The sequence below is a fragment of the Salmo salar genome, chromosome 20 (genome assembly GCF_965601325.2).
Source record: "Salmo salar chromosome 20, fSalSal1, whole genome shotgun sequence".
In the NCBI taxonomy this organism is placed as follows: Eukaryota; Metazoa; Chordata; class Actinopteri; order Salmoniformes; family Salmonidae; genus Salmo; species Salmo salar.
The window spans coordinates 92,146,900-92,252,818 of record NC_138310.1 but is presented as its reverse complement, the minus strand read 5'-3'; the positions used below and the strand labels follow the sequence as shown (position 1 = coordinate 92,252,818).

General features: G+C 44.0%; 6 protein-coding genes across 8 annotated transcripts in view; 1 reads left to right on the top strand and 5 right to left on the bottom strand.

The window, feature by feature from the left end:
• Positions 1–16,406: 16,406 nt before the first annotated feature.
• rab30 (RAB30, member RAS oncogene family) lies at positions 16,407–26,539 on the bottom strand. Its single transcript, XM_014163691.3, has 5 exons — positions 26,390–26,539; positions 24,302–24,400; positions 22,119–22,202; positions 20,979–21,162; positions 16,407–20,011 (listed from the first exon to the last, which is right to left on the bottom strand). Exons 2-5 carry the CDS (start codon positions 24,392–24,394, stop codon positions 19,758–19,760), a joined length of 615 nt encoding a protein of 204 aa, XP_014019166.1. The 5' UTR covers positions 24,395–24,400; positions 26,390–26,539; the 3' UTR covers positions 16,407–19,757.
• A 2,741-nt stretch (positions 26,540–29,280) lies between these two features.
• On the top strand, positions 29,281–32,841 carry ndufc2 (NADH:ubiquinone oxidoreductase subunit C2). The gene is made up of 3 exons (NM_001140802.2): positions 29,281–29,529; positions 32,114–32,257; positions 32,659–32,841. The coding sequence occupies exons 1-3, from the start codon at positions 29,394–29,396 to the stop codon at positions 32,706–32,708; spliced, it is 330 nt and encodes a 109-aa protein (NP_001134274.1). The 5' UTR covers positions 29,281–29,393; the 3' UTR covers positions 32,709–32,841.
• Positions 32,842–33,396: 555 nt separating this feature from the next.
• thrsp (thyroid hormone responsive) lies at positions 33,397–34,136 on the bottom strand. Its single transcript, XM_014163692.3, has one exon. The coding sequence runs from the start codon at positions 34,010–34,012 to the stop codon at positions 33,557–33,559; it is 456 nt and encodes a 151-aa protein (XP_014019167.1). The 5' UTR covers positions 34,013–34,136; the 3' UTR covers positions 33,397–33,556.
• Positions 34,137–53,121: 18,985 nt separating this feature from the next.
• guca1c (guanylate cyclase activator 1C) lies at positions 53,122–78,803 on the bottom strand. Its single transcript, XM_014163693.3, has 4 exons — positions 77,836–78,803; positions 62,137–62,286; positions 58,707–58,794; positions 53,122–58,526 (listed from the first exon to the last, which is right to left on the bottom strand). The coding sequence occupies exons 1-4, from the start codon at positions 78,028–78,030 to the stop codon at positions 58,384–58,386; spliced, it is 576 nt and encodes a 191-aa protein (XP_014019168.1). The 5' UTR covers positions 78,031–78,803; the 3' UTR covers positions 53,122–58,383.
• Positions 78,804–81,473: 2,670 nt separating this feature from the next.
• LOC145862465 (uncharacterized) lies at positions 81,474–84,417 on the bottom strand. The gene is made up of 2 exons (XM_082966827.1): positions 82,467–84,417; positions 81,474–82,347 (listed from the first exon to the last, which is right to left on the bottom strand). The coding sequence occupies exon 2, from the start codon at positions 82,222–82,224 to the stop codon at positions 81,724–81,726; it is 501 nt and encodes a 166-aa protein (XP_082822953.1). The 5' UTR covers positions 82,225–82,347; positions 82,467–84,417; the 3' UTR covers positions 81,474–81,723.
• A 12,371-nt stretch (positions 84,418–96,788) lies between these two features.
• The window catches only part of c15h3orf52 (chromosome 15 C3orf52 homolog), a 35,959-nt gene continuing 26,828 nt past the window's right edge, over positions 96,789–105,919 (bottom strand). Inside the window, exons 6-9 of one of the 3 annotated variants that reach the window (XM_082966825.1) lie at positions 101,710–101,780; positions 99,470–99,651; positions 98,344–98,377; positions 96,789–97,329 (exon numbers count right to left, since the gene is read on the bottom strand). In XM_082966825.1, coding sequence (XP_082822951.1) covers positions 97,161–97,329; positions 98,344–98,377; positions 99,470–99,651; positions 101,710–101,780 — 456 coding nt within the window. In that variant the 3' untranslated portion in view covers positions 96,789–97,160. Of the gene's footprint in view, positions 97,330–98,317; positions 98,378–99,438; positions 99,652–101,709; positions 101,781–105,919 lie in introns of all 3 variants that reach the window. The other 2 variants (XM_082966826.1, XR_014381963.1) reach the window with 2 other exon arrangements.

The window sequence follows — 105,919 nt, the reverse complement described above, 5'->3', positions numbered from 1 at the left end:
GGAAATCTCATGTTGTATAGAGGTGTAACCAGACCTAACCTTCTTGACCTACCCTCACTTAATCCAGTTGACTCTCCAATAGGGAATCATTTGTTCCTCCTTGCTCCCTCAGAACAACAGATCTATACGTGCTTTATTTCAAAGGGATATTGTATCCATTCCTTATGTCACAAGTTACTGGAATACATTGGTCACTAATATCTGTTGGGGGGAAAGTCTGGTTATTACCACACAAATACCTGCTTGTTAACAAGGTGAAAGAGGTGTCTTTCAGAATGATCCATAAGTATGACCCTGTGAATCATTACCTGAAAGAAACTAAAAAAAATACATTAATATTGATTGTACTTTTTGTGTTGAGCATCCAAAAACAGTTTCACATTTATTTTGGCTTTTGTCTACATGTAAAACAATTATGGAAAGATATTCACAGTTTTATAATTGTTAATATTCTTGATGACTTTTGTTTTTTTGTTATGGGAGAATGTGCTGCTCGGTTTCCTTAACCATAATAAAGATAAAGAAAAACTATTTTACCTCATAAATCTAATTGTGCTAATGTGAAGAAAAAAAAATGTAAATTCACTAATTAAAAAAAAAACAGTCTTCCGTGTTTTCTAGAAGGAATTCGAGCAGTACATTAAGACCATTCAACATCAATATGTGTGTTTCTTTTAAGGCCTTTGTATAATCTGTAATTTATTCTACCCCCCTAACATATGTTATCATTGTCTATTTATGTACTTATTGTATGTATACAGACTTTTCTACATTGGTAATAAAAAATAAAAATAAAATATATATATATATATATACAAATATTTTTTTTAAATGAAGCTATCATGTGAGAAGACATCGTGCCATGATGCAAGTCAATCGATTGACAGACTGGACAAAGATTACAAACTAACAGTCGGTATATGGTGTAAAAGGTTTTCAGTTACAATGTAGCCATTGATCACGATTTGCGAAAACATAGATGCAAATGGAGCTGTTGTGTGTTGACACCATTCAAATAACGGTTGTCACCTGCGGCGTATTCATCATGCAAAACGTTTCTTAAACAGCCGCAAACAAACCGAAACGGGGAGGGACCTACCTGAATTTGTCCCCCCCCCCCAAAAAAAAACCTGTCTGTTTAGACTAGTAATCACACACCATGTTGACATGTCACTTTACGGTCGTTGTAAATGCTGTAACACATTTGGTTATAGGCAGTGCATTTGGTAGGCAAGACCTTCTCAAATGATCCAGTTCATATATACAGGCATTGTGTTGCAGATAGAAATATAATGTATAGAACCAGCATGATTCTATTTCAAGTGGAGGAGTCATTCAACTATTTCATTCTCTGAAACATTCTGCACCAGGTGTATCAGTTGAAGTACAGAATTCACACAAATAACATTTCCTGATACCTTGCTGATGTTATTTCTATTTGAGAATTACAAATCGTGGAAATATCATAATTATTCAACTATAAAAATCGACATTAAACTTGTAGTTCACTATTTTACAACGTGATGTTAGATGGCGTCTCACCCTGAAAATAGTCTATGGGCCAGGAGAAACTGTAATCCATGGTTCAGTTTCCTTTAAACAGCTTCCTTTAAACAGCTATTACAAACTTCAGCAAAAATGTGCCACCGCTAGCAAAAAATCCCTGACACTCGAAGGAGGGGGAGACGCCGCTATAGAGGCCTGCGTGTGGGGTACCTGACGAACCTACAGTACCAGTAAAAAAGTTTGGACAAGGGTTTTTCTATATGTTTACTATTTTCTACATTGTAGAATAATAGTGAAGACATCAAAACTATGAAATAACACATATGGAATCATGTAGTAAAGAAAAAAAGTGTTAAACAAATCAAAATATATTTTATATTTCAGATTCTTCAAGGTAGCCACCCAGATAGTCACCTGGAATGCATTTCAATTAACAGGTGTGCCTTGTTAAAACTTAATTTGTGGAATTTCTTTCCTTGTGTTTGATCCAATCAGTTGTGTTGTGACAAGGTAGGGGTGGAATACAGAATATAGCCCAATTTGGTAAACGATCAAGTCCATATTATGGCAAGAACCGCTCAAATAAGCAAAGAGAAATGGCAGTCCATCATTACTTTAAGACATGAAGGTCAGTCAATATGGAAAATGTCTGGAACTTTGAATGTTTCGTCAAGTGCAGTCGCAAAAACCATCAAGCACTATGATGAAACTGGCTCTCATGAGGACCGTCACAGGAAAGGAAGGCCCAGTTACCTCTGCTGCAGAGGATAAGTTCATTACCGTTACCAGCCTCAGAAATTGCAGCCCAAATAAATGCTTCACAGAGTTCAAGCACATTTACATTTTACATTTTAGTCATTTAGCAGACGCTCTTATCCAGAGCGACATACAGTAGTGAATGCATACATTTCATACATTTCATTTCATACATTTTTTTTTTTTTTCCTGTGCTGGCCCCCCGTGGGAAGTAATAGACACATCTCAACATCAACTGTTCAGAGGAGACTGTGTGAATCAGGCCTTCAAGGTTGAGTTGCTGCAAAGAAACCACTACTAAAGGACACCAGTAATAAGAAGAGACTTGCTTAGGCCAAGAAACACGAGCAATGGACATTAGACAGGTGGAAATCTGAGTCCAAATTTGAGATTTTTGGTGCGAACCGCCGTGAGAGACGCAGAGTAGGTGAACAGATGAAATCTGCATGTGTGGTTCCCACCGTGAAGCGTGGAGGAGGAGGTGTGATGGTGTCGGGTTGCTTTGCTGGTGACACTGTCAGTGATTTTTCTTAGAATTCAAGGCACACTTAACCAGCATGGCTCCCACAGCATTCTGCAGCGATACGCCATCCCATCTGGTTTGGGCTTAGTGGGACTATCATTTGTTTTTCAACAGGACAATGAGCCAACACACCTCCAGGCTGTGTAAGCGCTATTTGACCAAGAAGGAGAGTGATGGAGTGCTGCATTAGATGACCTGGCCTCCACAATCACCTGACCTCAACCCAATTGAGATGGTTTGGGATGAGTTGGACCGCAGAGTGACGGAAAAGCAGCCAACAAGTGCTCAGCATATATGGGAACTCCTTCAAGACTGTTGGAAAAGCATTCCAGGTGAAGCTGGTTGAGAGAATGCCAATAGTGTGCAAAGCTGTCATCAAGTCAAAGGGTGGCTACCTTGAAGAATCTAAAATCTAAAATATATTTTGATTTGTTTAACACTTTTTTGGTTACTACATAATTCCATATGTGTTATTTCATAGTTTTGATCTCTTCACTATTATTCTAAAATGTAGAAAATAGTACAAATATAGAAAAACCCTTGAATGAGTAGGTGTGTCCAAACTTTTGACTGGTACTGTACAGCGGAGTGTGGATGAATCGCCTCTACGCTCCGTTCTATTGGCGAATGTGTAATCACTGGAGAATAAACGGGATGAGCTCAGTTCGAGCCTATCCTATCAATGTGATCTGAAGAACTGAAATGTCCTATGTTTCTCAGAGTCGTGGCTGAACAAGGACATGGTGAATATAAATCTAGCTGTATTTTCTATACATCAGCAGGACAGAATGGGGTAGCTCAGGGAAGAAGGTGTGTCTCTTCGTGAACAACAACTGGTGCGCGATCTCAAATATTAAGGAAGTCTTGAGGTTCTGCTCTCCTGAGTTAGAATACCTCATGATAAGCTGTAGACCATACTATTTTTCGTAGCTGTCTATTTACCACCACAAATTGATGCTGGCACTAAGCGCAACACTCAACAAGCTGTATAGGACCATAAGCAAACAAGAAAATGCTCACCCAGAGGTTGCGCTCCTAGTGGCAGGTGACTTTAAAGTAGGAAAACTGAAATCCGTTTTACCTAATTATTACCAGCATATCAGCTGTGCAACTACAGGTGAAACACACAGAGACACATACAAAGCTCTCCCTCCTCCATTTGGAAAATCTGACCATAACTCTATTCCTCCTGATTCCTGCTTACAAGTAAAACTCAAACAGGAAGTACCAGTGATGCGCTCAATACGGAAGTGGTCCGATGAAGCGGATGCTAAGCTACAAGACTGTTTTGCACAGACTGGAATATGTTCCAGGATTCATCCGATAACATTGAGGAGTACACCACATCAGTCACCGGCTTAATGAGTAAGTGCATCGATGACATTATCCCTACAGTGACTGTACGTACATATCCCAACCAGAAGCCATGGATTACAGGAAACATCCGCATCGAGCTAAAGGCTAGAGCTGCCGCTTTCAACGAACGGGACACTAATCCGGAAGCTTATAAGAAATCCCGCTATGCCCTCAGACGAACAATCGAACAGGCAAAGCATCAATACAAGACCAAGATTGAATCCTACTACACCGGCTCTGACACTTGTCGGTTGTGGCAGGGCTTGCAAACTATCATGGATTACATAGGGAAACCCAGCTGTGAGCTATCCAGTGACACGAGCCTACCAGACAAGCTAAATACCTTCTATACTCAGCTTTGCTAGACACACTGAACTATGCATGAGAGCACCAGCTGTTCTGGACGACTGTGTGATCACCGTCTCCGTAGCCAATGTGAGTAAGACCTTTAAACAGGTTAACATTCACAAGGCCACAGGTTAGATTACCACGATGCGTACTCAGAACATAGGCTGACCAGCTGGCAAGTGTCTTTACTGACATTTTCCATTTCTCCCTGACCGAGTCTGTAATACCAACATGTCTCAAGCAGACCACCATAGTGCCTGTGCCCAAGAACACTAAGGTAACCTGTCTAAATGAAAATCGCCCTGTAGCACTCACATTTGTAGCCATGAAATGCTTTGAAAGGCTGGTCATGGCTCATGTTAACACCATAGTCACAGACATCCTGGTTCCACTTCAATTTGCATACTGCCCCAACAGATCCACAGATGACGGAATCTCTATTGCACTCCACACCTACCTTTCCCACCTGGACAAAAGGAACATCTGTGTGAGTATTAATTGACTACAGCTCTGCTTTCAACACCATAGCGCTCTCGAAGCTCATCACTAAGCTAAAGACCCTGGGATTAAACACCTCCTTCTGCAACTGGATCCTGGGTGGTGAGCGTAGGCAACAACACATCCATCACGCTGACCCTCAACACGGGGGCCCCTCAGGGGTGCGTGCTTAGTCCCCTCCTGTACTACTCTGCAGAGTTGCAAAGAAAAAGCCATACTCAGACTGGCCAATATAAAGAAAAGATTAAGATGGGCAAAAGAACACAGACACTGGACAGAGGAACTCTGCCTAGAAGGCCAGCATCCTGGAGTCGCATCTTCACTGTTAACGTTGAGACTGGTGTTTTGAAGGGTACTATTTAATAAAGCTGCCAGTTGAGGTCTTGTGAGGCGTCTGTTTCTCAAACTAGACACTCTAATGTACTTGTCCTCTTGCTCAGTTGTGCACCGGGGCCTCCCACTCCTCTTTCTATTCTGGTTAGAGCCAGTTTGCGCTGTTTTGTGAAGGGAGTGGTATACAACGTTGTACGAGATCTTCAGTGTCTTGGCAATTTCTCGCATGGAATAGCCTTAATTTCTCAGAACAAGGATAGACTGACGAGTTTCAGAAGAAAGTTATTTGTTTCTGGCCATTTTGAGCCTGTATTCAAACCCACAAATGCTGATGCTCCAGGTACTCAACTAGTCTAAAGAAGGACAGTTTTATTGCTTCTTTAATCAGCACAACAGTTCTCAGCTGTGCTAACATAATTGCAAAAGGGTTTTCTACTGATCAATTAGCCTTTTAAAATGGATCAGCTAACACAATGTCCCATTGGAACACAGGAGTGATGGTTGCTGATAATGGGCCTCTGAACGCCTATGTAGATATTCCAATAAAAATCAGCCGTTTCCAGCTGCAATAGTAATTTACAACATTAACAATGTCTACACTGTATTTCTGATCAATTTAATGTTATTTTAATGGACAAAAAAAATCATTTTCTTTCAAAAACAAGGGCATTTCTAAGTGACCAGCCAACGGGACAAGGACCCTAAGAACACAGCCAAGACAGCGCAAGAGTGTGTTCGGGACAAGTCTCTGAACGTCCTTGAGTGGCCCAGCCAGAGGCCGGACTTGAACCCAATCTAACATCTCTGGAGAGACCTGAAAATAGCTGTGCAGCAACGCTCCCCATCCAACCTGACAGAGCTTGAGAGGATCTGCAGAGAAGAATGGGAGAAGCTCCCCAAATGCAGGTAAGCTTGTAGCATCATACCCAAGAGGACTCAAGGCTGTAATCGCTGCTAAAGGCGCTTCAACAAAGTACTGAGTAAAGGGTCTGAATACTTATGTGATATTTCAGTTTTAAAGGTTTTATAAATTTGCTAAAATTTCTAAAAACCTGTTTTTGCTTTGTCATTATGGGGTATTGTGTCTAGATTGACGAGGAAAAACAACAATTTAATCAATTTTAGAATAAGGCTGTAACGTAACAAAATGTATGAACATATTTATCTCCATCATACCCCTGCACATTGACTCAGTACTGGTACCCCATGTATATAGCCAAGTTATCAGTACTCATTGTGATTTCTATTTTACATTTTAGTCAGCAGATGCTCTGTTATCCAAAACGACTTAGAGGATTAAGTGTCTTACTCAAGGGCACAACTACACATTTTTCACCTAGTCAGCTCTGGGATTTGAACCAGTGACCTTTCGGTTACCAGTCAAATTCTCTTAACCGCTAAGCTACCTGCTCCTTGTGTTATTATTATTTTTTCTATTATTTATCTTTATTTTCTCTCTACATTGTTGGGAAGGACCCGTAAGTAAGCGTGTCACTGTTTGGATGTCTAACCCATATTTTCCATACTTCACGCACATTTGCTTCGCTTTCCAACTAGCTAAAAAGATAGCTAGTGTGTGTGTGTGTGTGTGTGTGTGTGTGTGTGTGTGTGTGTGTGTGTGTGTGTGTGTCTGTGTGTGTGTCTGTGTGTGTGTGTAGAATAGGATAGGACACCTACAGCACCCGATGTCACAGGAAGACCAAAAAGATCATCAAGGACAACAACCACCCGAGCCACTGCCTGTTCACCCCTCTATCATCCAGAAGGCGAGGTCAGTACAGGTGCATCAAAGCTGAGAAACCAGAGACTGAAAAAAACAGCTTCTATTTCAAGGCCATCAGACTGTTAAATAGCCATCACTAGCCGGCCTCAACCCAATACCCTGGCCTGAACTCAGTCACTGTCACTCAGTGGTGGCTCTAGCTTGTATGGCTCCCTGGGCTAACTCCCCTCCCCCAAAAAACACACAAATAAAACTAAATTGCACAAATCCTTTATGACACAAATACACAAATAGAATAACACACTTATAAAGAAGAGAACCTGGTTATTACACTATTGGTCTTCAAACAAGAAACACACAAACTAAATGACACAACTGTCATCTACATCCTGACCTTTCTTGCCTTCCTTGATGCCTAGTCATCAATTACATCGTCATAACAAATCTGCCCCAGCAATTGCATGGTTAATACTGATGACAGCAAGGCTACTAAAGGTGTTCCTGTGACATGGTGGACCTCAGGTAGGATTAGATGAGCTCCAGCTTTGAAAAGTCTTCCCTGTGGCTCAGTTGGTAGAGCATGGTGTTTGCAACACCAGGGTTGTGGGTTCGATTCCCACGGGGAGGCCAGTATAATTTTTTTTTTTTAAATGCATGAATTGAAAATGAAATGTATGTATTCATTACTGTAAGTCGCTCTGGATAAGAGCGTCTGCTAAATGACTAAAATGTAAAAGCTCCTCTCTGCTTCAGCTAGGGGTCACTGGAAGAGTAACACAAATTCTGAGAGCAGTCCACAAATTTGGATACATTTCTGAGAGCTCCCTTTTGTGTATAAATATCAGCAGCTCAAGCAGGGTCATGGTCTTCCGATGTCAAGTCAGGCAAGTTCTTCAGTTCCTGTGCAACAAGGTCTCAGCCATCCAAGTCTGAGTGGTCTTTATAGTACAGAGCTGATTAGTCTAGTCTCTTTGTCTAGACAGTGATTGTTGACAGACATCATGACAGCTGTCAATAACTTCATTATAGCGAAAAGAAACGTACCTTCTGGTCAAAATACCATGTTTCATAGTTGATGACGGTGTCCTGAGCATTGAGATCTGTAACCCCGCCATGCCTCGTCAAAAGTTGCGACTTGAGCGCCAACACATGAAAACAATAGAGCGATAAGATGAGAACGATAGACGTTAAGGCCGGTCTGGATACCGAAACGAATCCTCCAGACCTCATATCTGCAGTGGCCAGGACTATACTAAAGAAAAACCTGTATGAACAGTCTATATAAAGTGATCTGTGTGGGCTGCAGTCGCATGATGCAGCAGCGGTGAGTAGGAAGGAAGAACCTAGTTAAGATTTGTTGATGTTTCACTAAGAGGAAGTCAAGTTGCCTGTCAGCAAATCAAAAGTGCATGCAAGTCACAAGTTGATGAACAATTAAGCTATCATATGAGAAGACTTTGTGCCGTGGTGCAAGTTAATCTATGGACAGAGTGGGCAAAGATGACAAAGTAACAGTTGGTATATGGTGTAAAGGTTTTCAGTTAAAATGTAGCCTTTGATCTCGAGTTGCGACAAGATGGATGCAAATGGAGCTGTTGTGTTGACGCCTGGGGTATATTCATTATGCAGATTCCGTTGCAAAACGTTTCTGAAACGGAGAGACGGAGGGCCTACCTGAATGTTTCCAATAGAAACTCTCGGTTTAGTTGCAATTGTAACTGTCTGGACTAATGATTAAACCCCAGGTTGACACTTCACTTTGTGATTGTCTTAAATGATAAAGACGTTCTGTTTACCTCAGTGCATTCGGTACGCATGACGTTCTCAAATGCTCCGGTGCATTGGGAAAGTAGTCAGACCCCTTCTCTTTTTCCACATTTTGTAAAATATTTTTTTCCCCTCATCAATCTACACACAATATCACATAATGACAAAGCGAAAACAGGTTTTTAGATTTTTTTTTTTTAGATCTTTTTTTTATAGAAATGCCTTATTTACATAACTATTCACATTTTAGTCATTTAGCAGAGGCTCTTATCCAGAGTGACTTACAGTAGTGAATACATTTCATTTTCATTACACACATTTTTTTTGTTCATATTTTTTAGTTTTTGTACTGGCCCCCCGTGGGAATCGAACCCACAACCCTGGCATTGCACACACTATGCTGGCGTTGCAAACACCATGCTCTACCAACTGAGCCACAGGGAAGGCTCAGTTGACCCTTTGCTATGAGACTTCAAATTGAGCTCAGGTGCTTCCTGTTTCCATTGATAATGGAAAAAGCCAAGGGGTCTGAATACTTTCCTGAATGCACTTATATACAGGGAACGGGTTACCTCGTCAGTTGCACAACTGAATGCATTCAACTGAAATGTGTCTTCCGCATTTAACCCAACCCCTCTGAATCAGAGAGGGGGCTGCCTTAATTGATGTCCATGTCATCTGCTCCTTCCCTGGCGCTTGAGGGCGCCAGGCTACCCATCATCATACACAGCTGTTACCTTCATTACGCGCATATACTGTTCCCGTGTTGTTCCCTGTATGTCTGTTCCTCTGTGTTGTTCCCTGTATGTCTGTTCCTCTGTGTTGTTCCCTGTATGTCTGTTCCTCTGTGTTGTTCCCTGTATGTCTGTTCCTGTGTTGTTCCCTGTATGTCTGTTCCTCTGTGTTGTTCCCTGTATGTCTGTTCCTCTGTGTTGTTCCCTGTATGTCTGTTCCTGTGTTGTTCCCTGTATGTCTGTTCCTCTGTGTTGTTCCCTGTATGTCTGTTCCTCTGTGTTGTTCCCTGTATGTCTGTTCCTCTGTGTTGTTCCCTGTATGTCTGTTCCTCTGTGTTGTTCCCTGTATGTCTGTTCCTCTGTGTTGTTCCCTGTATGTCTGTTCCTCTGTGTTGTTCCCTGTATGTCTGTTCCTCTGTGTTGTTCCCTGTATGTCTGCTCCTCTGTGTTGTTCCCTGTATGTCTGTTCCTCTGTGTTGTTCCCTGTATGTCTGTTCCTCTGTGTTGTTCCCTGTATGTCTGTTCCTCTGTGTTGTTCCCTGTATGTCTGCTCCTCTGTGTTGTTCCCTGTATGTCTGTTCCTCTGTGTTGTTCCCTGTATGTCTGTTCCTCTGTGTTGTTCCCTGTATGTCTGTTCCTCTGTGTTGTTCCCTGTATGTCTGTTCCTGTGTTGTTCCCTGTATGTCTGTTCCTCTGTGTTGTTCCCTGTATGTCTGTTCCTCTGTGTTGTTCCCTGTATGTCTGTGTTGTTCCCTGTATGTCTGTGTTGTTCCCTGTATGTCTCCTCCTCTGTGTTGTTCCCTGTATGTCTGTTCCTCTGTGTTGTTCCCTGTATGTCTGCTCCTCTGTGTTGTTCCCTGTATGTCTGTTCCTCTGTGTTGTTCCCTGTATGTCTGTTCCTCTGTGTTGTTCCCTGTATGTCTGTTCCTCTGTGTTGTTCCCTGTATGTCTGTTCCTCTGTGTTGTTCCCTGTATGTCTGTGTTGTTCCCTGTATGTCTGTTCCTCTGTGTTGTTCCCTGTATGTCTGTTCCTCTGTGTTGTTCCCTGTATGTCTGCTCCTGTGTTGTTCCCTGTATGTCTCCTCCTCTGTGTTGTTCCCTGTATGTCTCCTCCTCTGTGTTGTTCCCTGTATGTCTGTTCCTCTGTGTTGTTCCCTGTATGTCTGTTCCTCTGTGTTGTTCCCTGTATGTCTGTTCCTCTGTGTTGTTCCCTGTATGTCTGTTCCTCTGTGTTGTTCCCTGTATGTCTGTTCCTCTGTGTTGTTCCCTGTATGTCTGTTCCTCTGTGTTGTTCCCTGTATGTCTGTTCCTCTGTGTTGTTCCCTGTATGTCTGTTCCTCTGTGTTGTTCCCTGTATGTCTGTTCCTGTGTTGTTCCCTGTATGTCTGTTCCTCTGTGTTGTTCCCTGTATGTCTGTTCCTCTGTGTTGTTCCCTGTATGTCTGTGTTGTTCCCTGTATGTCTGTGTTGTTCCCTGTATGTCTCCTCCTCTGTGTTGTTCCCTGTATGTCTGCTCCTCTGTGTTGTTCCCTGTATGTCTGTTCCTCTGTGTTGTTCCCTGTATGTCTGTTCCTCTGTGTTGTTCCCTGTATGTCTGTTCCTCTGTGTTGTTCCCTGTATGTCTGTTCCTCTGTGTTGTTCCCTGTATGTCTGTTCCTGTGTTGTTCCCTGTATGTCTGTGTTGTTCCCTGTATGTCTCCTCCTCTGTGTTGTTCCCTGTATGTCTGTTCCTCTGTGTTGTTCCCTGTATGTCTGTTCCTCTGTGTTGTTCCCTGTATGTCTGCTCCTCTGTGTTGTTCCCTGTATGTCTGTTCCTCTGTGTTGTTCCCTGTATGTCTGCTCCTCTGTGTTGTTCCATGTATGTCTGTTCCTCTGTGTTGTTCCCTGTATGTCTGTTCCTCTGTGTTGTTCCCTGTACGTCTGTTCCTCTGTGTTGTTCCCTGTATGTCTGTTCCTCTGTGTTGTTCCCTGTATGTCTGTTCCTCTGTGTTGTTCCCTGTATGTCTGTTCCTCTGTGTTGTTCCCTGTATGTCTGCTCCTCTGTGTTGTTCCCTGTATGTCTGTTCCTCTGTGTTGTTCCCTGTATGTCTGTGTTGTTCCCTGTATGTCTGTTCCTCTGTGTTGTTCCCTGTATGTCTGCTCCTCTGTGTTGTTCCCTGTATGTCTGTTCCTCTGTGTTGTTCCCTGTATGTCTGTGTTGTTCCCTGTATGTCTGTTCCTCTGTGTTGTTCCCTGTATGTCTGTTCCTCTGTGTTGTTCCCTGTATGTCTGTGTTGTTCCCTGTATGTCTGTGTTGTTCCCTGTATGTCTCCTCCTCTGTGTTGTTCCCTGTATGTCTGTTCCTCTGTGTTGTTCCCTGTATGTCTGCTCCTCTGTGTTGTTCCCTGTATGTCTGTTCCTCTGTGTTGTTCCCTGTATGTCTGTTCCTCTGTGTTGTTCCCTGTATGTCTCCTCCTCTGTGTTGTTCCCTGTATGTCTGTTCCTCTGTGTTGTTCCCTGTATGTCTGCTCCTCTGTGTTGTTCCCTGTATGTCTGTTCCTCTGTGTTGTTCCCTGTATGTCTGTTCCTCTGTGTTGTTCCCTGTATGTCTCCTCCTCTGTGTTGTTCCCTGTATGTCTGTTCCTCTGTGTTGTTCCCTGTATGTCTGTTCCTCTGTGTTGTTCCCTGTATGTCTGTGTTGTTCCCTGTATGTCTCCTCCTCTGTGTTGTTCCCTGTATGTCTGTTCCTGTGTTGTTCCCTGTATGTCTGTTCCTCTGTGTTGTTCCCTGTATGTCTCCTCCTCTGTGTTGTTCCCTGTATGTCTGTTCCTCTGTGTTGTTCCCTGTATGTCTGTTCCTCTGTGTTGTTCCCTGTATGTCTGTGTTGTTCCCTGTATGTCTCCTCCTCTGTGTTGTTCCCTGTATGTCTGTTCCTGTGTTGTTCCCTGTATGTCTGTTCCTCTGTGTTGTTCCCTGTATGTCTGTTCCTCTGTGTTGTTCCCTGTATGTCTGTTCCTGTGTTGTTCCCTGTATGTCTGTTCCTCTGTGTTGTTCCCTGTATGTCTGTTCCTCTGTGTTGTTCCCTGTATGTCTGTGTTGTTCCCTGTATGTCTGTGTTGTTCCCTGTATGTCTCCTCCTCTGTGTTGTTCCCTGTATGTCTGCTCCTCTGTGTTGTTCCCTGTATGTCTGTTCCTCTGTGTTGTTCCCTGTATGTCTGTTCCTCTGTGTTGTTCCCTGTATGTCTGTTCCTCTGTGTTGTTCCCTGTATGTCTGCTCCTCTGTGTTGTTCCCTGTATGTCTGTTCCTCTGTGTTGTTCCCTGTATGTCTGTTCCTGTGTTGTTCCCTGTATGTCTGTGTTGTTCCCTGTATGTCTCCTCCTCTGTGTTGTTCCCTGTATGTCTCCTCCTCTGTGTTGTTCCCTGTATGTCTGTTCCTCTGTGTTGTTCCCTGTATGTCTGTTCCTCTGTGTTGTTCCCTGTATGTCTGTTCCTCTGTGTTGTTCCCTGTATGTCTGTTCCTCTGTGTTGTTCCCTGTATGTCTGTTCCTCTGTGTTGTTCCCTGTATGTCTGTTCCTCTGTGTTGTTCCCTGTATGTCTGTTCCTCTGTGTTGTTCCCTGTATGTCTGCTCCTCTGTGTTGTTCCCTGTATGTCTGTTCCTCTGTGTTGTTCCCTGTATGTCTGTGTTGTTCCCTGTATGTCTGTTCCTCTGTGTTGTTCCCTGTATGTCTGCTCCTCTGTGTTGTTCCCTGTATGTCTGTTCCTCTGTGTTGTTCCCTGTATGTCTGCTCCTCTGTGTTGTTCCATGTATGTCTGTTCCTCTGTGTTGTTCCCTGTATGTCTGTTCCTCTGTGTTGTTCCCTGTATGTCTGTTCCTCTGTGTTGTTCCCTGTATGTCTGCTCCTCTGTGTTGTTCCCTGTATGTCTGTTCCTCTGTGTTGTTCCCTGTATGTCTGCTCCTCTGTGTTGTTCCCTGTATGTCTGTTCCTCTGTGTTGTTCCCTGTATGTCTGTGTTGTTCCCTGTATGTCTGTTCCTCTGTGTTGTTCCCTGTATGTCTGCTCCTCTGTGTTGTTCCCTGTATGTCTGTTCCTCTGTGTTGTTCCCTGTATGTCTGTGTTGTTCCCTGTATGTCTGTTCCTCTGTGTTGTTCCCTGTATGTCTGTGTTGTTCCCTGTATGTCTGCTCCTCTGTGTTGTTCCCTGTATGTCTGTTCCTCTGTGTTGTTCCCTGTATGTCTGCTCCTCTGTGTTGTTCCCTGTATGTCTGTTCCTGTGTTGTTCCCTGTATGTCTGTTCCTGTGTTGTTCCCTGTATGTCTGCTCCTCTATGTTGTTCCCTGTATGTCTGTTCCTCTGTGTTGTTCCCTGTATGTCTGTTCCTCTGTGTTGTTCCCTGTATGTCTGTTCCTCTGTGTTGTTCCCTGTATGTCTGCTCCTCTGTGTTGTTCCCTGTATGTCTCCTCCTCTGTGTTGTTCCCTGTATGTCTGTTCCTCTGTGTTGTTCCCTGTATGTCTGTTCCTCTGTGTTGTTCCCTGTATGTCTGTTCCTCTGTGTTGTTCCCTGTATGTCTGTTCCTCTGTGTTGTTCCCTGTACGTCTGTTCCTCTGTGTTGTTCCCTGTATGTCTGTTCCTCTGTGTTGTTCCCTGTATGTCTGTTCCTCTGTGTTGTTCCCTGTATGTCTGTTCCTCTGTGTTGTTCCCTGTATGTCTGCTCCTCTGTGTTGTTCCCTGTATGTCTGTGTTGTTCCCTGTATGTCTGTTCCTGTGTTGTTCCCTGTAGTAGTGTTTGTCGTGTCGTGTTTATGTCCAGATGCTGTTCCTGTTTCTGTTCCATGTCCGTCTGTATTAAATGGTTGATTCCCTGTACCTGCTACTCATCTCCTGCGTTGGGCCGCACAATTACAAACTTCAGCTAACTTTAGCAACGCTAGCTAAAAATCTATGTAAAGGCCGAATCACTTTTAAGTAAAATCAAACCAAATATGAGTTGATTTCAGGTGATCTGGACAGTATTTTTTTTTAATGGTCATGTCACGTCCTGACCCTTGTAAGAGGTCATTTTCCATAGTAGAGTGGTCAGGGCGTGACAGGGGCGGTGTTTTGGGGTGTGTTTTTGGGGGTTTCTGTTTCATTGTGGGGGTTTCTAGATTTCTATTTCTATGTTTTCCTTTTCTATGCGTTGGCCATGGAAAACAGGCTACCTAAGTATGGTTTCCAATCAGAGACAACGATAGACAGCTGCCTCTGATTGGAAACCATACTTAGGTAGCCTGTTTTCCATGTGTGGGTTGTTAGTTTTTTGAGTAGTGTTTGCCTGCTCTGCGTTACGGCTTTTGTTATTTAAAGTGGTTGGTGTATTGCATTTTAGTTTCACGATTAATAAAAAGATGTGGAACTACGAACACGCTGCGTTTTGGTCCGATCCTTCAGAAAGCCGTGACAGAACAACCCACCCAAAAAAAAGGACCAAGCAGCGTTGGAGGAAGTATCTGGAGTCATGGACTTGGGAGGAGGAAATCCTGGATTGGGAAAGGACCCTGGAGCCAGGCTGGGGAGTATCGTCGCCCGAGGGAGGAAATAGAAGAAGCAAAGAGGGAGCGACGATACTATGAGGCGCTATATCCTCCAAGAGGCAAGGTGGAGGGGGGGCATACGGGGAGTTTGGCGATGTCAGGGGGGAGACCTGATCTAACTTCCTGTGCTTATCGGAGAGAGCCGTGGAGTAAACCCGGAGCCAGTCAGGGAGTCAAGCGCGGAGCTCGACGCAAGATTCCGGAGAGAGGTACTGGGGGAAAGGGTACTGCGGAGCGGACGTGCTGAGGAGCGAGCAATAGGTTATGGTGTGATCGGTGCAAGCTCCTCACCGGTGTAGGGCGAAGATGGTCACTGAGCCAGGAAGGAGTAGGCCTGCTCAGCATGCCCGGTCTCCAGTTCGCCTCCATCGTCCGGTACGTCCTGTGCCTCCTTCCCGCACTCGCCCTGAGGTGCGTGCTACCAGTCTTGCGCCACCTAGGCCAGTTCCACGCATCAGACCTCCAGTGCGCATGCTCAGTCCGGAGTGTCCTGTTCCTGCTTCACGTACAGAGCCTCCAGCGACTCTCCCCAGTCCGGAGCCTCCAGCGACGCTCCCCCAGTCCGGAGCCTCCAGCGACGCTTCCCCAGTCCGGAGCCTCCAGCGACGCTTCCCCAGTCCGGAGCCTCCAGCGACGCTCCCCAGTCCGAAGCCTCCAGCGACTCTCCCCAGTCCGGAGCCTCCAGCGACGCTTCCCCAGTCCGGATCCTCCAGCGACGCTCCCCAGTCCGGAGCCTCCAGCGACGCTCCCCAGTCCGGAGCCTCCAGCGACTCTCCCCAGTCCGGAGCCTCCAGCGACGCTCCCCAGTCCGGAGCCTCCAGCGACGCTCCCCAGACCGGAGCCTCCAGCGACTCTCCCCAGTCCGGAGCCTCCAGCGACGCTCCCCAGTCCGGAGCCTCCAGCGACGCTCCCCAGACCGGAGCCTCCAGCGACTCTCCCCAGTCCAGTCTCCAGCGACTCTCCCCAGTCCAGTCTCCAGCGACTCTCCCCAGTCCAGTCTCCAGCGACGCTCCCCAGTCCGGAGCCTCCAGCGACGCTCCCCAGTCCGGAGCCTCCAGCGACGCTTCCCCAGTCCGGATCCTCCAGCCCCCGGCCGGCACTTCCATAGATTTTTAAGCTAGCAGTGGCTAAAGATAGTTGAAGTTTGTAGTGGCTGTTTTAAAAGAAAACTGAACCATGAATTACAGTTTCTCCTGCCCCATTGACTAGAACCATCTAACATTAAGTTGTAAAATAGTGAGCGACTCCTCCTTTTTAAATTATTATTTAAAAATGACCATTTGCAATAATGGATGAGTCAGAAACACGAGTCATGTTTAGTGTGATTATTTAATGTAATACAGGTAAGCCTTAGGTATTATTTTGTACACATAAAAGAAAAAAAAACATTAATATCCAAATAAAATGTAACAACATCCTAATGCTTCTCAACTGTATTCTATTGAAGTATTTTACTGTATTTTACTCCCTCTAGAGTCTCTAGACCATAGAAGGAAAAGTACGAGACAGAAACATGGGTAAACACCAAGTTTGACCAAGTTACTCGGTACTATAGCAGTCAAAAGACAACAATACCAGCTAGATTAACATTAGTTTTTAATCAAATAATGTTCAGGAGGAGAGAAAAAAAAAAAAAAAAAAGTATATATTACCGGTAATATAAAAGCAAAGTGCTAAAGTTAAAATACAGGCGTACAACATAAACAAGAAATTGAAATATTAAAACTACATTATCAATATACAGCAGATTATGATGCTGTGTAACAACAGTACACCATGGCAATCAGGTCTATAAAATAAAGCTAGAAGACACTCAAATATATGGCAGGAGCTGTAAGATAAAAAACACCAAAAGCATAAGAATATGGAATACAGTACAAATTATCCTGAAATCCAGACCTGTTTTATGCCAACATTACAACATTCCACAAGGAGTACAAGGAGTGGAATGTTAGCACAAACAGACTGGTACCCCAGGCTACAAATAATTCTGTTTACAAAACTAAAAATTCTAAACATTTTTTTTTTTTGCTTTCAAAGAAAAATGTGGTAATATAGAATGCATGACACTTTCAAATCATCGCAAGCATTGGGCAAGTGAACACTACAGATGTAGTCTCTTAATTTGATCACTCTTTTGTTGCTGAGAATTTATCTGCAAAGCAGGAAATGCAAACGTGTAGTAGGTTTTTTTGAGTTTTAAAAAGGCTTCTAAAAGTTTGTCATTTCCACTTTGAAATTTCAGATTCGAGTTGCCCTAACGAAAAATTATATCAACCCCCAACAACAACCCCCCCAAAAAAATTCATTAATTATAATCCACATAATAATTCACATTTCCTGTTATAGTTAAACATGACGTGATTGGTCACTCTAAAAATCACAATAGATCACATGAGATGTCATGGACACATCTTAATATTAGAGTACTGTTGATGTCTGGAAACAGCTGACACTCATTTAAATCTAATAAATGTATTTAGAAACAGCAGATTGCTCCTTTTTATTTTATATCAACTGTAAAGAAAACAAATACATTTTGAACTTAAATGTTGAAGTGAACTTATTAGTGTTTTAACACTTTGAAAAGTTGAAATATATTTTCCGTGCAGCTAACTAGATACTGACTAAAGGCTATGGATTAACTGAATAGTTAATGTAGTACATTATTAAATGCATTATCAAGTAAACAATGCATTCAAAAAATAAAATAATACAATTGGCGATACAGAATTCTGTTTAACTTAAGAATAAATATAATCTATTCTTGAGTACGGGTTTGATTTCATATTAGACAACATGAAAATGTTAAAATAAATGTAGCAGCAGGTAAAAATGTTGAGAATCTATTTTAAAACGAAAAAAATATATATATAGATTCACAGTTCCATTGTAATAACATGTGCAAACAATCAGACAAATACATTAAGGGAATTGTTACATTTAGTCATGAACACTGGTCCATTATCTGAAATGAACATCATCATTCATGAACACTGGTCCATTATCTGAAATGAACATCATCATTCATGAACACTGGTCCATTATCTGAAATGAACATCATCATTCATGAACACTGGTCCATTATCTGAAATGAACATCATCATTCATGAACACTGGTCCATTATCTGAAATGAACAACATCACTCATGGACAAAGCAGACAAAAACAATACTTCAGCTGCATCCCTATTCTCTATATATAAGTGCACTACTTTTGACCAGAACCCATCGGGGCTCATAGGGCTCTGGTCAAAGGTAGAGCACTGACTATATAGTGAATAGCACAGGATACATACCGACTGCTTTCTTTACCATGTAGCACTGCATTGCAATCAGGCGTGTCAAACTACATACACCAATAGACACTTGAGTAAATTGAGCCTAGAGACAAAATTACATGTGCAATGAATTTTATAATATTGATACAATTTGAAATGAGTTTAACCATACTGGGTATATGCTACTAGAAGGAATTTGAATTTTTACTATGAGCTCTCGGACATGAAGTGTACTGATGAGGAATAAACACAAAAACCCTTATTGATCACTTCTGGCAAATTGGGCTTTTCATTTCTTTCAATACTGTAAAAAAAAAAAGTTTTTTAAATGGCACCAATCAATTACTCAATAACCAATAGGTCAACTGAGGAAGCCTAAATCGAAAGGGTATATAATATCTATATATTAAAGTTGTGCATTGTATAGGTAGGCCACACTAACAAACAATTTCATGTAAGCATGCATCAAAATGTAAATGCATAAGTGTTTTGAATTGTATTTTATTTTTTGTTAAGCGGTTGAGTAGTTTCCCATTCCCACACATTTATCTATTCAAATCTTATTTATGATCATTTGTTGACAAATAATTTTTTTTTTTTTTTTAAACTTGAATTGGGCTGTACATGTCCTGTTTGTGAGGAAATAATTGTGGTGCTTTTGAAATCAGGTAACACTGCTGGTGACTTCTCCTGGATTTTCATTTTAATCTACCCCCACCAACCCACAGGAAGGAGGCACAACCATCTTCCCCCCCCCCCCCCCCGTTGAATGAATGAATGGTGTATGAATACATTTTACTCCTTGAACCTTTGTAAACCTCCCAATAACTCACATCATCTTGCAACAAGGCTCTATAGTACAATATGTTTCAATCCTGTTGCACCAGGAATACAAAGTGATGTACTCCCATCTAGTGGCAGCGACTTGTATTGCATCCTCTGAAACATATTTCTAATTCTCGCGAGGATAAAACAACAAAGAAGGTGATTGGTACAGATCATACTCTTGTTCTGTTGAAGGTATTAAAAAATAATAATTAAAAAGGCATGATGGAGGATACTCAACAAAAAAAAAAGACTGACATGTGGCACCATGGAGTCTGGACTGGAACAAACAGACAAAAAGACATCCTGCCAAATCCATTCCATTGTGTTAGGTCTACTTTGTAGTGTACTCAGCACAGCTGCATGGCCATAATACAGCTCAGGGTCGCGTTCAATAGGCATTAAACCTGGAAGAAAACGTCCCAAAACAGAGGGTAACCCGGAAGGTTACTGAGCTAAATCTGTCCGATTAAGAACCACCTCGCCCCGCCCCAGCCGTTGGTGTTGTTCCCTTATGAACAGGAATGAACACGACCCAACACTCTCAGAATCTGAACTAGTTAGTGCTGCAGCAGCCCAGGTAGCTGATGGTTTTTCCCTCTCCTGGCATAGCGTTAGCCGTGTCATTGTTGTCCAGTGTGTTCTGTTTGGCATCGCGGATCAACTCGCAGGCCAGATCCAGAAAGAGCTTCTCCACATTATCGGACTCCTTAGCTGACGTCTCCAGATAAAGCATGCTCTGGGAGTTCGCAAACTCTTCAGCTCTCTGCCTCACGACTTCTCTTTTCTCCGCTAGGTCGATCTTATTGCCTGGAGGGTGAAGAAGGACAAAAAATAAAATAAAAAAGGTAAATGACATTGAATGAAATACACTGGAAGAGAATGGACATGTTTCCCTTTAATAATGACCGTCAGCCATAGTGTCTAGTGAATAGGCTGATTTTTACAGTGTGACTTTAACCTCTCACCACTGACATTAAGCATCAACGACACTGTTGATCTTTTTCACAAGTTGTGTTCTTTGCCAAAAAATAAAATAAAAAAAGACATTCCAAAAAGGGAGTTATCTAATCTAAATATTTTCAATAGCAGATAGAATGGAAAGCGTCACATTTTTATATATATATATATATTTTTTTTTTTTACTTTTATTTAACTAGGCAAGTCAGTTAAGAACAAATTCTTATTTTACAATGACGGCCTACCCCCAGCTAAACCCTTCCCCTAACCCGGACGACGTTGGGACAAATTCTGCGCCGCCCTGTGGGACTCCCGATCACGGCCGGTTGTGATACAGCCCGGGTTCAATAACAACATACATATTATACATTATCTATGAAGCTTTTTCACTCTTGATAAAAATCCCTTCCCAAATTCTAGAGTGGACGCATGGTAACCTAACCCCGTGGAACAATTGCATCTAATATTAGTTTGTTGTACATTGTCTGATAAAAGTACAGAAATTAGTTACCGGTAAGTATATCTTTAGGACATCTGACCCTACCCTGATAAGCCAATAGCACATTTCAAGATGCCATCTACTTTAAATACCCGAATAACTTTTTGATTTCCTACGTTGAGCTAGTCCTTGGACTGATGACCATTGCTTTTGCATGGGGCTTGACCTTTAACCAGAGGGATATTGACATCAATGTGATGTAATGTGACGCACTGCTATTGGTCCACACTGAGTTCTGGTCAAACATAGTGCAACTTTCTAAACAATAGGATGTAATTTAGGACGCACGTTACTACAGTATGTGAACGCTAATCTCACCGACTAAAATAGTGACCACGGTGGTGTTGGCATACTGCTCAATCTCCCTCAGCCATTCCGGAAGGCACCGGAAGGAGTCCTCACACGTGATGTCATAGGTGAGGATGAGGGCGTTGGCACTCCGGTAGTAACTCTGGGTGATGGAACGGAAACGCTCCTGGCCTGCTGTGTCCCAGATCTGCAGCTGGAGGAAAATATAAAAAAAGTGTTCAAATCACATTATCACAGCTCTTTGTCCAGAGCTCCTTAGTCTGGGCATTCATTTAACTAATTCATTAGATTCCTTTACAGCAGGCGATCATCAACTAGATTCCTTTACAGCAGGGATCATCAATTAGATTCCTTTACAGCAGGGATCATCAACTAGATTCCTTTACAGCAGGGAGTCATCAACTAGATTCCTTTACAGCAGGGATCATCAATTAGATTCCTTTACAGCAGGGAGTCATCAATTAGATTCCTTTACAGCAGGGATCATCAACTAGATTCCTTTACAGCAGGGATCATCAACTAGATTCCTTTACAGCAGGGATCATCAACTAGATTCCTTTACAGCAGGGATCATCAACTAGATTCCTTTACAGCAGGGATCATCAACTAGATTCCTTTACAGCAGGGATCATCAATTAGATTCCTTTACAGCAGGGATCATCAACTAGATTCCTTTACAGCAGGGATCATCAACTAGATTCCTTTACAGCAGGGATCATCAACTAGATTCCTTTACAGCAGGGATCATCAACTAGATTCCTTTACAGCAGGGGTCATCAACTAGATTCAGCCGCAGGCCGAATTTTTTCTTGAGAGGATGGTCAGGGGGTCATAACATAATTACAAATAAATGTATAGACTGCAAATTGATCGCAAGAAGCCCGAAACAGATATAATATTTGACTAAAACATGACAATCCATTTGTATACGATCACACATATCTCTCTATTCTGCATGAGAATACTTTGAAACAGTTTTCCGAAATGAAAATCACTTGGAGCCGAGTTGCTGGTGTTTTTACAGTCTCAGAAAACTTGGGGGGGCAAATAAAATCACCTGCGGGTCAAATTCAGCCCATGGGACTCCAGTTGGGAAACCCTGCTTTATAGAACTCTAAAGTAATTGTACATGAAGTGTGATTGACAGACCTTTACTTTTTCCCCTTTGATCTCCACAGTCTTGATCATGAAGTCAACTCCTATGGTAGCCCCTTGTCCAGGCGGGAAAAGGCCCTGGGAAATGGACCGAAAAATTACAGAATTTAAAATATATATATTTTTTTCCCCCCGCAAACTCATTGATGAGACTGATGTACGATTACGACACTAACCTGAATGAACCATCTGACCAGGCAGGTTTGATGTACGATTATGATAATAACCTGAGTGAAGGGTCGGACTAGGCAGATTTGATGTACACTGCTCAAATAAATAAAGGGAACACTTAAACAACACATCCTAGATCTGAATGAATGAAATAATCTTATTAAATACTTTTTTTTTTTTTCTTTACATAGTTGAATGTGCTGACAACAAAATCACACAAAAATAATCAATGGAAATCCAATTTATCAACCTATGGAGGTCTGGATTTGGAGTAACACTCAAAATTAAAGTGGAAAACCACACTACAGGCTGATCCAACTTTGATGTAATGTCCTTAAAACAAGTCAAAATGAGGCTCAGTAGTGTGTGTGGCCTCCACGTGCCTGTATGACCTCCCTACAACGCCTGGGCATGCTCCTGATGAGGTGGCGGATGGTCTCCTGAGGGATCTCCTCCCAGACCTGGACTAAAGCATCCGCCAACTCCTGGACAGTCTGTGGTGCAACGTGGCGTTGGTGGATGGAGCGAGACATGATGTCCCAGATGTGCTCAATTGGATTCAGGTCTGGGGAACGGGCGGGCCAGTCCATAGCATCAATGCCTTCCTCTTGCAGGAACTGCTGACACACTCCAGCCACATGAGGTCTAGCATTGTCTTGCATTAGGAGGAACCCAGGGCCAACCACACCAGCATATGGTCTCACAAGGGGTCTGAGGATCTCATCTCGGTACCTAATGGCAGTCAGGCTACCTCTGGCGAGCACATGGAGGGCTGTGCGGCCCCCCAAAGAAATGCCACCCCACATCATGACTGACCCACCGCCAAACCGGTCATGCTGGAGGATGTTGCAGGCAGCAGAACGTTCTCCACGGCGTCTCCAGACTCTGTCATGTCTGTCACATGTGCTCAGTGTGAACCTGCTTTCATCTGTGAAGAGCACAGGGCGCCAGTGGCGAACTTGCCAATCTTGGTGTTCTCAGGCAAATGCCAAATGTCCTGCACGGTGTTGGGCTGTAAGCACAACCCCCACCTGTGGACGTCGGGCCCTCATACCACCCTCATGGAGTCTGTTTCTGACCGTTTGAGCAGACACATGCACATTTGTGGCCTGCTGGAGGTCATTTTGCAGGGCTCTGGCAGTGCTTCTCCTGCTCCTCCTTGCACAAAGGCGGAGGTAGCGGTCCTGCTGCTGGGTTGTTGCCCTTCTACGGCCTCCTCCACGTCTCCTGATGTACTGGCCTGTCTCCTGGTAGCGCCTCCATGCTCTGGACACTACGCTGACAGACACAGCAAACCTTCTTGCCACAGCTCGCATTGATGTGCCATCCTGGATGAGCTGCACTACCAGAGCCACTTGTGTGGGTTGTAGACTCTGTCTCATGCTACCACTAGAGTGAAAGCACCGCCAGCATTCAAAAGTGACCAAAACATCAGCCAGGAAGCATAGGAACTGAGAAGTGGTCTGTGGTCACCACCTGCAGAATCACTCCTTTATTGGGGGTGTCTTGCTAATTGCCTATAATTTCCACCTGTTGTCTATTCCATTTGCACAACAGCATGTGAAATGTATTGTCAATCAGTGTTGCTTCCTAAGTGGACAGTTTGATTTCACAGAAGTGTGATTGACTTGGAGTTACATTGTGTTGTTTAAGTGTTCCCTTTATTTTTTTGAGCAGTGTATAATATTGATAAAAACCTGAGTGAAGGGTCGGACTAGGCAGGTTCAAATCAAACAAAATGTTATTTGTCACATTCGCATTAACATCTGCTAACAATGTGTGTGTAGCGAAATGCTTGTGCTTCTAGTTCCGACCATACAGTAATATCTAACAACAACTACCTTATACACACAAGTGTAAAGGAATGAATAAGAATATGTACATAAAGATATATGAATGAGTGATGGCCGAACAGCATAGGCAAGATGCAGCAGATGGTATAGAGTACAGTATATACATACAGTATATACATATGAGAAGGTTTGATGTACGATTACGATACTAACCTGAGTGAAGCGTCGGACTAGGCAGGTTTTCCCAACACCGGCATTTCCTATTAGTACAATTTTGAACAGGTAGTCATAATCTTCCATGCTCATCCTAAACTGTTGAGAGAAAGAGAGAGAAAGGGTGGGGGAGAGAGAGAGAGAGAGAGAGAGAGAGAGAGAAAGAGAGAGATAGAAAGAGAGAGAGAAAGCGAGAGAGAAAGTGAGAGAGAAAGAGAGAGAGAAAGAGAGAGAGAGAGAAAGCGAGAGAGAGAAAGCGAGAGAGAGAGAAAGCGAGAGAGAAAGAGAAAGAGAGAGAGAGAAAGAGAGAGAGAGAAAGCGAGAGAGAGAGAAAGCGAGAGAGAGAGAAAGCGAGAGAGAGAGAGAGTGAGAAATAAAGGGGGGAGAGAAAGTGAGAGAGAGAAAGAAAGAGAGAGAAAGCGAGAGAGAGAGAGTGAGAAATAAAGGGGGGAGAGAGAGTGAGAGAGAGAAAGAGAGAGAGAAAGAGACAGAGAGAGAGAGTGAGAAATAAAGGGTGGGGGAGAGAGAGTGAGAAATAAAGAGAAAGAAATCAATGGATTGAATAACAGAATATTCTAGGTCATTCTGCAGAGGTAAACAACAACACGTGTGGACGACCTAATACAAATACTGACCTTGCATAAAAATTATTCTTTATAAACCTCCTGTATAACGTACTGTTTTTCTACACTGTCTCTTCCTACCGTTTCCTTGAGCATAGTTTAGATAACGTCACCGATATTTTGCATAGCATAAGCGCACAATACGGAATTTAAGTAAAGGTCTATTCCCCCCCAAAAAAGAGGTGTTGAGTAGTTCTGCATTTCATCAACAGCGGCAATAGCTGCTCTTGAAGCTTTCGAGATTCTACAAAGTGAAATAAAACAACTGTTGACATTTAACCAGTATCTGACAGTAAGTGTTTAGTTCGAAATGCTGCCTTTTTATGCATCACATCAAAAGAACCATTGTGTTTCCCTGAAGCACATTCAGTGTTTTTCCTCTTGAAGGATCCAAGATGTTGCTATGGCAGAGCCTAGTGTGCATGTGTCTTTATGGACTGGTTGCCAGGGGCTAATGGTGTGATGCTGGGAAGACTGCAAGGAGAAGTCCGCACACACACACACAGAGAGAGAGAGAGAGAGAGAGAGAGAGAGAGAGAGAGAACAATCCAAGCCAACAACCCCTTTAGCTAGCCACTAGTTACTATCAAATTACAGCCTCGTAACATATGCATTGGAAATAGCACGCTATATTTGATCCTACTACTGTAATAGCTAGCTATGTATTAAATATCATTCAGTGGTTTCTGCTTTGAAGTAGGCCGATCATGTGGCATGCAAACCTGGAAAAGAAAAGACAAATTGCATGATGCGGCTAGATTTAAGTGATGGCTTAGCTACTTTCACGGGTTTCAACTGTAATCTTACTAATGTTAGTAAATTTACTGACACGTATCCAATGATACCAAACAAAATGTATTGGCCGTCCATAACCAGAAAGAGCTCTGGCTAAGGTCCCCAGTCCCCCACCCAATTCATAATTACATGAAAAAATATATATATTTTCCTACTTTCATTGTTCTATTCTATAGAATATTAATATTTCGATATTACTAACACTTGATTACAAAAAAAACTATCCAATCAGTATTCGGCAAACAAAGACTAAGGGTTATTATTTATCTTAGAATAACAAGACTATAATATTTTCCAGGGAGGGTTTGCATCAGTGGCTAGCTGCAGTATATGTTAACTGGCTGGGTGCATTGATTTAGCCACCTAGCTAGATGGTCGTTTAGCTTTTCAACATATCGCTCAACTAAACGAACTATTTTTTTATATTTTTTTATGCAGCTTTTGTAGTTGTTATCTAGTAGCTACAAACTAAGATCCCATCTCAAAATGCAAACAAGCTAGTTAACTACCTAGCATAGCAAGCGATGGTTTCCCCCCCCTAGAAAACAGCTACCGTACGTCCGCTAGCTTTTAGCTAGGTACCTAGTTAGCTCAGTCGCTAGCAAATATGCTTATTATGGCAATTGGCTAGCTAAATAATCGTGCCATTTAAAATACTAACTATACTTACCAAAAACGTGGGGATATTCCCCCGACTTCAAAGTATTTCGATATGCATTCAGTCTGCTCAGCAAAATCGGCAACAGGGTTTTTTTTTCCACCAACAGTGTTGTTCACTCAGCCTCAGCAACAGCAGCAGGCTTTCCACTAGTTACCACAGCCACACATTCTAAATGGGGAATATCATTCAAATGTATTAAAAACTAAAATGTGCTTCATTTAAAGGTTAGGGTTAAGCATAAGGTTATCGTCGTGATTAAAGTTAGATTTAAAATCACATTCTTTTTTTAAATATATATATATATATATATATATATATTACATGAACAGTAGTCTCTTGGCTACTATGGTATGGTATGCACTGTTTATTGCATATTTGTTTCCTGACCAGCCATTGAACTAATACACAAATATGATGATGATGGATGATAGGGAGTCATCAACCAGGGTTATTACTACATCATTACAGAATGAACACGGCTGTTCATTGATTATTTAATGCCATAAGTATCTATCGATTTATCCTGCTACTGGTCACTATTACTCCCCCACACATACCCTCCTACTGTTTGTTATCTATCCTGTTGCCTAGTGAATTTACCCCTACCTTTATGTACATATCTACCTCATTTTATTTTTTAGTCATTTAGCAGACGCTCTTATCCAGAGCGACTTACAGTAGTGAGCGCATACATTTTTTTCTCCGTACTGGTCCCCCGTGGGAATCGAACCCACAACCCTGGCATTGCAAACACCATGCTCTACCAACTGAGCCACACGGGACCTCAATGACATTTACATTTTAGTCATTTAGAAAACACTCTTATCCAGAGCCACTTACAGTTGGTGCATTCATCTTAAGATAGCGACAGTAGATGAGACAACCACATAACACAGGCATAGTAATTACATTTTTCCTTAATAAAGTAGCTATCAGCAAGGTCTGAGCTATTAAAGTCAAGTTTAAGTGTTAGTTCACGAGGTGATGGGGGTGGGGGGGATACTGTGGGATGATTTAAGATACCCCTTGAAGAGGTTGGGTTTCAGATGTGTTCAAAAGATGGGCAGGGACTCTGCTGTCCTAGCTTCAGGGGGAAGCTGCTTCCACCATGGGGGTGCCAGGACAGAGAAGACCTTGGACTGGGCTGAGGGTGGGAGGGCCATGGGAAGGTTTAACAAGAGGCGAGCTGCAGTGTTGCAGGGGTTTGATGACACAAGCAGGGAGCCCAGCCAACAGCGAGTTGCAGTAGTCCAAACGGGAGATGACAAGCGCCACTTCCTGTGTGAGGTAGGGTCGTACTCTACGGATGTTGTAGAGCATGAACCTGCAGGAGTGAGTCACTGCTTTGATGTTTATAGAGGACAACAGGGTGTTGAACAGGGTCACGCCAAGGTTCTTTGCACTCTGGGAGAGGGACACCATGGAGTTGTCAACCGTGATGGAGAGGTCTTGGAGCGGGCAGACCTTCCCCCGGGGAGGAAGAGCATCTCTATCTTGTCGAGGTTGAGCTTGAGGTGGTGGGCCGACATCCCATCTGAGATATCTGCAAGGCATGCAGAGATGTGTGTCGCCACCTAGGTGTCAGAAGGGGGAAGGAGAAAAGTACAGTGCATTCAGAAAGTATTCAGACCACTTCACTTTTTCCATTTTTTTTTTACTTTACAGCCTCCTCGTCTGCCACCACCATGCTTCACCGTAGGGATGCTGCCAGGTTTCCTCAAGACATGACGCTTGGCGTTCAGGCCAAAGAGTTGATTTCATCAGACCAGGGAATCTTGTTTCTTATGGTCTGAGAGTCTTTAGGTGCCTTTTAGAAATCTCCAAGCGGGTTGTCAGGTGCCTTTTACTGAGGAGTGGCTTTCATCTGGCCACTCTACCTTGAAGGCCTGATTGGTGGAGTGCTGCAGAGATGGTTGTCCTTCTGGAAGGTTCTCCCATCTCCACAGAGGAACTCTGGAGCTCTGTCAGAGTGACCATCGGGTTCTTGGTCACCTCCCTGACCAAGGCCCTTCACCCCAGATTGCTCAGTTTGGCCGGGTGGCCAGCTTTAGGAAGCATCTTGCTGGTGCCAAACTTCTTCCATTTAAGAATGATGGAGGCCACTGTGCATTTGGGGACCTTCAATGCTGCAGACATTTTTGGTACCCTTCCCCAGATCTGTGCCTTGACACAATCCTGTCTCCGCTCTCTACAAACAATTCCTTCAACCTCATGGCTTGGTTTTTGCTCTGACACGCAATGTCAACTGTGGGACCTTATATAGACAGGTGTGTGCCTTTCCAAATCATGTCCAATCAATTGAATTTACCACAGGTGAGACTCCAATCAAGTTGTAGAAACATCTCAAGGATGATCAATGGAAACAGGATGCACCTGAGCTCAATTTCGAGTCTCATAGCAAAGGGTCTGAATACTTATGTAAATAAGGTATTTCTGTTTTTTATTGAATCAATTTTAGAATATGGCAGTAACGTAACAAAATGTGGAAAAAGGGAAGGGGTCTGAATACTTTCTGAATGCATTGTATCTACCTCAGTGCTTCAAAAACATGTTTTTATTGCAAAATATTTCCAACCATTAACTAGTTCAAGTTTTTTGTTGTTGTTGTCACATGCACTGTGTACAAATGTTTAACTTGCAGGCGCTACCCAACAGTGCAGTCGTATAAGAAATAGGACAGGAAGCTATATACAGTATCAGGGCCAATTGAAATGTAGTCAACTTTAGAGAGTTGGGTCAAAATTATTGAATTAATAAAATGTGTTTTTCTTTGATGAAAATAAACCGTGCAAATATGGTTGCCTATAATACAAGGAATTTTGTGAACTGAAAAAGAGAAGAATCAGATTTTTGGGCGGAACCAGCTATTTGGTTCCTTGACGGAGTGATTTCACGGTTACACTGAACGACTAAATAATATGCCCTTGGTTTCCTCTGTGAGGTGAAGCGTCAACACGCTAGTCAATTTATAATAAGCACTTTGGATTAGTGCATTTTTTTTCTTCCCCCAGACATGGGGCTCCCAGATGAAGCGAAGGCTCTTCCACCTCCAGGAATAATAAACCGAAACTCTGTCTGGCTCGGTGTTATCGGCTGGTGCTCTGCGATGCTACAGAATGCCCTCAACCGCAGGCCGCCCATTAAATCAGGTAGGGTATCGCTAGCTCACTTTAGCATGAGTCGCCTAGCATTAGCCGCTAACTAACTGTTAACTAACTGTTAGCTAACTAGTTTGAGCTCAACACAGAGCCAGGTCAGGGCGTTTTTAATGTCATAGGCTATATAATAACTAGCTGTTTTAATTATTAAAAACAAATGTAACGATTTTACGTTAGTCAGTTAGCTAACACCGCTAGCTACAAACACATACTTTAACTGGTAGTTAGCTTGACAGCTGACTACAAACACATACTTTAACTGGTAGTTAGCTTGACAGCTGACTACAAACACATACTTTAACTGGTAGTTAGCTTGACCGCTGGCTACAAACATACTTTAACTGGTAGTTAGCTTGACAACTGACTACAAACATGAGAAGTCTGCTTGCCAGCTTCCATTCTTAACAAAAAAATTCACTGTCTTGTGTAAATTAATGTTCAAGAAGTTAACGTTACATTATAATACAATGCATTATAGAAAATATATTTTCTAGTCTGCAATAATAACTGGGATCGATTGGTCTATGAAATGTGGCCATTTCAAATTGACTGACAGCATATCAGTCATGGGATTTGGTATTTACATTTTAGTCATTTAGCTGACGCTCTTATCCAGAGCGACTTACAATAGTGAATGCATACATTTCATCCATTTTTTTTTTTTTTGTACTGGCCCCCCGTGGGAATCGAACCCACAACCCTGGCGTTGCACACACCATGCTGGCATTGCAAACACCATGCTCTACCCACAACCCTGGCGTTGCACACACCATGCTGGCATTGCAAACACCATGCTCTACCAACTGAGCCACAGGTATAATTATTCGTATAATTAACGTAAATAACAAGGATACCAACAAACAACACATACAAAGTTGTATAACGGCAGAATAAGATACCGGGTAGGGAATGGTCTTATTTACACATTTTTCACTCCCCATGTTTATTCCCCTGAAAAATGTCCTCCCTCTGGTAGCCTATCATCAAACATTTTAAGATACAGCTACAGGGTGAGTTGCTACACTGTTCAGTAGCTAGTTAGCTAGGTGAATTGCTACACTGTTCAGTAGCTAGTTAGCTAGGTGAATTGCTACACTGTTCAGTAGCTAGTTAGCTAGGTGAATTGCTACACTGTTCAGTAGCTAGTTAGCTAGGTGAATTGCTACACTGTTCAGTAGCTAGTTAGCTAGGTGAGTTGCTACACTGTTCAGTAGCTAGTTAGCTAGGTGAGTTGCTACACTGTTCAGTAGCTAGTTAGCTAGGTGAGTTGCTACACTGTTCAGTAGCTAGTTAGCTAGGTGAATTGCTACACTGTTCAGTAGCTAGTTAGCTAGGTGAATTGCTACACTGTTCAGTAGCTAGTTAGCTAGGTGAATTGCTACACTGTTCAGTAGCTAGTTAGCTAGGTGAATTGCTACACTGTTCAGTAGCTAGTTAGCTAGGTGAATTGCTACACTGTTCAGTAGCTAGTTAGCTAGGTGAGTTGCTACACTGTTCAGTAGCTAGTTAGCTAGGTGAGTTGCTACACTGTTCAGTAGCTAGTTAGCTAGGTGAGTTGCTACACTGTTCAGTAGCTAGTTAGCTAGGTGAGTTGCTACACTGTTCAGTAGCTAGTTAGCTAGGTGAGTTGCTACACTGTTCAGTAGCTAGTTAGCTAGGTGAATTGCTACACTGTTCAGTAGCTAGTTAGCTAGGTGAATTGCTACACTGTTCAGTAGCTAGTTAGCTAGGTGAATTGCTACACTGTTCAGTAGCTAGTTAGCTAGGTGAGTTGCTACACTGTTCAGTAGCTAGTTAGCTAGGTGAATTGCTACACTGTTCAGTAGCTAGTTAGCTAGGTGAATTGCTACACTGTTCAGTAGCTAGTTAGCTAGGTGAGTTGCTACACTGTTCAGTAGCTAGTTAGCCAGGTGACTTGATCATGTTATTTTGTTGTATACGTTGTTTGTTGACAACCTTGTACTTTACCAAGTTTTTGGAACATATTCCTGTTGGAAAGTTCCACAAATTATACCCATCCTCAGTCATGTCAGGGTGTCTTTATAGCGTCGATGCAACCATCAACAAATTAAAATAGGCTTTATAGGTATTTTTAATAATATAGAAATGACACTTTACCTGGCTGATCTAGGCTATCACTAGCTACAGATTGTAACACCAGAATGGGATTTAACCCCCCCCCCCCCCCCCCAAAAAAAATTGATATCTATTATATTGGAAGTTACAGGTCTGCCAATAAAAATGTAAAAAACGTCAGGGATTTTTTTCTCCAACTAACCAGGTATTGGCGATACTATCCATGTTCTCAATTTGTGGGAACTGCAGTCTCATAAAATGACTGTGTACAGTTGCAGGGGGTCCGTTTTGAATTTAGAAAAATCTCTGTTATTAAAACAAATGTTTTTTTTGCGCCATGAATTAACCCGACAATGTGTACGCTGCCATCTTGTCTATTTCAAATATTTTCTCATTGATCGAGACCGGTGAGTGTCATCATATGTGACATGTGGACCCACCTGTATCGTTCAATGGCCTGTATCGATCAACCCACCTGTATTTGTCATTGTCTTTGCAGGTGTTCACCGGCAAGCCTTGCTGGCATCCATTGGTTGGTTCATTGGTTACCATGTCACCAAACACGAGAACTACACGTACGCTAGATTGGACCGAGACATGAACGAATACGTACGACTCCACCCAGAAAACTTTTCAGACAAAGGTAAATGGATTGGACTGATGTCCACATAGAAAGACATGAATGCCTCTGTGTTCAAGACAAGTCAATCACTAGGCTAGATTCTATCAACAACACCCCCCCCCCCCCCCCCATGGCTTCATAATGTTCTCATGGACCATCAGATAAATAGAACAGGCATGTTTCTTCCAGTCACAAACCAGGCTCTAGCTGCAACCCCATAGAAATACCATCCTGCACCAAATGTTACGTCATTGGCACATTTTGATGTTATTGATTTCTTACATTTTATATGGCATTGACATGCACAGAGCAATCAACCCAGCTTGTTTCACAAAACTCAGGCAACTAACTGATATGTACATATGTCAGTCATTTTTATTCAATATTTAATCAAGTGTGTGTGTGTGTGTTAATCTCCACAGAGAAGAAGACATTTGCTGAGATTGTGGAACCTTTTCACCCAATTCGCTGAGTGTAGGAGGCTGGCTGAAGGAGAAGAGAGAACATTTTAACAGAATACCACCTGTCTCTGTAGTCCCTAGTTGGTGTTAATGCCATCACTCATTACGTTATGTGAAATCTAAAGAGTCTTGTGTATATATAATAAAAAAATTACAAATCCTACTCAAATAATGTGCTCTTGTTTACACAGAATATTTTTCCTCTCTCAATAAAGTGTTGTCATTATATGTTTCAGATAATAGATCATATTATTGCCTGTTGTTCATGGATATAGAATAGCATTTACTTACTCAATGTGACAGTTGCCTTGGACGCTCAGGCTTCGATCACCAAGCTTGTGACAGGTTGCAGGCCTGGGCAATTCCAGTCCTTAGGGGGGCCTGATTGGTGTCACACTTCTCCCCCCCCCCCCCCCCCCCCCCCATCCCTAGTAAACATGTAGCTGATTTAAACTAATTGCATCTTTAACTGAAGATCATGAGGAGACAATTCTGAGCTGTTCACAATTCACACATAATTAAAATGTATCTTAATAGATTTAATATCAGAATCATTATCTGCTATGTTAGTCTTGATGAATACATAATAGGGAAGTAGATCAGCTAACAGACATATCATCCTGTAGCTGCTGTATGTGTTCTTTAACTCTAATTACAAACAGTCTTGGATATTTCAAAAACAACAAAGACATGCAGAAGTCAGTTTCGAAAAACAAAGCACCTTTAATTCAATTTTACACACGACTTGGTGTTATTGACAGTATATGTAAACCGCTTGACCGTTGTAAATCTTAGTTATGTTCAAGCCCCAAAATGTATTGCTTGTTTTGTCGACGGGTTTAACCTGAGTCTTCTTATTCTAATTCATTATTCTGATGATGTCCATGTACTTGGTCGTGACGCCCTGGGACTTCTTGGTGAGGTTTCCCATGACAGAGAAAAGTCCCCTGAGGTGGAAGTGGAACAGAGCCTCGGGGTCAGCCTCCAGCATAGGCTCCAGGGTCTTATTCTGGGCCAGGGAGGTCTGGTTCTTGGCCTTGCGGTCGTCCAGCGTGACCAGTCCACTCTCTACTGTGTTCCTGACAGCCTTCAGCATCAGGTAGTAGTCATAGAGGTCTTTACAGGAGCTTCCGGTTGCAGAGTGACAGTCCTGGAAACGGTCGTCAGAGTCAGAATCAGAGTCTGACTCCACATCTCTGAGCAGGCTGGGGAGGAGGACAGTCTGTTCCATGTTTTGAACTGTAGCGCAGTAGCGCCTCAGCGCCAGGACTAGACAATCCCGGTTCAGCATAGTGTTGGACTCGGCAGACTGCATGGCAGAGATTCCAGGTGGATGGATGGTTTCTGGCTGTTCCCGGTAGAGATGGCTTGTTCCTGGGCTGGTGGTGTTCAGGTGGGGATGGGGCTGGAAGCCTGAATGCAGTGCAAGGAGCTGAGGGGGAGTATTGAGGCTTTATAGGCTACGATAAACCTACCTGAGGTGGGCCGGGCTGGTCGACTGTAGTTATGCAATAGGATGGGGTGATCCTTTGAGGGACATTGTGACTGTAATGTTGAACCATGGCCAATAGGTCGACTGTAGTTATGCAATAGGATGGGGTGATCCTTTGAGGGACATTGTAACTGTAATGTTGAACCATGGCCAATAAGTCATTGTTTGCTTTTCACAAGCTTTATTTTAGGGCTGACCCCATTTAGTTGACTGGTCGATGGGCTGTTAGTCGACAGATTTTTTTAAATCGAGCAGTGGCAAATATATATATATATATAAAAAAAAATATGGTACACAAGACACCTGTCTGGGTGGAGTAATCCATCGTAGAGGCCCGTCTGGGTGGACTAATCCATTGCAGAGGCCTGTCTGAGGGGACTAATCCATTGTGGAGGCCTGTCTGAGTGGACTAATCCATTGTAGAGGCCTGTCTGGGTGGACTAATCCATTGTGGAGGCCCGTCTGGGTGGACTAATCCATTGCAGAGGCCTGTCTGGGTGGACTAATCCATTGTAGAGGCCTGTCTGGGTGGACTAATCCATTGTAGAGGCCTGTCTGGGTGGACTAATCCATTGTAGAGGCCTGTCTGGGTGGACTAATCCATTGTGGAGGCCTGTCTGAGTGGACTAATCCATTGTAGAGGCATTTCTGAGTGGACTAATCCATTGTAGAGGCATTTCTCAGTGGACTAATCCATTGTAGAGACATTTCTCAGTGGACTAATCCATTGTAGAGGCATTTCTCAGTGGACTAATCCATTGTAGAGGCCTGTCTGAGTGGACTAATCCATTGTAGAGGCCTGTCTGAGTGGACTAATCCATTGTAGAGGCCTGTCTGAGTGGACTAATCCATTGTAGAGGCCTGTCTGAGTGGACTAATCCATTGTGGAGGCCCGTCTGGGTGGACTAATCCATTGCGGAGGCCTGTCTGGGTGGACTAATCCATTGCAGAGGCCCGTCTGAGTGGACTAATCCATTGTAGAGACATTTCTCAGTGGACTAATCCATTGTAGAGGCATTTCTCAGTGGACTAATCCATTGTAGAGGCCTGTCTGAGTGGACTAATCCATTGTAGAGGCCTGTCTGAGTGGACTAATCCATTGTAGAGGCCTGTCTGAGTGGACTAATCCATTGTAGAGGCCTGTCTGGGTGGACTAATCCATCGTGGAGGCCCGTCTGAGTGGACTAATCCATCGTGGAGGCCTGTCTGAGTGGACTAATCCATCGTAGAGGCCTGTCTGGGTGGACTAATCCATTGTAGAGGCCTGTCTGGGTGGACTAATCCATCGTAGAGGCCTGTCTGGGTGGACTAATCCATCGTAGAGGCCTGTCTGGGTGGACTAATCCATTGTAGAGGCCTGTCTGGGTGGACTAATCCATTGTAGAGGCCTGTCTGGGTGGACTAATCCATTGTAGAGGCCTGTCTGGGTGGACTAATCCATTGTAGAGGCCTGTCTGGGTGGACTAATCCATTGTAGAGGCCTGTCTGGGTGGACTAATCCATTGTAGAGGCCTGTCTGGGTGGACTAATCCATTGTGGAGGCCTGTCTGAGTGGACTAATCCATTGTAGAGGCCTGTCTGAGTGGACTAATCCATTGTAGAGGCATTTCTCAGTGGACTAATCCATTGTAGAGGCATTTCTCAGTGGACTAATCCATTGTAGAGGCATTTCTCAGTGGACTAATCCATTGTAGAGGCATTTCTGAGTGGACTAATCCATTGTAGAGGCATTTCTCAGTGGACTAATCCATTGTAGAGACATTTCTCAGTGGACTAATCCATTGTAGAGGCATTTCTCAGTGGACTAATCAAATTTCAAATTTAATCAAATTTATTTTTATATAGCCCTTCGTACATCAGCTGATATTCTCAAAGTGCTGTACAGAAACCCAGCCTAAAACCCCAAACAGCAAGCAAAGCATGTGAAAGAAGCACGGTGCCTAGGAAAAACTCCCTAGGAAAAACTCCCTAGAAAGGCCAAAAACCTAGGAAGAAACCTAGAGAGGAACCAGGCTATGAGGGGTGGCCAGTCCTCTTCTGGCTGTGCAGGGTGGATATTATAACAGAACATGGTCAAAATGTTAAAATGTTCATAAATGACCAGCATGGTCAAATAATAATAATCATAGTAGTTGTCGAGGGTGCAACAAGCACGTCCGGTGAACAGGTCAGGGTTCCATAGCCGCAGGCAGAACAGTTGAAACTGGAGCAGCAGCACGGCCAGGTGGACTGGGGACAGCAAGGAGTCATCATACCAGGTAGTCCTGAGGCATGGTCCTAGGGCTCAGGTCCTCCGAGAGAAAGACAGAAAGAGAGAAAGAGAGAATTAGAGAGAGCATATTTAAATACACACAGGACACCGGATAAGACAAGAGAAATACTCCAGATGTAACAGACTGACCCTAGCCCCCCGACACATAAACTACTGCAGCATAAATACTGGAGGCTGAGACAGGAGGGATCAGAAGACACTGTGGCCCCATCCGATGATACCCCCGGACAGGCTAATCCATTGTAGAGGCCTGTCTGAGTGGACTAATCCATTGTAGAGGCCTGTCTGAGTGGACTAATCCGTTGTAGATGCCTGTCTGAGTGGACTAATCCATTGTAGAGGCCTGTCTGAGTGGACTAATCCATTGTAGCGGCCACGGGGGTGGCACACCAGTATCACCAGTAGTACATTTGCCATCAATTACCATCATTTCTAATCAACAATGTTTGTTTGGTTACTTACTCTGTTAATGCATTCAATATATTATTATTACAGTCTTACCGTTGTCGTTGTAGAAGTGGGCACGTTGTTTTGCAGAGCACACAACCTAGGCTACATTTGTGAGAAAACACATTTTGGTTTATTTCATTCCATTTACAAGTTGTTAATTTATTCATAAAAGTACAGGTAGGTTCCTCAAAGGCAGTACCGAGTCGATGTGCGGCGGTACAGGTTAGTCGAGGTCATTTGTACCTGTAGATGTAGGTTTACTTCTTATCCTTTGTGCAGCCACAGCTGTGTCTGTCTGTCCTGAGCTAACTGGTGTGGGAAACGCTGAGGGCCCAGAATATTTTATACAATGTTACAAGTTTGATAGCACAAGCAGGGCTGGTTCAAGTTAATAGTTGATACAATGTTTCAAGTTCCTTGCAGACAGACCAGACCGTTATAGCCAATGTTATTTATAGGATGTACATTTTGATCAGGATATTTTCTACCTGCGCCAGCTGCAATGTTTTTATTTGTTGGCAATAGAAGATACTTTTAGATTTGTATAATTTTAATTAATTTAGATATCATTTTGATTAACCACACGACATAGATTTTGAGGTATGAAGACTTTATTATAAATGAAATTTAAATAGTTCCACAAAAATGTGCATATGAAAAATCATAACTTTGCATACAGATCAGTAGAAATGGTACAATAACTTCTGCTGGTAGGCAATATAACGGCAGAATGTCCTAAGGCAGCAGCAGCAGGAGAAGGCTGATCCAGAACAGGTTTTTTGTTACTCCTTCTCGTTAGGCTATATTGATCTCTGGCTCCCTCTTAAATAATTTGTGACCCTTCATTTTTAATGGCAGTGCTTAAAGCATCAGACAAGCTCAGTAGCCTACATATAGTTGATTTTATTCAAACATAGTGTGTCTATATATGGAAAATGTAGACCAATTTTGACCAGGAAAAGATGACTCTTGGTCGACCAATATTTTTTTTTTTTTTTTTTTTTTTTTTGTCAGGGACAGCCCTACTTTCTTTTCTTTGGCAGTGGTCCATGGACAGTGCAACACGCTGACTGTGGATGAATGTGTGATGAAGAAATCTTTTTTGCCCGTTGCATCACCGGTTATCTCAAGTGTGGTTGTGTGTGCATAATATCGCCTTTGTTTTTCTTCGTTGAGGCTGTGGTTAAAACCATGTCATGTCTCAAATCAGCTCATATGCTCTGGCAGTTTATTTTGACTTTAATTTGTCATCCAACAGATATAGATTACTTTGTTTTTGTTTACATAGTTTATGAAAACATATTTTAAAAGGATTTAAGTGGGGACATTTTTTTCATTTAAACGTATATAGTCAAGTGTACCGTACAACCTCCAAAATTACAGTTTGATAAGAATGTGATACCAGTATTGCTTTAGTCAGCACATTTCATACCAAGGCCACCTTTGTTTGGATTGTCAGGGTACTAGCATACAGATGAACTCAGTCCTTATCAGGTTAGCTGTCTCAACACAAAATCCTAAAATTAGAAAAGTGAAGAATGGTAGAGTAGTACACTACATGACCAAGGAACAGGAAGTACACTACATGACCAAGGAACAGGAAGTACACTACATGACCAAGGAACAGGAAGTACACTACATGACCAATGAACAGGAAGTACACTACATGGCCAAGGAACAGGAAGTACACTACATGACCAATTAACAGGAAGTACACTACATGGTGCCTAGTCACCATACCCCTATACTTACACTACAAAAGTATGTGGACAGCTGCTTGTACAACATCTCATTCCAAAATGATGGGGAATAATATGGAGTTGGTCCCCTCTTTGCTGCTGTAACAGCCTCCACTCTTCTGGGAAGGCTTTCCACTAGAGGAGGACGAGAGAGAGAGAGCTGTGGTGACTGAACATTGCTGCGGTGACTTGCTTCCATTCGCTGCAAGAGCATTAGTGAGGTCAGACACGGATGTTTGGCGATTAGGCCTGGCTCGCAGTCAGCATTCCAATTCAACCCAAAGGTGTTCATGCTGAAACATGCTGAAACATGCTGAAACAGGAAAGAGCCTTCCCCAAACGGTTGCTACAAAATAGGAAGCAAAGAATCGTCTAGAATGTCATTGTATGCTGTAGCACTAAGATTTACCTTCACTGGAACTAAGGGGTCTGAACCATGAAAAACAGCTCCAGACCATTATTCCTCCTCCACCAAACTTTACAGTCGGCACTATGCATTCGAGCAGGTAGCGTTCTCCTGGCATCCGCCAACCCATATTCGTCCATCAGACTGCCAATGACGGCAAGCTTTATACCAATCCAGCCGACATTTAGTATTGCGAATTGTGATCTTAGGCTTGTGTGCGGCTGTTCGGCCACGGAAACCCATTTCATGAAGCTCCCAACGAACAGTTCTTGTGCTGACGCTGCTTCCAGAGGCAGTTTGGAACTCGGCAGTGCTGCAACCGAGGACTGAGGATTTTTTACACACTACACGCTTCATCACTCGGCAGTCCCGTTCTGTGAGCTTGTGTGGCCTACCACTTCGTGGCTGAGCCGTTGTTACTCCTAGATGTTTACACTTCACAATAACAGCACTTACAGTTGACCCCCGGCAGCTCTAGCAGGGCAGACATTTGACGAACTGACTTGTTGGAAAGGTGGCATCCTATGACGGTACCACATTGAAAGTCACTGAGCTGTTCAATCTTATACACCTGTCAGCAACGGGTGTGGCTGAAATCGCAGAATCCACTAATTTGAAGAGGAATCCACTCTTTTGAAGGGGAATCCACTAATACTTTTGGCCACGTAGTGGTATGTATTCTAATCTAAATATGTACTTTAAGAGGAAAATGTCCATCATACGCTGAGCAAGGAAGTTAAACAACAACTGCTCCCAGACGTGGATGTCGATTAAGGCAGCCCCCTGCACCTCTCTGATTCAGAGGGGTTGGGTTAAATGCGGAAGACACATTTCAGTTAAATGCATTCAGTTGTGCTAGGTAACCCCCTTCCTAGGGCTGTTACGGTGACCGTATTACTGCCACACCGGCAGTCACAAGTCATGAAGGCAGTCAATTTCCACGTGTCCGTTTAGTCACCGTAATTAGACTTCTCCAAGCTCCGATGCTGATGCTGGTCATTAGTAGCCTACCAAACTTGCTAACTGCCTGGTACTCAGCACTCTATTATCCCTCTAATCACTCTAACATGAATGAAAACGTTATCGATAATCGAATCAAACACTTCATGAGAGCCCATGAGCTCATTTCTAAAGGCTATGCAATTGAGCGAGAAAATAGAGTGATGGCCTCTAATAAAAAGAGGAGAATTCCATCCGCTTTCTATAGGCTAGGCCTACTATATATACTGCTCAAAAAAATAAAGGGAACACTTAAACAACACAAGTCCAAGTCAATCACACTTCTGTGAAATCAAACTGTCTACTTAGGACGCAACACTGATTGACAATAAATTTCACATGCTGTTGTGCAAATGGAATAGACAACAGGTGGAAATTATAGGCAATAAGCAAGACACCCCCAATAAAGGAGTGGTTCTGCAGGTGGTAACCACAGACCACTTCTCAGTTCCTATGCTTCCTGGCTGATGTTTTGGTCACTTTTGAATGCTGACGGTGCTTTCACTCTAGTGGTAGCATGAGACGGAGTCTACAACCCACACAAGTGGCTCAGGTAGTGCAGCTCATCCAGGATGGCACATCAATGCAAGCTGTGGCAAGAAGGTTTGCTGTGTCTGTCAGCGTAGTGTCCAGAGCATGGAGGCGCTACCAGGAGACAGGCCAGTACATCAGGAGACGTGGAGGAGGCCGTAGGAGGGCAACAACCCAGCAGCAGGACCGCTACCTCCACCTTTGTGCAAGGAGGAGCAGGAGGAGCACTGCCAGAGCCCTGCAAAATGACCTCCAGCAGGCCACAAATGTGCATGTGTCTGCTCAAACGGTCAGAGGGTCACCCATGAGGGTGGTATGAGGGCCCGACGTCCACAGGTGGGGGTTGTGCTTACAGCCCAACACCGTGCAGGACGTTTGGCATTTGCCAGAGAACACCAAGATTGGTAAATTCGCCACTGGCGCCCTGTGCTCTTCACAGATGAAAGCAGGTTCACACTGAGCACGTGACAGAGTCTGGAGACTCCGTGGAGAACGTTCTGCTGCCTGCAACATCCTCCAGCATGACCGGTTTGGCAGTGGGTCAGTCATGGTGTGGGGTGGCATTTCTTTGGGGGGCCACACAGCCCTCCATGTGCTCGCCAGAGGTAGCCTGACTGCCATTGGGTACCGAGATGAGATCCTCAGACCCCTTGTGAGACCATATGTTGGTGCGGTTGGCCCTGGATTCCTCCTAATGCAAGACAATGCTAGACCTCATTTGGCTGGAGTGTGTCAGCAGTTCCTGCAAGAGGAAGGCATTGATGCTATGGACTGGCCCGCCCGTTCCCCAGACCTGAATCCAACTGAGCACATCTGGGACATCATGTCTCGCTCCATCCACCAACGCCACGTTGCACCACAGACTGTCCAGGAGTTGGCGGATGCTTTAGTCCAGGTCTGGGAGGAGATCCCTCAGGAGACCATCCGCCACCTCATCAGGAGCATGCCCAGACGTTGTAGGGAGGTCATACAGGCACGTGGAGGCCACACACACTACTGAGCCTCATTTTGACTTGTTTTAAGGACATTACATCAAAGTTGGATCAGCCTGTAGTGTGGTTTTCCACTTTAATTTTGAGTGTGACTCCAAATCCAGACCTCCATGGGTTGATAAATTGGATTTCCATTGATTATTTTTGTGTGATTTTGTTGTCAGCACATTCAATTATGTAAAGAAAAAAGTATTTAATAAGATTATTTCTTTCATTCAGATCTAGGATGTGTTGTTTAGGTGTTCCCTTTATTTTTTTTGAGCAGTGTATATTTCTCAACTTTCCTAATCTTAAGCACATTGCTTCTCTTTACAACAGGAGTATAGCCTACCTGGCTGGCATGAAAAATGAACCAGAGGAAAAGCGTCATCCGTTTGGGGCAGCAGGGTAGTCTAGTGGTTAGAGGAGGTACCCTAGTGGTTAGAGGAGGCAGGTAGCCTAGTGGTTAGAGCAGGTAGCCTAGTGGTTAGAGCAGGTAGCCTAGTGGTTAGAGGAGGTACCCTAGTGGTTAGAGGAGGCAGGTAGCCTAGTGGTTAGAGCAGGTAGCCTAGTGGTTAGAGCAGGTAGCCTAGTGGTTAGAGCAGGTAGCCTAGTGGTTAGAGCAGGTAGCCTAGTGGTTAGAGGAGGCAGGTAGCCTAGTGGTTAGAGGAGGCAGGTAGCCTAGTGGTTAGAGCGTTGGACTAGTAACCAGAAGGTTGCAGGTAGCCTAGTGGTTAGAGCGTTGGACTAGTAACCAGAAGGTTGCAGGTAGCCTAGTGGTTAGAGCGTTGGACTAGTAACCAGAAGGTTGCAGGTAGCCTAGTGGTTAGAGCAGGTACCCTAGTGGTTAGAGGAGGCAGGCAGCCTAGTGGTTAGAGGAGGCAGGTAGCCTAGTGGTTAGAGGAGGCAGGTAGCCTAGTGGTTAGAGGAGGCAGGTAGCCTAGTGGTTAGAGGAGGCAGGTAGCCTAGTGGTTAGAGGAGGCAGGTAGCCTAGTGGTTAGAGGAGGCAGGTAGCCTAGTGGTTAGAGGAGGCAGGTAGCCTAGTGGTTAGAGGAGGCAGGTAGCCTAGTGGTTAGAGGAGGCAGGTAGCCTAGTGGTTAGAGGAGGCAGGTAGCCTAGTGGTTAGAGGAGGCAGGTAGCCTAGTGGTTAGGGGAGGCAGGTAGCCTAGTGGTTAGAGGAGGCAGATAGCCTAGTGGTTAGAGGAGGCAGGTAGCCTAGTGGTTAGAGGGGGGAGGCAGGTAGCCTAGTGGTTAGAGGAGGCAGGTAGCCTAGTGGTTAGAGGAGGCAGGTAGCCTAGTGGTTAGAGGAGGCAGGTAGCCTAGTGGTTAGAGGAGGCAGGTAGCCTAGTGGTTAGAGGAGGCAGGTAGCCTAGTGGTTAGAGCGTTGGACTAGTAACCAGAAGGTTGCAGGTAGCCTAGTGGTTAGAGCGTTGGACTAGTAACCAGAAGGTTGCAGGTAGCCTAGTGGTTAGAGCGTTGGACTAGTAACCAGAAGGTTGCAGGTAGCCTAGTGGTTAGAGCAGGTACCCTAGTGGTTAGAGGAGGCAGGCAGCCTAGTGGTTAGAGCAGGTACCCTAGTGGTTAGAGCAGGTAGCCTAGTGGTTAGAGCAGGTAGCCTAGTGGTTAGAGTGTTGGACTAGTAACCAGAAGGTTGCATGATCAAATCCCTGAGCTGACAAGGTAAAACATCTGTCGTTCTGCCCCTGAACAAGGCAGTTAACCCACTATTCCTAGGCTGTCATTGGAAATAAGAATTTGTTCTTAACTGACTTGCCTAGTTAAATGAAGGAAAAATAAATAAATTAGCTATTTAAGTGCAAAGATGACATGTGTTTTTCCCCGCTGCTCGAAGACAGGTGCATGATAATGGTCCATTCTATATCAAAACAAATTTCACGCACATATTATTTAGTATATGTAAATACAAGATTAAATCAAGAATAGTTTGATGGGTGACAATATTAGCCTATCACTTGTGATTGAGGCCCAGCTTGGGTGCAGTCAGGCAAGAAACGGGGCATGCACGGTTTTTTCAAAATCATAATCGCACACCTCATGTAGCCTAGCCCATAGTCCTATATGTTTGGATAAGGTTAGTATCACACCTCATGTAGCCTAGCCCATAGTCCTATATGTTTTGATAAGGTTTGTATCACAACTAAAGAGGCCAAATAACTTGTTAAAATGAAGCCCATTAATCTACTTTACAAGGAGTGTAGAGCCTAGCTGGCAGACATAAGCAGCACGTGAGTTTCACGTTTGGGGAGAGATAATTTTCACCATAAAAATGCACCTTTATAATAAAAGCATTACATGCATAAACATGCATAATCACATTTGCGGTCACTTTTGAGAATTGGTGTTTTCCTGCAAATGGAACATGACGTGCCACCGGCTTTGAGTAAAGCCAGAGTGTCTATGTATGCGGATGACTCAACACTATACACATCAGCGACTGAAATGACTGCAACACTTAACAAAGAGCTGCAGTTAGTTTCAGAATGGTTGGTAAGGAATAAGTTTGTCCTAAATAGGTCCAAAACTAAAAGCATTGTATTTGAGACAAAACACTCACTAAACCCTAAATCTCAACTAAATCTTGTAATAAATAATGTGGAAATTGAACAAGTTGAGTTGACTAAACTGCTTGGAGTAACACTGGATTGTAAACTGTCATGGTCAAAACATATTGATACAACAGTAGCTAAGATGGGGAGAAGTCTGTCCATAATAAAGCACTGCACTGCCTTCTTAACAACACTATCAACAAGGCAGGTCCTACAGGCCCTAGTTTCTACCTTCTTAACAACACTATCAACAAGGCAGGTCCTACAGGCCCTAGTTTCTACCTTCTTAACAACACTATCAACAAGGCAGGTCCTACAGGCCCTAGTTTCTACCTTCTTAACAACACTATCAACAAGGCAGGTCCTACAGGCCCTAGTTTCTACCTTCTTAACAGCAGTATCAACAAGGCAGGTCCTACAGGCCCTAGTTTCTACCTTCTTAACAACACTATCAACAAGGCAGGTCCTACAGGCCCTAGTTTCTACCTTCTTAACAACACTATCAACAAGGCAGGTCCTACAGGCCCTAGTTTCTACCTTCTTAACAACACTATCAACAAGGCAGGTCCTACAGGCCCTAGTTTCTACCTTCTTAACAACACTATCAACAAGGCAGGTCCTACAGGCCCTAGTTTCTACCTTCTTAACAACACTATCAACAAGGCAGGTCCTTCAGGCCCTAGTTTCTACCTTCTTAACAACACTATCAACAAGGCAGGTCCTACAGGCCCTAGTTTCTACCTTCTTAACAACACTATCAACAAGGCAGGTCCTACAGGCCCTAGTTTCTACCTTCTTCTTAACAACACTATCAACAAGGCAGGTCCTACAGGCCCTAGTTTCTACCTTCTTAACAACACTATCAACAAGGCAGGTCCTTCAGGCCCTAGTTTCTACCTTCTTAACAACACTATCAACAAGGCAGGTCCTACAGGCTCTAGTTTCTACCTTCTTAACAACACTATCAACAAGGCAGGTCCTACAGGCCCTAGTTTCTACCTTCTTAACAACACTATCAACAAGGCAGGTCCTACAGGCCCTAGTTTCTACCTTCTTAACAACACTATCAACAAGGCAGGTCCTTCAGGCCCTAGTTTCTACCTTCTTAACAACACTATCAACAAAGCAGGTCCTACAGGCTCTAGTTTTGTCGCACCTTGACTAATGTTCAGTCATGTGGTCAGGTGCCACAAAAAGGGACTTAGGAAAATTGCAATTGGATCAGAACGGCAGCACGGCTGGCCCTTAAATATACACAGAGAGCTAATATTAATAATATGCATGTAAATCTCTCCTGGCTGAAAATGGAGGAGAGATTGACTTAATCACAACTTTTTTTTTTATAATTTTTTTTTTTTAATTGAGTATGCGAAACATAAAATATACTTGCAGTGAAGCCGCTCAGCAACTACATCATACCAGTCATCCAACAGATTCCCATTCAGAGAGACACACAGAAGCATCCAGGGTCAATGCCCTGCTCAAGGGTATGTTGACCAATCTACAACCAGGCCAAAAAACGTGAACCCAAACCCTCCAAGATCCCCAATGTACCAACAACCAAGAGAACTAAAGAGAAAAAAGGAAAATACAGAAGAAAACAGAATTAAAAAAAAAATAAAACTAAATAATACATTTAAAACAAAGGACATCAAGGACAACTGAAATCATAACAGCAATGCCAGCTGTATATGTTTGTGTGCATGTCTGGCACTATTACATGTATGTGTGCGTTCTTGTATGTGTTTATTTGAATGAGAGTGTGTGTGTATATGCATGTGTACCAACACCTGCACGGCATCAGCCTCAGGCAAACCGGCATTAGTTGTAAAAACACTGCCACTTAGTGTCATTCAAATGTACTTTTTATTATGTTTTAATTTGACTTTTTTTTTAAAAAACTTTTATCTTTGACCATCATTCTATCTCTCTCACAGCAACTCCACTCCCACTTGTCTCCAATTTCACATCCCAACCCTCAGCTTCCCTCAGCCCATCCCATCTATCTCTGCTGGCCACCCACTTCGGGTTTCAACTCAATACATATCTTTCAACTGTGCTGTGATGTTTAACGTACAATTTCAATCTATCTAATCGAATAGAATCCACAGATTGCGAGTTGAAGATAAATACTTTAACTAAGAGTATTAGTATATTAGTAATTGACTGACCCGGTCTCTCCAGATCTCCTAACAGTACTATTTCTAGGGTCAATTTTAGATCAATGTTATGCATTTTCAGCCATTCCTGAACCTGAGACCAGAAACAGGCTACCTGAGGGCAATACCAAAATAAATGGTCTATTGATTCTGTATCCTCACAACAAAATCTGCAGAGCTTCGATGATTTTATGCCCCAAATATTCAACATTTTTTTGGTGGCAAGAATTCTATATAATAATTTTATCTGAAAAGCACTAAGTCTTCAATCTTGTGTTGTTTTATATATCAACTCATACACCCTGTGCCATGGAATCGGTACATAAAAAATCTCTTCCCAAATATTTTGCAATCTGTATGGCACAGTTGTCAACATCCTGGTCCTCAAATGAAATTGGTATACTTTCCTATTTATGCTATTTTTATTCCTCCACCAGTTTTGATCCTTTATATTGGGCAGACAGACCAGTTCCCTACCTCCTCCCGCTGCCACTTGCCTCCTCCATTTTTGGGGCAATGCTGTAATCAATTGGTTGTACTCTTGGATTGAGCAGACCTTCCCGTACAATTCTGATAACTCCATGAAGGACATAACTATACCATTCCAATTTACAATATCATTTAAGAACAAAATACCCTTTTCAAACATCTTTCCCATAAATACAGGTATTTGATCAACCAGCACATATGAGTTCAGCCATAATATTTGTTCTATCTTTTCAGGGGGATGAAATTGAAATTGTAGCCAGCTCTGCAATGCTTGTTTGAAGAAGAGAGACACTTTGTAAAAAGTATCATTTTCAATTAATCGAAAATGAGACATGGCAATCTACACAAAGGCAAAAAGGCCATTTTTAAACAATGGATGAGCTTTTCTTAGTAATCTACTTGAGAACCATTTAGGGTTCAAGTAAAACTGTTGAATGAGTGAAGCTTTTAGAGAGAGGTTTAGTGCTTTTATATTTAATAATCTCAACCCACCCATTTCATATTCATTATGTAGATAGGCTCGTTTTATTTTGTCTGGTTTAGCGTCCCAGATAAAGCGAAATATTCTTTGCTCATATGATTTGAAAAACGAATCATCAGGAGTAGGCCGCTCCATAAGTAAGTGAGTAAACTGAGATATGACTAAGGAGTTAATTAGGGCAATTTTTCCATAAATAGACAGGTATTTACCTCTCCATGGTTGCAGGATCTTGTCTATTTTTACAAGTTTTCTATTGAAAGTCGTTGTGGAGAGCTTATTTATATATTTTGTGATATGAATACCGAGTATGTCTACTTCACCATCAGCCCATTTTATAGGTAAACTGCAGGGTAATGTAAAAGTTGTATTTTTTAAGGATCCAATACATAATATTGTACACTTATCATAATGAAGTTTTAGTCCAGAGAGTACAGAAAAGTTATCTAGATCTTTAATGAGACATTGCAGGGATCTAGCTTGCGGACTTAATATAAAACTTGAGTCATCGGCATACATGGACACCTTTGTTTTTAAGCCTTGGATTTCTAATCCTCTAATGTTGTTATTGGATCTGATTTTAATAGCTAGCATTTCGATGGCCATAACGAATATATATGGTGACAGCGGACACCCTTGTTTAACTCCTCTTGACAATTCAAAACTCTCTGAGAAGTAGCCGTTATTTACTATTTTACACCTGGGGTTGCTATACATTACTTTTACCCATTTTATAAAAGAATTAACGAAATTGAAAAAATCCAGGCATTTATAAATAAAATCCAGTCTTACTTTATCAAATGCCTTTTCAAAATCCGCTATAAATACCATTCCAGGCTTCTTATATGTTTCATGATGTTCTATTATTTCTAGTAGTTGTCGTATATTATTTCCAATGTATCGTTCATTTAAAAAACCTGTCTGATCAGGATGAACAATACCTGGTAAAACCCTTTTAATTCTGAGTGCTATGCATTTTGCTAGTATTTTTGCATCACAACATTGAAGTGTAAGGGGCCTCCAGTTTTTTAGATAGACCGGGTCTTTATATTTGCCATCTGGGTCTTGTTTTAATAATAGAGAAATCAGACCTTCCTGCTGAGTACCTGACAGACTACCATTTCTATAGGAGTAGTTAAAACAATCTAACAATGGAGCTTTGAGTATATCAAAAATACTTGATATACATCTACCGGTATGCCATCAAGCCCTGGGATTTTTGCAGACTAAAAGGATTTAATAGCCTCAAAAAGTTCTTCCTTTGTAAATTGGCCTTCGCACTGATCTTTCTGTACATTTGTTAATTTAATTTTTTTGAATATTATTTGAAAATAATTCCTTACCGTAATCTTCATTCAGTGGGAAAGGATGAGACGGAAAAGAGAACATCTGCCTAAAATAATTAGCTTCCTCTTTTAAAATATCATTCAGAGAATCATAAATGACTCCGTCTTCAGTAACGAGTTCCTGCAAATTCTTTTTGTTAGCGTTCCTGTATTGGAGATTCAGGAAAAATGTTGTGCATTTTTCTCCATATTCCATCCAGTTTGCTTTATTTTTGTAATAGATTACATTAGATCGTTCTTTTTGTTTTTCCTCTAACTTATTTTGTATCTCTGTAGTATCGTTTGTATTGCTATCTACCTGTACTATTAGTTCATGGATTTCCCTTGTTAGTCTTGTCTCTTTAGCCAGGAACTGCTTTTTTATTATTGATGAATATTGAATTGAATGACCCCTGAAGGTACATTTAAAGGTATCCCAAACAATAAGGGGATTTGCTGGACCTATATTATACTGGAAAAATGTGGTTATAATTTTTTTTGCCTTAGTTGAAAATAAGTTGTCCTCCAGTAAACTTTGATTCAATATCCCTGTCCACGTGGAAAATCTATAAGAGTTATGTGAAGGCCAATTAGATGATGATCCGATCGCATTCTGTCTCCTATTAAAACTTTTTTAATCTTTGATGCAAGAGAGAAAGAGACAAGAAAGTAGTCAAGACGACTAGCTTGATTAAGTCTCCTCCATATATATCTCACTAGGTCGGGGTTTTTTAGTCTCCAAATATCCACTATTTCTAGTGTGTCCATAATATTTGTGATTTCCTTAAGGGCACGGTGATGATAGTTTGTAGAGTGATTACCTTTACGGTCCATTGAGGTACTTAACACTGTGTTATAGTCTTCTACCATAATGATTAGGACATTTGTTGCCTGTAAGTTCAATAAATTGGTATAAATGTTTTCGAAGAAGTGTGGATCATCCTGATTTGGATCATATAGATTAATGATACAAATCTCTTTTTCGTCCACTTTCATATTCAAAAGGATCCACCTTCCTTGCAAATCATTCCTGACTATTTGCACATTCAGATCAAAATTGTTGTTAATTAATAATCATCACACTTCATCACTACTTGTTTTTGTAAGAAGTGTTGACAAGCTGAATGTACTACTAGCAAACACACAGCTCAGACATCCACCCCACAAGACATGCCACCAGAGGTCACAATCCCCCATGTCCAGAACAGACTATGGGAGGGGCACAGTACTACATAGAGCCATGACTACATTGAACTCTATTCCACATCAGGTACTGACGCAATCAGTACAATTTAAATAAAAAAAACAGATAAAAATACACCTTACGGAACAGCGGGGACTGTGAAGAGACACACAGGTACAGGCATACACACACAATCACTAGCACTCACACTCTACACACTCTGCACACGCATACATTGTAATATTGTTGTATTGTGGTATTACACATTTTGTATTGCAGATATGTAGTGGTGTAATAATGTTATATGATGTACTGTTCTTTCTTTTGTTTTATATGTAATGTAAGTGCCTTAATGTGTTTGGACCCCAGGAAGAGTAGGCGCTGAGGATCACAAATAAATACAAATACTGTCATGTGAGAATTGGTGTTTTCCTGCTAATTGATAGCATTTTGGAACATTCGCACTGATAGCCTACTGCAGTGTGTACATTTCTGCACTTAGAATGTGAAGAAATAGCCTAATAGTTTATCAACATTTTAAGCTAAACATTCTGAAATTATTTTTAATTTTTTATTCTAATAGTTGTACTAATTTGGGATCTATCGCATTCACAGGAGGTTGGTGGCACCTTAATTGGGGAGGACGGGCTGGTAGTAATGGCTGGAGCGGAATAAGTGGAATGGTATCCAATACATTAAACACATGGTTTCCATGTTTGATGCCATTCCATTTGCTTCCGTTCCAGCCGTTATGAGCCATTCTCCCCTCAGCAGCCTCCACTAATTGCATCCCACAACTGTCCCAGACTAAGTTTGGAATATTTATTTATCGCACAGAATAGAATAGGTCAACTTTTGTACTATGGGGGATAGTAGATTGACATAGACTAGTGCTTTTGCTGTTTGTTAGGCCTACTCATCTTGTTGGCTGATGAAAAGTAAATGTGGACAGTTCTTCCAATATCTTCAATGTGCTCCTCGGAATTGGATAAGGACGTACGCAGCGTCCCCGATGTTTTTGTCTTCACTTGTAGCCTGTGAGAAAGACCCGATCATGTGAACCATGTGAGTGAGAGGTGCTTCGGAGCAGGCAGCACTCAGTGTGAACGGCCCAACGCAGCACTCGGGGAGAAGGGCCCATCGGCCACTGGCCGCAAAAGCCACTGATTCTTTTTAGGGTGCATTATGGCCACACAAAGGAGATGCTGCCGGGAAATTCGAGGCGTTAGCAAGTGCTTGTCAAATTGTGAATGAGAGACTGATGAAGTGTGTACAGCCTGGGCAAAACAAAACAACAAAGCAGAGTTCACACCTTTTCAAGCGACTTTTAAAAAATCATCATCAGAGTCCCATCAAGCAGCTTTACAATGTGTTAAATCAATACATATAGCCCAACGGCTGTAGAACTACATTCACATGAACAACTCTAAATTAACTAACGGCTGTAGAACTACATTCACATGAACAACTCTAAATTAACTAACGGCTGTAGAACTACATTCACATTAACAACTCTAAATTAACTAACGGCTGTAGAACTACATTCACATTAACAACTCTAAATTAACTAACGGCTGTAGAACTACATTCACATTAACAACTCTAAATTAACTAACGGCTGTAGAACTACATTCACATTAACAACTCTAAATTAACTAATGGCTGTAGAACTACATTCACATTAACAACTCTAAATTAACTAACGGCTGTAGAACTACATTCACATTAACAACTCTAAATTAACTAACGGCTGTAGAACTACATTCACATTAACAACTCTAAATTAACTAACGGCTGTAGAACTACATTCACATTAACAACTCTAAATTAAGCATACAGGAATACCTGTTTCTTTGTTAACCTCTCAACACAGAATATCCGCACTCCCTCAAATCGTTTGGAGAAAACATCCTTTCTATTTTATTCAGCTTTGTTCAATTGTATTCTTCATACTATCAAATAATGCCACGGAATTCTAAGCAAATCTAGCCTGCTAAATGAACTAGTGGAGCCCACAGCCATTTGACACAGCCAGATCAGGACCTAACGTCAGGACAACTCAGAGTATGCTATTCTGTTCTTCTGAAATAGACTACATTTTCTTTATATCGTGTTTCTTTAGACCTGTCTAAAATAAACAATGGATTTATTGTGAAGGTGTAGGCTACATTACATGGATTTATTAGACTTTTTAAAATGTAGATGTTCCAAAAGGTCTGCGTCAGTGGCTTGTAGGAAAGCCAGGAGATGCTAAATGTGTTTATGTTAATTAACGGTCAATTACCGTGAGACCGACCAGTTATTTGCTTGACAGTCACCGGCTGACAAAATGTCGTGACCGCCACAGCCCTACCCCTTCCCTAACCCTAGTGTTGGGACAAATATATATATATTTTTTTTTACATTCTGAATGCCAGTTCGTTGTTCATCTGCAGTGGTATTTCTCTAACCTGAAAAGCTCAAACCCTTTTACACCGTACATACAATCCAACAGTATCACAGTTGTGTTTCATTTTGTAGTAAAGCAAAAGTTCTTCACAGCAGCAAATTTAAAACGGTTGAAGAAATGGTATTTCTGTTGGAAGCAGGCACCATGGTTCCGTAGGTCCTCTACTGTTGAATAAATGGTATTTCTGTTGGAAGCAGGCACCATGGTTCCGTAGGTCCTCTACTGTTGAATAAATGGTATTTCTGTTGGAAGCAGGCACCATGGTCCTGTAGGTCCTCTACTGTTGAATAAATTGTATTTCTGTTGGAAGCAGGCACCATGGTCCCGTAGGTCATCTACTGTTGAATAAATGGTGTTTCTGTTGGAAGCAGGCACCATGGTTCCGTAGGTCCTCTACTGTTGAATAAATGGTGTTTCTGTTGGAAGCAGGCACCATGGTCCTGTAGGTCCTCTACTGTTGAATAAATGGTGTTTCTGTTGGAAGCAGGCACCATGGTCCTGTAGGTCCTCTACTGTTGAATAAATGGTGTTTCTGTTGGAAGCAGGCACCATGGTCCTGTAGGTCCTCTACTGTTGAATAAATTGTGTTTCTGTTGGAAGCAGGCACCATGGTTCCGTAGGTCATCTATGAGGCCTTATTCAGTCGTGATGATAAATGAAACACCAAGTTCTAAGCTTGTTAGAAATACACTACCGTAGGGTTAAATATAGGTCAACTAAGTACTCAGTAGGTAAGGATTGTAGCAAGTGGAGGGGATATCTTTCAGTATAAGCAAGCATCCAAATGTATGATTCTGGAAGTTTGTTAGCCGTAGAAATGATTGAAGACAGGGGCGTTTTAAGACGATATGAAAACTATATATGGTTAGACCTTTGGATGCCTGCAGTATCATGTTAAAGAAAATTGTTAAAACTGTTGAACCACTTCCTTTATTTAATCAAATGGAAATCTGTATGTTTATTTAGAATGGTTGTATTGATTCAATTGTTAAGGCAACCCAAAAACATGTTTCAAATTTCTTCGGGATCGGTGTCCCTTCCACGTGACGGTTGAGCTAACGTAGGCTAATGCGATTAGCATGAGGTTGTAAGTAACAAGAACATTTCCCAGGACATAGACATATCTGATATGGGCAGAAAGCCTAAATTCTTGTTAATCTAACTGCACTGTCCAATTTACAGTAGCTATTACAGTGTAAGAATACCATGCTATTGTTTGAGGAGAGTGAACCATTTTGAACATAAAAAGTTATTAATAAACAAATTAGGCATATTTGGGCAGTCTCGATACAAAATTTTGAACAGAAATGCAACGACTCATTGGATCAGTCTAAAACTTTGCACATACATTGCTGTCATCTAGTGGCCAAAATGTATATTGCACCTGGGCTGGAATAATACATGATGGCCTTTCTCTTGCATTTCAAAGATGATGGTACAAAAACAATACAAAAGAACGGTTGGGTTTTCAGAACCCCAATAGTAGTATAATGTTGAGATCAGTCCCAACCTACGGGACACGTGTGAATTTAGAATGTAGGGTCACTTTCAACATCCAGTCTAAAACACACTATGAAACATCTTTAGTGACTCAGAAACCTGGATGTTTTTGCTTTGTGAAAATATATTTCTCAAACATTTGCTTATGATTATAAATATCTATAACGTACCATAATTGTTTTTTTTAAAAACAACAATTCCATTCCATTTCTTTAGAATAAGAGGATATACAATACATCTATTCAGTTTCTTTAAATATTTGAGCCTGAATACAAATAGGAATGCATAGAATCCTAGTCACCAGCCAGAGAACGCCCCTAAAGTTCAACCCCCGTCTGTTTATGGAATAAGGGCTTCTAAAGTTCCATCCCCGTCTGTTTATGGAATAAGGGCTTCTAAAGTTCAATCCCCGTCTGTTTATGGTATAAGGGCTTCTAAAGTTCAAACCCCGTCTGTTTATGGAATAAGGGCTTCTAAAGTTCAATCCCCGTCTGTTTATGGAATAAGGGCTTCTAAAGTTCAATCCCCGTCTGTTTATGGTATAAGGGCTTCTAAAGTTCAATCCCCGTCTGTTTATTGTATAAGGGATTCTAAAGTTCAATCCCCGTCTGTTTATGGAATAAGGGCTTCTAAAGTTCAATCCCCGTCTGTTTATGGAATAAGGGCTTCTAAAGTTCAATCCCCATCTGTTTATGGAATAAGGGCTTCTAAAGTTCAACCCCCGTCTGTTTATGGAATAAGGGCTTCTAAAGTTCAAACCCCGTCTGTTTATGGAATAAGGGCTTCTAAAGTTCAATCCCCGTCTGTTTATGGAATAAGGGCTTCTAAAGTTCAATCCCCGTCTGTTTATGGAATAAGGGCTTCTAAAGTTCAATCCCCGTCTGTTTATTGTATAAGGGCTTCTAAAGTTCAATCCCCGTCTGTTTATGGAATAAGGGCTTCTAAAGTTCAATCCCCGTCTGTTTATGGTATAAGGGCTTCTGTCAGCAGAACTTATATACCCTCTCTTGAAAGACCTCTAAGAACAATGTATCAGTTGGTGACAAAGTGTGTTTTAAAGACCGTTACACAGGAGGACTAGAGAGAGCTGTGGTGACTGTGAGAGGAGGAGCAGGAGGACTAGAGAGAGCTGTGGGGACTGTGAGAGGAGGAGGAAGACTAGAGAGAGCTGTGGTGACTGTGAGAGGAGGAGGAAGACTAGAGAGAGCTGTGGTGACTGAGAGGAGGTGGAGGAAGACTAGAGAGAGCTGTGGTGACTGTGAGAGGAGGAGCAGGAGGACTAGGGAGAGCTGTGGGGACTGTGAGAACAGGAGGAAGACTAGAGAGAGCTGTGGTGACTGAGAGGAGGAGCAGGAGGACTAGGGAGAGCTGTGGGGACTGTGAGAGGAGGAGGAAGACTAGAGAGAGCTGTGGTGACTGTGAGAGCAGGAGGAGGACTAGAGAGAGCTGTGGTGACTGTGAGAGGAGGAGCAGGAGGACTAGAGAGAGCTGTGGGGACTGTGAGAACAGGAGGAAGACTAGAGAGAGCTGTGGTGACTGAGAGGAGGAGCAGGAGGACTAGAGAGAGCTGTGGTGACTGTGAGAGCTGGAGGACTAGAGAGAGCTGTGGTGACTGAGAGGAGGAGCAGGAGGACTAGAGAGAGCTGTGGTGACTGTGAGTGCTGGAGGAGGACTAGAGAGAGCTGTGGTGACTGTGAGAGGAGGAGCAGGAGGACTAGAGAGAGCTGTGGGGACTGTGAGAGGATGAGGAAGACTAGAGAGAGCTGTGGTGACTGTGAGAGGAGGAGCAGGAGGACTAGAGAGAGCTGTGGGGACTGTGAGAGGAGGAGGAAGACTAGAGAGAGCTGTGGTGACTGTGAGAGGAGGAGGAGGACTAGAGAGAACTGTGGTGACTGTGAGAGCAGGAGGAGGACTAGAGAGAGCTGTGGTGACTGTGAGAGCAGGTGGAGGACTAGAGAGAGCTGTGGTGACTGTGCGATGAGGAGAACTAGAGGGAGCTGTGGTGACTGTGAGAGCTGGAGGAGGACTAGAGAGAGCTGTGGTAACTGTGAGAGCAGGAGGAGGACTCGAGAGAGCAGTGGTGACTGTGAGAGCAGGAGGAGGACTAGAGAGAGCTGTGGTGACTGTGAGAGCAGGAGGAGGACTAGAGAGAGCTGTGGTGACTGTGAGAGCAGGAGGAGGACTAGAGAGAGCTGTGGTGACTGAGAGCTGGAGGAGGACTAGAGAGAGCTGTGGTGACTGTGAGAGGAGGAGTACTAGAGAGAGCTGTGGTGACTGTGAGAGGAGGAGGACTAGAGAGAGCTGTGGTGACTGTGAGAGCAGGAGGAGGACTAGAGAGAGAGCTGTGGTGACTGTGAGAGCTGGAGGAGGACTAGAGAAAGCTGTGGTGACTGTGAGAGGAGGATCAGGAGGAGGAGGACTAGAGAGAGCTGTGGGGACTGTGAGAGCTGGAGGAGGACTAGAGAGAGCTGTGGTGACTGTGAGAGCTGGAGGACTAGAGAGAACTGTGGTGACTGTGAGAGCTGGAGGAGGACTAGAGAGAGCTGTGGTGACTGTGAGAGCAGGAGGAGGACTAGAGAGAGCTGTGGTGACTGAGAGCTGGAGGAGGACTAGAGAGAGCTGTGGTGACTGTGAGAGCTGGAGGACTAGAGAGAGCTGTGGTGACTGTGAGAGCTGGAGGAGGACTAGAGAGAGCTGTGGTGACTGTGAGAGGAGGAGGACTAGAGAGAGCTGTGGTGACTGTGAGAGCTGGAGGAGGACTAGAGAGAGCTGTGGTGACTGTGAGAGCTGGAGGAGGACTAGAGAGAGCTGTGGTGACTGTGAGAGGAAGAGGACCAGAGAGAGCTGTGGTGACTGTGAGAGCTGGAGGAGGACTAGAGAGAGCTGTGGTGACTGTGAGAGGAGGAGGAGGAGGAGGACTCCGGAGCGCTGTGGTGTGTGGTGGATGAATCAGAATTAGTTGGGTAACATAGATAATTAAGATATTTTAGAATGAAACACTGTCTTCATATGTGAATGTGTCTTTACCTATTCTTAAACCATGTGAAGCGATGGCGTGATTAATGGAGAACCAATTATTTGTCTCCACAATGTCTGTGCGCAGGTCACTCCCCTCAGTAAGCTTGTCCAGGAGTGGGATCAAGAGGGGGTTTGCTTGAGATGGGAGTATCTAGAGTTGACAATTGATATATGCCATTGGATGAAATTGTGTTTTTGTTCTATGAAGTACCAGGGACGAGACTAGAACCTCGCCATTAGGGACCAAACTGAACGATAATTTATAGCGAACGCGATCTGGCTGTAGATACTCCTCTCTAAAGTAAACAGTCTTTCTTTGTGAACCGTTCCTAAGATCTGTGGTTTGTCATGTCAAAAGGGGGTGGATCTTGCTATAAAGATGTCAGTAGCCACTGTGTTGACACTCTTAACGGGTCATTAGAAATGGTGAATCGTTGAAGGTCAAAGTATCTTCATTATTAAAGATGTACTTAATTCGGACTGGTGTGTTTGTAACTCTCCTCATTTGGTAATGCAGAAATTATCCACCACAGGTGACTGTGAGAGCAGCAGGAGGAGGAGGACTCCGGAGAGCTGTGGTGACTGTGAGAGGAGGAGGAGGACTGGAGAGAGCTGTGGTGACTGTGAGAGCTGGAGGAGGAGGAGGAGGACTCCGGAGAGCTGTGGTGACTGTGAGAGGAGGAGTGCTAGAGAGAGCTGTGGTGACTGTGAGAGGAGGAGGACTAGAGAGAGCTGTGGTGACTGTGAGAGCTGGAGGAGGAGGAGGACTCCGGAGAGCTGTGGTGACTGTGAGAGGAGGAGTACTAGAGAGAGCTGTGGTGACTGTGAGAGGAGGAGGACTAGAGAGAGCTGTGGTGACTGTGAGAGCAGGAGGAGGACTAGAGAGAGAGCTGTGGTGACTGTGAGAGCAGGAGGAGGACCAGAGAGAGCTGTGGTGACTGAGAGCTGGAGGAGGACTAGAGAGAGCTGTGGTGACTGTGAGCGCAGGAGGAGGACTAGAGAAAGCTGTGGTGACTGTGAGAGGAGGAGGAGGACTAGCGAGAGCTGTGGTGACTGTGAGAGCAGGAGGAAGACTAGAGAGAGCTGTGGTGACTGTGAGAGCACCAGACGGAGGAAGAGGAGGAAGTTGAGGAAAAGGTCTCTCCTCTGCTCCACTCAAGTGATACACACAGAGAGAACATATAGGCTGCATCCCAATTCTCTACACTTTGCACTTTCACACTTCCTGTCGTTGATCTCAAAGTATTTGTAATGGTGTAATCATTTCCTAGAGGGTTTCCACCGTGGTTAAATCTCTGATGGGACTTTGGGAAAAGGGTGAAAATACAATCGGGATGTAGAAATAGAGAACATAGAGTCGGCAAGACGGGTCACATGGCCTCCTGGCATGGTTCCATTATCCTTACATCAACTCAGCCTTCTTGGTCGATGGGACATGGCTCCCTCCCATTCACGTATATTCGCCTTCTCATCAAGATGCTCAAGTTCGTCGTTTGTTATTTTATAAAATTTCCTCCATATTTTATATAATAAACATTCCACTATAATTGCTTTCCGTCCCAGACAATCCTATTCTTTCTCAACAACCTTTTCTGCGTTGCGTTTCTGTAAATTCTGAGTCCATCAAACAGGAAGTGCAACAGGAAGTGACGTCATCGTCATTCGGGTGATTTGACCTGCTTTTTCTGTCCGTTGACAATGATCTCTAGAACGTTGGTGAGGTCCATCATCTTTCCCAACATCTCCATGATGTCTTGGTGGTCCCTGGCTCCTTCGATAAACTCCTCCAGAGTCAACTCACCTGGAGGCGTGAAGAATTAAAAATACATAGAACAAGATATACATTGGCTTCCTAGAGGATAGCAATTAAAACATTTAAAAAGCTAACTTAAATTCCACACCCCTGGGAATACGTATCTGTTTTATGTGTAAGCTCACCCATTTCAATAAATGTACTTCTCTAAATGTTGATCATTCTTACCTTCGTTATTTATGTCAACCTTCTCATAAATGAGGGTCACAATCTCCTCCGTAGGAGGGTCATAACATCTGGTGATGTCCTGGATGGCCTGAAGTAATCAAAACAGAACGAACAGGTGAAGTCACAGAGAATAACATTAGAAATAAGTGTTTTTATACTTTCATGTCATCCTCTGGGACTCTATCATCCTCTGGGGTTCTGTCATCCTCTGGGGTTCTGTCATCCTCTGGCACTGTCATCCTCTGGGACTCTATCATCCTCTGGGGTTCTGTCATCCTCTGGGGTTCTGTCATCCTCTGGGACTCTATCATCCTCTGGGACTCTATCATCCTCTGGGGTTCTGTCATCCTCTGGGACTCTATCATCCTCTGGGGTTCTGTCATCCTCTGGGACTCTATCATCCTCTGGGGTTCTGTCATCCTCTGGGGTTCTGTCATCCTCTGGGGTTCTGTCATCCTCTGGGACTCTATCATCCTCTGGGACTCTATCATCCTCTGGGACTCTATCATCCTCTGGGGTTCTGTCATCCTCTGGGACTTTGTCATCCTCTGGGACTCTATCATCCTCTGGGGTTCTGTCATCCTCTGGGGTTCTGTCATCCTCTGGGGTTCTGTCATCGTCTGGGGTTCTGTCATCCTCTGGGACTTTGTCATCCTCTGGCACTGTCATCCTCTGGCACTGTCATCCTCTGGGGTTCTGTCATCCTCTGGGACTCTGTCATCCTCTGGGACTCTGTCATCCTCTGGGACTCTGTCATCCTCTGGGACTCTATCATCCTCTGGGGTTCTGTCATCCTCTGGGGTTCTGTCATCCTCTGGGACTATATCATCCTCTGGGACTATATCATCCTCTGGGACTCTATCATCCTCTGGGACTCTATCATCCTCTGGGGTTCTGTCATCCTCTGGGGTTCTGTCATCCTCTGGGACTCTATCATCAATGGGGTTCTGTCATCCTCTGGGACTCTGTCATCCTCTGGGGTTCTGTCATCCTCTGGGGTTCTGTCATCCTCTGGGGTTCTGTTATCCTCTGGGGTTCTGTCATCCTCTGGGGTTCTATCATCCTCTGGGGTTCTGTCATCCTCTGGGACTCTATCATCCTCTGGGACTCTATCATCCTCTGGGACTCTATCATCCTCTGGGACTCTGTCATCCTCTGGCACTGTCATCCTCTGGGGTTCTATCATCCTCTGGGACTCTATCATCCTCTGGGACTTTATCATCCTCTGGGGTTCTGTCATCCTCTGGGACTCTATCATCCTCTGGGGTTCTGTCATCCTCTGGGGTTCTGTCATCCTCTGGGGTTCTGTCATCCTCTGGGACTCTATCATCCTCTGGGGTTCTGTCATCCTCTGGGACTCTATCATCCTCTGGGGTTCTGTCATCCTCTGGGACTCTATCATCCTCTGGGGTTCTGTCATCCTCTGGGACTCTATCATCCTCTGGGGTTCTGTCATCCTCTGGGGTTCTGTCATCCTCTGGGGTTCTGTCATCCTCTGGGACTCTGTCATCCTCTGGGACTCTATCATCCTCTGGGGTTCTGTCATCCTCTGGGGTTCTGTCATCCTCTGGGACTATATCATCCTCTGGGACTCTATCATCCTCTGGGGTTCTGTCATCCTCTGGGGTTCTGTCATCCTCTGGGACTATATCATCCTCTGGGACTATCATCCTCTGGGACTCTATCATCCTCTGGGACTCTATCATCCTCTGGGGTTCTGTCATCCTCTGGGGTTCTGTCATCCTCTGGGGTTCTGTTATCCTCTGGGGTTCTGTCATCCTCTGGGGTTCTATCATCCTCTGGGGTTCTATCATCCTCTGGGGTTCTGTCGTCCTCTGGGGTTCTGTCGTCCTCTGGGGTTCTATCATCCTCTGAGGTTCTGTCATCCTCTGGGGTTCTGTCATCCTCTGGGACTTTATCATCCTCTGGGACTTTATCATCCTCTGGGGTTCTGTCATCCTCTGGGGTTCTATCATCCTCTGGGGTTCTATCATCCTCTGGGGTTCTATCATCCTCTGGGGTTCTGTCATTCTCTGGGGTTCTATCATCCTCTGGGGTTCTGTCATCCTCTGGGACTTTATCATCCTCTGGGACTTTATCATCCTCTGGGGTTCTGTCATCCTCTGGGGTTCTGTCATCCTCTGGGGTTCTATCATCCTCTGGGGTTCTATCGTCCTCTGGGGTTCTGTCGTCCTCTGGGGTTCTATGATCCTATGGGGTTCTGTCATCCTCTGGGGTTATGTCGTCCTCTGGGGTTCTGTCATCCTCTGGGGTTCTATCATCCTCTGGGGTTCTGTCATCCTCTGGGGTTTTGTCGTCCTCTGGGGTTCTGTCATCCTCTGGGGTTCTATCATCCTCTGGGGTTCTATCATCCTCTGGGGTTCTGTCATCCTCTGGGGTTCTGTCATCCTCTGGGGTTCTGTCATCCTCTGGGGTTCTGTCATCCTCTGGGTTTTCTTGGTACTTTTCAATTGTTTTTAACTGTTTATACAAATTGTTTTACCCAAATATCAATCAATCAGGTCTACTGTGTCTGAGGTATACAACAGCATTTAAACATTATCGTGTCCTTAGTGAGGCCCCACAACACTTTGGGACCTATATTCTCCTGAAGTGTGCACTCATTCATTACTTCCCACAAGTAGTGGGATTTCCACCATATTTTATTTTTTTTACCAGTCATTTCCTTTCTAATCAGTGAAAGGAAATGAACAAGTGCACACTTTAGGAAGAAGGCGGGATAATTGAGGACTCCGTTACCATATAAGGGCTTGAGTAGTCAGTAGCACGATGGTTCTGTCCGATTGGTCTAGTCTGAGATGTAAAGCGTAAACACCAGGCCCCAGAATATATTCTCCGATAGAGTCCATTGACCGTTTGGACTGTTTGAAGCTATCAAGCCAATCCACAACAGTCAGTTACTGTTACGTATTTCTTTATAACACTCTACTTTCTTAGTTCACCGATTAGCCTTAAAAAAAAAAATACTCTTATAGGAAATGTTTCCTCTAAACAGGATAAGACATTTTTTTTATGACCGCGTCTTTTTGGTGACTTAAATAGGACATCTCTAACAGGATGAATAAGAAACTGAATCCAACTCAGAATTCTACGGTATCTTTTACTGCTATGTAATTTCCAGCGTAGCTAGCTAGCAATGCAGCAAATTGATCGACAACATACAGTAAGTAGTGAGGGATATATTTAGGTTAGGATTAGATTAGCAACCCTTTGTTGATGTGTACCGTCTTGTTGTCGGCTATTTAAACCTTTCTGATCCCTTCACAGTTAATCTCTCTGGAGTCTATTTTCAGTGGAGATATAGAGAGTCTATAATGTTCCTCAAGGCTCTGAGACTGATAAAGATCCCTGTATAAAATCACAGCAACTAAATGACATAAATAAATAATAAATAAATACAGAAGCACACCTTGAATATTGTCCCCATTTCATCTTGGTCAATTTTGCCGTTTCCGTCCTGATCGAAAAGTTTGAAGTACCATTTTAGTTTTTGGTTGATTTCTCCTTTCAGCATCAGACTGACTGCTGCTATGTATTCTACGAAGTCTATATATCCATCCTGGAAGAGAGAGAGAGAGAGAGAGAGGGGGAGATAAATATGATTGTTAGACAACAACAAAAAAGAGAAGAGATACTTACTATAACTTTCTGGTTAACACCAACACCTAATGTAATTATAATAGCGCAGTAAAGTTGCCTCTCAAGGATGCCTCTCAAAGTTGCCTCTCACGGATGCCTCTCAAAGTTGCTTCTCACAGATGCCTCTCAAAGGATGCCTCTCAAGGATGCCACTCAAAGTTGCCTCTCAAGGATGCCTCTCAAGGATGCCACTCAAAGTTGCCTCTCAAGGATGTCTCTCAAAGTTGCCTCTCAAGGGTGCCACTCAAAGTTGCCTCTCAAGGATGCCTCTCAAGGATGCCTCTCAAAGTTTCCTCGTGTGGATGGTCTATGTCAGATATACCCAGAGTGCTGAGTGCTGAGGGTACGCCAAATTTCCAATGAGGTTATACAATTTAGTGATGTTTTTTTCCCCGCCTGAGTAGCCTTGTTTCACTGCCAGAAAATAAAATGAAACCATCTAGTGTTCAGCGAAATAACAACACAATGTCAAATACAGGTAGCCTAGTCAAATAATGAACGTCCAATCACATTAACCGTTACTCCCTCACGGGAATTCCACTAATGGTCCGTATGGAGTCAAAAGTAGCTGCTGTTCGTGTTGGTACACTGCAGCATCCACCGAGAGGCTGTTGCTGCCAAGGGAATGCCTGACAACTTGAAAGATGTTTTGGACACTACAGTGAAAATGGTTAACTTTGTTAAAGCAAGGCCCCTGAACTCTTGTGTATTTTCTGCACTATGCAATGATATGGGCAGCGACCATCTAATGCTTTTACAACATACAGAAGTGCACTGGTTATCAAGGGGAAAAATATTAACATGTTTTTCTAAACTGAGAGACGAGCTTAAAGTTTTCTTTACTGACCATAATTTTCACTTGCATGATGAGTTTCTCACACGACTGACCTATCTGGGTGATGTTTTTTCTCGCCTGAATGATCTGAATCTAGGATTACAGGGACTCTCCGCAACTATATTCAATGTGCGGGACAAAATTGAGGCTATAACTAAGAAGTTGGAGCACTTCTCTGTCTGCATTAAAAAGGACAACACACAGGTCTTTGCATCATTGTATGATTTTTTGGTCTGCAAATGAACTCAAGTTTACGGACAATGTCAAATGTGATATAGCGAAGCACCTGAGTGAGTTGGGTGCGCAATTACCCAGATACTTTCCCGAAACGGACGACACAAACAACTGGATTCGTTATCCCTTTCATGCCCTGCCTCCAGTCCACTTACTGATATCTGAACAAGAGAGACTCATCCAAACTGCAACAAGCAGTTCTGTGAAAATCTAATTTAATCAGAAGCCACTGCCAGATTTCTGGATTGGGCTGCGCTCGGAGTATCCTGCCTTGGCAAATCGCTCTGTTAAATACACTGATGCCCTTTGCAACCACAGTTGATGTCGGAAGTTTACATACACCTTAGCCAAATACATTTAAACTCAGTTGTTCATAATTCCTGACATTTAATCAGAGTAAAAATACCCTGTTTTAGGTCAGTTAGGATCACCACTTTATTTTAATGGGCCTCTGTACACCTATGTAGATATTACATAAACAATCACCCGTTTCCAGCTACAATAGTCATTTACAACATGAACAATGTCTACACTGTATTTCTTATCAATTTGACTTTATATTAATGGACAAAAAAATGTGCTTTTCTTTGAAAAACAAGGCCATATCTAAGTGACCCCAAACTTTTGAAGGGTAGTGTATATTTGACCTCTCAGCTTCCCTATCAAATCAGAAATCCTAAGAAAATTTACAACAATGACAAATGGTTTGATGAAGAATGCAAAAACCGAAGAAAGAAATTGAGAAACCTGTCCAACCAGAAACGTAAGGATCCAGAAAACCTGAGTCTACGCCTTCACTACGGTGAATCACTAAAACAATACAGAAATACACTACGGAAAAAGAAGGAACAGCACGTCAGAAATCAGCTCAATGTAACTGAAGAATCCATAGAATCTAACCACTTCTGGGGAAAATTGTAAAACACTAAACAAAAATTCCCTGTCTTAGGTCAGTTAGGATCACCGCTATATTTTAAAGAATCTGAAATTTCACAATAATAGTAGAGAGAATTTCTTTCTTTCATTACATTCCCAGTGGGTCAGAAGTTTTCATACACTCAATTAGTATTTGGTAGCATTGCATTTAAATTGTTTAACTTGGGTCAATCGTTTCGGGTAGCCTTCCACAAGCTTCCCACAATAAGTTGGGTGAATTTTGGCCCATTCCTCCTGACAGAGCTGGTGTAACTGAGTCAGGTTTGTAGGCCTCCTTGCTCGTATACACTTTTTCAGTTCTGCCCACAAATTTTCTATAGGATTGAGGTCAGGGCTTTGTGATGGCCACTCCAATACCTTGACTTTGTTGTCCTTAAGCCATTTTGCTACAACTTTGGAAGTATGCTTGGGGTCATTGTTCATTTTGAAGACCCATTTGCGACCAAGCTTTAACTTCCTGACTGATGTCTTGAGATGTTGCCTCAATATATCCATATAATTTTCATTCCTCATGATGCCATCTATTTTGTGAAGTGCACCAGTCCCTCCTGCAGCAAAGCACCCCCACAACAAGCTACCACCCCTGTGCTTCACGGTTGGGATGGTGTTCTTCGGCTTGCAAGCCTCCCCCTTTTTCCTCCAAACATAACGATGGTCATTATGGCCAAACAGTTCTATTTTTGTTTCATCTGACATTTCTCCAAAAAGTACGATCTTTGTCCCCATGTGCAGTTGCAAACCGTAGTCTGGCTTTTTTATGGCGGTTTTGGACCAGTGGCTTCTTCCTTGCTGAGCGGCCTTTCAGGTTATGTCGATATAGGACTCGTTTTACTGTGGATATAAATACTTTTGTACCTGCTTCCTCCAGCATCTTCACAAGGTCCTTTGCTGTTGTTCTGGGATTGATTTGCACTTTTCGCACCAAAGTACGTTCATCTCTAGGAGACTGAACGCGTCTCCTTCCTGAGTGGTATGACGGCTGCATGGTCCCATTGTGTTTATAATTCCGTACTATTTTTTGTACAGATGAATGTGGTACCTTCAGGCGTTTGGAAATTGCTCCCAAGGATGAACCAGACTTGTGGAGGTCTACACATTTTTTTCTGAGGTCTTGGCTGATTTCTTTAGATTTTTCCATGATGTCAAGCAAATAGGCACTGAGTTTGATGGTAGGCCTTGAAATACATCCACAGGTACACCTCCAATTGACTCAAATGATGTCAATTAGCCTATCAGAAGCTTCTAAAGCCATGACATCATTTTCTGGACTTTTCCAAGCTGTTTAAAGGCACAGTCAACTTAGTGTATGTAAACTTCTGACCCACTGGAATTGTGATACAGTGAATTTTAAGTGAAATAATCTGTCTGTAAACAATTGTTGGAAAAATTACTTGTGTCATGCAGAAAGTAGATGTCCTAACCAACTTGCCAAACTATAGTTTGTTAACAAGAAATTTGTGGAGTGGTTGAAAAATGAGTTTTAATGACTTCAACCAAAGTGTATGTAGACTTCTGACTTCCACTGTATATGAGAGTGGATTCTCGGCCCTCACTAACATGAAAACTAAATACAGGCACAGACTGAGTGTGGAAAATGATTTAAGACTGAGACTCTCTCCAATACAATCCAACATTGCAGAGTTATGTGCATCCTTTCAAGCACACCCTTCTCATTAACCTGTGGTGAGTTATTGAACAAATAAGGTTTTATATGTAAGATGGTTAAATAAAGAGCAAAATTATTGATTATTATTATATTATTATTTGTGCCCTGGTCCTATAAGAGCTATTTGTCACTTCCCCTCGAGCCGGGTTGTGACAAAAACACTCAATCTTATCTTTAATAAATGTATCGTATTGTGGTGTGTGTGTGTGTGTGTGTGTGTGTGTGTGTGTGTGTGTGTGTGTGTGTGTGTGTGTGTGTGTGTGTGTGTGTGTGTGTGTGTGTGTGTGTGTGGTGTGTGTGTGTGTGTGTGTGGCAGGCTTACAATGATGGTAAAAAAACAACATTTGGAAGTGTGCTGACCCTGGTGCTAGAGGGGGTACAGCTGGAGGTTGAATGTTTGAAGGAGTACGGGACTATAAAACGTTTGGGAACCACTGCTCTATGCCAACAATAAGACAGGATGGTCTATGTCAACAATAAGACAGGAAGGTCTATGTCAACAATACGAAATTATGGGCTATGTCAACAATAAGACAGGAAGGTCTATGCCAACAATAAGACAGGATGGTCTATGTCAACAATAAGACAGGAAGGTCTAGGTCAACAATAAGACAGCATTCAAAGGGTTCATAACTGAGTTATATGAAGATTATAACAGTTTCTTACAGGTAAGTCATCAGTCATATGTTATATTAGTGAAGTCTTTCAACCTGAGCAAGAGGCTTAGAAAGTTCAAGGGCAGCATGGTGGATGATGGCATCCTGTGGTTAGCTGATGTGTGGTGAGCTGATGTGTGGTGAGCTGATGTGTGGTGAGCTGATGAGCTGATGTGTGGTTAGCTGATGTGTGGTTAGCTGATGAGCTGATGTGTGGTGAGCTGATGTGTGGTGAGCTGATGTGTGGTGAGCTGGTTAGCTGATGTGTGGTTAGCTGATGTGTGGTTAGCTGATGTGTGGTTCGCTGATGTGTGGTTCGCTGATGTGTGGTTAGCTGATTAGCTGATGTGTGGTTAGCTGATGAGCTGATGTGTGGTTAGCTGATGTGTGGTTAGCTGATGTGTGGTTCGCTGATGTGTGGTTCGCTGATTAGCTGATGTGTGGTTAGCTGATGTGTGGTTAGCTGATGTGTGGTTAGCTGATTAGTTGATGTGTGGTTAGCTGATGTGTGGTGAGCTGATGTGTGGTTAGCTGATGTGTGGTTAGCTGATTAGCTGATGTGTGGTTAGCTGATGTGTGGTTAGCTGATTAGCTGATGTGTGGTTAGCTGATGAGCTGATGTGTGGTTAGCTGATGAGCTGATGTGTGGTGAGCTGATGAGCTGATGTGTGGTTAGCTGATGTGCTGATGTGTGGTTAGCTGATGAGCTGATGTGTGGTTAGCTGATGAGCTGATGTGTGGTGAGCTGATGTGTGGTGAGCTGATGTGTGGTGAGCTGGTTAGCTGATGTGTGGTGAGCTGATGTGTGGTGAGCTGATGTGTGGTTAGCTGATTAGCTGATGTGTGGTTAGCTGATGAGCTGATGTGTGGTTAGCTGATGTGTGGTTCGCTGATGTGTGGTGAGCTGATTAGCTGATGTGTGGTTAGCTGATGTGTGGTTAGCTGATTAGTTGATGTGTGGTTAGCTGATGTGTGGTTAGCTGATGTGTGGTGAGCTGATGTGTGGTTAGCTGATGTGTGGTTAGCTGATGTGTGGTTAGCTGATTAGCTGATGTGTGGTTAGCTGATTAGCTGATGTGTGGTGAGCTGATGTGTGGTTAGTTGATGTGTGGTTAGCTGATATGTGGTGAGCTTATGTGTGGTGAGCTTATGTGTGGTGAGCTGATGTGTGGTGAGCTGATGTGTGGTTAGCTTATGTGTGGTTAGCTGATGTGTGGTTAGCTGATTAGTTGATGTGTGGTTAGCTGATGTGTGGTGAGCTGATGTGTGGTGAGCTGATGTGTGGTGAGCTAGTGTGTGGTTAGCTGATGTGTGGTTAGCTGATGTGTGGTGAGCTGATTAGTTGATGTGTGGTTAGCTGATGTGTGGTTAGCTGATGTGTGGTTAGCTGATTAGTTGATGTGTGGTGAGCTGATGTGTGGTGAGCTGATGTGTGGTGAGCTGATGTGTGGTGAGCTGATTAGCTGATGTGTGGTGAGCTGATTAGCTGATGTGTGGTGAGCTGATGTGTGGTTAGCTGATGTGTGGTTAGCTGATTAGCTGATGTGTGGTTAGCTGATTAGCTGATGTGTGGTGAGCTGATGTGTGGTGAGCTGATGTGTGGTGAGCTGATGTGTGGTGAGCTGATGTGTGGTTAGCTGATGTGTCATTAGCTGATTAGTTGATGTGTGGTGAGCTGATGTGTGGTGATCTGATGTGTGGTGAGCTGATGTGTGGTTAGCTGATGTGTGGTTAGCTGATGTGTGGTTAGTTGATGTGTGGTTAGTTGATGTGTGGTGAGCTGATGTGTGGTTAGCTGATTAGTTGATGTGTGGTGAGCTGATGCGTGGTTAGCTGATGTGTGGTTAGCTGATGTGTGGTTAGCTGATTAGTTGATGTGTGGTTAGCTGATGTGTGGTGAGCTGATGTGTGGTTAGCTGATGTGTGGTTAGCTGATGTGTGGTTAGCTGATGTGTGGTTAGTTGATGTGTGGTTAGCTGAAGTGTGGTGAGCTGATGTGTGGTGAGCTGATGTGTGGTTAGCTGATGTGTGGTTAGCTGATGTGTGGTGAGCTGATGTGTGGTTAGCTGATGTGTGGTTAGCTGATGAGTTGATGTGTGGTGAGCTGATGTGTGGTGAGCTGATGTGTGGTGATCTGATGTGTGGTGAGCTGATGTGTGGTTAGCTGATGTGTGGTTAGCTGATGTGTGGTTAGCTGATTAGCTGATGTGTGGTTAGCTGATTAGCTGATGTGTGGTGAGCTGATGTGTGGTTAGTTGATGTGTGGTTAGCTGATATGTGGTGAGCTTATGTGTGGTGAGCTTATGTGTGGTGAGCTGATGTGTGGTGAGCTGATGTGTGGTTAGCTTATGTGTGGTTAGCTGATGTGTGGTTAGCTGATTAGTTGATGTGTGGTTAGCTGATGTGTGGTGAGCTGATGTGTGGTGAGCTGATGTGTGGTGAGCTAGTGTGTGGTTATCTGATGTGTGGTTAGCTGATGTGTGGTTAGCTGATGTGTGGTGAGCTGATTAGTTGATGTGTGGTTAGCTGATGTGTGGTTAGCTGATGTGTGGTTAGCTGATTAGTTGATGTGTGGTGAGCTGATGTGTGGTGAGCTGATGTGTGGTGAGCTGATGTGTGGTGAGCTGATGTGTGGTGAGCTGATTAGCTGATGTGTGGTGAGCTGATGTGTGGTTAGCTGATTAGCTGATGTCTGGTTAGCTGATGTGTGGTGAGCTGATGTGTGGTGAGCTGATGTGTGGTGAGCTGATGTGTGGTGAGCTGATTAGCTGATGTGTGGTGAGCTGATGTGTGGTTAGCTGATGTGTGGTTAGCTGATTAGCTGATGTGTGGTTAGCTGATTAGCTGATGTGTGGTGAGCTGATGTGTGGTGAGCTGATGTGTGGTGAGCTGATGTGTGGTGAGCTGATGTGTGGTTAGCTGATGTGTGGTTAGCTGATGTGTCGTTAGCTGATTAGTTGATGTGTGGTGAGCTGATGTGTGGTGATCTGATGTGTGGTGAGCTGATGTGTGGTTAGCTGATGTGTGGTTAGCTGATGTGTGGTTAGTTGATGTGTGGTTAGTTGATGTGTGGTGAGCTGATGTGTGGTTAGCTGATTAGTTGATGTGTGGTGAGCTGATGCGTGGTTAGCTGATGTGTGGTTAGCTGATGTGTGGTTAGCTGATTAGTTGATGTGTGGTTAGCTGATGTGTGGTGAGCTGATGTGTGGTTAGCTGATGTGTGGTTAGTTGATGTGTGGTTAGCTGATGTGTGGTGAGCTGATGTGTGGTGAGCTGATGTGTGGTTAGCTGATGTGTGGTTAGCTGATTAGTTGATGTGTGGTGAGCTGATGTGTGGTGAGCTGATGTGTGGTGAGCTGATGTGTGGTTAGCTGATGTGTGGTTAGCTGATGTGTGGTTAGCTGATGTGTGGTTAGCTGATTAGTTGATGTGTGGTGAGCGATTGTGTGGTTAGCTGATGTGTGGTTAGCTGATATGTGTTGAGCTGATGTGTGGTTAGCTGATGTGTGGTTAGCTGATGTGTGGTGAGCTGATGTGTGGTGAGCTGATGTGTGGTGAGCTGATGTGTGGTTAGCTGATTAGCTGATGTCTGGTTAGCTGATGTGTGGTGAGCTGATGTGTGGTGAGCTGATTAGTTGATGTGTGGTTAGCTGATGTGTGGTTAGCTGATTAGCTGATGTGTGGTGAGCTGATGTGTGGTTAGCTGATGTGTGGTGAGCTGATGTGTGGTTAGCTGATGTGTGGTTAGCTGATTTGTGGTTAGCTGATTAGCTGATGTGTGGTTAGCTGATGTGTGACTAGCTGATGTGTGGTGATCTGATTAGCTGATGTGTGGTGAGCTGATGTGTGGTTAGCTGATGTGTGGTGAGCTGATGTGTGGTGAGCTGATGTGTGGTTAGCTGATGTGTGGTTAGCTGATTAGTTGATGTGTGGTGAGCTGATGTGTGGTGAGCTGATGTGTGGTGAGCTGATGTGTGGTTAGCTGATGTGTGGTTAGCTAATGTGTGGTTAGCTGATGTGTGGTTAGCTGATTAGTTGATGTGTGGTGAGCTGATGTGTGGTTAGCTGATGTGTGGTTAGCTGATGCGTGGTTAGCTGATGTGTGGTTAGCTGATTAGTTGATGTGTGGTGAGCTGATGTGTGGTTAGCTGATGTGTGGTTAGCTGATGTGTGCTTAGCTGATTAGCTGATGTGTGGTGAGCTGATGTGTGGTTAGCTGATCTGTGTTGAGCTGATGTGTGGTTAGCTGATGTGTGGTGAGCTGTTGAGCTGGAGACACCTGAAACCCCACCTCTTTAAGGAATACCTGGGATAGGATAAAGTAATCATTCTAACCCCCCCTTAAAAGATTTAGATGCACTATTGTAAAGTGGTTGTTCCACTGGATATTATAAGGTGAATGCACCAATTTGTAAGTCACTCTGGATAAGAGCGTCTGCTAAATGACTTAAATGTAAATGTAAATGTGTGGTTAGCTGATTAGCTGATGTGTGGTTAGCTCATGTGTGGTTAGCTGATTAGCTGATGTGTGGTGAGCTGATGTGTGGTTAGCTGATGTGTGGTTAGCTGATGTGTGGTGAGCTGATGTGTGGTGAGCTGATGTGTGGTGAGCTGATGTGTGGTGAGCTGATGTGTGGTTAGCTGATTAGTTGATGTGTGGTGAGCTGATGTGTGGTGAGCTGGTTAGCTGATGTGTGGTGAGCTGATGTGTGGTTAGCTGATGTGTGGTGAGCTGATGTGTGGTGAGCTGATGTGTGGTGAGCTTATGTGTGGTGAGCTGATGTGTGGTTAGCTGATGTGTGGTTAGCTGATGTGTGGTGAGCTGATGTGTGGTTAGCTGATGTGTGGTTAGCTGATGTGTGGTTAGCTGATGTGTGGTTAGCTGATTAGTTGATGTGTGGTGAGCTGATGTGTGGTGAGCTGATGTGTGGTTAGCTGATGTGTGGTTAGCTGATTAGTTGATGTGTGGTGAGCTGATGTGTTGAGCTGATGTGTGGTGAGCTGATGTGTGGTTAGCTGATGTGTGGTGAGCTGATGTGTGGTTAGCTGATGTGTGGTTAGCTGATGTGTGGTTAGCTGATGTGTGGTTAGCTGATGTGTGGTTAGCTGATTAGTTGATGTGTGGTGAGCTGATGTGTGGTTAGCTGATGTGTGGTTAGCTGATGTGTGGTTAGCTGATGTGTGGTTACCTGATGTGTGGTTAGCTGATTAGTTGATGTGTGGTGAGCTGATGTGTGGTTAGCTGATGTGTGGTTAGCTGATATGTGTTGAGCTGATGTGTGGTTAGCTGATGTGTGGTGAGCTGATGTGTGGTGAGCTGATGTGTGGTGAGCTGATGTGTGGTTAGCTGATTAGCTGATGTCTGGTTAGCTGATGTGTGGTGAGCTGATTAGCTGATGTGTGGTTAGCTGATGTGTGGTTAGCTGATGTGTGGTTAGCTGATTAGCTGATGTGTGGTGAGCTGATTAGCTGATGTGTGGTTAGCTGATGTGTGGTGAGCTGATGTGTGGTTAGCTGATGTGTGGTTAGCTGATGTGTGGTTAGCTGATGTGTGGTTAGCTGATGTGTGGTGAGCTGATGTGTGGTGAGCTGATGTGTGGTGAGATGATGTGTGGTTAGCTGATGTGTGGTTAGCTGATTAGTTGATGTGTGGTGAGCTGATGTGTGGTGAGCTGATGTGTGGTTAGCTGATGTGTGGTTAGCTGATGTGTGGTTAGCTGATGTGTGGTTAGCTGATTAGTTGATGTGTGGTGAGCTGATGTGTGGTTAGCTGATGTGTGGTTAGCTGATATGTGTTGAGCTGATGTGTGGTTAGCTGATGTGTGGTTAGCTGATGTGTGGTGAGCTGATGTGTGGTGAGCTGATGTGTGGTGAGCTGATTAGCTGATGTCTGGTTAGCTGATGTGTGATGAGCTGATGTGTGGTGAGCTGATTAGCTGATGTGTGGTTAGCTGATGTGTGGTTAGCTGATTAGCTGATGTGTGGTGAGCTGATGTGTGGTTAGCTGATGTGTGGTTAGCTGATTTGTGGTTAGCTGATTAGCTGATGTGTGGTTAGCTGATGTGTGGTTAGCTGATGTGTGGTGAGCTGATGTGTGGTTAGCTGATGTGTGGTTAGCTGATGTGTGGTTAGCTGATGTGTGGTTAGCTGATGTGTGGTGAGCTGATGTGTGGTGAGCTGATGTGTGGTTAGCTGATGTGTGGATAGCTGATTAGTTGATGTGTGGTGAGCTGATGTGTGGTGAGCTGATGTCTGGTGAGCTGATGTGTGGTGAGCTGATGTGTGGTTAGCTAATGTGTGGTTAGCTGATGTGTGGTTAGCTGATTAGTTGATGTGTGGTGAGCTGATGTGTGGTTAGCTGATGTGTGGTTTGCTGATGTGAGGTTAGCTGATGTGTGGTTAGCTGATTAGTTGATGTGTGGTGAGCTGATGTGTGGTTAGCTGATGTGTGGTTAGCTGATTAGCTGATGTGTAGTGAGCTGATGTGTGGTTAGCTGATCTGTGTTGAGCTGATGTGTGGTTAGCTGATGTGTGGTTAGCTAATGTGTGGTGAGCTGATGTGTGGTGAGCTGGTGAGCTGGAGACACCTGAAACCCCACCTCTTTAAGGAATACCTGGGATAGGATAAAGTAATCCTTCTAACCCCCCCTTAAAAGATTTAGATGCACTATTGTTATGTGGTTGTTCCACTGGATATTATAAGGTGAATGCACCAATTTGTAAGTTGCTCTGGATAAGAGCGTCTGCTAAATGACTTAAATGTAAATGTGTGGTTAGCTGATTAGCTGATGTGTGGTTAGCTGATATGTGGTTAGCTGATTAGCTGATGTGTGGTGAGCTGGTTAGCTGATGTGTGGTTAGCTGATGTGTGGTTATCTGATGTGTGGTGAGCTGATGTGTGGTGAGCTGATGTGTGGTTAGCTGATGTGTGGTTAGCTGATGTGTGGTTAGCTGATGTGTGGTTAGCTGATTAGTTGATGTGTGGTGAGCTGATGTGTGGTGAGCTGATGTGTGGTTAGCTGATGTGTGGTTAGCTGATTAGTTGATGTGTGGTGAGCTGATGTGTGGTTAGCTGATGTGTGGTTAGCTGATTAGTTGATGTGTGGTGAGCTGATGTGTGGTGAGCTGATGTGTGGTTAGCTGATGTGTGGTTAGCTGATGTGTGGTGAGCTGATGTGTGGTTAGCTGATGTGTGGTTAGCTGATGTGTGGTTAGCTGATTAGTTGATGTGTGGTGAGCTGATGTGTGGTGAGCTGATGTGTGGTGAGCTGATGTGTGGTTAGCTGATGTGTGGTTAGCTGATGTGTGGTTAGCTGATTAGTTGATGTGTGGTGAGCTGATGTGTGGTTAGCTGATGTGTGGTTAGCTGATATGTGTTGAGCTGATGTGTGATGAGCTGATGTGTGGTGAGCTGATGTGTGGTTAGCTGATTAGCTGATGTCTGGTTAGCTGATGTGTGGTGAGCTGATGTGTGGTGAGCTGATTAGCTGATGTGTGGTTAGCTGATGTGTGGTTAGCTGATGTGTGGTTAGCTGATGTGTGGTGAGCTGATTAGCTGATGTGTGGTGAGCTGATGTGTGGTTAGCTGATGTGTGGTTAGCTGATGTGTGGTTAGCTGATGTGTGGTGAGCTGATGTGTGGTGAGCTGATGTGTGGTGAGCTGATGTGTGGTGAGCTGATGTGTGGTGAGCTGATGTGTGGTTAGCTGATGTGTGGTTAGCTGATTAGTTGATGTGTGGTGAGCTGATGTGTGGTGAGCTGATGTGTGGTTAGCTGATGTGTGGTTAGCTGGTGTGTGGTTAGCTGATTAGTTGATGTGTGGTGAGCTGATGTGTGGTTAGCTGATGTGTGATTAGCTGATGTGTGGTGAGCTGATGTGTGTTGAGCTGATGTGTGGTTAGCTGATGTGTGGTTAGCTGATGTGTGGTTAGCTGATGTGTGGTTAGCTGATGTGTGGTGAGCTGATGTGTGGTGAGCTGATGTGTGGTTAGCTGATGTGTGGTTAGCTGATTAGTTGATGTGTGGTGAGCTGATGTGTGGTGAGCTGATGTGTGGTTAGCTGATGTGTGGTTAGCTGGTGTGTGGTTAGCTGATTAGTTGATGTGTGGTGAGCTGATGTGTGGTTAGCTGATGTGTGGTTAGCTGATGTGTGATTAGCTGATTAGCTGATGTGTGGTGAGCTGATGTGTGGTTAGCTGATATGTGTTGCGCTGATGTGTGGTTAGCTGATGTGTGGTGAGCTGATGTGTGGTGAGCTGGTGAGCTGATGTGTGGTTAGCTGATTAGCTGATGTGTGGTTAGCTGATGTGTGGTTAGCTGATTAGCTGATGTGTGGTGAGCTGGTTAGCTGATGTGTGGTGAGCTGATGTGTGGTGAGCTGATGTGTGGTTAGCTGATTAGCTGATGTGTGGTTAGCTGATGTGTGGTTAGCTGATTAGCTGATGTGTGGTTAGCATTAATTAAGGCACACATTGGTGGTGAATGAGGTGAGTTTCCCTCCTTAAGCGCTGTGAGCATCTTGAACAGGGCTATATTTCAGCATTAAGGCCAGAGGAGGTGTGGTATATGGCCAATATACCACAGCTAAGGGCTGTTCTTACACACGACGCAACACGGAGGGCCTGGATACAGCCCTTAGCCGTGGTACATTGGCCATATACCACAAACCCCCGAGGTGCCGTATTGCTGCTATAAACTGGTTACCAACGTAATGAGAGCAGTAAAAATAAATGTTTTGTCATACCCGTGGTACACGGTCTGATATACCACGGCTTTCAGCCAATCAGCATTCAGGGCTTGACCCCACCCAGTTAATAATAATATATGAATCAAATCAATTCATACTTTCATTTTTATTTTTTATTTTTTTTAAATGGTGGATCAGCTTAGTATTGCGGAAAGATTGTTGCTTCCATCAATGTAATTGTCTGCATCATTTCCGATCCCCCATATACATATATTTTTTTGGTAAATATATACACTGCTCAAAAAAATAAAGGGAACACTAAAATAACACATCCTAGATCTGAATGAAATAAATAATCTTATTAAATACTTTTTTCTTTACATAGTTGAATGTGCTGACAACAAAATCACACAAAAATAATCAATGGAAATCCAATTTATCAACCCATGGAGGTCTGGATTTGGAGTGACACTCAAAATTAAAGTGGAAAACCACACTACAGGGTGATCCAACTTTGATGTAATGTCCTTAAAACAAGTCAAAATGAGGCTCAGTAGTGTGTGTGGCCTCCACGTGCCTGTATGACCTCCCTACAACGCCTGGGCATGCTCCTGATGAGGTGGCGGATGGTGTCCTGAGGGATCTCCTCCCAGACCTGGACTAAAGCACCCGCCAACTCCTGGACAGTCTGTGGTGCAACGTGTCGTTGGTGGATGGAGCGAGACATGATGTCCCAGATGTGCTCAATTGGATTCAGGTCTGGGGAACGGGCGGGCCAGTCCATAGCATCAATGCCTTCCTCTTGCAGGAACTGCTGACACACTCCAGCCACATGAGGTCTAGCATTGTCTTGCATTAGGAGGAACCCAGGGCCAACCGCACCAGCATATGGTCTCACAAGGGGTCTGAGGATCTCATCTCGGTACCTAATGGCAGTCAGGCTACCTCTGGCGAGCACATGGAGGGCTGTGCGGCTCCCCAAAGAAATGCCATCCCACACCATGACTCACTCACCGCCAAACCGGTCATGCTGGAGGATGTTGCAGGCAGCAGAATGTTCTCCACGGCGTCTCCAGACTCTGTCACATCTGTCACATGTGCTCAGTGTGAACCTGCTTTCATCTGTGAAGAGCACAGGGCGCCAGTGGCGAATTTGCCAATCTTGGTGTTCTCTGGCAAACGTCCTGCACGGTGTTGGGCTGTAAGCACAACCCCCACCTGTGGACGTCGGGCCCTCATACCACCCTCATGGAGTCTGTTTCTGACCGTTTGAGCAGGCACATGCACATTTGTGGCCTGCTGGAGGTCATTTTGCAGGGCTCTGGCAGTGCTCCTCCTGCTCCTCCTTGCACAAAGGCGGAGGTAGCGGTCCTGCTGCTGGGTTGTTGCCCTCCTACGGCCTCCTCCACGTCTCCTGATGTACTGGCCTGTCTCCTGGTAGCGCCTCCATGCTCTGGACACTACGCTGACAGACACAGCAAACCTTCTTGCCACAGCTCGCATTGATGTGCCATCCTGGATGAGCTGCACTACCTGAGCCACTTGTGTGGGTTGTAGACTCCGTCTCATGCTACCACTAGAGTGAAAGCACCGCCAGCATTCAAAAGTGACCAAAACATCAGCCAGGAAGCATAGGAACTGAGAAGTGGTCTGTGCAGAACCACTCCTTTATTGGTGGTGTCTTGCTAATTGCCTATAATTTCCACCTGTTGTCTATTCCATTTGCACAACAGCATGTGAAATTTATTGTCAATCAGTGTTGCTTCCTAAGTGGACAGTTTGATTTCACAGAAGTGTGATTGACTTGGAGTTACATTGTGTTGTTTAAGTGTTCCCTTTATTTTTTTGAGCAGTATATATCCACATACATACACGTATACATACATATATACATACACATACCTATATAGACATACTTTTTTAAAGAATATACCTTTATTATTATTCCCCCAAACCCTACCACCCTTCCCTCGATTGGAGTAAACTAATAAACACTTCGGCTTTTACCTTCAATTTATTCATCTTATACACATTTTACAGACACAATCTATTTTACAATAGTTACATTTTGTTTGTTTTTAGTCCTTGCTCTATTTCTGATGTCCATCCAGTTTGATTTCTATTTGTAACTGTGTTATTTCACAAAAGTTCTGAACCTATATACATTTTACAGACCCCTGTATGTTTTACATTGGTTATCTTGTTATTAGTCCCACCCTTCAGCTCCATTCAACCCCTCCCATCTATCTCTCAACACCATCCATTTTGGATTTCTATTTAAAAATATATATATTTTCAACTTAATTTTTAAAATTCATACTTAATTAATGAATCATCCATCAGTTGCCAATGCTCATCTTTCTATTCCTGGTGGAACCATGTCTTTGAACAGACAGGAGAGAGAGAGAGAGAGAGAGAGAGAGGGAGAGAGAGAGAACGAACAAGGGTTTTCTTACCCCGTCCATGTCGAAGGTAAAGAAGACCTGGTCGACGTAGCTGCTAGCTTCTTCTGTCATCCCTTGCATCTCCAGCATAGTCTTCAACTCAAACAACGTGATGAGTCCCGAAGGAGACTCTTTCATGAACTTGTTGTACCAGTGGTGCATGTCCTCTGCCAGGATATCGTCCAGGTTAGACTCGTAGGCCCCCATTCTTTCTTATTCCTACAGACACGTCCTGCTTCTGCCTAGGAGAGAGAGGTGCGTTGTGGGCCTGGGGTCTGGGGCCTGGGGCCTGCCTGCAGAGAGAGCTAGCTAGAAAGGTTGGCGGAGGGAGCAGAGCCGGAGGTGAGGTGAGGTGTAGTGGAGAACAACGCTTCAAGTGGCTGACTCTTGCTGCATTGACTCTGTCTTAATCTGCTTGAGTTAAGCCGCCCTCCCCAGCTACTAAAAAAAGGAGGTAACCCTATAATGAGATAACTGGACAGCTCTTCCAAGAACCTGGGGACATCTAGGCTTCAACAGGCGTAAAGTGTGTGGGGGGGGGCCCATGATTGGCTCGTTGGACAGAGACGTCCCACCAAGGAGAACAGTGATGGGGTAGAACATGCAGGTATAGTCCGCAATTCCATGACACTATAACTCTGGGTTAATGGGATTAACATTTCAAAGGAATCTCTGAGCCCACAAGGTCAAATTTAGTCATAGAGCCCAAGTCACTGTGGGCCAGACCTAATTTAGGTCTGCCGCTGGTCACAGGAACCCTCCACACCGACCTTGGCTGTGGTGTAACGGATCACATCCCACTGGGGCTAGTTTGAATCAACGTTGTTTCCACATATTTGACAAGTTTTTCCCAATTGTTAAAACGCGTTTGCTGAAACACATCGAAAGTATTCAAAACACAAAACAGACAATTTTCCCCAAACCCCCACCCCACAGACATCTTTTGCACAATGAAACACAATAATTCGGGATCAAAATCATGTAGACCCTGCTCAAAATGAAACTATGCATACAAATGAGACACACACACACACACACACACACATCAAATGAATCTAACTTAGTGACAATCGAGATCAAACTAATGTGACATATTCAAAACACTACTATCAGAACCTATTTCAGTGTAAAGACTTAGATGTTGTTGTTTGTGTTTACTCAAACAGAACACAAATGCAAAAAAAAAATCATTTTAAATTTGAACATGACTCAATACATGTCAAACAGCATACTGTAAGCACATGTATAGTAAAAAAGCAAACATAAAGTAAATATATTTTGCATATGCAAAGGAAGAAAAATTTTCCTATTTGTACTACTGTACGTTAGATCAATTGTACGGAAATCAAAATCCTAACTGTAAAATGAAAAGAAACAAATACTCCATTGCGAAAACAATGGATCAGTCATATCTGTTGTTTTGGTCCGGACACAGATTTTTCCTCAACATCACAGGCGATATTCTCCTTGGCCAGTCAGCGGGGGAAATAACTTCTGTCATGACGCTTCCTCCCCTGACAGGACGACACCACAGGGCTCCTTTACCAAGGTTCCGTTTTAGGACCACTATTGTTTTCACTATATATTTTACCTCTTGGGGATGTCATTCGAAAACATAATGTTAAATTTCACTGCTATGCGGATGACACACAGCTGTACATTTCAATGAAACATGGTGAAGCCCCAAAATTGCCCTCGCTAGAAGCCTGTGTCTCAGACATAAGGATGTGGATGGCTGCAAACTTTCTACTCTTAAACTCGGACAAAACAGAGATGCTTGTTCTAGGTCCCAAGAAACAAAGAGATCTTCTGTTGAATCTGACAATTAATCTGGATGGTTGTACAGTCGTCTCAAATAAAACTGTGAAGGACCTCGGCGTTACTCTGGACCCTGATCTCTCTTTTGAAGAACATATCAAGACTGTTTCAAGGACAGCTTTTTTCCATCTACGTAACATTGCAAAAATCAGAAACTTTCTGTCCAAAAATGACGCAGAAAAATTAATCCATGCCTTTGTTACTTCTAGGTTGGACTACTGCAATGCTCTACTTTCCGGCTACCCGGATAAAGCACTAAATAAACTTCAGTTAGTGCTAAATACGGCTGCTAGAATCCTGACTAGAACCAAAAAATTTGATCATATTACTCCAGTGCTAGCCTCCCTACACTGGCTTCCTGTTAAGGCAAGGGCTGATTTCAAGGTTTTACTGCTAACCTACAAAGCATTACATGGGCTTGCTCCTACCTATCTTTCCGATTTGGTCCTGCCGTACATACCTACAGTCACAAGACGCGGGCCTCCTAATTGTTCCTAGAATTTCTAAGCAAACAGCTGGAGGCAGGGCTTTCTCCTATAGAGCTCCATTTATATGGAATAGTCTGACTACCCATGTGAGAGACGCAGACTCAGTCTCAACCTTTAAGTCTTTACTGAAGACATATCTCTTCAGTAGGTCCTATGATTAAGTGTAGTCTGGCCCAGGGGTGTGAAGGTGAACGGAAAGGCTGGAGCAACGAACCGCCCTTGCTATCTCTGCCTGGCCGGTTTCCCCTCTTTCCATTGGGATTCTCTGCCTCTACCCCTATTACGGGGGCTGAATCACTGGCTTACTGGTGTTCTTCAATGCCGTCCCTGGGAGGGGTGCGTCACTTGAGTGGGTTGAGTCACTGACGTGGTCTTCCTGTCTGGGTTGGCGCCCCCCCCTTGGGCTGTGCCGTGGCGGAGATCTTTGTGGGCTATACTCGGCTTTGTCCCGGGATGGTATGTTGGTGGTTGGAGATATCCCTTCAGTGGTGTGGAGGCTGTGCTTTGGCAAAGTGGGTGGGGTTATATCCTACCTGTTTGGCCCTGTCCGGGGGTTTCATCGGATGGGGCCACAGTGTCTCCTGACCCCTCCTGTCTCAGCCTCCAGTATTTATGCTGCAGTAGTTTATGTGTCGGGGGGCTAGGTTCAGTCTGTCACATCTGGAGTATTTCTCTTGTCTTTTCCGGTGTCCTGTGTGAATTTAAATATGCTCTCTCTAATTCTCTCTTTCTTTCTTTCTTTCTCTCTCTCGGAGGACCTGAGCCCTAGGACCATGCCTCAGGACTACCTGGCTTGATGACTCCTTGCTGTCCCCAGTTCACCTGGCCGTGCTGCTGCTCCAGTTCCAACTGTTCTGCCTGCAGCTATGGAACCCTGACCTGTTCACCGGACGTGCTACCTGTCCCAGACCTGTTGTCCCAGACCTGCTGGAACCCTGATCTATTCACCGGATGTGCTACCTGTCCCAGACCTGCTGTTTTCAACTCTCTAGAGACAGCAGGAGCGGTAGAGATACTCTCAAAGATCGGCTATGAAAAAGCCAACTGACACTTACTCTTGTGTTACTGACTTGTTGAACCCTCGACAACTACTATGATTATTGTTATTTGACAATGCTGGTCATTTATGAACATTTGAACATCTAGGCCATGTGCTGTTATAATCTCCACCCGGCACAGCCAGAAGAGGACTGGCCACCCCTCATAGCCTGGTTACTCTCTAGGTTTCTTCCTAGGTTTTGGCCTTTCTAGGGAGTTTTTCCTAGCCACCATGCTTCTACACCTGCATTGCTTGCAGTTTGGGGTTTTAGGCTGGGTTTCTGTACAGCACTTTGAGATATCAGCTGATGTAAGAAGGGCTTTATAAATACATTGGATTTGATACGTTCATGGGGGTTTGCGATCATACACCGTTCACCGCCATGCTGGAAACAACCCCTCTATAGTGTTTGAGACATTGGGAATATGGTGAGAGATAGAGAATTGTAAACCTGGGATGGTCATGGAACCAGATGTGGATCTGAGCAGTCTGATTTAAACATACATTTGCTGCTCAGGATCACCTGGCCCTCTCTGCTCCGGCTGAAAACGATTGTCATGTAAAGGTATTCAGGAAATGAAGGATGTGGACAGTGTTGTATGGTCCAATGGTGGCATGGTGATGGAGGACCACATTGTGGCTCACCGCTGCGCATATGGTGACATTTCCCCCTGCGCTGGCCAGGTACCTCATGACATTTCCCCCTGCGCTGGCCAGGTACCTCATGACATTTCCCCCTGCGCTGGCCAGGTACCTCATGACATTTCCCCCTGTGCTGGCCAGGTACCTCATGACATTTCCCCCTGCGCTGGCCAGGTACCTCATGACATTTCCCCCTGCGCTGGCCAGGTACCTCATGACATTTCCCCCTGCGCTGGCCAGGTACCTCATGACATTTCCCCCTGCGCTGGCCAGGTACCTCATGACATTTCCCCCTGCGCTGGCCAGGTACCTCATGACATTTCCCCCTGCGCTGGCCAGGTACCTCATGACATTTCCCCCTGCGCTGGCCAGGTACCTCATGACATTTCCCCCTGCGCTGGCCAGGTACCTCATTGATGGCGAGTTGACCAATGATGTTCCTTCCTCTCCTCCTCGTCTTCGCCTAAATTGAATCCAGCCTCATCTATGAATGTGAGTTCCTGGGGCGATGGGACGGACATCCAACTCCATGATCCTCTGAAATGACAGTAAATACTGTAATCGTTGTATAGTAAAGTTCACTGGCAACATCAATGAGTCTCTAATGTTTTATGAGTGTAATACTACTACAATAATTACTTGGACATATTCCGTACCGTTTATCCTTCACTCTCTGGGAATTCCTTTCAAACGGGTCTTTGTAGATTTGCTTCATCCGGAGTTGGTGTTTCTTAAGGATGCGGGCTATGGTTGATAAACTCACTCTGATGTTATGGAAGATGGCAGGGGGTTTTTCAATCATCTGTTGTTGGATTTCCCCACAGTCTTACGGCATTATTTTTCAACTACCGTTTGCACAATGGCAGCTTCCTGTTAGTTCTGTAAACAGACGCGCTCTACCACCACGTGGTCTTCGTCTTTCAGCTCTACCAAAAACAAAAATAGCATACGGTACAGTAAACACTACAGTAATACAGTATACCAGATAAACATGTTACAAAGTAGTATAGCTCCCAATTTCATACATACAGTAATACATGAAACATTGACTTTGTTTCCCCTTACAGGATGTATTGGAATCTACAGTCTTTACTGTGCTTTATGTTGTACTACTGTCAGGTAGTAAAAGTAGTAGAGAGGTCCAATGTCTGCAGTACAAACCTCTTCTCATTGTGGAACGTCTGGATGATGGATGCTACTTTGAAGCGGCTCAGATTTGGCTGCACTCTCTGCCCAGCCTCTCTCAAGGTCAAACCATGGTGGACCACATGGTCTGCCCAGCCTCTCTCAAGGTCAAACCATGGTGGATCACATGGTCTGCCCAGCCTCTCTCAAGGTCAAACCATGGTGGACCACATGGTCTGCCCGGCCTCTCTCAAGGTCAAACCATGGTTGATCACATGGTCCACCGCAGTCACCCGAATTTCATCAGGGATTTACTCTCCTTGTTCTTTTTCCACCCTACCAACCTACCAACCTATCTCTACCTCTCTGCCAACCAACCTACCAACCTACCAATCTACCTCTACCTCTCTGCCAACCAACCTACCAACCTACCAACCTACCTCTACCTCTCTGCCAAGTTTGCTTCCATTGTTCTCCATCCACAGGAGTACTCACCTGCAACCGTTTTATCCATACCAAAGGTCTGATTGCAAAGTGTAATCCGGTTCAGGTTATTAATCAACCTACCAGGGTGTTTACAAACACTACAGGAACAAGATCATCCACATGTATCGATCACTTTTTTACTAAATCTGTAGAACTTTGTTCTAAAGCTGTATCCGTACCCATTGGATGCAATGATCACAATATATAGTGGAAAACCAAAGTTCCAACAGACCTAATAATAGTGTATTTCTGTTGTGACTCTTATGTGGATGATGTTAAAAAATATTGGTTGGTCTGATGTGATTAATGAGGAGCATCCAAACGCTGCACTTGATGAATTTATGAAATTGCTTCTTTCAATTATTGCTAAACATGCACCTGTTAAGAATCTGACTGTTAGAACTGTTAAGGCTCCATGGATTGATGAGGAATTGAAAAACTGTATTGTTGAAAGAGATGGGGGCAAAAGGAGTGGATAATAAGTCTGGCTGCACATCTGACTGGCTGACTTACTGCAAAATGAGAAATGATGTGACTAAACTCAACAAAAACAAGAAGAAACTTTAGTATGAAGCCAAGATATCATTGATATAAAGTACTTTAAATGAAATTATGGGCAGAAAGACAAATTCAACTCCATCTTTCATCGAATCAGATGGCTTATTCGTCACAAAACCATTTGATGTTGCCAATTATTTTAATGATTACTTCATTGGCAAAGTGGACAAACGTAGGCAGGAAGTGCCAACAACAAACAGTGAGCTATCATATTCATGCATAAAAAAAAAACAAATAATGAAAGAAAAGCATTGCAAGCTTGAATTTTGTAAAGTTAGTGTGGGAGAGGTGGAAAAACATTGTTATCGATCAATAATGACAAACCTCCTGGCATTGACGACTTAGATGGAAAGCTACTGAGGATGGTATCTGACTCTATAGCCACTCCTATCTGTCATATCTTTAATCTGAGCCTAGAAGGAAGTCTTTGTCCTCAGGCCTGGAGGGAAGCCAAAGTCATTCCACTACCCAGAGAGTGGTAAAGATGCCTTTACTGGTTCTAACAGTAGACCTATCAGCTTGCTGCCAGCTCTTAGCAAACTTTTGGAAAAAAATAGTGTTTGACCAAATACAATGCTATTTCTCTGTAAACAAATTAACAACAGACTTTCAACATGCTTATAGAGAAGGGCACTCAACATGTACTGCACTGACACAAATGACTGATGATTGGTTTAAATAAATTGAAAATAAGAAGATTGTGGGAGCTGTACTGTTAGATTTCAGTGCAGCCTTTGATATTATTGACCATAACCTGTTCGTGCCGTGGCGGAGATCTTTGTGGGCTATACTCGGCCTTGTCTCAAGATGGTAAGTTGGTGGTTGAAGATATCCCTCTAGTGGTGTGCGGGCTGTGCTTTGGCAAAGTGGGTGGGGTTATATCCTACCTGTTTGGCCCTGTCCGGGGGTATCATCGGATGGGGCCACAGTGTCTCCTGACCCTTCCTGTCTCAGCCTCCAGTATTTATGCTGCAGTAGTTTATGTGTCGGGGGGCTAGGGTCAGTCTGTTATATCTGGAGTATTTCTCCTGTCTTATCCGCTGTCCTGTGTGAAATTCAGTATGCTCTCTCTAATTCTCTCTTTCTCTCTTTCTTTCTCTCTCTCGGAGGACCTGAGCCCTAGGACCATGCCTCAGGACTACCTGGTATGATGACTCCTTGCTGTCCCCAGTCCACCTGGTCATGCTGTTGCTCCAGTGTCAACTGTTCTGCCTGCGGCTATGGAACCCTGACCTGTTCACCAAATGTGCTACCTTGTCCAAGACCTGCTGTTTTAAAATCTCTAGAGACAGCAGGAGCGGTAGAGATACTCTCAATGATCGGCTATGAAAAGCCAACTGACATTTACCCCTGAGGTGCTGACCTGTTGCACCCTCGACAACCACTGTGATTATTATTATCTGACCTTGCTGGTCATCTATGAACATTTGAACATCTTGGCCATGTTCTGTTATAATCTCCACCCGGCACAGCCAGAAGAGGACTGGCCACCCCTCATAGCCTGGTTCCTCTCTAGGTTTCTTCCTAGGTTCTGGCCTTTCTAGGGAGTTTTTAGCCACCATGCTTCTACACCTGCATTGCTTGCTGTTTGGGGTTTTAGGCTGGGTGTCTGTACAGCACTTTGTGACATCAGCTGATGTAAAAAGAGCTTTATAAATACATTTGATTGATTGATTGAAAAAATATATACTACCGTTCAATAGTTTGGGCTCACTTAGAAATGTCCTTGTTTTTGAAAGAAAATCACATTTTTTGTCCATTAAAATAACGTCAAATTGATCAGAAATACAGTGTAGACATTGTTAATGTTGTAAATGACTATTGTAGCTGGAAAAGGCAGATTTTTTATGGAATATCTACATTGGCGTACAGAGGCCCGTTATCAGCAACCATCACTCCTGTGTTCCAATGGCACGTTGTGTTACCAAATCCAAGTTTATCATTTTAAAAGGCTAATTGATCATTAGAAAAACCTTTTTCAACTATGTTAGCACAGCTGAAAACTGTTGTTCTGTTTAAAGAAGCAATAAAACTGGCCTTCTTTAGACTAGTTGAGTATCTGGAGCATCAGCATATGTGGGTTCGATTACAGGCTCAAAATGGCCAGAAACAAAGACCTTTCTTCTGAAACTCGTCAGTCTATTCTTGTTGAGAAATGAAGGCTATTCCATGTGAGACATTGCCAAGACACTGAAGATCTCGTACAACGCTGTGTACTACTCCCTTCACAGCGCAAACTGGCTCTAACCAGAATGGAAAGAGGAGTGGGAGGCCCCGGTGCACAACTGAGCAAGAGGACAAGTACATTATAATGTCTAGTTTGAGAAACAGACTCCTCACAAGTCCTCAACTGGCAGCTTCATTAAATAGTACCCTTCAAAACACCAGTCTCAACGTCAACAGTGAAGAGGCGATTCCGGGATGCTGGCCTTCTAGGCAGAGTTCCTCTGTCCAGTGTCTGTGTTCTTTTGCCCATCTTAATCTTTTCTTTTTATTGGCCAGTCTGAGATATGGCTTTTTCTTTGCAACTCTGCCTAGAAGGCCAGCACCCCGGAGTTGCCTCTTCACTGTTGACGTTGAGACTGGTGTTTTGCGGGTACTATTTTCTTTGTAAAAGGTACAAGTTTAAGTTTGTTCCCGCCTAAACGGGTCTGACCACTAATCAGAGACCACTATGATACATTTACATTTTAGTCATTTAGCAGACGCTCTTATCCAGAGCGACTTACAGTAGTGAATGCATACATTTCATACAACTCATACATTTTTTTTTTTTTTTCTGTGCTGGCCCCCCGTGGGAATCGAACCCACAACCCTGGTGTTGCAAACACCATGCTCTACCAACTGAGCTACAGGGAGGCTATGATGACACTCCATCGCTCCTGTTATAGTGAATCAGGCATCTATCTCTCCTGTTATAGTGAATCAGGCATCTATCTCTCCTGTTATAGTGAATCAGGCATCCATCTCTCCTGTTATAGTGAATCAGGCATCCATCTCTCCTGTTATAGTGAATCAGGCATCTATCTCTCCTGTTATAGTGAATCAGGCATCCATCTCTCCTGTTATAGTGAATCAGGCATCCAATGCTCCTGTTATAGTAAATCAGGCATCTATCTCTCCTGTTATAGTGAATCAGGTATCTATCTCTCCTGTTATAGTGAATCAGGCATCTATCTCTCCTGTTATAGTAAATCAGGCATCTATCTCTCCTGTTATAGTAAATCAGGCATCTATCTCTCCTGTTATAGTGAATCAGGCATCTATCTCTCCTGTTATAGTGAATCAGGCATCTATCTCTCCTGTTATAGTAAATCAGGCATCTATCTCTCCTGTTATAGTGAATCAGGCATCTATCTCTCCTGTTATAGTGAATCAGGCATCCATCTCTCCTGTTATAGTGAATCAGGCATCCATCTCTCCTGTTATAGTGAATCAGGCATCTATCTCTCCTGTTATAGTGAATCAGGCATCCATCTCTCCTGTTATAGTGAATCAGGCATCCATCTCTCCTGTTATAGTGAATCAGGCATCCATCTCTCCTGTTATAGTAAATCAGGCATCAATCTTTCCTGTTATAGTAAATCAGGCATCTATCCTGTTATAGTGAATCAGGCATCCAGCCCTACTGTTATAGTAAATCAGGCATCAATCTCTCCTGTTATAGTAAATCAGGCATCTATCTCTCTTGTTATAGTAAATCAGGCATCTATCTCTCTTGTTATAGTAAATCAGGCATCCATCGCTCCTGTTATAGTAAATCAGGCATCTATCTCTCCTGTTATAGTGAAACAGACATCTATCTCTCCTGTTATAGTAAATCAGGCATCTATCTCTCTTGTTATAGTAAATCAGGCATCTATCTCTCTTGTTATAGTAAATCAGGCATCTATCTCTCCTGTTATAGTAAATCAGGCATCTATCGCTCCTGTTATAATAAATCAGGCATCTATCTCTCCTGTTATAGTAAATCAGGCATCTATCCTGTTATAGTAAATCAGGCATCTATCTCTCCTGTTATAGTAAATCAGGCATCTATCTCTCCTGTTATAATAAATCAGGCATCTATCTCTCTTGTTATAGTAAATCAGGCATCAATCTCTCCTGTTATAGTGAATCAGGCATCCATCTCTCCTGTTATAGTGAATCAGGCATCTATCTCTCCTGTTATAGTGAATCAGGCATCCATCTCTCTTGTTATAGTAAATCAGGCATCAATCCTGTTATAGTAAATCAGGCATCCATCGCTCCTGTTATAGTAAATCAGGCATCTCTCCTGTTATAGTAAATCAGGCATCCATCTCTCTTGTTATAGTGAATCAGGCATCTATCCTGTTATAGTAAATCAGGCATCTATCTCTCCTGTTATAGTAAATCAGGCATCCATCTCTCCTGTTATAGTGAATCAGGCATCTATCTCTCCTGTTATAGTGAATCAGGCATCTCTCCTGTTATAGTAAATCAGGCATCCAGCCCTCCTGTTATAGTGAATCAGGCATCCATCTCTCCTGTTATAGTGAATCAGGCATCCATCTCTCCTGTTATAGTAAATCAGGCATCAATCTTTCCTGTTATAGTAAATCAGGCATCTCTCCTGTTATAGTGAATCAGGCATCTATCTCTCCTGTTATAGTAAATCAGGCATCTCTCCTGTTATAGTGAATCAGGCATCTATCCTGTTATAGTGAATCAGGCATCCAGCCCTCCTGTTATAGTAAATCAGGCATCAATCTCTCCTGTTATAGTAAATCAGGCATCCATCGCTCCTGTTATAGTAAATCAGGCATCTATCTCTCCTGTTATAGTGAAACAGACATCTATCTCCTGTTATAATAAATCAGGCATCTATCTCTCCTGTTATAGTAAATCAGGCATCTATCCTGTTATAGTAAATCAGGCATCTACCTCTCCTGTTATAGTAAATCAGGCATCTATCTCTCCTGTTATAATAAATCAGGCATCTATCTCTCCTGTTATAGTAAATCAGGCATCTATCCTGTTATAGTAAATCAGGCATCTATCTCTCCTGTTATAGTAAATCAGGCATCTATCTCTCCTGTTATAGTGAATCAGGCATCTATCTCTCCTGTTATAGTGAATCAGGCATCCATCTCTCTTGTTATAGTAAATCAGGCATCAATCTTGTTATAGTAAATCAGGCATCAATCGCTCCTGTTATAGTAAATCAGGCATCTCTCCTGTTATAGTAAATCAGGCATCCATCTCTCTTGTTATAGTAAATCAGGCATCTATCCTGTTATAGTAAATCAGGCATCTATCTCTCCTGTTATAATAAATCAGGCATCTATCTCTCTTGTTATAGTAAATCAGGCATCTATCTCTCCTGTTATAGTGAATCAGGCATCTATCTCTCCTGTTATAGTAAATCAGGCATCCATCTCTCCTGTTATATTAAATCAGGCATCCAGCCCTCCTGTTATAGTGAATCAGGCATCCAGCCCTCCTGTTATAGTAAATCAGGCATCTATCTCTCCTGTTATAGTGAATCAGGCATCTCTCCTGTTATAGTAAATCAGGCATCTATCTCTCCTGTTATAGTGAATCAGGCATCCAGCCGTCCTGTTATAGTGAATCAGGCATCTATCTCTCCTGTTATAGTGAATCAGGCATCTATCTCTCCTGTTATAGTAAATCAGGCATCCAGCCCTCCTGTTATAGTAAATCAGGCATCCAGCCCTCCTGTTATAGTAAATCAGGCATCCAGCCCTCCTGTTATAGTAAATCAGGCATCCAGCCCTCCTGTTATAGTAAATCAGGCATCCAGCCCTCCTGTTATAGTAAATCAGGCATCCAGCCCTCCTGTTATAGTAAATCAGGCATCCAGCCCTCCTGTTATAGTAAATCAGGCATCCAGCCCTCCTGTTATAGTAAATCAGGCATCCAGCCCTCCTGTTATAGTAAATCAGGCATCCAGCCCTCCTGTTATAGTAAATCAGGCATCCATCCTGTTATAGTAAATCAGGCATCCAGCCCTCCTGTTATAGTAAATCAGGCATCCATCTCTCTTGTTATAGTAAATCAGGCATCAATCCTGTTATAGTAAATCAGGCATCAATCGCTCCTGTTATAGTAAATCAGGCATCTCTCCTGTTATAGTAAATCAGGCATCCATCTCTCTTGTTATAGTAAATCAGGCATCTATCCTGTTATAGTAAATCAGGCATCTATCTCTCCTGTTATAATAAATCAGGCATCTATCTCTCTTGTTATAGTAAATCAGGCATCTATCTCTCCTGTTATAGTGAATCAGGCATCTATCTCTCCTGTTATAGTAAATCAGGCATCCATCTCTCCTGTTATATTAAATCAGGCATCCAGCCCTCCTGTTATAGTGAATCAGGCATCCAGCCCTCCTGTTATAGTAAATCAGGCATCTATCTCTCCTGTTATAGTGAATCAGGCATCTCTCCTGTTATAGTAAATCAGGCATCTATCTCTCCTGTTATAGTGAATCAGGCATCCAGCCGTCCTGTTATAGTGAATCAGGCATCTATCTCTCCTGTTATAGTGAATCAGGCATCTATCTCTCCTGTTATAGTAAATCAGGCATCCAGCCCTCCTGTTATAGTGAATCAGGCATCCAGCCCTCCTGTTATAGTAAATCAGGCATCCAGCCCTCCTGTTATAGTAAATCAGGCATCCAGCCCTCCTGTTATAGTAAATCAGGCATCCAGCCCTCCTGTTATAGTAAATCAGGCATCCAGCCCTCCTGTTATAGTAAATCAGGCATCCAGCCCTCCTGTTATAGTAAATCAGGCATCCAGCCCTCCTGTTATAGTAAATCAGGCATCCATCCTGTTATAGTAAATCAGGCATCCAGCCCTCCTGTTATAGTAAATCAGGCATCCAGCCCTCCTGTTATAGTAAATCAGGCATCCATCCCTCCTGTTATAGTAAATCAGGCATCCAGCCCTCCTGTTATAGTAAATCAGGCATCCATCCCTCCTGTTATAGTAAATCAGGCATCCAGCCCTCCTGTTATAGTAAATCAGGCATCCAGCCCTCCTGTTATAGTAAATCAGGCATCCAGCCCTCCTGTTATAGTAAATCAGGCATCCAGCCCTCCTGTTATAGTAAATCAGGCATCCATCCTGTTATAGTAAATCAGGCATCCAGCCCTCCTGTTATAGTGAATCAGGCATCCAGCCCTCCTGTTATAGTAAATCAGGCATCCAGCCCTCCTGTTATAGTAAATCAGGCATCCAGCCCTCCTGTTATAGTAAATCAGGCATCCATCCTGTTATAGTAAATCAGGCATCCAGCCCTCCTGTTATAGTAAATCAGGCATCCATCTCTCTTGTTATAGTAAATCAGGCATCAATCCTGTTATAGTAAATCAGGCATCAATCGCTCCTGTTATAGTAAATCAGGCATCTCTCCTGTTATAGTAAATCAGGCATCCATCTCTCTTGTTATAGTAAATCAGGCATCTATCCTGTTATAGTAAATCAGGCATCTATCTCTCCTGTTATAATAAATCAGGCATCTATCTCTCTTGTTATAGTAAATCAGGCATCTATCTCTCCTGTTATAGTGAATCAGGCATCCAGCCGTCCTGTTATAGTGAATCAGGCATCTATCTCTCCTGTTATAGTGAATCAGGCATCTATCTCTCCTGTTATAGTGAATCAGGCATCCAGCCCTCCTGTTATAGTAAATCAGGCATCCAGCCCTCCTGTTATAGTAAATCAGGCATCCAGCCCTCCTGTTATAGTAAATCAGGCATCCAGCCCTCCTGTTATAGTAAATCAGGCATCCAGCCCTCCTGTTATAGTAAATCAGGCATCCAGCCCTCCTGTTATAGTAAATCAGGCATCCAGCCCTCCTGTTATAGTAAATCAGGCATCCAGCCCTCCTGTTATAGTAAATCAGGCATCCAGCCCTCCTGTTATAGTAAATCAGGCATCCAGCCCTCCTGTTATAGTAAATCAGGCATCCAGCCCTCCTGTTATAGTAAATCAGGCATCCAGCCCTCCTGTTATAGTAAATCAGGCATCCAGCCCTCCTGTTATAGTAAATCAGGCATCCAGCCCTCCTGTTATAGTAAATCAGGCATCCAGCCCTCCTGTTATAGTGAATCAGGCATCCAGCCCTCCTGTTATAGTAAATCAGGCATCCATCCTGTTATAGTAAATCAGGCATCCAGCCCTCCTGTTATAGTGAATCAGGCATCCAGCCCTCCTGTTATAGTAAATCAGGCATCCAGCCCTCCTGTTATAGTAAATCAGGCATCCAGCCCTCCTGTTATAGTAAATCAGGCATCCAGCCCTCCTGTTATAGTAAATCAGGCATCCAGCCCTCCTGTTATAGTAAATCAGGCATCCAGCCCTCCTGTTATAGTAAATCAGGCATCCAGCCCTCCTGTTATAGTAAATCAGGCATCCAGCCCTCCTGTTATAGTAAATCAGGCATCCATCCTGTTATAGTAAATCAGGCATCCAGCCCTCCTGTTATAGTAAATCAGGCATCTATCTCTCCTGTTATAGTAAATCAGGCATCCAGCCCTCCTGTTATAGTAAATCAGGCATCCATCCCTCCTGTTATAGTAAATCAGGCATCCAGCCCTCCTGTTATAGTAAATCAGGCATCCAGCCCTCCTGTTATAGTAAATCAGGCATCCAGCCCTCCTGTTATAGTAAATCAGGCATCTATCTCTCCTGTTATAGTGAATCAGGCATCCAGCCCTCCTGTTATAGTAAATCAGGCATCCATCCTGTTATAGTAAATCTGCCTTTAGAAGATCAGTCCTGTTGAAAACAGGATTAAAGAGGAAGGCAGGCAGGAAGGCACACCAGGCCAGCCGACACAGACAAACGGCTCTGACAGCCAATGTCTATGAGCTCTTGGCATGGAGTATTACTAGGCAGTAGGCTTACTACCAGGGGATCCTTCGCTCTCACAGCATGGGATCATTTAAAAATATATATTTGTATTTAACTAGGCTAGTCAGTTAAGAACAAATTCGTATTTACAATGACGGCCCAACCGGGGAACAGTGGGTTAACCCGCCTTGTTCAGGGGCCGAATGACCGATTTTTAACTTGTGAGCTAGGGGGATTCGATCCAGCAAACCTTTCGGTTTCTGGTCCAACGCTTTAACCACTAGGATACCTGCCTATGAATTAACAATCAGTTCTATAATATCTTAGAATATCTTGGTCTTTCTTCCTCTTTGACCTGAAACCAGTTTCTACAGTATTCCATCTGTATGATCAGTATTCTCAATCTCCTCCAATCCAGCAGGAGCATTCAGCATTAGCTTTACCTGGAAACATCCGGTTGTAAGCTCAAATATAATATAAAGGTCCAGTGGATGGAAAAACTGTGATTGTCCTGTGTTTTAAATATAGATTTCCACACTACGAGGTTGAAATAATACTGTGAAACTGTGAAAATTATGATAATGCCGTTTTAGTGTAAGAGCTGTTTGAAAAATGCCGCCAGAAAATTCAGCCCGTTTCGGTGTGATGAAGTTTTGGCCCGCCTAGTGACATCACCAGGCGGTAAATCAGTTAATAGACCAATAAGAAAGAGAGTTCTAAAACCTCTCAGCCAATAACAGCTAGTTTCCAGTTTTCCCCCCCTCCCCTTTCAGACCACTCCCAGACAGTCCTAGCAAAATTCCTTCTTGAGAAATTGCTCTTTGCTAAGAAGCTATTTTTTGTTTATTTTCAACCATTGAAAACAATCACAGTAAGGTACTTGTTAACTACAAATTATTTGATATTGACATTAAAAAAAAGAAAGACATTTAAACCTGCACTGGACCTTTAATAAAGTCTTCTAGAAGAATCTACACACATGTATAGCCTGCTGAGACATATAAACCTATTATACTCATCTCATTCCAGGATCCAGTCCTCTGGTGGCAGACTTATCGCGTGGGAACACAGCCAGGCGATTTCCAAATAGCACTTTATTTTAAGGTACTGTTTCCAGTATTTACCTGGTATTTATAAATTGTAGTAAAAAGGGGTACTTTCTGGTATTTAGGCTACTTAAAATAGTTTAAAACAATTGAACAAGCAATACACAAGTTACTATTGTGTAATAACCATTTGACTCTTTCTAAGGAGACACCTGATCATTTCTGAACCCGGTGTTTAATACCTATTACAGATTAAAAAAAAACATGTGAAAATCTAAATTTTTTCATAAGTTTACTATTCCGTTAGTCAACACTTTTCCAACTATTTTGCTTGTGCGTCAAACTCGGATTTTACTACACAATTTCAGCAACTGTAAATGTTTTTTTTTTTTTTTTATAGTCGTACCAAGAAATCAATTCCTTTTCCATTGTCTGCCGTCCATCCTTAACTGTTGTTGTTGGATCCACATTAGCCTTTAAACTCTGGTGACATGTTATTGTCCGTAACTGTGGCAACAAATATCAATCAATTACAAAGTCAGATGTCAACTGACTCAGGCTTAAACAGACGATCTGGACATTTCCTGGATTCCTCGAGCTACGAACTCACCGCTGCTTAATGACCAGGAGGAGGAGGAGGAAATTAACCACTAGCCTCTTCAGGGCATATACAAGCACACTGATGACATCATTGATATTGCAAGTACTATATCCCCCCCAAAAAAACACAGTTATACTGGAGTTAAGTAGCGCAGTACTTTTGAGTATTAGTGCAGTTATTTGGAAAGTACTGTGTCTGAAATTACAGTACACCCTGTTGGTTCAGAGAGCAGAGTAGAGACAGTAATGGTACAGAGACACATGGAACATCAGGAGACAGTAGAGACAGTAGGGACAGTAGAGACAGTAGGGACAGTAGAGACAGAGACAGTAGGGACAGTAGGGACAGTAGGGACAGTAGAGGTACAGAGACAAATGGAACATCAGGAGACAGTAGGGACAGTAGAGACAGTAGGGACAGTAGAGACAGTAGAGACAGAGACAGTAGAGACAGTAGAGACAGTAGAGACAGTAGGGACAGTAGGGACAGTAGAGACAGTAGGGACAGTAGGGACAGTAGAGGTACAGAGACAAATGGAACATCAGGAGACAGTAGGGACAGTAGAGACAGTAGGGACAGTAGAGACAGTAGAGACAGTAGAGACAGTAGGGACAGTAGGGACAGTAGAGACAGTAGGGACAGTAGAGACAGTAGGGACAGTAGAGACAGTAGGGACAGTAGAGACAGTAGAGGTACAGAGACACATGGAACATCAGGAGACAGTAGAGACAGTAGAGACAGTAGGGACAGTAGAGACAGTAGGGACAGTAGAGACAGTAGACAGTAGGGACAGTAGGGACAGTAGGGACAGTAGAGACAGTAGAGGTACAGAGATACATGGAACATCAGGAGACAGTAGAGACAGTAGAGACAGTAGGGACAGTAGGGACAGTAGAGACAGTAGGGACAGTAGGGACAGTAGAGACAGTAGAGACAGTAGGGACAGTAGAGACAGTAGAGATAGAGACAGTAGGGACAGTAGAGACAGTAGGGGCAGTAGAGACAGTAGGGACAGTAGGGACAGTAGAGACAGTAGGGACAGTAGGGACAGTAGAGGTACAGAGACAGTAGAGACAGTAGAGACAGTAGGGGCAGTAGAGACAGTAGGGACAGTAGAGACAGTAGGGACAGTAGGGACAGTAGAGACAGTAGAGACAGTAGGGACAGTAGAGACAGTAGAGACAGTAGAGACAGAGACAGTAGAGACAGTAGGGACAGTAGAGACAGTAGAGACAGTAGAGACAGTAGGGACAGTAGGGACAGTAGAGACAGTAGGGACAGTAGGGACAGTAGAGGTACAGAGACAGTAGGGACAGTAGAGACAGTAGGGACAGTAGAGACAGTAGGGACAGTAGAGACAGTAGGGACAGTAGAGACAGTAGAGACAGTAGGGACAGTAGAGACAGTAGAGGTACAGAGACACATGGAACATCAGGAGACAGTAGAGACAGTAGAGACAGTAGGGACAGTAGAGACAGTAGGGACAGTAGAGACAGTAGACAGTAGGGACAGTAGGGACAGTAGGGACAGTAGAGACAGTAGGGACAGTAGAGACAGTAGGGACAGTAGAGGTACAGAGACAAATGGAACATCAGGAGACAGTAGAGACAGTAGAGACAGTAGAGACAGTAGGGACAGTAGAGACAGTAGAGACAGTAGAGACAGTAGGGACAGTAGAGACAGTAGAGACAGTAGGGACAGTAGAGACAGTAGGGACAGTAGGGACAGTAGAGACAGTAGAGACAGTAGGGACAGTAGAGATAGAGACAGTAGGGACAGTAGAGACAGTAGGGGCAGTAGAGACAGTAGGGACAGTAGGGACAGTAGAGACAGTAGGGACAGTAGGGACAGTAGAGGTACAGAGACAGTAGAGACAGTAGAGACAGTAGGGGCAGTAGAGACAGTAGGGACAGTAGGGACAGTAGGGACAGTAGAGAGTAGGGACAGTAGGGACAGTAGGGACAGTAGAGACAGTAGGGACAGTAGAGGTACAGAGACAAATGGAACATCAGGAGACAGTAGAGACAGTAGAGACAGTAGAGACAGTAGGGACAGTAGAGACAGTAGGGACAGTAGTTATCAGTCATGTGGATCACGGACAACTTCTGTAGCTGTAAACAACAACAACTTATTTACAGGAAAACAACAGAAGTGCAACTTTCTGCAGGTTGAATATCGTGGTCACTCAAGTCATTGCTTCTGCATAGCTGAGAATGAAACGACAACTGGATTTGAGTGACATAGCGCCCAGTTAGCGGTATGAGGCAGAGGGATTGTTTTGGCTAACAAAGACAATTCCTTCCAGAGTACAATAAAAAATAAAATAAAAACATTTATTTCACAAAATTACAAAATGCAGTTTCCAATCAATTCGTGTAAAATGTAAAAGAATATAAAGATTGACGCAATGCCTCATGTTGGAATAGTCCTCCCCTCAGACATGATATATATATACTACAGAGTAGGTATCAGGAAGTCACAACACAACAGATAAAAACATCTGGCTTGGCCACAGACATTGTTAATCCACTTTGACACTTTATAACACGCTAAAATAATACACTGTCAAACACCGCTTATAAACACTTAATGTCAACACCTCATTCCAAAAGTACACTTAGGTCTTTCCATTCTCTTGGCTACTTGAGATAAATGGAATGATTGGAATATGTAGAAAAGTCTCATCAATGTCTATTTGTCATACAGTCTGTCAGGTTGTACATGCCACTGATCCAGTAGTAGTGGTCCAGTTTCACAGGATTCCACTGTGTGTGTCTGTCTGGGTTGGTCCATGGGTTCTATGTATCCGTCGGGATATTCTACTCGATCAGGTGGGTCTCTTGATCTGCTCATCCTCTTGCTGGGGAAACACATTTTTGTTTAAAAACACTAGAAAGCAAACATATCTCCCCTCTTTCTGGCTGTGGCCTCATCCTCATGTCATTTCCTCATCCTCATGTCACTTCCTCATCCTCATGTCACTTCCTCATCCTCATGTCACTTCCTCATCCTCATGTCACTTCCTCATCCTCATGTCACTTCCTCATCCACAAGTCACGTCCTCAAGTCACTTCCTCATCCTCATGTCACTTCCTCAAGTCACTTCCTCATCCTCATGTCACTTCCTCATCCTCATGTCACTTCCTCATCCACAAGTCACTTCCTCATCCACAGGTCACTTCCTCATCCACAAGTCACTTCCTCATCCTCAAGTCACTTCCTCATCCACAAGTCACTTCCTCATCCTCAAGTCACTTCCTCATCCTCATGTCACTTCCTCATGTCACTTCCTCAAGTCACTTCCTCATGTCACTTCCTCATCCTCATGTCACTTCCTTCATCCACAAGTCACTTCCTCATCCTCATGTCACTTCCTCTGAGATATGGCTGCATCTGTCCCAGCTGTCGTGGAAGATAGAATGGGACCAAGGCGCAGCGGGTTGCGTGCTCAACATATTTATTATAACAATGAGAACACCACGGAAAAAAATATCAACAAACTAACGACAGGAACAGAGTAGCTCAACAAAAAGCAGTGCTAACACATAACTACCCACAAGTGACAAACAAAACACACACCTACTTATAGGACTCCCAATCAGAGGCAACTAGAAACACCTGCCTCCAATTGAGAGTCCAGCACCCAACCTACACATAGAAAAACTAACCTAGAACCTACCCATAGAAATACAAACATAAACCAGTGACCAAAAAAAACCCCCGTAATACATAAATCAACTACCCTCTGCCACGTCCTGACCAAACTACAATAACAAAATATCCTCTATAGTGGTCAGGACGTGACAGCATCATCACGACCACCAGACTGTTTCACGACAATGTCTTACCCCCCAGATTATTGCGTAATATTCACCAATACAGCACGTCACTTCTGCTCTCACCAGTCACTGCAAAGGACAAAGAATAAAGAGACACGCCGTTAAGAATAACATCACAGGAACATTTCAGAATTTTAAATTCATTTGTTTATATTTACGCAACAGATAATATTGTTATATTGTGAGCGCATGTGTGCCACTCTCACCCTGTATGTCCAGTGTGTCTGTCTCGCACTGCATGTCCAATGTGTCTGTCTCACCCTGCATATCCAGTGTGTATCTCACCCTGTATGTCCAGTGTGTGTGTGTGTGTCTGTCTGTCTCACCCTGCATTTCCACTGTGTCTCACCCTGCATGTCCAATGTGTATCTCACCTTGTATGTCCAGTGTGTGTGTGTGTGTGTGTGTGTGTGTGTGTGTCTCACCCTGCAAGTCCAGTATGTCTGTCTCACCCTGCATGCCCAGTGTGTCTCACCCTGCAAGTCCAGTATGTCTGTCTCACCCTGCATGCCCAATGTGTCTCACCCTGCATGTCCAGTGTGTCTCACCCTGCATGTCCAGTGTGTCTCACCCTGCATGCCCAATGTGTCTCACCCTGCATGTCCAGTGTGTCTCACCCTGCATGTCCAGTGTGTCTCACCCTGCATGTCCAGTGTGTCTCACCCTGCATGTCCAATGTGTATCTCACCCTGTATGTCCAGTGTGTGTGTGTGTCTCACCCTGCAAGTCCAGTGTGTATCTCACCCTGTATGTCCAGTGTGTATCTCACCCTGTGTGTCCAGTGTGTGTGTGTGTGTGTGTGTGTGTGTGTGTCTCACCCTGCATGTCCACTGTGTCTCACCCTGCATGTCCAATGTGTATCTCACCCTGTATGTCCAGTGTGTGTGTGTGTGTGTGTGTGTGTGTGTGTGTGTGTGTGTGTGTGTGTGTGTGTGTGTGTGTGTGTGTCTGTCTTACCCTGCATGTCCACTGTGTCTCACCCTCATTGCCCAATGTGTCTCACCCTGCATGTCCAATGTGTCTCACCCTGCATGTCCAGTGTGTGTGTGTGTGTGTGTGTGTGTGTGTGTGTGTGTGTGTGTGTGTGTGTGTGTGTACGTCTCACCCTGCATGTCCAATGTGTATCTCACCCTGTATGTCCAGTGTGTGTGTGCGTCTCACCCTGCATGTCCAGTGAAGCCGGGTGTATATACAGTGGGTGGTTGAGCTCAGGGTCTTGGTCATAGAGAGACTGTCTGAAGACATTATACACCATCTCTCTGCTCAGAGTGAACTGCTCCAACTCGGCATTATTCAGGGGCATCAGGAACCCCAGCCGGTAGTCGGCTACCACAGAGCCGTTTCTGAGAGGAAGATCAGACCAGACAGTCAATCATACAGTCGTCTCAAATAAAACTGTGAAGGACCTCGGCGTTAACCTGATCTCTCTTTTGAAGAACATATCAAGACTGTTTCAAGGACAGCTTTTTTTCCATCTATGTAACATTGCAAAAATCTGACATTTTCTGTCCCAAAAATGATGCAGAAATATTTATCCAAGCTTTTGTTACTTCTAGGTTAGACTACTGCAATGCTCTACTATCCAGCTACCCGGATAAAGCACTAAATAAACTTCAGTTAGTGCTAAATACGGCTGCTAGAATCCTGACTAGAACCAAAAAATATGATCATATTACTCCAGTGCTAGCCTCCCTACACTGGCTTCCTGTTAAGGCAAGGGCTGATTTCAAGGTTTTACTGCTAACCTACAAAGCATTACATGGGCTTGCTCCTACCTATCTTTCCGATTTGGTCCTGCCGTACATACCTACACGTACGCTATGGTCACAAGACGCAGGCCTCCTAATTGTCACTAGAATTTCTAAGCAAACAGCTGGAGGCAGGGCTTTCTCCTATAGAGCTCCATTTTTATGGAATGGTCTGCCTATCCATGTGAGAGATGCAGACTCGGTCTCAACCTTTAAGTCTTTACAGAAGACTAATCTCTTCAGTAGGTCATATGATTGAGTGTAGTCTGGCCCAGGGGTGTGAAGGTGAACGGAAAGGCACTGGAGCAACGAACCGCCCTTACTGTCTCTGCCTAGCCGGTTCCCCTCTCTCCACTGGGATTCTCTGCCTCTAACCCTATTACAGGGGCCGAGTCACTGGCTTACTGGTGCTCATCCATGCTGTCCCTAGGAGGGGTGTGTCACTTGAGTGGGTTGAGTCACTGACGTAGTCTTCCTGTCTGGGTTGTGCCGTGGCGGAGATCTTTGTGGGCTATACTCGGCCTTGTCTCAGGATGGTAAGTTGGTGGTTGAAGTTATCTCTCTAGTGCTGTGGGGGCTGTGCTTTGGCAAGGTGGGTGGGGTTATATCCTTCCTGTTTGGCCCTGTCCGGGGGTATCATCGGATGGGGCCACAGTGTCTCCTGACCCCTCCTGTCTCAGCCTCCAGTATTTATGCTGCAGTAGTTTATGTGTAGGGGGGCTAGGGTCAGTCTGTTATATCTGGAGTATTTCTCCTGTCTTATCCGGTGTCCTGTGTGAATTTAAGCATGCTCTCTCTAATTATTTCTTTCTCTCTCTCAGAGGACCTAAGCCCTAGGACCATGCCTCAGGACTACCTGGCTTGATGACTCCTTGCTGTCCCCAGGCCACCTGGCCGTGCTGCTGCTCCAGTTTCAACTGTTCTGCCTGCGGCTATGGAACCCTGACCTGTTCACCGGACGTGCTACCTGTCCCAAACCTGCTGGAACCCTGACCTGTTCACCGGACGTGCTACCTGTCCCAGACCTGCTGTTTTCAACTCTCCAGAGACAGCAGGAGCGGTAGAGATACTCTCAAAGATCGGCTATGAAAAGCCAACTGACATTTACCCCTGAGGTGCTGACCTGTTGCACCCTCGACAACCACTGTGATTATTATTATTTGACCCTGCTGGTCATCTATGAACATTTCAACATCTTGGCCATGTTCTGTTATAATCTCCACCCGGCACAGCCAGAAGAGGACTGGCAACCCCTCATAGCCTAGTTCCTCTCTACCCAGTACAGCCAGAAGAGGACTGGCCACCCCCTCATAGCCTGGTTCCTCTCTAGGTTTCTTCCTAGGTTTTGGCCTTTCTAGTTTTTCCTATCCACTGTGCTTCTACACCTGCATTGCTTGCTGTTTGGGGTTTTAGGCTGGGTTTCTGTACAGCACTTTGAGATATCAGCTGACGTAAGAAGGGTTTTATAAATACATTTGATTTGAATCATCATGTCCTTGCTACGACCAAGAGTTTTCCCAGAAGACTTGACCAAGAAAAACAGGCTTTACTGTAATTATATATGAAAAGGAAAAGTACTGCATCGTACTGGAAATAGACAGCCTTTCAATGAAGACAGTAGAATATGTGTTACTTTGTTTTACTGTGTGTTACCTGAAGTCAGAGATTTCAACACTGGAGAAGTAGCGACTCAGGGCCGGAGATGAACTGTAGAGGTCAGACAACTGAGTGGAGAGAGAGAGGTGGAGTGGAGAGAGGTGGAGGGGAGAGAGAGAGGTGGAGGGGAGAGAGAGAGAGGTGGAGGGGAGAGAGAGAGAAGTGGAGTGGAGAGAGAGAGAGGTGGAGGGGAGAGAGAGAGAGGTGGAGGGGAGAGAGAGAGAGAGGTGGAGGGGAGAGAGAGAGGTGGAGGGGAGAAAGAGAGAGGGGTGAGAGAGGGGGGAAAGAGAAAGAGAGAGAGGGGGAAAGAGAAAGAGAGAGAGAGGGGAGAGAGAGAGAAAGAGAGAGGGGGAGGGAGGGAGAGAGAGAGCGACAAAGGGAGAGAGAGAGAAAGAGAGAGAGGGGGAGGGAGGGAGGGAGAGAGAGAGGAGAAAGGGAGAGAGAGAAATAAAGGGGGGAGGGAGAGAGCGAGGAGAAAGTGAAAGTGAAGGAAAGAGAGCAGAGAGAAAAAGAGAGTAAGAATGAGAGTGTGAATGTATTTCCTTGGAACTCAAATACCTCTCACTATCATGGAAATTCCCTTGTACCAGTTAAGCCCTCCTCTTCCAGATTCCTTCCACTTTCTAACTTACACTGATATCACCAGAATACGCTAAGCTCTCGTCCAGGGACAAGTTTGACAGAACAATAAATAAACAGGTGGTGGTATTTCAATTATTATGTTTTTTTTTGTTGCATGATAGTACTGTTAAACCCCCCAAAAAGTGCCAATATTTTGAGAATAAAGTCGCAGTTATATTTCAAGATGAATGTAGGAGACTTGGTTAAGGTCATGTCTCCCTGGCAACACCGTAGAAACGCCCGAGTTAAATGACCTGTTGAAACTATACATCCTTGCTCTTTTATATAATAATAATTTATAATATTTATAATATTTATAATATTAGGTCCTGGTTAAGGTTGCGCCACGGATTCCTTTCAGGAGGAACCGCGGTTACATACATAGGTAGAGATGCTCGGGGTGTGTGTGTATGCATGGGCGGGGTGTGTGTGTATGCATGGGCGGGGTGTGTGTATGCATGGGCGGGGTGTGTGTATGCATGGGCGGGGTGTGTGTATGAATGGGCGGGGTGTGTGTGTATGCATGGGCGGGGTGTGTGTATGAATGGGCGGGGTGTGTGTATGCATGGGCGGGGTGTGTGTATGCATGGGCGGGGTGTGTGTATGAATGGGCGGGGTGTGTGTGTGAATGGGCGGGGTGTGTGTATGAATGGGCGGGGTGTGTGTATGAATGGGCGGGGTGTGTGTGTGTGGGCGGTAAAAAGTAGGGGCAAAAAACAAATGTCCATAAACCTAGTGATCTAATAACCATGTTCACTCAATCTAGAGATGTAATTTATTTATACATTTGTTATTTTACCTTTATTTAACTAGGCTAGTCAGTTAAGAACAAATTCTTATTTTCAATGACGGCCTAGGAACAGTGGGTTAACTGCCTTGTTCAGGAGGCTGAACGACAGATTTGTACCTTGTCAGCTCTGGGATTTGATCCACCAACCTTTCGGTTACTAGTCCAACGCTCTAACCACTAGGCTAGGCTACCTGTCGCTCTAACCACTAGGCTACCTGCCTCCTCGAACCACTAGGCTACCTTCTCTAACCACTAGGCTACCTGCCTCTCTAACCACTAGGCTACCTGCCTCCTCTAACCACTAGGCTACCTGTCGCTCTAACCACTAGGCTACCTGCCTCTCTAACCACTAGACTACCTGCCTCTCTAACCACTAGGCTAAGCTACCTGCCTCTCTAACCACTAGGCTACCTGCCTCTCTAACCACTAGGCTACCTGCCGCCTCTAACCACTAGGCTACCTGTCGCTCTAACCACTAGGCTACCTGCCTCTCTAACCACTAGGCTACCTGTCTCTCTAACCACTAGGCTACCTGTCTCTCTAACCACTAGGCTACCTGCCTCTCTAACCACTAGGCTAGGCTACATGTCGCTCTAACCACTAGGCTAGGCTACCTGCCTCTCTAACCACTAGGCTACCTGCCTCTCTAACCACTAGGCTAACTGCCGCCTCTAACCACTAGGCTAGGCTACCTGCCGCTCTAACCACTAGGCTAGGCTACCTGCCGCTCTAACCACTAAGCTACCTGTCGCTCTAACCACTAGGCTACCTGCCTCTCTAACCACTAGGCTAGGCTACCTGCCGCTCTAACCACTAGGCTACCTGCCTCTCTAACCACTAGGCTAAGCTACCTGCCTCTCTAACCGCTAGGCTACCTGTTGCTCTAACCACTTGTCTAGGCTACCTGCCGCTCTAACCACTAGGCTAGGCTACCTGTTGCTCTAACCACTAGGCTACCTGTCACTCTAACCACTAGGCTACCTGCCTCTCTAACCACTAGGCTAGGCTACCTGCCTCTCTAACCACTAGGCTAGGCTACCTGCCTCTCTAACCACTAGGCTACCTGCCGCCTCTAACCACTGGGCTAGGCTACCTGCCTCTCTAACCACTAGGCTACCTGCCGCCTCTAACCACTAGACTAGGCTACCTGCTGCTCTAACCACTTGGCTAGGCTACCTGTTGCTCTAACCACTAGGCTACCTGTCGCTCTAACCACTAGGCTACCTGCCGCTCTAACCACTAGGCTAGGCTACCTGCCTCTCTAACCACTAGGCTAGGCTACCTGCCTCTCTAACCACTAGGCAGAGCTACCTGCCTCTCTAACCGCTAGGCTAGGCTACCTGCCTCTCTAAGCGCTAGGCTACATGTCGCTCTAACCCCTTGTCTAGGCTACCTGCCGCTCTAACCACTAGGCTAGGCTACCTGTTGCTCTAACCACTAGGCTACCTGTCGCTATAACCACTAGGCTACCTGCCTCTCTAACCACTAGGCTAGGCTACCTGCGTCTCTAACCACTAGGCTAGGCTACCTGCCTCTCTAACCACTAGGCTAGGCTACCTGCCTCTCTAACCACTAGGCTACCTGCTGCTCTAACCACAGGGCTAGGCTACCTGCCTCTCTAACCACTAGGCTACCTGCTTCCTCTAACCACTAGGCTACCTGCCTCCTCTAACCACTAGGCTAGGCTACCTGTCTCTCTAACCACTAGGCTAGGCTACCTGCCTCTCTAACCACTAGGCTACTTGCCTCTCTAACCACTAGGCTACCTGTCTCTCTAACCACTAGGCTACCTGCATCTCTAACCACTAGACTACCTGCATCCTCTAACCACTAGGCTACGTGCCTCCTCTAACCACTAGGCTACCTGCCTCCTCTAACCACTAGGCTACCTGCCTCCTCTAACCACTAGGCTAGGCTACCCACCTCCCTAACTAGTAGGCTAGGCTACCTGTCGCTCTAACCACTAGGCTACCTGCCTCTCTAACCACTAGGCTAGGCTACCTGTCGCTCTAACCACTAGGCTAGGCTACCTGCCTCTCTAACGGCTAGGCTACCTGCCTCTCTAACCGCTAGGCTAGGCTACCTGCCTCTCTAACCGCTAGGCTAGGCTACCTGCCCCTCTAACCGCTAGGCTAGGCTACCTGCCCCTCTAACCGCTAGGCTAGGCTACCTGCCTCCTCTAACCACTAAGCTACCTGTCGCTCTAACCACTAGGCTACCTGCCTCCTCTAACCACTAGGCTAGTCTACCTGCCACTCTAACCACTAGGCTACCTGCCTCCTCTAACCACTAAGCTACCTGCCTCCTCTAACCACTAGGCTAGGCTACCTGCCTCTCTAACCACTAGGCTAGGCTACCTGACGCTCTAACCACTAGGCTACCTGCCTTTCTAACCACTAGGCTAGGCTACCTGCCTCTCTAACCACTAGGCTACCTGCCTCTCTAACCACTAGGCTAGGCTACCTGCCACCTCTAACCACTAGGCTAGGCAACCTGCATCCTCTAACCACTAGGCTACCTGCCGCTCTAACCACTAGGCTACCTGTCTCTCTAACCACTAGGCTACCTGCCTCTCTAACCACTAGGCTAGGCTACCTGCCTCCTCTAACCACTAGGCTAGGCTACCTGCCTCCTCTAACCACTAGGCTAGGCTACCTGCCTCTCTAACCGCTAGGCTACCTGCCTCCTCTAACCGCTAGGCTACCTGCCTCCTCTAACCGCTAGGCTACCTGCCTCACTAGGCTAGGCTACCTGCCTCTCTAACCGCTAGGCTACCTGCCTCTCTAACCGCTAGGC

Bases quoted from the DNA above. Each gene is read 5' to 3' on its own strand.
- rab30 (XM_014163691.3), bottom strand. From the start codon at position 24,394: ATGAGCATGGAAGATTATGACTACCTGTTCAAAATTGTACTAATAGGA. The intron at 22,203-24,301 runs GTTAGTATCGTA...TCCATTTCCCAG, and splicing joins TAGTCCGACGCTTCACTCAG to GGCCTTTTCCCGCCTGGACA. The intron at 20,012-20,978 runs GTGAGATTAGCG...TTCACCCTCCAG, and splicing joins CGTGGTCACTATTTTAGTCG to GCAATAAGATCGACCTAGCG.
- ndufc2 (NM_001140802.2), top strand. From the start codon at position 29,394: ATGGGGCTCCCAGATGAAGCGAAGGCTCTTCCACCTCCAGGAATAATA. The intron at 29,530-32,113 runs GTAGGGTATCGC...TTGTCTTTGCAG, and splicing joins CAGGCCGCCCATTAAATCAG to GTGTTCACCGGCAAGCCTTG. The intron at 32,258-32,658 runs GTAAATGGATTG...TAATCTCCACAG, and splicing joins AGAAAACTTTTCAGACAAAG to AGAAGAAGACATTTGCTGAG.
- thrsp (XM_014163692.3), bottom strand. From the start codon at position 34,012: ATGCAGTCTGCCGAGTCCAACACTATGCTGAACCGGGATTGTCTAGTC.
- guca1c (XM_014163693.3), bottom strand. From the start codon at position 78,030: ATGGGGGCCTACGAGTCTAACCTGGACGATATCCTGGCAGAGGACATG. The intron at 62,287-77,835 runs GTAAGAAAACCC...TCTCTCTTCCAG, and splicing joins TTACCTTCGACATGGACGGG to GATGGATATATAGACTTCGT. The intron at 58,795-62,136 runs GTGTGCTTCTGT...TGATTACTTCAG, and splicing joins AAATGGGGACAATATTCAAG to GCCATCCAGGACATCACCAG.
- LOC145862465 (XM_082966827.1), bottom strand. From the start codon at position 82,224: ATGAGGTACCTGGCCAGCGCAGGGGGAAATGTCATGAGGTACCTGGCC.